Genomic DNA, 144,179 nt, shown 5'->3' on the forward strand with positions numbered 1-144,179 from the left:
ATGGCTACTATGTAAGCTTTTGATTTTGAGTAATTTATTATCGCATTTTAGAAACATTTTTTTATTTTTGGATATTGGCTGCTACATTTCAAAGGTGTGATATAAGTGACCATTATCTGAGGTTGACGATATCATAACCTACTTTTAAAGCTGCATATGTGAAAACCAGATACTAGAAATGCAAAATGATGTCTAATTGTTTCAATTGCATTCTTGAGGAGTTGAGGCTGCATAAATACATCTTTATCTTTGATTCCTGTGCAATTGTCACAATATTGAGTTGGGTACGAGAGTTTGAAGAGTCAAAACGCTGCTACACTTTTTGTGTCGCTGAGAGATTAGATGTTTTTTGGGTTTGGTGCTATACTTTTTTTTTATTTTTTTTTATTTTTTTTGTGTGTGTGTAAGATTTTACTTTGTTGGGTTAGTATTAATGTTGCTGTTAGCTTCTGTTCTCCATGGAAGTTAAAATGATATCCGACTGTTGCCAGTATTAATGGATTCTGTTCTTTTCTGCAGAATTTTGTGCTCAAGCCTACAACTTTGTATAGCTGAAAACTTTACTGGGAATTGCTTTTTTATTGTAGCTGTTCACAAACTTTCGATTGCTGTGACAAGTGCTGAAGCTCTCTTTTGCTGGGGTTAGTTTGTTCCTGACTTCGCGCGTATTTCTTGGAAGCATAATTGCTATTATAAGATTTATGTGGATAACGTGAATGCTGTTTCTCAGACTGGATGTCGTGTGATTAGATTAGGATATAGGATTGCTGTTATTTAAATAAGCTGTAGTTTTGAAGAAATATATACGGAGTAATAAATTTGCATTTTTTTTGTATTTATTATTTGCCCCCTGGGCGGTGGCATCTTTTGGCTGCCAGTATTGAATTTGTATTAGAACTCGAAGGTTGTTTTAAATGTATTATTAAGAAGGCAAAATTTAACATGCTGGAAGCCATTTTTCTTTTTAAGATTTTGTGGATAACCGGCAGGCTTCTACTATGTGCTTGGATTAGGTTATCTGGATATACAAGGATATTCAGTTAGTGTATTCCATCTTTAGAAGGGATTTAGTTGTGGATAACCAGAAAAATTGATTGTTCAGAGGGGAATCAGCAACCTCGGTGTTATAGGCGGGAAATTCAGAGATGTAGAAATGAGGAAGAAGAGAATTTAGGGGTTTTGATGGTAGATTTGGATTTGATGCTATTGAATCATCAAGGGTTTACAATTTCAGTCTTTTGATTGGCTGGACCATAGTTTCTTAATTTGTTAGTATGAGATTGGTTACGGATTCACAACTCGCTACCTAATTCATTGACTTAGGCCAAAATTCAACTACAGTTAAGTATGCCTTGAATTTGTTTTCCTCTTATGGTTAGATTGGGCTATGGTTTTCTATTTATTTTTGGGGGGCGGTTATGTTTTAGGAGTACTATATTCCTTAGTTTTTAATCCCTATTTTGTGATTTGTAGTTTCCTCAAACTTCTTCTCGCTTGTCCTTGGATATTGCTAACACATCATTAGTGAACCACGTAAATTTATGTGTTCTTGTTCTCTGTTATTCTTTCTTGTGTTTGTTACCTTGGTGTAGCAAAAAGTCCGCATTATTTCAGTCAAGCTGTATTGTGAAGGATATTCAATCAAACGAACCGAAATTGTCCGTACCAACAAGGGGGTGTTTCAAAAACATGGAATCTCATTCAAAACAAACGTTAAAACCCCAAATAACCCTGCAATGAATGTAACATAGTTACATCCCATAATTCACTCAAAGGTTATTTTATTCACAAAATTAGTGAAAGATATCCTATGTCCCCCTATAGTGACTATAATTCTTTACTATTCTACTCTTAACAATTTTAACAGCATACTATTATAAAATCCTTTTAAAAACTTAAAAATCAAATTCGCATCATGACAATTGTGACACGGTCTGCGATCAACGCATCATATCCGCCGCATCCACGACACCTCCCATGATAAATTGATAACAAAAGTAAAGTTTGATACTATTTTTGCTTGTTTATGTTAATTTCCTCTTTAATTGATCTCTCTTTTCATAGACTTCTCATTTCCTTTCCCACTTTGACTTCTAGCCAACTTGCTTTCTTCATCTCCAAGCTAAGAAGAACAGAGTAATTTATATTACCAAGAGTACCCCTTTCCCTAGGCTAGTCTATTACACTGGCTGCTAAAATTGTTCTAGTACTGAAACTCAGAAAGATTGTGTATCTTAATGATATTAAGGTGATCAAATGTAAGCTTACTTTCAGAAGCAAAGCCGTACATCTCTGATCTCTATCTATTAGGCCTTCAACCATTCATACATGAAGTATTTATGCTAGGGGTAATGATGACTAAATGAACTTAGCTGGCTTGTAAGCTATTCAATTTCGACTCTAGATATTTATGACTTGAGGAGATCTAATCTCAACTTGAGAAGGTCATGAATAGGCTCTCAAATATTAACAATGTTTTGGTATTATGAACGTTACTCCTTATAATAAACAAAGTATCTACTTGGGTTATCTTTTTGGAACTTGAAAATTTTGAGTTTGAAATTGCTTGAAATTTAACTAAATCTTGGATGTAATTGTATTAAGTCAACCCGAGCAACCCCAAATTTAATCTTGGCTTGTTGTTACCCCTTTTCCTTGGCTGAAGGTTAGGGATGGAAGATATTTCAAGTGTTTTCTACTTTTTTGAGGGTGAGATAAAGCCTTGGCATCTACACACTACTTTTAAATTTTGTAACTTAAATGCAAATTGTTTCCTAATCTATTTTACAAGCCAAGACGAATATATTACTGCAAGAATAACTTCAAATCTCATCTAATTTCTTGAATTAAATTATTTTTATAGCCTGTGATATAAATCTGCTTCATGAATATTGGAAGCAAAAAAATCCATAAGTAGGTTTTGGTGATGTTTTGGTTTAACTAAATTAAACATTTTGTTGATGTATCAGTTTAACCCTGTTGTGTTTTGATATGTTTGGTTTTTATCTCTTCTTGCGTGGTCCCAGATTTGTTTAATTTTATATGTTTAAAAGGAATATTATTCAGAATGTTCTAAGTTACTTATATTTAGTGCTTTCAAATCTAGGTTATTCTTTGGAAGTAGAAGGGTAGTTTTAAATCCATTGTATTTGGGAGCATTAATTAATTAATGCTAATTTTTTTATATCAATTTAAACAAGTCCCACCAAACATGATCGTACAGGAGAAACTCTGTGTTAACACCAAATTATGGGCTTCTTTTGTACTACCATGTTGTAGTCATGTAAAAATTGGAAAATTCTTTGTGAGATATTTTTTTGAAAGTTGAAATAAGGAGATAAAAAGAAAAAGTTTAAGAACTGCTCTGTGAATAGTGGGATTTGATCATCATATGCACAATAGACGGACAGTAACATAAGCCATTCGTAAAGTGTTAAATTGCTTGGGAATTTTTCCAAATCTCAATCAAGTAGAGTTTTTGATTTTTAGTTCATGAGTATTATCAAGTAGAGTTCATAATATCTAGTTAATGACTATGTACTATGTTTCAAGTCCCACCCTAATCAACCCAAAAGGCTAAAAAGAAAAAAACAATGATGTTATTGTCTGTGATCTTGTTTTAAAAACTGTGGGCTAAGATGCCCTTTCTTATAGTCTCTGTCTTTCTGTCTGAATGATGTCTACCTATTACTGTAATATTTTTGGTTATTGTAGTTCTTGCTCACCTACCAATTTATGCCCTTTGCTGGTAAAGACAACATTCTCAATCTAAGCCCCATCTTCCATCTCCTTTTTATCTCCAATTTTCTTAGAATAATCATTTTAGGACACATCTAGATGCCAGTTCCATCCTGCAACTGATTGCGTCGCTAATCACGTCTTAAATTTTATAGTACTTCCTAATTAAACAAAGTTTGTACTGCTTTTCGCCTTAATCCATGTGAGCCGTTCAATTGGCTTGGCTGGCCACATGCTCTCACCATCCACCAAACTAATAATAACTCTTAACTCTCTGAATTAATTTTCCTGAATTCCTCTGCACTGATTCAACCACATACTCTAAAGTGCAAAGATGTGATGATGTGAGATTTCATCACCCTTATCATACCTACTTCTAAAGTATCTAAAATACAAAAAGTAAAGTTCGGCTTACCTTGTAGTTCCACTTCTTTGATGGTGAGTACCAAGTAGAAAAGATTAAAAAGAGATGTCAGTTGGAAAAAAAGGAGTAAATCACTAGTTCACTACTTCTATTGTTTGTTTTCCTCTTATCACCAATGGCTTACTGTTGTTTTGCCCTCTGTAATGCTACTCCCAATCTAACTTTTGTGTCACTGTTTGGTTGGTGAATAAGTATATGCTAAGTAGGAACTGTATGCTCCTTTTTTGATAAGGTTTCATACCCTTCTGATAAGCATTGTTTCTTTGTAAGGAGAAATCGAGAATGCAACAATATAAATAGATATTAACTCTCTATAAAGAAAAGCAAACTTGACTATTCCAAGCTATACATACTGCTAAGATATTGAATGACCTAGATTATTGTTTTTAATTTCATATGTTAAGTAGGACCTGTTAGCCCCTCTCCTTCTATTGTTTCTCTATAAGAAAGTATGAGGTTTTACAATATTACCATTTATAATGTGTTCGGATGAAATTTTCTGTATTTGTATATGGAGAGAAATAGTAGGATCCAAACTCCTTTTTCTCTTAAACCAAATTCTTCTAAATATCAAAAGATTTGCAATGGAAACAGAAGGATCCAAACATAATTTTCTATTAATAAACCAAATCCTTGTAAAGTTATGAAGACTTGTGAATTGTGATGGATGCATTTTTTTATGTTCAGAAGTGGAGGGAAATGGAAAGATCCATGTTGTAAATTGCTATTGTAAGCACTTTTTTTTATCCAATTGAATTACTCCTAGCATCTTCTGTAGTGGGTTCCTTTTACCTAGTGTCTTTCCTTCAGAAATAAACCAATGGCAGAGGATGTGTGTGTACGTATTTATGAACGTTTGCGCTACAGCAAATCCCTTTCATATTTTCTGAAGTCATTATGTTCTGCCACGGGGTGCTGGTTTATTACAGTGTTTATTGGGTTTCAAGCTTTTTTGTTTTTGGACATTTGGTATTCCCTCCGTCTCTAAATTTTGTTCTTATATTGACTTGTGATTATCTCATTAGATAGTTTTGGTTTTCTACATGAGACTTTACTACTTTAGTGAATTAGTGTCATGATAACTACTTATTATCCAACATTTCTGAAGTCTTGTTATGGAAGATGGCAATGCATATTTTCTTGCATATAATCTTTACTTGCTGGCTCATTTGATTTTACTTTAGTAAGCATGCGACTGAAATTTTTGACTTACACTCCTTTTTCTTAGCACTTACGAATGAACTTTTACTTGGCTAGTTGGCTGAATGACTGTGGTACATTGTTTTTGGGCTAGGATGTAAATTAGATCACAATAGCAAGCTTAGAGAGCTGCGCGAAAAACTTTAGACAAAATTAGCTGCAGAACTGAAAGATAATGTCTCAGGGCATAAGCATTATGGTTGATCATGGGAATTGGGAAGTAATATTTTCTAATGATTGTTTTTTTCTGAGCAGTTAGTCTATAAGGAAATGGAATACTCCGTATGTTGTTTGGTTGAACATTGTATGTTTATTTTTATGCAAAGTTTCACTTAGCTTGGAGGAGTTAAGTAATTTTCTCAATTTTATGGAATCTAGATTTTTGTATGAAGTGCAACTTCTTATAATTTTGTCAACAAAACAACTCCACCTTGAGGCTTCTTTGACCTTCCTATGAAATTTTTACTTCCTATTAGGATAAACTTGAGTATGATGCTTAGGAAAAAATCACTATGAACCCTGAATCAGCTCAAACTTTGCCTCAATGTCCACTTATTTGATATAATTGGGAAAGAGTGAGAGCCTATAAGTTGGCCTAGGAGCATGCTAGTGATGTGGTTACAAATTAAATAGCGGCATGAGGGTTGGATCTTTTTTTTTTTTTCCTCCATATATACGGTTGAACCATTATTTGTAGCACAGTAACACATGCTTCAAAGTACACCTAATAATTTGCCTATAAAAAGACAGGTGGCGGCTGTACTTAGATTTTCTTATTATAAAAATAAAAATTCCAATGCATTATTTTTTAGACACTTTGAGTTGTGATCATTGACTACCTTACATGGTACAATATAGAAAAGATTTTCAAGAAAGTGTGTTTCATAATTGCTTACGGAACTATGTTCTTATATAAAATTAGATTGTGACTAAATAGGATTCTTTTGTCTGATAGCAGTATTTGTATTTACTATACAAGAAAATGATAGATTTAATGACCAAGTGGGTCTGGTGGGTGATTGAGATCTCTATTCACTCTAATTATTTGGTTTCTTTGGGTTTCTCTATTTGAAATGGAGATACATTAGTTGCTAGCATCTTATTAGAAATCAAACCCTCAAGTTCACATTTTCTCTTCAACCAATGAATTAAATTTCCTTTTTTTTTTTCATTTTTCTTTTTTTTTTCTTTTTTTTTTTTTTTGGCCCTGTGAAAAAAATTAGAGAGGTCCAAGTTGGAAACCATACACTTCGTATGATTTCCCATATCTTGGCTTTTTCTACACATGAACATTGTAGAAAGTTTAACTTTCCCCTTTCCTTTTTGTTTCCCCACATTGCTGTTTCCTTTTGCTACCATCTAGACATGTTGGATTGGTGCTTTTAAATTTCCCGTCTAGACATAGGAGAGTTGCCTTTCATTTATTTATTATTGCATATCATTACATATTTTTACCTTCTATTGTGTGTTTTTCTTGTGAGTTTCTTTCCCTATAAGGCTATAACATTACATCGTTACAACGACAACCATGGATTTATCCCCATTTTGTCAAGGTCTTAGGGGTTTAATACACAATGTTTATGTCTTTATTAATTGTTAAGAACATTAAAATATTGCCTTTGGAAAATAAAAGAGAAAGTAGTACTCCGTAGTATTTAATTTCATTTTAAGTCTAATAGGACAGGACCTTTAATTTCTTAAATTAGTACTGTGTTAGGAACTTGAATTATGGAGAGAATCTTGTGTTTGCAGAACTTGCTCTAAGAACATGGTTCCCCTTGCACGTGGGACTCTTTCTCAATGGTTCCATTCTCTTCCCACCACCCTTTGAGAGACTTTTTTGGTTTTTAAATTTAATCAGATCTTTGATTACCCTTTTTAAAACTGATCTTCACTTCCTTCGATGTGGTAGCTTTTTACTGAAAATGCCTTCTATGCAATAAAATACTTACGTATGAATATGTTCTTTGAGTTTTTTTAATGTACTGATTGGGAAAAAAAGTTTTTCTTTTACTTTTTCTTATGGCTTTTGCTGTGATTTCTCTAGGACTTTCCAGTGATCAGGATGGTCTGGTAAACTTGTAACTTTGATTGTCATGTCTTCTCATTGATTCATGGTGAAGAAAAGAAGTAAAGCGATCGAATCCTATGCTAAGTTACCAGATTTTTGCATTTGGCATGAGTTATATGCACGGATCTAGTGGTTTCTCTTAACCTTTCGGCCTGATTTGAAGCGTCCAAAAGTATCATGTATTTATTAGAAACAAACTATGGTTTTATTGCTTTTACTTCCTTGGTTGTTTAAGGATCACATTGAAGAGTAACAAAACTGCTAAGTATAACAAACTTGAAGATTTCTTTGACAATATTATTGTAGTTTGCTCGAAATGAGTTCACTATATCACAATTTTCGCTGTTTTTCCTTTACTAAACCACTAGAATGTCAATCCTCATTTAAAAGAGATGTACATAGGAAGATCAATATGATGAGATATTTGTTTCTTAGGAATGTTTCTGACTGATGATTGGTTCAAGCTGACTTTCGTGTTCTCAAGGATGCTAGATTTACTAAGAAGACAGTAATATTTCACTATTTTAGGGTGTCTCAGAATAGACAGGGAAAAGAAGGGGTGGAGAGGAAAGACACCTGGTTAATTAAAGTTGAGAAAAGGGGGAGGGGGAGGGGGGGGGGGGGGGGGGGGGGGGCGGAGGGAGGGACCAGTGTAGAAGAAAATAGACATGACTACCTGTTTGAAACACTACCTTGGTGGAGTCTCTTTTTTAGTTTCTGTTTCTTGATTACGACTGAGGGTATGCCTTTACCGGTGGAGTCGTATCAATGTAGACCTCTCCACACTCCCATCAAAACTGTAATAGGTACTACTTAGTGGCTGTTGCTGCCATTGTTGATTTTGTAATATGAAGTCATCTATCTTTTAAGTGCTTAGTAATTTTGTGGGATGCACGTAAATTCGACATCTAACATAGACACATAGTTTCTTTTCTGGTGGAAAAACCTGAATTTAGACTCACATTTCTGTCAATTGAGGAATGATGATTTGGAGGTGCTTGATAGGTGCATTTCTGTTGTAGTTAGGGCATTCAGTCAACATCAAATATCTCTTTCCCATTTTTCTTAGAAACCTGAGGATTGCATGAGCAGATATCTATGATCATAACAGGCTAGCAGCAATGGGTTATCTCCACACTAACATGATCTGCTGATTGAATTGTGCTGCGAATCCCTGTGTTGTAGCAAGTATCAACACCTAAGTGATCGATTTGCTAGCTAACCGCAACCCTGTGTGCTGTTGTTACACCTAAGTGATCCATTCTCTAACTAACTGTTGACTCGGAGAAACTAACTTCACTTTTTTGTAAATTAGTTCAGTAATTGTAGTTTCATACTCTTGAGAGGATATGATAAGTGCATATTTGAATTTCTAAGCGTAAGTGAACAACTGAACTGATTACTGCATGCTTGTGTCTGATTTTCATCTAATTTTGTTACTATCATTTTCAACATGTTCAGTGCAGGAAGGCTGTATGTATTTGTACTCGTAGTTCATAGCGAGGGCACAAGTTCTTGATATTTCAAGCTAGTAGACTTGAGGCAATAGTGTAGCATACTGTGTTAGTCATAGTAATTGCTTGTTATATCTTCATTATGTTGATCTGCTATAAATTTAAGTACTTTTGGTAAAACAATTTTCTCCTGAGTTTAGCTGAGCTAATTTAAGCAGATGATGACAAACTTAAACACATTAAAGCTTTAAATAAATAAAATTCTTGAAGATATGACATGCAAGATTGTACATATATCATTGCTGCAGATGGGACACTAATTGCCAAACTTGCATTAATTCATTTACAGAAAAGACCACAAATTAACCCATGTACCCTTTTTCCCCTGTAGTAAAATCTACTTATTGAATATCTGCCCTCCCCAGAAAACCCCAAAATAAAAAAGAAAATTAGTAGGATTATCATTATCATTATCCCCCTCTTAATTAACATCCTCAAAAGGTAAAAATCCTCCCTAATTTCTCCTCTCCTAAGAGTAATCAACATGCCCATTAATACTGGAACATGTTAGCTGAAGCCATGATTGGCTGATTTGAGTAGGTAGCAGAATCCCATGGGTTCATCAGAAAGCTGTCAGTTGTAAATGGCTCTGGAATAATTGTGGGAAAGATCCCTTCTCCTTGATCATCACCACCTCCATAAATCCCCAGATTTTGTTTGTTGTTGCAGGAATTGAGTGCACTGATAATCTCATTCAGAGACTGTAACCTGCTGCTGAGTTCTGACATTTGAGCTCTGAGTACATAATTTTCTGATTCAATTTTCAAGTACTGTTGGGTGGTGATGTTTATGTTGTTCAAGAGCTGGTGGTTGGTTTTTCTCACATTGGAAGCTTGAGTCATGAGATCATCCAAATGCTGTTGCTTCCTCATCCTTGACCTCCTTGCCGATTCGCGGTTCGACTGCATCCTCTTCCTCTTCCTTTCATCCATTATCTGCATCTGCATCTCCTCCTCCGAGCTCGAATTCTGCTGCAGTGATGATGTCCCAGAAGATGTACCACCCCCAGGTGAAGCCATTTTCAACAAATTTAATATTTTGAGTAACACACAGAAAATTAACTTTTACTATAGCAGGACCCAGAAAACTACTAGTCAATACCTTACTCTGAAGATGAAAAACAGGGGATTTTAAGTTTTATTTCACACTATATTGGTATATTTTTATATATATAATTATTATTTTTCTGTATAAAGATAGATTATAGTAGTAATTATAGCAGCTAAAACTAATTTAGAGGGGGGAGAAATGAGCAAGGATTATGAGATGTAGTAAAACCAGTAAAGGAAGACAACAGAGAAGGATTGAACTAGATGGGTCCTGCGCCTATATGTGGAATTTATCATCAACCCAGAAACATAGAGTTCACTGAGAATTGGAGACATGAATCTCAAACATTAAAACCCAGGTATTCCGCATCAAGGTATTTTTCAGAAATCCAGAATTTCCAAAAAAATACTTGAAATTCCTGAAATATAATAGAAGAGAAAAAAAAAAACCCAGAAAAATGAGGAAACAGAGGAGCAGAATTATGAACAAAGATTAGCAAAAGAGAGGAGAGAGAAAGAGAAGAGGGGGAAATGGGTTGAGAAATTGGTGGGATCTTATAGAGCTGAAAAAGGTGTTTTATGAATTAAATAAAGAATTTTGAATAGAAAGTGATTGATTTCAGAACAGAAACAGAGTGAGAGAGAACAGAGTTTTTATTTTTATTTTTTTGAAAAGAAGAAAACTTTGGTTAGGGAATCTATCGTATTGTAAAATAAAAGTATAATATAAATTGGTACTTGTTTGTGAGAGAGAGAGCAAAAGATGATGGAGACATGTGAGGCTGCTGGAGAGAATTTTTGGACCGTCCAAAATTTTCCAAGCTGGGGGTTTTGGCAACTTGAAGGAGAGAATTTTAACATCCATTAGCTTCAATAGTAAATGTGGTAAATATGGACTAAGTGTTTTGCTAATTTGCTGCTTGGCGTACGTGAACGTTACCCCAATACCTATAAAGAGAAATTCATTGTAGATTCGAGGAAGGAGTTTGTTTTCAGGTTTATGCTAGTTTTAGTTAACGAGTGCTAATTCTGTAATGTTCTGAATGAAAGTAAAAACGCACAAATAATACATTGATTTATGGCGTTTGGTTCGGAAAATGGAAATGGAGTGGAAAGGAAACAAATAAGAGGGGGGAAATAAATCATTTAATTATTACCTTTTCATTTATTTGGTTTAACCATGAAAAGGGTATTTGTTAAGAAGAGGGTAAGGGTATTTATTACCCTAAGTTTTTGAGAGTTAACAAATGAGGGGTAATTGTTATCATGTCTTCAAACCAAACACACGATAATGGTATCGGTTTAATCGAATCCGTTTTCAACCCAAAAGATACACTAACCAAACGCCTCCTAATAAGTAAAAATTATATTCGTACTTATGAAGAGTAAAATTTTTACTTTGGTTAGAATTCTACATTTCTACAATTCTACAGGTGCTACTGTAGTATTTTTCTTTATTAAAAACTCCTTTTTTTTTTTAATTGATGTTTAAGTTGTTTACGACATCTTTTTCAGTGAGATGTGTATTGCTCACTTTTTAACTACCAGTAACAGTTTAACAGATTTATTTTTTTTACAGTAACTTTTTTTTTTAAAAAAAATTTGCTGTTAAAGGTAAGATATTTTAACACGCCTGAAGAAGAATCTAGGAGTATATTTACCATTTAGGTGCGGTACTAAAGTAGAGGTAAATTGAAAAGCACTGGTTTTTTTATTTCCAGCATAATTTTGAGCACTCTTCCTGCCTACTGTGTTTAGTGTCTTTATTCCATATAACCAATTACTTTGATTTGGCTTGATATTCCGTGCAATAATTGATTATGGAGTAAATTCTGAAGTAGTGGCAATCCTCTAGCCTGTGATTTGCTTACTTTATTTTCAACTTGTTTGAAGAAAAATAAGCTTATATTCTGTGTATTACATAAATTTACTCGTATATTACATAAAGATAGAAAAATGAGTTCTGATAAGAGCTCATAAAAGCTACTGAGTTAAAATTACAACAAAATAAGTTTTGATAAGGTCTATTGATTTAGGGTAGGGTGTAACAGTAAGTGAAAATTATGCAAATAGAACACACTTTAAGTTGTTTAGTTATGGACAAAAAAAATACTACTCCATATATTAAAAAAACTGAGTAAAACATGTAAAAGGCTGCTCTATTTGTTTCATTTTAATTGCACTAATCATTTTAACATAAATTTCAAGAAAGATAAAAATGTTGTTTGAGAAAAATGACAATGGATTCCATCTTATGAGAAATGTAGACAACAAAAGTATTTTAATAAAAAAATGCAAATAATTTGGAATAAATTAAAATGAAAAATAAAGGAGTTAATTTTAAGGTAAAAAGAGTACTACTTTATAAGTTTATTTGACCTATGTGATAAGTCATATGGTATGATATGAGCTCTACTATATGATTGCTGATTGCCTATCTAAAATACAAAGTGTAGGTAATGAATATTGACATGCTTTTTTCTCACAACACTACTAATAAATACGAAGCACTCTTTGCAATATAATTAACTTTTAATTATTGCGATAAAATTGATGGCTATAGTTATATGTTAACCTAATATCCATTGTAAAGTTACATTGAGAAGAATGTTCTTAAGTTGATTCCCTATTCAACTTTAGTGGTGTTAATTCTAGATCAATAGTTTTAGTGATTAATTTGAAGAATCGATAGATTCTAGATCATTGTTTTGGATTAGTCAATTTCGAGGCCTTCCAAAGGGAGATTTGATAGGTACTTGTATATACATATCAAGGGGCATTTGAGACATTTCGCATGAAATTTACCCATCTCTCTCCTCCTTTTCTCTTACCCCCACGTGCTGGATTTAAGTGTACCACTGGGTGATTAATAGTATCACTAGATGATCAAATAGTATCATTGAACATTCGGTGGTACTATATATTCATTCAATGGTACTATATATTCATTTAGTAGTACCAACTACGCATAAAAATAATATAACTACATATTCAATGATATTATATAAGTTTTTAGTGGTAAATTTAAAAATTGGTCCCACTTGTTAATCTCTCTCCTCCTTTCTCTCACCCCCATGTGCTTACAATACTTTTTAATATTTTAAGGTTTGATATGTATTTGCAAATACATATCAAACCTTCATTAGTACTTCCTCGTCAATTTCATGATCTTAGTGGTTACAAATCCGGATGTCTTGATTTTATTGGCTAATCTTGTGGACCTACAAGAGCCCATTGGTTACATTACACTTGGATATTTTTAGAATTAGCTAATTCAAGCCCATAAATTAATAGGTACGACCTTGTTAAATTGCGATTAATAGTGTAAGCACATAAACCTCAAAAAAGATTGGTAAAAATCAATGGTTGCAGACAACTGGATACTTGCCTTTACCTAACAGCTAATCAAAACAGTGAGAGTGACTTCGTTTGGCACATTGTGGTTGATAAACAAATTGTTGAAGTTGACAGCAGTTGTAAGAAAGCACAATCAAATATTTCTTTGCTAGACTTGTACGATGAAGACAAAATCTTATTTGATTGGTGAAACAAAGGTTAAATATCGCTTACTTCCTCCATTTCAAATTATTTGTGACATCCAATATTAACTTGATATGTGTTACGAGAAGGAGAGTAAAGCAGAGTAAATACGTACGTATGTATATAGTAGTGTGGACTGGGTCGTGATCAAAAGTTACTTAAAAAAGTGTTGTTACTATTTTAAACCGTACAAAAAAAGAATTTATTGCAATCGTTAAATTAGTAAGCTTGTCAAAAAAAAAAAAAAAAGTAAGCTTGCTGAATTTATTGCTAATTTCTTTTTGTTTTTTCCCTCTGTCAACTACAAATTACAATAATTTCTTGCACCAAAAACAAAGTTCCATTTCTAATTTGATGGTAGATATTGATTGAAGGGCAATTCTGTCAATTCACCTCTCAGGTGTGTAGATTTTTTGGCCTTGATGGTAGGTTTGTATACATTTTAGTGTTGGGTAGGTTTGCATATATGGTTGGTGGAAATGAAAGTTAGCACTTGAATGCAGCTTGTGGCTATTACATGGAACACTTCTAAATGACTTACTATGATGTAGGGCCCTTTAAGAAAGGGTTCTTAATTTTTTCTAAATTTTTGATATATTTGTTGGCAAAATATTGCATTAATGCTAAAGATTTCCTTTTATGGCACGAGGAACCAACTTGGTCATAAAAAATAATATCTCAATTACTCAAATTTCTATCTACCATAAAATTTTGTAATTTTGTCATTGGGTCTTAAATACCAATTGAAGTTATTATCAATTTAAATTTTAAAAGGCTGTCTGAAATGTGTTGGAAGTTTTCGTGACCACTACTTTGTGACGGGAAGTTTTGTGATTGAATTTCATTTCTAAACACCTAAGCTTTGGAGGAGTGGTCAGGATTTTGAGTATATGTAAAAGATTAGCTAGGACTTTTTAAATCTTGTTTGGTTGTAGGAAAATTGAAGAATTTGACATGTTTGGTTAGCATGAATTAGAAGAATTTGAGAAGTGAAACTTGCTTAGAAAGTTGAAATTCTCATAATGTAACAAGTATTTTGTATGAGAAACTATTTACCTTTTTTTTTTTTTACTTCCTCCGTTCTTTTTTTATTGCATCATAGGGGTTTTGCAGGTAAAATTTGGTAGTGGGAAAAAGTGAGAGAGAAAAACGTAAAAATACAAAATTGTCCATGTAATGTAAAGATAAAATAAAAAGTAAGTGTAAAAAAAGAAGGGTATGTTAGGTATTTGCAGTATGAACATAGATATTTTTTGTCCTAAAATGGAAGTGATGCAATATTTGTGAAACTTCCCCTAAAATGCAAGTGATGCGATATTAAAAGAATGGAGGAAATATATTTTTTATAAGTCACAATTTTCATGTCAATTTTTATAAAGTTAACTTTTCATCATATTTTTTTTATCAAACGTGATTATCTTTTCCTAAGAATTTCACATGAGAAATAACTTTAATTACATGGAACTCCAATAACTACACCTATATGGCTATATGAATCGAACAAACAAGCATTGAAGTTTGGCAAATGCTTACTAATTGATTTTTGTTTTTTCTTTGGCTAGCTATTTTTATCCAAATATCCTCATCTCAATATTATATAATAAACAACTTAATAACTAGCAAGGTACTCTCCTCTCCAAGAAAATGGAATTGTAATTACTGAACTTTTATGAGGAAAAAATTATTGTTGAAAAACAATACAAGAAACTTAATTAATTCCATACATAATTTTATATAATCCCCCCATTCTATGAAATTTTACTCACTTTCGTTTTGTGCAATCTTCAAAAATAATCTAGATAGAGCTCATGTGACTATGTTTATCTAAAAACAAAGTATGCTCCTTAAACTCTCGCATCTCCTCTCCTCTTCTCTCCTCCTCTCTTTTAGAGTTTTTCCAAAGAAATTAAATTATTTTCGGTCCTTTTCCTTTAATTTTCTTTAGTTTTGCAATTTAGTTTTCAATAAATCTACACAAGAAGTGTAGATATTCGTTCGTCTCCCTATGGTGGAGTCGTTAGTTTTTGTTAGTTTTGTTTTAGGGTTTTTTTTGTGTTAGGGTTTATTAAAAAGGTAATATCTTTTGCACTATTATCAGTTCGTTAGTAAAGAGTTGTCCGGGATCGCAACGGTTGTCATCAAATCTTCAAAGGTGTTCAAGTGATTCAGATGAAAATCATCCTTACGCCTACAACAAATCGTTAGATCGTCTTTTCGAAAAGGCTGTATATTCCAGCGATTTGTGCGAGAGATGTACCACAGTGCAAGATCTATTCAACGATCGTAGCTTTGATGAAGGAAACCCTTATTTGATTCAATTTTATGTATTTGTTGATTTAGATTTCATTTGTAAATGATGTATGGCTTTTGATTAATGAATTGATTTGTTTTAAAAAAATGTGACTATGTTTATCTTCCTTTACATGATTTACTAAAATAGTTCAAAAATGTTTACTACATAAATATTAATTGATTAAAAATCCATAAAACATATTGATTTGGTGTATATTAATCTGTACTATATATTAAAAGGCGCTAATAAAATTGTTTATGTGCCACGTGTATCCTTTCTTACACCGGTATAGCGTCACATCATCATTCAACAACCTTTAGATTCATGCCACTTCATCATCTAATTATCATAATTAAAAATGCATGCAAAGAGATTTGAACCCTAAACCTCGTTGAAAAGAAACCACATGTATTACCATCTTAGCTAGAATTAATTTATGCTCTATTAATCCAAAGTTATATATAAATACATACATGTATTAGAATGTAGAATAAATTATTGTTGTCATTGTATTATAATTTACCCACGTTAAATAAATTTATAAGTCTTTTAAAGCGTCTAATATAAAAATGAAATTATTCAACATATCACTCGAGGCAAAGCCCGGGTCACACACTAGGTTTTTTTTTTTTTTTTGACAAGAAGAAAAAGGATTTCATTAATGAAAGATAGCCAAACGACACTTACAAATAATTCCTAGGAAAATTAGAATTCCAACACAAGTACAAATTACCTTAGAACTAGATACATCGTAAATTCGATCAACGATCGCCTTAATAAAAAACTTCATCCGTAGCAATACAATCTGTGAGTTAGCACTAATTCGACTTGAGATCCACTGATGAATAGTTATTTGTGTGAAAATACTCATATAGTCTTCTAGATACTTCCAGAGATTCTGAAACCCTAAATCTTCAATTTTCGGCAGACAAACCAAAAAAGAAATTAACCCTAATAGAATAACCACCATCTCAAAGATGGGATTCTTATATTGAAAGCAATTAAAAAAAAAATTTGGGGCTTCCATCGGTGTTTACAAAGATCCACAAAAGAGACCAGAACGAAGAAAAGAGATGAAAGAGAAAGAGGAAAAAGGAGAAGAGTGAAGGAAAACCTTCAAAAGAAGCTGAAAAATTCTAGCAATGGAGGCAAAAAAACCCTCCCAAGAAAGAAACCCTAGAAGGAACCAGAAAAACCCTCCCAAGAAGAAACCCTAGAGGGAAACCCGGGTCACACACTAGTTAAGCATAATAAAGTGACTAAATTTCTTCCCATAGCTTAAATTCAAAATTGAAGTCTTTATTGATTCAATACATGTAAAATATTGTCTATGTTGACATTCTTGACATTATTAATTTTTTATTATCATGCTCACAATTTCAAGATACCAACTAGTGTGTGACCCGCGCTTCGTTCCGGGTGATACTTTACATAATTTCATTTTTATATTAGACGATTTAAAAGTCTTGTTAACTTTTATATTGTGGGTAAATTAGAATACAATGACAAAAATAACTTAATTTAAATTTATTTTGTTTTTATTCTACATTCTATTATTTGTATTTATATATAAATGTGAATTAATAGAGCATGATTTATTTCTAGTTAAGATGGTAATACACGTTGTTTTCATTCAAAGAGGTTTTGGGCTCGAATCTCTTTGTATGCATTCTTAATTTAGATCATTGAATGATGATGTGGCGTAGTATTTGTGTGAAAATGATGATGTGGCGTAGTACTTATGTGAGAAAGGATACACGTGACACATACACAAATTTAGAAACGCCTTTTAATATATATTATAGATAGATTGTATCACCAATAATGATAATTCACATCAAAATATTAGGATAGGTTATGAATATATCATGTCAAATGAATGTCTATGTCTATTGGCAAAGATTATTGATTAGATTAGAATGGTATCTACTCATGTTTTTATTTGAAGAAAAGTCTTTTTTGAAAACAATTATCTTCATCAAATTTATATCGAGGCGGACTCGTGAATATTGATTAATATTAATATTAATAATTTGGTTTTTGACAATAAAATCTCTTCCGTTGATTGATATTGCTAATAGCTGATTCAAAGACTATTTTGTTATATGATTTGAGAAAATACAGACGCTAATTTATTTTGATTAAAACATATTTTGCGATTATGATCAGAACTAATTTACAAATAATTTAAACTTGAAAAAAAATCTACTACTATCATTTTCGATCCTAATTAAGATCCAAAAAGCTTACAAGTTAACTTCAATGTCGGCTTAATTTTCGCTAATCGTAGTTAGCATCCTAAGATAAATCACCATTAAAGAGAACCATGATTATGGTAATAAACCCTCAAAAGCTTACTATGCCAAAAAAGGCTTTACAAGATCAAAGGAAGATCCTTAATACTTTTGACTAAATTTGGAATGAATGATTGGCCTTGACAAGTTAACGTCCAAAGCTGAGGTGCTTGAAGGGTGTTATTGGCTCTTTTTGCCTTTAATAGTAGGGTCCCCTCCACTGTACAGCTAAGTCTAACCAGTAGCCATATTGGCTCTTAAACAAGTTGACAACCCCACCACCCTTTAATTTCACTTGATTTTCATAAACATCATAACTATCTTTAGGTTCAATGAAAGTGAATCAAACACAATCTTTTGAGTTTGGAAACACTTAGGTTTTTCTGTCCTTGTTATGGTACGTACTACGTAGTGGAGTGTGTTGCAATTTGCAAAGCAAAGGCCTTGTTCTATTTGTTCAGGTGTGAATGTGGCTTCCAAGACGTCCAATTCTTAGGTATGATAGGAGAACTATGTCCATGTTTACCTTGATAATGATTTTTGAAAAAGTTTTATACTAGTGTCCTAAAGTGCATGATGAAGTTCAACTTTGATTACATGTTTGTGTAAGACCACGCTAGTGAGTGTAATGACAATGTAAAAAGGTAAAACAAGTTTCACTTTAATGTCTTGGGTTTGGATGTTGATGTCGTTAAACTTTGTTGAATCCTGACTCGCTAAAATGTATTTTGACCACATATAACATAAAGAAAATTGTAATGTTGATAGATTGAAGCTAAATCAATTATATAAGGTGATACATATATCCTTGGGTTTGGATATATGTAGTCACCTAGCTTCCATAAAGCCGTAGGCGGCAGGCGGCAGGCGCCTGACTCATGTGATTCATGAAATGAGATTGAAGTGGAAACAAGAAGCCTTCAAGATGAAGGAAATCAACGTTGGAGCCCACAATCCTCAGCCCCACAACTTGGCGCAAAGAAGAAATTCCTTCAGAAGCCAATAGGGTCCCGTAAGGTAATGGGCCTTTCATCCCTTAGCCAGTATAATTAAGAAAACCACATTTACCTTATAATTTTCCTTTATTTTATTATAAAATCATTATCACTTTTTTTTTTTTTTTTTTGACACATACATAAATTCCCAATCTAATTTACAAAGATTTTTAAGTAACCTCTTATACTCTGTAATACCATAAATATATACTTCGTACGGAGAAACTTCATAATCTCTATTTTATGTACTTATTATTAAACTATTAGGATTACTTTGATCGTTCTTAAAAATTAGACAACATTTAAATTTAAGTTATACAATGAAAAGTTGTGTTTTAATTTTCTCATATTATTGTTAATGACATCTTTCACTAAAAGATTTGATGTAAACTTACATAAAGAAGGAAAGGTTTGATATATTCAAACTCAGATTTTTTAAGAATACCTTAATCAAGCTATATGCCATGTGGACATTTTTTTTTTACAGCAAAACAAAAGGGAGAATAATCCCTAGCAGTTAAACAACCTACAGACAAACAATGAAATAAAGGTAACAAGTCAGTGATCTTCTGAAGTAGCATTCTTTCTCTCTGGACGCCCATATTAAATCAGAATTCGCCCGATCGGGCACGTGTTTTTGAGGAGTGTTTAGCGACTTTTATTTTGCTTTAATTTAGGATTTGTTAGCTTAAGTATAAATAGGTTTTTATTAAGCGAAACGATTACGTCTTTTATTAGTTAATTTCCAGATTTTGGTTAATACTTTTAATTAATACTCTTGTTCTATCTGCTTTAGCTAGAGGATTTAGGTAATTCTTTTGATTTGGTGATACGACTATATCCTGTCAAGCGTCAAGAATGCCCAGTCCCCCTTTTCCCTTTATTTGAGTGAGGTGAAGCCAACCCTTCCAATAGACACCTTTGCCACTCTTATTTCCTAACCACCAGAATTTGGCAACTATGCTATTAATTTTTTTCAGCACGTTTGCCGGGCATTCGAAGACTAAGAGTATATAAGTTCCTAAGCTAGAGAGAACTGATTTAATTAGAGTAAGGCTACCAGCGTAAGAAAAAAAAATGGAGTTCCACGCATTTAATCTCTCCTTCACTCTGTCTACCAAGCCTCCAAAAATTTGCAGTTTTGAAGACCCAAAGTCAGCTGGGATACCAAGGTAGATCCCAAACCTGCTGCTTCTTTTGATTCCTAGCAGCTCACTGTACCTGCTGGTGTCATTATCACTTAAGTTGGGGCTGCCCAATAACACTGATTTGTCTTGGTTGATTACTTGGCCCGAGGCCTTCCAGTAAGTGTCAAGCACATTCCTTAAGGCTAAGACATTGCTTTCTTTTCCTTGTAAGAAGAAAGCCGAGTCATCTGCAAAGAAACCGTGACTTATTTTTGGTGCCTTTTGTGCTACATTAATTCCCACAATGCGACCATTTCTTTCTTCTTCTCTAATAAGCCCTGAAAGGCCTTTCATACATAGAATGAAAAGATAAGGGGATAGCGGATCCCCTTGACGAAGCCCACATTTTGAGTGATCTTTTCCTGGGGAGAGCCATTAATAATTACCGAGAAGGAAACCGAGCTAACACAGTTCATAATGGTTTTAACCATTAAATCAGGCAAACCAAACTTGTGCAATAATCTCTCTAGAAAGTCCCATTTGATTCTATCGTACGCCTTGCTCATATCCGTCTTTGTAGCCAATTCACCTTCAACACCCTTCTTTGTTTTCCTGATATTTTCTAGCAGTTCGTGAGCAAGTGTACCTTGGACATATGGTACCTTAATAAACTTAATAACATAACGTTATGTGTCATACTATCATTGGATGTGGCAATATTCTTATAGATTTATTATGTTATGCTTCAATAGTCCTAGAAGCTGTTCAGTTACATCCCTCCCCCCCCCCCCCCACAAAGGATTATTTTCTCTCTTGTATGATTTTAAATTTTTAATTAACATCGAATTGAAAGGATTTCCTGACTTACTAGTTACTACTCCATTCAAACACCGACACTTACTATTTGTGTATAAATTGATTCTGGGCTTCAATCATCAATTAAAGCATTAAGTTGATTTAGTCCTTAATATCTTGGACTTTCATATAATTTATAACGTAAGAAAAAATGGATTTTAATGTGATGAAATTTTTTCCTACTTCTAAGCCCCGTTCACTTCATCTTGTTTTTGCTAAACTGAAATTAATTTTACTGAACTTAGATTATTTTTGCTAAACTTCAATTATTTTTACTAAACTAAAATTAATTTTGCTGAATTGAAATTATTTTTATTGAACTTAAATTAATTTTGCTGAACTGAAATTATTTTACTGATTCCCTATTATATTTCTTCTTTAGAATTACTAATTTTTGCTAAATTGAAATTATTTTTACTGAACTGAAATTATTTTTATTGAATTGAAACTATTTTTACTGAACTGAAATTATTTTTACTGAATTAAAATTATTTTTATAGATTTTTTTTTAAGGTGAACTAAACAGGGCCTAAGAGTTTTTCATTTCTTTCACACACTTTCTTTCCTTCCTATCAAATCTCATACGAAGTATATAATTTACTTATAAATATACTAATTATATAATTTACATATAAATAAAATACAGAGTATGATTTATAGAAGTACGTATTTTGTATTTCTTTTCCGATCAATTCTGCTAAACTGAAAACGCACGTAGCAAAGATTTTATTTTTTCCCCTTATTATTATTGCTCCCAATCCAAACAATGGGAATAAAGCTAGAAAGAATCTGGCCACTTTTCATTTTTCTATAAAAAATAAATAGTTTGAGCTAGAAAATCATAATAATAAACATACAGTTGGTTTTCTTTTGTCCTCGCATTAGGACAATTTAATTGGTTTGACGGTGATACTTTTGCTATTGTTTTATTTTGTGGTCAAAAAAACCTTTCATAATCTTCTCTAATTTTATTTTTTTGTAAAGTCATCATAAAAATATAATACTTTTATATATAGTCTAAAGTTGAAGACATGATTTTTCACAAAAAGAAAATAGATTTGATAAGGTGGTTTAGTTATACTGTTTTATGCCCATTTTCTATAAGCATAATAGCATATGCTATTATGCTCTGACTGCATATAAAGTAACCAATAATTACAAAATCAGACAATCAGTGAGCTTACTTTTTTTTTTCGGAAAAATTGCTATATTTATTAATTAATTAATTGGCAACTACCAACAATAATAAATGATTAAAATAAGAATCATAGTTATTTAATTTATGAATGTTCGCACCAAAAAAAAAAAAAAAAATTAATTTATGAATAATGTAAGGATGAGATGTGACATTGGTGGTGGTTATATACTAGTACTTTGTATTATAGGCCCTAATTGTTTGTAGGTCAATTGAAAGATTTGATGCTTCCTCAAACAAATAGAAATCCCTTAATTGTGCGCCCTCCTCTCCGTTATGAGTTTGGGGAATAATATAAGTAACAACATACAAAGTATTTATGTAAAATGCTCTTCATAAAAAAAAATAAAAAAAAATAAAAAAAATAGTATTCTGTAAGTAAATATTTTAGTTATGAGTATTTATTCATTTAGGAATAATATAAGTATTTATGTAAAATGTTTTTCTTCAAAAAAAAAAAAAAGTATTTATGTAAAATGTTGGTAGATTTGTCTTGATGTATGCAATATATTATTTCAAAATCTGTAAAAACATTTATAATTACTATTAATATTCATATATGTACATTACAGATAAAAAAAAAAAAAAGGGAAAATAACTTATAGAAAGTTAGAAATATGTCCTAAGTGTATCCAAAGAGAGCATAACTGAGAGGATAATAATATGTGAGAAGGTGGTAGGAAGAAAATACCATTTTTTATTTATTTTTGGGTGGGGGGTAAAGCATAGCTTCTTGGCTTAGCAAATGCCATAATTATAGTTTGGCATGACCTAGATGTATACCTTGAGTTTTAAAAATGTTATTTGATAAAAATGGAAAAACAAAAGGCAACATTACAAAGGAAGTGGACTATATTGTATCGTGACCTAGTTCCTAAGAAAATTGGCATTAATATAAGATGATGTGATGTGACATAATTGACATTATATAACCATAATAATTAAGTTGTACTGTATTATTTAAAGGATATGACATGTCAATACAACACAATATCATATTTATTAATCATTTTTATAATATAGTATTAATTTTAAAAAATTAGGTCTGGATTTGGAGAAGGGGACAAGGTTTGGAGGCGGTACAATTACTCCACTACCTCAACCTCAATTTTCAAAACAAGCATAAAAATGATCTTTCTCTTTCAATTTCTCTCAACCGAAACAGGTGCACATATTTTTCCCAACTAATATTTCTTTCAATCTCCCCTATATATATGTTGTTTTCCCAACTAAAATTCCTTTTCTCCCCTATTTATATGTTGTTTTGATACTAGTACACTATCTATAAACACTACTAGAAATAGGTCGATTTCCAACGGACTGTTTTCGACGGATTTTTTTTTCGTCAAAAGTTTCCGACGGACTTTTCGATGGAATTAAAATCCGTTGGAATATAAGGCTTTTCGACGGAATATTCTGTCGGAAAATTACATTTCCGGCGGAATTAAAATCCCTCGGAACTTTCCGAGGGAATATTTCGGTCGGAAGATTACATTTCCGGCGAAATTAAAATCCCTCGAAAATTTACGACGGAATATTCCGTCGGAATATTAAAATTTCCGACGGAATTAAAATCCGTCAGAAATTTCTGACGGAAAATTCCGTCGGAAATAAGTAATATAAAAAGGAAAAAACCCTAAGAACAACTGATCTCTTTCATTCTCGCCTCCCTTCTCTTTCTCTCTCATCTCCTTTCCTCTCCTCCTTTATTTTGTGCGCCTCTTCCTCTTCTCCTCTTTTTCTTCTGTGAGCCTCTTCTCCTCTTCCTCTTCTGTGCGTCTTCTTTCCTCATTTCTCCCTCTCTCCTCTTCTCTTTCTCTCTCTTCTCTTTCCTCTTTTCTTTCTCTGTGTTCAACCAACAACAACAACAACGCTTTAACCAACAACAACAACGACTTCAACCAACAACAACCACCGTCAACCAACATCAACAACCGTCTAAGACAACCACCGTCAACCAACATCAACAACAACCACCGTCAACAACAACGGCGTAACACTCTCAAGGTTTTTTTTTTTATTTTTAGATCTAGTTTTAATTTATCTTAGATTTAGATCTAATTAGTTTTTTTTTTGTATTTGTAATGTTAATTGTATTCCTTTAGTTATTAATGTATAATTATCGGTTTTTTTTTTTAATTTTTATATGAAATTCTAATTAAATTTCGATTTGATTGATTTTTTTTATGGTTTTGATTGGTTTGTATTGTATTTTTCGATTTGTTTGGTTTAATTTTTGTATTGTATTTATCGAATTTTGGTTTAATTTATGTATTTTTTTCGATTTTTTTACTGTTTTTGTGGTTGTTTTTTTTCGATTTTTTTTTGGGGTGGCCGGTTGTCGTGGTGGAGCTGGCGAGGAGTGGTGGGGCTGGCAGGGAGTGGGGAGATTAGGTGGTGGGGTGACGGGGAAGGGAGAGGGGCTGGTGGTGAGTGGTGGTTAAGGGGGAGGTGGGGTAGTGGGGTGGTGATGATGTTGGGCTTTTTTTAAAATTATTTGGGTGGGGAAGTGGTGGCTGTATTGGGCGGGGTAGGGTGGTTGGGGTGGTGGTGGGTTTTTTTTTTAATTGCTATTTCCGACGGAATTTCCGTCGAAAGTTTCCGGCGGATTTGTATTCCGTCGGAAATTCCCGACGGACTTTCCGGTGGCCGGAACTTTCCCTCCTACGAGAAAATTCCGTCGGAAAACACTGTTTCGACGGAATTTACAACGGAAAAAGCCATTTTCCTTACAAAAGGTCTTCCGACAACCCGTTCTGACGGAAATTCCGTCGGAAACAGTGTATTCCGACGGAATTCAGGGTGTTTCCGACAGAATTATTCCGCCGAAAATGGCCTGTTTTCTAGTAGTGAAATTTGATACTCCATCGATTCTATATATCAAGCTGGACTCTCCAAAAAAACTGTATATTCCAGTGATGTGTGCGGGAGATTAGCACAGTGCAAGATTTATTCAACGATCGTAGCTTGATTTTTTATTAATGAATTGATTTGTTTTAAAAAAAAAAAAAAAAAAAAAAAAAGCTTCACCACTTGGTTGAACCTTCTCGTAACTAAATTGGCAATTGGCTAGAGTGGCTTCCTCACATTAATCACGTACATATTTTAGGGTTGAATAGTCGATACAGAGGTTTAGTTTCATAAACCATTAACATTGTTATTCGGCTGATTGCATACTTGTATGTAGGGGCGGAGTCACTGTGGGTTCATTAAGCCCACTAATTTTTTGAATTTTTTTTATAAAAACACAAAAACTGAAAAACGGTTAAAAGAAATATCTGTGTAGCCAATGTCAAGAAGTAAAGGTGTAGCTGAGTGGATTTTTTACCTCACATTGTATATGAAATTATGAGTTCGAATCCCATTACTCACAGTCACACTTTTTTGGTTTCTACATTACTGTTTATCACGAACAGTTTTCCACTTTTCCCCCAAATTCTAAAACCCTTATTCCCCTAAACTCCTACTCCCCTAAATCTCTCCAATCGCCGTGTGCCGCCCGCCGGCCACCTTGTAGTCCGTGACTCCGTGACGCATTCCGCCTTTAGTCGTCCTTCACCGGCCACCTTCGTTCAATCAATCAGTTCGTGACGCTTCAGTCCTTCAACATACCGCAATCGCATACGGCACTTCGATCAATCGGCTCACGGCGGCACGGCCTCTACCAGTCGACCTGGTGTCTGGTGAGCTTGCCTTTCCGGTTTCCTTTAATGCTTATTGCTGCCTTGCTGTGAATCTGTGATTGTGAATGTTCAATGCGAGTATGCGATAATGCTGTCTTTCTGTCTTTCATAATTTCATTGTTTTCAATTGTCGAAAACTCGAAATTGTCTAATTGTGATTTGTGAATGTTATTGAAATTGTCTAATTGTAGTTTGTGAATGTTGTGATTGTTGTCGAAATTCAGAAATTGTCTAATTGACTAATTGTGACTGACTGAATGTTGTCTTTTAGTTTTAGTCTAATTGCATTTGTTGTCTTGTTGAATTGCTGCCAAGTGCCTTGCTGCCTGTGACCTTGAGTGCCTGACTAAGTGACTAGTGCCTTGCTGCCTTTATTGTCGTATTGAGTTATTGGTAAATGATAATTGCTAATTTGATTGGGAATTTGAGATATAATGATATATAATGTAAAATTGTAGATTGTGCCATTGTGGTATAGTGATATATAATGAATTTGAGATATAGTGATATATAATGAATTTGAGATATACTCGAAAAATGCTTCTGTAGTTTTATATTTTTATTTTTCTATGTGTAATCTATTTGTAATTCATAATATGAACTTATGTACTTAATTTTTAATTATTATATTTTCATCCCTTTGTTAACTATGATTCCGAACTTCTGTAGTTTCGAACCCACACTTCGCAAATCCTGGAGATGCCACTGATCATAACCAAATTACTAATAATTACTAATCATTTAAATTATGAAGTGATTACGAAGTAAAGTAAGAGTTTAGATTTTGGATAAATAGATTTAAGTAGGAAAAAAATAAGAAAAAATTGCATATCGGAACGGATCGGGTAACCATTAATTTTAAAATGATACCCGATAACAAATTATCGGATTGGGTACCCGAACCGTCTTAGTTATCGAAACGGGTACCCTAATTTTCGGTTCGGTTACGGTTCGGATTTTCGGGTTTTCTGTTTTTCGGATAATTTTGCTCAGCCCTACTTTTAATAGGGATCCAAGGCGTCCAACCCATTGAATTGCTCTATTAAAGCGCATTCAACGTTCTCCATTGAAGCGCAGTTGCCGTTCTCCATTGAAGCGCAGTTGTCGTTCTCCGTTGAATCTAGTTCTTGTATCCCCCATTGAAGCAGCTTATAAGGTAAGTTGTTTGTATTTGTTATCATCATATCAAATATCACTAAAATTATGAGATAGTTGAATCAAAAATCCCTAAAATTATGAGATAATTGAATCAAATTTGGTTGCTAATGTATTGCACAACACTTTAATGTTAGCATTCAACTATGAAATCAAAGCTCTTTTCCCTGGGCCCAGGGCTGCCGCCCCTCCTCAGGGACGGGCCTGATTGTAATCACTAATGAGCAATTATGTTGCGAGAGAGACTTATGAGTCTAATTTGAAAATTGAATCAAATGTATTTTTTTCCCCTATGATTATGTGAATTTGATTATTGAATCAAATTTGGTTGCTAATGTGTTGCAAAACCCTTTAATGTTTGAATTAAACTATGAAATAGGCTACATTTACAACGTTTGACGGTGATTGTCTCACAAAAAAGTATTTTTTTTTAAAGATAGATGAAATGGAATAATTTCCCCCTTTTTTAAGAAATTTTTTTTGATATTGTTTTATGTGATTTTGAGACTCTTAAATGTTTAAAATATTTGATGATTTTTATTTTTCTTTCAGGAATTTGCTTGTCTTATCATGGATTCTTTGGATGATCCTTTTGCTGAACCTGTGGTTGCCAAAGGTAATTTTATAATAATCCCATGTATTTTTTCGAAAATTGGTTACATTGTGCCTTTGTTTTGTTCTTGCAATGTAATGTGGAAGTCTAGGGATTGAGCATTAGTGTATTTTGCTCTTTGGCATTGGCAGCTCCAGCTATCGATAGGTTTCAGCCTAAGGCTAAGCCACGACCCAAGAAAGGACCATCTGTCGCGGTAAAAGCAACCAAAGAGCCGCCTGTAACATCAGTTCTGCAATTGAATCAGTCTAATGATAATGTAGAAAAGAAGTTAGAAGATCTTAAAAGTTCATCCTTAACAGAAAATGAAAGCTCAGGATTGCCAGCTGAGGCTCAGGAAGTGTCTGGTTCTGCTGTTACTGGGCATTCAGAAATTGCTGGTCCATCAACAAAAGAAGCTGGTTGGCATTTAAAACTTTCCTTTAAAGCACTCTTACATTCTATTGTAAGATGAATTTGACTAATGGTACTGACTGAGAACATGTCCAACTTTAGAGACACCAACGGCGAATGCACCCGGTGTTCACAGTGAAAAGGAGCTATCAGATTTCCATAGTGTTTCTTCTGCCAGTGTTTCGCTTCTCAGGCCATGTAATGCACTAGCTGCTCCTGATCAGCATGAGGATCAGACGTTTGAAAATCAAGAAGTCTATAAGGAGTCCATGGAATGTGGTGATGATGGAGACTTACAGATAGATGTTGAGCAGCTGGTAAGAAAAGATTATTTCACAGTGCTTTCTATCGGTTTTTTTCTCTTTCTTGCAGGTTGACTTGAATTTGTTTGATGCTTTGTCTAAGTATATTTTCTGTCATACCATATGAAACAGGAAGCAGGGGATTTTTCTTGTCTCGACAGTACAGATATAATGACTGAGGGTGCTGCTGCTTCTGGTACTGCCAAATGGAAATTTTCTATATATATATATATATATATATTTTGAAATTCCCCTTGTTTTCTTCTTATGCTTAACTTTGGTGGGATTTATTGTGTGGCAGGAACAAGAGCTGTTAAGTTCAAGCCCAAGCCTAAGGCACAAAGTGATAGACGGAAGAAAGATTCAGCTGAGGCTGTTTCTCATCTTCCGCATTCTCAGAATCTCCCTTCTGAAAGTGAGCATATGACAAGTGATGGTTCAATTCATGCCAGAGAACCCAACACTGTGTCCGATGTTGTACATATGAGGCTTGATGGCAATTTTTCCTTAGATCCTTCCGTGTATCAACCTGATACTGTAGTCTCTGAAGATATAGATTCATTGATGCCTGAAAAATTACCACAACAGGTATTAAGACTGTCCTGACTAACTATTATACATTGTTGATGGTGATCCCTATTTAAACCTGAATTTTACATCATCACCATTTTGTTGATTTGGCTTTTAGAGTGGTGAGGACCATAGAGAACAGAATTCATATGATGCTTTAGGCTCTTCTGCCAAATCAGTAGATGAAGGGTTTTTGTCAGCATTTGAAGGAAATGAAGATGGATATGAACCCCTAGATGGAATAAATGGTGGATTCAACAACATATACAGCTCTTACGACAAAGCATCTGATAACTCAGCCTTAAATAGAGATGAAAATAATGACGGTGATCATATTGGCGAAGAGACTTTGCAAAAGAAACAGCCACGAAAGTCGAAGAAAGTCACAGTTGAAAATAATAAACCGGCTAGAAAGAGGAAGAAGGCAACCCAGGAACTTAATGAATCTGTTGAAAAACCTCCCAAGAAGTTCCCTCGAGCAACTCGACGAAAAAGATGTGGTAATTTCTGCAGTGGATTTCTTGTAAATTATACTGCATATTGATGCACGCTTTTCAAGTTTTTTGATGAATTCTTTGCATGCAATTTTCCTTCTTGTGTAGTGGACAAATCCTTGCTTGAAGCACCAGAGGACGAACTGGACCTTCAAAGGGTTCCAATCAGGGATTTGATCATACTTGCAGAGTATAAAGAGCGCCAAGCTGTAAGTAGTTATTCTCCTCCAATGCTTTGTATGTTTATTACTGTATGTGGTATTAATTACATGATTGCATTTTCTGTTTTGATTCTTCATTGCAGAAGAAAGAAGCAGCAGCAGCTATGCCACCGCCAACCAGTGAGAGGTAACAGAATAATAATGCTAGCTTGGACAATCGTACTGTTTTTTTTTTTTTTTTTTTCCTTTTACCTTTTAGTTATATTTTCTTAGGACTGTCTTTCATCGCAGTCTATTTTCTGTTGTATATTCCTCTGCAGGAATAATAACCTGTCGCCAGAGGACCTTCCGTATGATGATAATGAGACATTTGATCAAGATGGAGATACTTATGATAATCCTTCGACTTTAAGGGTTCAAAAAGATACAGGCTACTTTAATTATCAGTCATTCATGACAAAAGAAACGAGAGCAAGGTGGACAAAGCAGGATACTGAATTGTTTTACCAGGTATTTTTCTAAACAAAACCTTTAGAGTGCACCAGTTATTCTTTTATTAAATATTTTTATATATGGTGTGAATGTTATTTAATAAATTTTGGAAGGTAAGAGTTGTAGAGCTAAGGAGGACTTTATAAACAATACAACAGACTAAGAATTTTAAGATCCAGCAGCTTTCTGTCAACTAAGCTACTAATGTCATGGAGAATTTTCTTTCCTTTACCTTCCTTAAAAAAGAAAAAGATGCAAACCCACACGTTTATGTGATTTAATACCTGAACCCATAAATTTTGTAGTATGTTTTTGGCTCTTTTATTATCTAAACTTTACTCTGTCCTTATGTGCTGTAGTCTCTCAGTCAATTTGGATCTGACTTATCAATGATTCAACAACTTTTTCCTGGGCGCACTCGGCATCAAATCAAATTGAAATATAAAAAGGAAGAACGCCAAAACCCTATGAGGGTTCATGATGCTTTGACTAGTAGAACACAAGGTATCTGTCTGTAATTTACTTTAAATTGTGAACTGTTAAATATCCATGTTGTTCATCTTGCTTGGTATGCTGATTTATTGAATTTAGTTTTATCCTGAAGTGTGCATCTTTTGAAGGGTTTATATATTTTAAGATGAAAGGCATATGCCATCCTCTATGGTAGAGATTGGAGAAATATGGTGCATTAATTAGCAGATTTTAACCTCAGGATTTATTTATTTATTATTTTTTACATTTCAGGTTTCCTATGTTTGTCTAAGTATGTTTAGGATCTAGGATGGTAGGAATTTACATGTTTGACTGCAGGCCTGATGTAATGCCTGTAATCAGGAAATAGATTTGCTTTTGTGGTTGTTGATTATAAAGATGAGGATTGAGGACCCTATAGTTTGAGGAAGAAAAAAAATTTCCATCTTATTGCGGCTGAGCAAGTGAGCTTATGAAACCTGTGTACGTACATCTCAAGTCCATGACACAGTGGAGTATCCAGTGGAGAGTGATGTAGTTTGGTCTTAACCAAACTGACTGGAATCATTATGCAAATGGGTGGAAATATCCCTTTGAACTTGTCCTTAGGCTTGTTATCTTAGTAAAATCTACTGTTGGTACTTCTAAGAACTCCGGAAGATCTGTTCAAATGAGTCCTTAGTCCTTACTAATTTCTGAATCGGCTTTTTTTGTTTGATGTGTGGCAAAAGCTAACTGCTAACTTTTTAAAAGAAGAAACTAACTTACTATGTGATCATACTATTTTTAGATAAGCTAGAAAAATGTACTGGCACAGAGAGGAGTACTGGCTTTTAGTTAGAAAAATGTACCCTTGTTAATATGCTGGTCCCCCATGGAGATAATATAGTGCTATCTGGTTATTCAGAGGCCAATGATTGCGGTGAATTCTTTCAGCAGATCGAGCCTGCATTTAGTTTTATCAATACGAAGAGCTCTTAGGCTTGTTACATTAGTTTTCTAGGAAGGAAATTTGGACTAGGGAGTTGAACAACTTAAGTCAGGATTTTATTGTTATTATGCTGATCTCCCAATCTTCCATGGAAATAAAATAGTACCAGGTGTAGAAAACATGACCCTTAGTGGATATGCTCTCAGCTCATTGATGATTCCAGTATTTATAATGCATGAAATTCATTTTATCTGCAGATATCTCACATTTCGAGCTCGTAATCAAAAGGCTGCAAGAACAAGCTGCACAAGACGAAAAGATTGATAATGATGATCCAGTTTGCGTAACAGGCAAGGACGAAGGGCCAGAGGAAGTTTCCAACGCTAATGTATGTACCATTTATTCAGTTCCATTTATTATATCTTAAGTTGGTACTCTGGATGCATGCATCTTACTGAGTTCTTACAACTTTTGGCGTTGGTGAAATCACAGGAAGATGTTGCAAATGCCAAGCAGAACGAAGAAGCTCACGTTGTTGATCAAGAGTCTCCCAAGTTGCATTACAGTGAAGATGAGGACTATGATTGGAGCTCATATAAAAGTGAATTATAGCATTTAAACAAATTCACCTTTTCTATTCCTAACACCCTTTCTATTTTTTATGATGATGATGACACCTTTATTGATAGTTTGGATGACAACCAAATGCACGGGGAAGTACTAATTCCTAGGTAGTAAGTTAGTAACAGCTTGATCTGATTATAAAAAGTGGAGCTTTTTTAAAAATTCTAGTTCCCACAAAATGGGGAAGTTAATTATTTGACCTCATTATGTTAGTGGAACTTTATATGAGAATTCCAGCTTCTTATAATAGTTATTCAAACAATTTTACTTGCTTTTAGGAAGTGAAACTGCATAGCAATCAATATATAATTACTAAATAATAATAATCTATAATAATAACCCTTATAAAAGTTGAAACTCCCTACTATTTGCTCTTTACTGTGCTTAGGAACAGTAATTTCTTGCGCTTTTACTCTACTGCCCCCAACATTAATGAATTGCCCAATCTGCCCCTGCTTGCATTGACTTGCACAGTAGTTTTCTTTGGTCGGTTCCTGGTTTCCTCCCTGCCTTTCGTTTTGCCGCCTCTTCACGAACTCCCTCAAAACCAGTTATCTTTCTGGCTTTCTCTCTCCTTCCCTCCATTTTCTCTCTCCTCCCTCCATTTTACATTTCCTGAGCATAGCTAACATCGCAAGAATGGAGCAGCAGCGGTGAAATCAAGGGCGGCGGCTCAACTAACACAAGAATGGGGAGATATTCAGGTTCGAGCTTGAGGAACTTGCTAATCAATCTGATTATTTTTCCTTTTATTTGACTGATTTAATTTTTTGTTTATTTCTGGGTTTTTTCGCAGTTGGATTTTTTGGGGGTTACAGAAATTTCTTCCCTTTTCTATGAATCTCGATTTTTGATTTTTTTTTGGCTTAGGATTTTAAAATTCTTTTGGTTTTTCTGCTTTTTTTTGTTTTAATTAGATAGGATTTGGGAGATTGATGATTTTCAGGTTTTTTTTTTTCTTGGTAATGCCGGTTCTGGTGATGGTAAATTGGGCGTGAAAAATAGCTTCATCAGCTTCAATGATGGAGGAGAGAGACTGTACTAATTTTGGCTCACTAGAATAATCGAACACTTCCTTTTTCTCTCTCCTCTCCCAGAAAAAAAAAAAAAAAAAAAACCCCATTTTCAAAACCTTAATTTCACCTGCAAATCTCCTCACTCCTTTGCCATAATCTCTCTCCACTTTGATTGCAATCTAATTGCAATTGAAATTGTCTACCAACTCCTTTAATACATTCGTCTTTTCGATCCAGATTTCGCAGTATTATACTTAATTTTAGTGATTGTTGAATTTATGATTGGTTTTCGGTGGTTGTGATTCTCTCGAATCGATGATTTGATCGGCGAATTTTCGAGAATTTGGGGTTCTGGTTTTGTGTAGGGTGGTCGAAATGGCGGCACCAAACCCAGGGGATCTGTTTGATACGTATTTTAGGAGAGCTGATTTGGATCAGGATGGTAGAATTAGTGGGGCGCTGAAGCCGTCGCTTTCTTCCAGGGTTAATTTGCCGAAGCAAGTTCTCGCGCAGGTTTTTTTTTCTTTTCTCTTTCTATTGAATTTTCTCTCTCCTGGTTATTTGGTGGTTTGTTTAGCGACTTTGAATTTGATGTTTTGGTGAATTTGATCTAAATTTATGATTGTCGAAAAGTTGTTTGGCATTTTGTTGGTTAATTATGACCATTTTCAGGTTGAATTTGTTATTTGATTTATGAGGGTTGTCGTTGGATCATCAGAACTGGTAGAGTAGTGAGATGGGATTATTGGCTAGAATGTTTGATGGTGTTTTTAAAAGCTCACTCAATTGACATGGTTGTGAATCTTGTGATTGATTTTAATAGAGGAAATTTAGCAAGCAGCGGTGAAATCCAAGGCAATGTCTTAACAATCAGAAGAATTGGATGAAATACTACATCGCCAATCTCCTATCCAACAATTATAGGTACACTTGCCAAATTTCTCCTCTTTTTATAGCGTTTCTTGATTATTTTATATCTAGGTTTTCTTCATTTTCAATCAAATTATATTTTTTTTTGAAACAACTTTCGATCAACTTTAGGCTAACCCTTCTATCGCCTTGCATCATCAGTTCATTACTCTTTAAACAATGGAATTCATGGTTTGCTTATTCTCGATTACTCTATACTTAGTTAGAAATCGGTAATTATGATAGTTGTGAACCCTTGTGCTCAAGGAGTTAAAAGCAGCCGGGTGGTTCTTTCTGTTTCCTGTAACCAACATATTAGGTATCTTATTTTCTTAGTTCTTGTTCTCATGTTGTTTATGTATTAAAGTGATCTTGTCAAGGTATAATATTGCTTTCTTATTTTTGATTTGGAGTGCTGATATTAATTTCAGATGCATTGAAATATATATATTTTCTGATTTTTAATTGAATTCATCTTATGGAATTTATATGTTAGACAAAATAATTAATTATTTTGCTTTTGGATTTTGTAAAATTTGCTAATTTCTATTGGAAATACTACGCATATGATCGTTGTGAGCAATTGTATCTTTGTACTGGGGCACGTCAAATATATGATCATTGTGGGCAATTTACCCTGGTCCATTTCCTTTTCAATTCCTATCTCTTTTATCTAAATTTTCAATTAGTTTCTTCCTCCGCACCTAATTTAAAGGGAATAATAAACCTTTGCCACAATGTTAGTTTGACCAGTTACTTGAATTGCCAAAAGAAAATTTACTTGTAGTTTGGAACATGATTTGGGAGATTTTCGGGAGAATCGAAGGTGGGTGTTTGGTATGATTGGCTTGAATGTACATCTAATACCTAACATTGCCTATTATAATAATATAGTTGTTAAGGGTTGTTAAAGTACAAATTCTAACTGTTATATTTTGTTGTTTGATGGGTTTTTAGTATGAAAACTTTATAGCTTAGATACATTAATATGCTCTTTTTTCCCCTTTTTCTGGTAACCAATTATCAGTAACACCCTCTATTATTGTATAGAATTGAACGACAAAAAATGCTTTGGGGGCTCTGAACTTCTAAACTTTCTCCTCACAAGTATTTCGAACACTGTGAGTAATTACTGATTTTTTAAATTGTGTTTTGGAAGATATGCGAGCTCTCGACGAGTTGAGGAAGCTGAAATTGTTCTTCAAGGATGAGAGCAGCCATGGTCTTTCAGTTTCGGATCTCTATGAACTTATTCAGCATGCTGACAATGTGTTACCGAGGCTGTAAGTCTTAATCTAAGAACTCATTTTCGTAATTGTGTATTGAATGTTGCTATTGGAAAAATTGGAAGGCTGAACTCATTTTTGGCTATTTATGTGTTTTGGTTTGTGATTAGAGCTATCATTGTTCTGGAAGGTTACATGTAGTTGGTTATTTTTGTAGGGAGGGGGAGTGCGGAAGCAATAAATTTTAAAGAGTAATTTGCTAATCATCATATTATGTTTAACAATTGTCATGCTTTACAGCAACTTTGTTGATCATCATGTTAGTACAAGAGAACAAATTTCTCTCTAGGACAGTATAGAGGGTGTGACTTTACAACATCACAATTTGATCCTGATGTCAGTACTCTTTTTTAATTTAGAAACTAAATTTTCTTCAAAATCTTTTTCTATTATTGCATGGTTTTGTTTTTTTTATTTTTTTATTTTTTTCCTAATTTTTTTTAAAAAAAACATTAACATGTTTTGTTTGTCATAATTCATTCAGTTAAGCTGTGTTACAGTCTAACAGAGCATTTTGGTGATGATGATGCAACTCAGATTGATTTAGACCTTGATTAGGTAATTACATGCTCATCTCTTTATTTGCTTACATTACTGATTTGACTCTGATTCAAAAGGATCATTTTTCTTTAGCCAATATTGTCAGTTTCTTGTGCTGGTTTACCCTATGTTTTACAAGGTTCTTTTGAATATAACTTCTTGATTTTGGTGTTTCCAAACTATTTTCTTTAGATGAACTTTCACTTATCGATCTTGTTTCACGACTACTTCAGTATTCACCCAGTCTTCGTTCTACTGCAGTAAGTAACCATCGTCACCCATCACCCCTTTTTTCCCCCACTTTTTTTTTGCACAATCTCTTTTGGTCATTTTTAATTTCTTATTTCCTTATTTGACCTTGCCTTTATGTAACAGCCTCCCTCCCCTTCCGAGCAAAAAAAACTTTTACAGGAAATGATGGAATGAGTTGAATTCAAGGAAAAATGAGTCCATCTACATTAAATTTCCTGTAAGTAATTTTGTTAAAATATATTTTATGGTATTACCTGTTCGTAATTTTTTTGCAAGTTTATAACCTGAACTTACCTTTTCCCCTTACTATTAGTTTGCAGTTGGATGCATGATTTCTTCCTTTCTTTGATGAGCTTATGGTTCCCAATACTCGCCTTGCAAACGGTTGCCCACTGTCACCTTTTTTCAATTTCGTGTAAGAAGTATGGACAGTTAGTATTACATTTGACGTCAATTTCGTTATATGTTCACTAGCTGAAATAAAATAAGAAATTGATTCTTGAGCTAATCCATGTGGGTCTAAATTTATTGCATGAATTTCAGTATTCCACGTGACAGATCAATTTGTTAACAAGATTACTACTGATGATGAAGCTCTCATTCAGTACATTAAGAAGGTTTTTTTCTTTTTTCTCAACACTGTACTTTCACTTTTTTTTTTTAACATTTTATGTTACATTGCTACAAGTACTTGAGGGAAAATGAAGAGTTCTTATAAAATTGTTATGGTTGAAATTTTGAAGGTTATATCCAAGAGAAATTCAGAAGAGGCGTAAGTATGCCCAGGGAGGGAGGTGAGACCTTGACATGTTGTAATGAAGCACACGGCCTTGGAGATGACTATGACAGATCAACCCGGCTTACTATCTGAAGTGTCAGCTGAGCTTGTTGAGCTGGGGTGCCATATCAGTGCGCTGGGGTGCCATGTCAGTGCCTGTGTTGCATGGACCCACAAACACCAGGGTGCATGCATCATCTACGTGAATGACCAGGAATTGAGCAGACCTACAACTGATCAGAAATGCCTTTTTCATATATCTACACAACAACAAGGCCTTTTTTGAGCTGAGCCTAAGTATCGAGTTCAAATTGCAATCATTTTAGTAATGTCTACATCAATGGAGGTATAAGTTTTTTTTTTTTTTTTTTTAAAAGAACTATACATAGGGAAATGGATAGCTTCAATATGAATGTAGTTGACATGATGATGATGCGTGTATGTTTGCGAATCACAAGCATTATATAAGTATTTGGTGGTAGATAAGGTTAAATATGATCATTGTGAATACAATGTGGTGAGATGTTAAATTGACTAAACGAGAGTGAGATTGGGCTATTGTCTTTGTTTTCTTGTTAGATTACAAGCTCTTTTTGTACTGTATTGACTTGATGCTATTGTCTTTGTTTTCCAATATATGAAATGATGCTGCCTTTGGTTTGTCCAATTATAGAGCAATTTCTTAATTTGCTTGTAGTTCTGAATCTAAGGGAGCTTAGTTATTGGAGTTACCTTGTAACTTAACAACAAGATATTTTTTTTTTAATGTTTGTAATCTTTAATTAGATAATTGGAATAATAGGTGTTAAATTTTGTTTGAATTGAAAGGGTTTCTAAATTTGTTGTTTGAATAATCTTTTATTCTCATCTAATTAATCGGAATTGGTTTCTAAAAATGCTAATTGCTACTAAATATTTTAAAAAAAAAAAAATTTAAAAACATAAAAAAAAAAAAAAAAAAAAAAGCATAAAAAAAAACTGGAATTGCTTGCTTCAGAAACAAATTGATTATAAGGTCTATGGTGATTTAGGTCATCTTTGCTGATGGAACCTTCATTGATGGTAGTACAAGTGAGCTGTCATGTGATGGACCACTGAGGGAGCCGTTTGCGTATTCTATCAGTTCTTTACTTATAATCCAACTTTTGGATCTATCTCACATCGCATGTTTTTCTTATTGCAACAATGAACAAATTTATGGTGTTCTTTATTTATATGGGATGTTTGAAGTCATGTTAAATTGAATTGGGATGCCTGAATCTGATGCAGGGTGGTACTCTGGGGATTGGTTTTGGGAGAGGTTCTTAAATCCATGAGTTAGAGCAGAGAAGCCAGTAGCATTTTTCTTCCAGAATTATTCTTTTAGCCGAGGTAAGGAGAATCCTTGTGGCACTTTAAATCTGTAGCGTTAACCAAAGAAATTCGATAGCATTTGGGACCCAAATCTTTCATAGTAAATTCTGAGCTGAGAAGAGAGAGAGAGAGAGGTAGAGGGGAGCAACGAGAGTGAGCTTTTAATCGATTGTTTTAAAAGTATAAGATGACTATAGGCAAGTAGGAAGATACTTCCTTAAATTTACATAGCCTTCAAAAATAATTTTGAGGAGAGCGTGGAGAAGGAAGGTAGAAGGAGAGCAAAATACCTTTAAGAGGCATAGTGATCATTTTAAAAGTTAAAGCATAAGACAACTATAAGCAAGAAGGAAAATACTTCCTTAAATTTGCGTTGCCATTAAAAATAATTTAGAGGAGAGAAAGGAACAATAATGAGAGGGAGAAGGAAGGTGGAAGGAGAGAAAAAACACTTTTAGGAGACGATTGTTAGAGTGTAGTAATAGCAGCAGCAGTAGTAATAGCAGTAACAGCAGCAGTAGTAGTAGAAGCAGCAGCAGTGGCAATAGCAGTGACAGTGACAGTGGTAGTAGTAGTAATGGGAAGAGTAGTAGTAGTAGTATTAAAAGTAGTGGGAAGAGTAAAAACACGTAGAAAGACTATAAATTCCACAAAATCATAAAAGAGAAGTGATTAATGGACAAAGAGGAAAAGGAAGGAGGAAGGGAATTCGGAAGAGACTTTCTAAAACACAAGTGAAAGCAGGTAAATAAATATATTCTTATTGTTGTATAAATTACACTAACATTTTAGTACTCTTAATCTCATAATGAAAGCAGGTTTCAAATAGGTTTAGTATTGAATTCAAAATCTTCATCGGAAACCACATCTAAATTAGCAAGGTAGAAGCCTTGGGGATCTAAAGACGAGATAGGAATATGTTGGGAAGCTGAACGTCAATATTCCAAGGTGATCATGATTTGAACCAAGGTCAATGTTAACTAAGATATGGTATTCTTGGAAAATTTGACAACCTTGGGTTTTTAGTAATAATGGAGCTCTTTCCTCTCCTATCCCAAGCAGTGTAAAGCATGAGTATCCATATCTCATGGGAAAATGGCATGGAATTGTGTAACTAAATTTTAATATACTGTTGGTTTCTCTCAACTGTAATATGTAATCCTGCGTATAGATATTAGGTTGGAGAAATTAGCATTATTTACAAGACAGGGATTTTTCATGTACTTTTTTTTGGGTAGTAATTCCTGTACTCTTTATACCTTTATATTCCTGTATAATTAATTGGTTATAAACATTTATTTAGAAAACAAATTTGCATTTTTAGATATTGCAATATTTGTAACATAAAACACAGTTGTAATTAGTTAAGCATTATCCAATCCATCAAAAATTATCACCACACGTTTATCAAATTTGGGCTATTGCACAGTTATTATTTTTTAAGCAACATCTAGAGAGCTTGTTTTATGCACCCAGGTGTATTGTACACCAATGAGTATTTTGTTCTTATTTTGATGATTGTTTTTTATTTAATCATGAAATGAAGAGCAAATAATAACCTTGGGTTACTTAGGTGTACGGTACACTCGAATGTATGTAACAAATTCTACATCTATAAAGTCTTATTGATATATAGGGCGTTTTTAAGATAGCATTTCTAGAATATGATTTATTTTAAAAAGAGAAATACTTGACAAACACAATATCAAATACGAATGAGTGACAGTGTGAGTGGGGGAAGGGGAGGGGAGGGGAAGGGATAAATAGAAGGATGTATTCTAAAATTAAAGAAGTAGATAGTTTAGAGGATAGAGAGAGAGGAGAGAAAAAAGAGAGAACTTTTAACGAATTGATTGTATTAAAGTATAGGACAAGTACAGGCAAGTAGGAAGATATTTCCTTAAATTTACATAGCCTTCTAAATAAATTTTGAGGAGAGCGAGGAAAAGGGAATGGGAAAGGGAGCAGGAAGGTAGAAGGAGAGCAAAACACTTTTGGGAGGCAAAACTTGTGTTTTTGCGTATATTGATTTATAGTCTTTTCTTAGAACACACTTCTTTCAATAGTTAGTTTTTGTATGGTGATCTTGTAAAACTCTTTATTAAATGTTGAATATTAATACTATATTACGATTATTTTACATACCATTTATTGTAAAACTCTTTATTTAATGTTGAATACTAATACTAAAACGTTCAACCTTATGGTAGAATTGTGCTAGATTCACAAGTAAATGTTTTTTAAAATGTTTATAAACCATATGAATCAAGTGTTAAACTGTAAACGAAGATGTAAAATGGTTAGAAGGGGTATGAAAAGAAGGGAACGAGATATCAAGTAGGGATTAACTTTGGAAATTATGCTAAATCATTAGGTAAGGAAGAAAGGAAGGATAAACTAGAGAGAGAGATAAAGAGAAAGAGAAATTAGAGAGAGAGGGAGAGGGAGAGAGAGAGAGAGAGAGATTTCAAGGTAATAACAACAGTGAAAGGAAAGGGAGGGGAAAGAAAAAGAGGGAAGGGAAAGGGAGGTGAGGGAAGGGAAAAGGTGATATTTCATTTTCCTTCTAAATCTCTCAAACAATGGAGGGATTTGATTTATTAAAAAGGGAAGGAAATGGATCCTTTAATTTCCTCATCTTCCATTCTTGCATTAGATATCCAAACAAAGGATATACATCCCTCTTTTTTTCTTCATCTCTCTTTATCCAAGCATAGTGTTACTGTTTAATTGTGAAATTGAAGAGGCTACGAAGTAGGGAAATTGAGAGAAATTAGGAGTATGAAAATGAAGAAAGAAAAAGGTTGAGGGGCTTCAACAAAGGAGAAAGAGATGAACATTTTAGAAGACCATTTTTATAATGTAATAAAGGAAAAGATAAATAGTATTTTTCATAAAGATTCTAAAATTTGTAAAACCATATAAGTGATCAATTAGTAAAATGTAAAGAAAGATGGAAAATGAAAGAAGAGCAAGTGAGAAAGGGGCCGGCTAATGAGAGCGACTGTTAAAAAGCAATAAGTTAATGATTATTACAAGTTGGAAGATTAAGAGTATGAAAATGAAGAAAGGTGTCATCCAACAGTCAAATAACAACAAATAAAACATAAATATCAATATACATTTACATTATAAGTCAAGTGTTACACTATAATATCAATTCTATAGTGACTTGGGCATCAACTATGAACAAAGAATCGAACTTATTTCTAATGAGTAAAATTACGAAACACGTTATATACAATGTTTTTAACCATTCACATGCATACAAACCTAAACACATTACAATCATTAAAGCATATCCAATTAACATAAACCAAACTTGCATGCATTTTAATAATCTTCAAGATAACACATTTATTAACATGAACAAATTTACATATCATAGCGTTGGGGGGCGCGCGCACCAACAACTAGTATAACTAAATATTAAAACAGACACTAAGAGTAACACGTGTCATATCTTGGTGTTGTTTTTTCCTTCAAAAGTTAGGGCTAGGGTTTCGAGGTTTCTAGTGTAAGTGGTTTTGGGTTGTCGGGTTGGACGGTTCTCTCCTCTAGTTTGTTCCCTTTCTTAAGTATGTTTGTTCTTAGTATTTATCAGAGTTTACTTGTCTTAGTTTTTGTTATGGTATATTTTAGCCCCCGTTGGTTGTTTTCCGGGCTATTTAGTTGTTTTGGCTATAGTATTTTGGATGGTTGTGTGCAGTGGGAGTTAAGCCCCTTTGTTAAGGACAGTGGGGTGTTTACTGTGGTAAGAGAGGTTACAAGTGCGGTTGTTGGGGGTTTGAACAAGAAGTTGGCCTTGGCTAAGGTGATGTGTGTATGTTGTTAGAGTGGTATGGGTTTGGTTTCTCTTCCCTCGGATGTAATGATTTTTTTGGTCATTACTCCTGATTCTTATTATCTGAAGCAGGCGCCCAAACTTTGTTTTGGGGTTTCTCAAGCCTCAACGTTGTCAAAGCTTTCTTGCCAACAAGGAAAGCCATTGATTGGAAGATCACTAGTTCAAGTGACTTGTTTGATGACCTTACTTGGTGATGAGTTGATCCCGCCAGGTAAGGAAGTGCTAGCCATGGTCAAACAGTTTCGAGCCCCTCCGTTTCTCTCTTCATGGAATGTAGTATGTTGTTGCTCCTTGGTTTGTAAGGAGTTCCTTATCTGCAACTTATCCGGCCAATTCAAGTTTATTTTCGTCTTTAATCTCAAAATTTGTTGTAATGGCTTTAGTGCTAAAAGCCATAGTTTAAGTTTAAGTTCTTGTTCTGTAGGTTGTAAACTCTGATTTAATGAATATATTTGCTCTTGTCAAAAAAAAAAAAAAAAAAAAAAATTGATACAACTATAATACATTGATTCTAAATCTTTTATATTATCTTTATGACAAAAATATTCCTTTTTATTTGGTGTTTAAAATTCTTTCATGCACATTTACTTTAAAATATTTTTCCAACTCCTTTTTAATTATCTATAAACAGAGTAATGTTAGATTTTGCCAAAAAAAGTAATACTCTAATAAAATTGATTCATATTATTGATTTTTAAAAAATTACTTTAAAGCATCACTTTTATTTGTTAGATAAAATTATTAATTTTTTTTTAAAAAAACATTAGATTTACCGTGCATAGCACGGGGCCTAAGCTAGTGATAAATTCAATTGAAGTGTAAGCCTTTAACCTTCTATGTGCAACCAAACGACCTTGGAGACTACAATTTTGCTCAACTTAGCCTAGAACCTTTCTAGAACCACTAATTCATCATTTGACAAATTCCTGCACTCTTTATGCGTTTTCATGGATGAGTTGACTACTACTACTAGTAGTAGAGTAGTAGTAGCATATAAGAGTAACTACATACACCCTTGAGAAAAATGTACCTTGCACTTTTCTATGCAACTTAATATTCTCATGGTCATTTAATACATAATTGATATTTAATCTCAATAGGCGGTGGGCCGGTGGCATTGATAATAATGAAGAATTTAAACTAATTACTAATAGCATGAAGGTCATTAACTAAATTTCATGTTAATTCTAAATCACGCGTCTCTGTTATGAGTCTTATCCAATGGCACAAATCAAAAATACTTCAATGATGCAGATGTAAGTATGTTAATTGTGCTATACTAATAGGGTGGAGGGGAAGAGAGGAGAGGTGGTGCTCATGTTGTGATTATAGTCTATAATTGGGTCTAGTAAGCAACTAAAGTCATTTTGTTAAATACGGGTTTGGGTCGCACTCGCAAATCACAAGTTCAAAGGAGGTTCCATCCCAAAATTATATGGCAATAGGAGTAACCCCTTAGCCTTATGAAGTGATTCACTCTCTCTTATTCAACCAATGTGAAACACTTACATATGATGATACTTGAGAGATCTATTCTTCAAGTAGAATTTCACTCATATTCTTTTTTTTTTTTAGCTATGTGTCATGTGCTCATAGTTTTTCCAATGTTATGGGCAACTTTCCTTGTATATATATGAGGTTGGCCCCGTGTTTACACCGATACATGTATCTAGGTGTAAGATACAAATATTTCCTGTCACGTTCCTTAAACTACATATTTACGGAGTAATAGTGTATTTTGCTTGCTTGTTGTACCTATGGAGAAGGCTCGCCCCACAATGCCCACACAAAATGTCATCGCTCGTCCCTTGACATATAGCAATGCAAGTAAGCATCCAAGGACCGAATATCCGATGCTGAACTCCTAAACCAGCAACACTTGCAACCTCCAATTTCCACATCTTTTCTTGTGTCCATCATCTTCCCACGAAAACCACCATTTTTGACCCTTTAACAATGGCTTTTCCCCATTTTCTCTCTCCTCCCTCACCATTCACAACACCCCACCATTAACATGCCCCAATCTCAACCACCGCGTCATCCACCGTCCAATCAATTCCACCCCACCAATCCAACGGCCTCTAATCAACCACCTCTTCCTTGCTTCTCAAAATCTGCTAATTTGCCTGACTTTCTCCTCACCGCTCTCTCTCTCTTCCTCTTCATCACCGCCCCTAAACACCATCTTCCTCCTCGCGCACTTTCTCTCTCCTCCCCTCCTCCGTCAACCAATCGCCGCTTCCTCCGCCTTACTTCAACCATGTCCCAAAACCCTAACCCTAATTCCACCGCTTTTCCCACCCCTCAATCGCTTTCCGATTGGCTTAAACCTCGATTACCCTCTGATTCATTTGCTTCTTGGGGCACAAAACCCGGCACTAAAAATGTTCATAATCTATGGCTTGAGCTTGCTGATGGTGAAACTTCGCTTGTTGATAAATCTCCCCCAATTCGGAATTTGGAGGTTGTTTGTGTCAGGGTTTTGTATAATCATAACAGAGTATTGATTGAATCTCATCAAGAGTTATCTGATGGGTCGATACGTAAAAGGGGTCGTCCATTATCGGAGAAATTGAAGTCTGGTGAGGATATTGAGGCGGCTGTTAAAAGGGCGATTAAGGAAGAATTGGGGTCTGTGATTTTTAGGGGTAATGAAATGGGAAATGTGAATTTTGATCAGATTGTGAGGGTTTTGATGGATTCTTATGAGAGGAAGGTGGAGGAGAGGGTTTCGGTTTCGTACCCGGGTTTGCCGGCTGTTTATGTGTTGCATACTGTGGATGCATTTGTGGAGGGGTTGCCTGAGGGTGAGTTTGCTACAGAGGAGGAGACAGAGTATGAGGGTTGTGATAATGTGGTGGCTGATGAGGCGGTTTCGGTTAAAAGGCATTTCTGGAAATGGGTTCCTGTTGATTTTGTGTGATATTGGTAGCTGCGGCCGAACATTGTTTAAGTGTAGTGGCATTGGAGACGGTTGTGGCGGTTGGGATGCACAAAGTTGGTTCCTTCACCGGAGTATTCTTGATGAATAGATTGGTGAGTTTTGAGAACCCTCAATTGTTGTAGTTATTGTTTTGGTGATTGTGAAGATGAGTAAAATAACATGTTTCTTTTTGTGAAATTGTTGTATAGAATGTATGACATTTGACAATTTTGTTTCCTGTGGATGTGTAAATATCAACTGTCTACATTTTGGACTACTTATTAAACGAAATAGATTGAAATGAAACAATTTTGTTTATTGCTGTCAATCTTTTGAAATTTTGTTGTCTTCAATGATGAATTATGCTTTTCTTCTTTTATGCAAACTTTTGTGATAATTTATGTTTGTGAATTTTGTATCTGTTAGATGATATCAAATGTCCATTCGTACGTAGTTAATGAGTTATTTGGGGAAGGTATTGATGTTAATTTGACAGTGGACATGCACCGGAATAGATATGAAGGTTATAGAATAGTTAAGCCTTGGTCCTCGTGTTTTATTGTGTTCTTGTTTCATTATCTGTCCCTCTGTAACTGTCCTCACAGAGGAGTTGAGGACCATATCTATGTCTTCTGTGCTTAGTTTCATAGCTTATTCTGTTGCTACGAGTGAAGCTTTAGTCTAATGATGCATTTTGATGTAGTTACTAGTTAGATGTTTTCAGCTTATAGAAGTTGGTCCAATGGGAAAACTGTGAGATCTTTTCCTAACCGATGCTGAATTTTCATTCTCCATTTTTCCGTCAAAACAAACAGAGCCTGAATTTTAGCAAATTATACAAAGTACTTATTAAGCTGTAAATACAACTTTAGTTGGAGTTAGAGGTCAGTATCGTGCTGTGTTTTCTGTGAAGTTGTTTATCCTGAAGTTTTTCTGAAGCTATAGTTGATATGTTTGTGTTCTGTGTTTTATTTTATGGACTTGAAATTTCCAAGCTGATGACCCTTGAGTTTCCATAGCGTTGAGAAAGGTGAGATAATACTGAAGGTTTAGTCATTTAATGCATTTATAGTTTTAAGCTTTAACTACAACAACAATGTCAATCTGGAGATTCTGGACTTTGGTGGGGTTATGAGAGGTCTAGGACTCTAGGTTATACAAGCACAAAGCTTGTTTCATAAAATTAGTGTACGTTCATAATTTTAAATGTGAAGCATGTGAAGTACAGCCCAAGATAAGCAACACTATAAGTTATTTACTTATTTATGATAGGGAATTACAAGATCCTATGGTGTATCAATATTAAGATGATTTTACGCTGAAAGAAAAGAGAATCTTATGGGGTATCTTATTTTATATACTTAAAACAGTGATAGTTCAACCTAAACACTGTTTTTAATAGCATTGCTGTACCCATTATCAAATGCCTTTGACCATAGCATGACGCCTCCATATTTAGAGGAACCCTTGATTGTGGGAAGGACTTGAGATGTGAGAACATCAGCAGGAATAAAACCATTATTGGGCCTATTGGTAGCCTGGTCTGATGCTGGTATTCCGAGGAAGATCTGGTTAGCTTGAACAGAAGTCCACTGGTTCCATGAGTTCAAGAGATTATCAGTACTGCCGTCATATTGGCAATTGGCAGTGGGGTTGTTATAGAACTGAATCCACACGTAGTCAAATAGCCCTGTGGCTATGGCAGTGTCCAATTTGGCATCTGGGAAGGGGCATTGAGGAGCTGCTGATAAGTAAACTGTTTTCTGGCCATTGTTATGAACTGCCAAAGCTCTAGCTAGGTCATCATAAAATCTGTTGTCACCAGTCTCGATATCAAAATCGATACCATCGAGAACTGCATCTCCTAGGGGTCGAGAGCTGGACTGACCCCCTAGAAAATTGTTCCAGAGATAATCAGCAAGCTGGTTTGCATCATCGGTTGAGGAGAGAGAGTAGCCTTCAGTCGCACCTCCTATAGATAGGAGAACCTTAATGCCTGCCTGTTTGCATGCGTTGATCTCACTGCTTAGACTGCCACAAGTTGTAGCAGGGTCACAGTGTCCTGCTAAGTTTAGCACTGGGATTGCCCCGTTGCCAAAGCTACTTAGAAAAGCTAAGATTACAGTACCGTAGTTTTGGGAGTTACAAGTGTCAACAAGACTTCCCTCGTTGCCATTTTGACCCCAGTATATGGCTATTTGTGATCCCTGAGAGGGCTTAAATGAAGCTAAAATCACGAGAGATACTAAAAATGAAACTGATGCAATTCTGGCTGCCATGTTTATTTTATAGGTTGTATATGCAGACAGTGCTTATGTTGTGAATTTGGATTTCGATAATTAGCAATATATATAGATGTTTGAGTCAATGAGGTCAAGCGGGAATACTGGAAGTCTGGAACAAAGCGTATAGGAGGGGGCTGTACAGCTCATCATAGAGTTGTATTGTATGTTAAGAGGAATATGTCAAAAAGAGTCTAGTCCCCGTCAAAAAAGAAAAGTCTAGTCAATGAGGTTCTATTTATACTAATCAAAATGTCAAGGTTATGGATGATCTACGTATACAGTTTGAAATTGGCTTCTCCATTTTTCTTTTTATTAGTATTTTTGGTGTAATGATTTATTTAAAATTTGGGTTTGATTTATAATTTTAAAATATACAGTCTTTAATTTGTACTCCCTCCATCCCATAATATAGTTCTTGTTTTCCTATTTTGGAGATTCAAAATGTTGTTCTTATTTCTATTTTTGGATAGTATGTAAAGACCATTATACCATCACTTTTTTTACTTTATTCATTGTACTTTCTAATTTACCCTTGAATTTTGCACATGCTTTGTACTTTTTCCACTTTCTCCTCCTATTTCTTAAATATCATGAAAAAATACAAATAGAAACTATACTATGGGACAAAGGGAGTAGTATAAACTATGGATTGATAATAATTAATAATTACTTTCATCATTAATACAATAAGGTCAATAGCAACAAGACTAATAGTACTATTAAATTTCATGTTGTTACAATATTTATATCAACATGAGGTCTAAAAGTATAAGTGGACACTTGTTATTGTCATTCATGACTAGAGTTCCTCGGGAATAACATGCATCTTCTCTAGATTTGGAAATAAAAAAAGTGGCATACTTTGTTTGTCAATTTATTCTATTTTAACTCTTTAATGTCGGCTATCAAATATGTTACTCAAGCAATTATTTGTATGGAAAACTCAAGTGAAGTCATCTGGTGATTTTGTAATGAATTATGCTCCTTATTTTTTTTTTTATAAAGCATCTCCATCTGAGGTGGCATTACCACTGGAGGTGGAATAAAAGGAAGAGCGGGAGGAGGTTGGCTCACCACCGGATGTTGACATACGTGGCAGGATAATATATGAAAAAAGAAGACTTAATACCTCATAAGTAGTCAATTAATACCGTAAAATATTCAAATTCCAACTTATTTTATTAGCAGTAAAATGTTTCAGATTTCAAACATCCATCATTTTAGTAAAGTACTTGTCAAGGGGAAAATTGTATTGATTTTGTTTGGTAGGATGAATGCATGGAATCGTCTCAAAAACATCCACGTATAATATGGGGGAACAATAATTGAACACCCGCTGATTTTTACAATTCTCATTCAAAGAGGATTTGGAGTCGGTCAAAGTTTTGTGTAGATGATTAAGTGCAGCTTGAGACCTATTGATATAATTGACTTTTTCCAAATTATCAACTAGCTCACAAAATCTTAATTGAACCACTTGGTAGTTTGTACTAGGAAGGAGGAATTGATCGATTATATGGAGGGTGTACAGTTTTTTCTGAAAAATCAACTCATCCTCCTTTTTTTCAACTTCCATTTTGATAATATGCTCCCTAAGTTCAGAAGTAACCTCCTCCCGCTCTTCCTTTGATGCCACCTCAGGTGGATATGCCACCTCCGATGGAGAATGAGGTAACTTCAGGATATCAAGGGTAAAATGATTGCTGTTAGCCTGATGTATTATATGGTGAAGCTTTTCATCGCATTCTCTAATACCATTAAACAAAAAAAAATTCAAATTTTATTTTCTGATTGTTTGCTATTCTTGCACCTTATTATGTCAATTGTTTAACATCGCACCTTCACTTAAAATAATTGTCGAAAAACGTTCGAGCTGATTTTGATTCTCTCAGCAAGAACAGGGCATGGGAAGGATAAGTATTAAGTAGTTGCATTTATCTGTAGAGAATTGCTAAGGAACATTCTTCCCTGGGTTTAATTCATAAGTGTTCACTGTGACTGCTGAAGGTTACAGCACTGCTGTTAAGTTTGGGAAGTGTGGTAACTGGTTACGGCCTCAGCTACATTGCTGAGAGGGACACGCCATACCTCAAAACCTTGAAGTCATTGAAGAAAAGATTATACTGTAGTCAGTTGATGTGATAATGTATGGGGAAAAGAGAGGAATATCATGTTTGATTATTGCCATGATCTAGGCACTCTTAAACATCTTGTTCTTGCATAAATCCTTTGCACTAAAATAGTTAATTGCTTTTAGAATGAAGCAAGTTTCATTCTTATGCTGTAGGCCATATTGGAATTAAATGAAGGTTTCATATTTGAGGTTGGTTATTTAAGATTTGTAGCTTAGCGTTGTCTAAGGATGATTAGATATGCTTTAGAAAGGGCTGATTGGTTGATCTTTAAAATCGCAAGATTTTTTTGTTCCTTACAACCATAACGACATAACCTCAGTTAGTGTATAGTATAATAGTAGTAATGTAGTACCACACATCCGATGTGCTACCAAAAATATGAGACTGGACTTGTTTGGTAAATCCTAGAGATCAACTTGTAGCTACTCCTATAAGATGTTTTTCAATGTTTGCCTTAAGAGATCGAGTGGATTTAGTATGGTGGTACTACCTTATTAGGAGGGTTCTAATGAACCAATACCAGCTCTGAGTTGGGCTTTTTACAGTGATACAATGGACTGATTGTCTCTGCAAAGTAGTAAAAAACAACTCAAATAGAACAACGAAATACGCCATTTATGAGTATTACAAGTTTCTGTGGTGTGTAAAATCTAAGATGGTTACATGAGGTACTTATAATCTTCTTTATTTTTGATATTATCTAGAACATGGGAACAATAATAGTGGTTCAACTTAAACACTGCTTTTAATAGCATTGCTGTATGTATTGTCTTTATCATATGCTTTAGACCATAACATGACTCCTCCATATTTAGAGGAACCCTTGATAGCGGGTAGGACTTGAGATGTAAGAGTGTCTGCTGGAATAAAACCGCTGTTGGCAGCATCAGTGGACGCTGGTAGTCCGAGGAAGACCTGGCTAGCTTGAACTGATGTCCATTGGTTCCATGCATTCACGAGATTATCAATGCTGTTATCATATTGACAAGGGGGATTGTTGTAGAACTGAACCCACACATAGTTGAAAAGGCCTGTGTTTATGGCAGTGCTTAAGCTGGCATCTGGGAAGGGACATTGAGGAGCTGCTGATAAGATAACTTTATTCTGGCCATTGCTATGAGCTGATAAAGCTTTAGCTAGATCATCCCAGTATCTGTTGTCACCAGATTCAATATCGAAATCAATACCATCCAGAACCGCATCTCCTAAGGGTCTAGAGTTAGATTGCCCCCCTAGATAATTGTTCCAGAGATAATCGGCAACCTGGTTTGCATCATCGGTTGAGGACAGTGAATAGCTTCCAGCCCCACCACCTATGGAAAGGAGCACCTTGATGTTTGCCTGCTGGCATGCTTTGATGTCATTGCTTAGACTGTTACAATTTGTAGCAGGGTCACAATGCCCAGCTAGGTTAAGCACCGGGGTTTGCCCATTCCCAAAGGTAGCTAGGAAAGCTAGGATCACAGTACCATAGTTTCCGGAGCTACAAGTGTCAGCGAGACTTCCTTCATCGCCATTTTGGCCCCAATATATGGCTATTTGGGCGCCATGAGAGGACTTGAATGAAGCAAAGATTAAGAGAGAAATTAGGAACAAAACTGATGCTATTCTGGCTGCCATGTCTGTTTTAGATGTATGCAGGCAGTGTTTAGGTTGTGAGTTTAGCATTCGATAAGTAGCGATTTATACACATGTTGGAGTCAATGGGGTCAATGCAAGAAATTTCTGGGCTTTGAAGTTCATGTCTGAAAAGAAGCAAGTCGGAGGAAATTGTCTTAAGATTTAAGAGTATGCTTGGAAAGTCTAAGTCAAGCTATAAAGTCTGTATGGTATTGCTCTATTTGCCTAATTGGTTGGACTAGATGCAAAGTGTCCTAAATTGACAAAAATTGTTGTTTGATTTAAGTAAGAGCATTATTTATGACACTTCTTATCCTGTTAGTTGCCTAATTGCAAGACAATTAGCCGGGTTTGTACTAATGAGACTTCTGTGTCAACATATGCTATTCAATTTCTGAGCATTATTTATGACACTTCTTACCCTGTTAGTTGCCTAAAAGAGTAATATACCGCTCTGTCCTTTCTAAACCGAGTTCTATATTAATGGGAGTCATTTTTACCTGTATATTGGCATTCTATTTTGAGAACTTTCCTGCATCTAAATTACTTACCTTTCTCTTCTCTGTATTGATCTTAGTCATTTTTGCTTTCATTCGTAAGTATCCAGTTCAAACCTTAAGACGTTCGAATCAATACTTTTTTTTTAGTTTAATATACGTTTCTAGGACTGGTAGATTGAAAGTTGAGCTATTTTGATTTACTGGAAAAAATTTCGTCACAGAATAATGCAATTTTGCTCACTTGCATATATGCATTGCGCTGCTATACTTTCAGCTATTTATTTTTGTTCACTTGTATATGCATATGCCTTTTCCTACGATCTTTAGTTCCCAGCTGCCAATATGAATATTGGTCTATTGGTGCTTGGATTCACACTTTCTCCAAATTATGGGGCAAGAAAAAACTTAAGAAATTTCAGAAGTGGGGTTGGGGGAGGCATCTTCTTGGAAATATACTCGTGAATTGGCAACTTTTTTTTATTTCATATTTTGAAGCCCACAAATAGTAACTATAGAAACGTAAATGTATACGCGATTTATCTAAACTACTTTTTTTTTAACATTATTGTAACTTACTCCGTATTTTGTTTGTTTTAACTTTTCCTGAACCTATCTTGTTTTTTCCGATCAATTTTTTTTGCTATCATATATTTCCTCTGTTTCTTAATACTTGTAACACTTCTCTTTTTACGCTTGTCAATGTACTATTTCAATCGTTAATATTTTTAATTACCAATGTGTAAAAATTATAAAAATTTGATATTATGAAAGTATAAATCGAAACGAGTAAAACAAGATCCCACATAACTATATTTTTCCTAATCTATAAATCACCAAAGCTAGTCAAAGTGAGATATTTGAATAGTGTAAAAGTCAAACTGTTGCAATAAAAAAAAATGGAGGAAGTATTAGGTTGTTTTTTTGTATAGTTTAATCTGATGTTTGGCATACTTGCACCTTATGATGTCAATTATCTAGCATTGCACCTCTACTTAGCAAAATTGTCGCAAATTAGTTTATGTTGGTTTCGATCCTTAGTTGGAAACTTGGAACAGAACATAGGAAGGATAAGTAGTTGCATATATTAGTAGGGAATAGCTTAGGAACATTCACTAACCAAATGCATCACAGTATGTATGTCAAACTCTTTTGTGTATGACTGTTCTATAATCCTTTTTCATCAGCCTTACCTATCTTTTCAAGATCTTGTACCACCAGACCTTATTCGGAATCCGTTAAGGAACATTCTTCCCTAGCCTTTTATGATTTTTACTATCAGTAACTACTCAACATGACTGCTGAAGGTGACAACACTGATGTTAAGCTCAGGGCATGTCGTAACGGCCTCAGCTTCAGTGTGGAGAGGGACGTGCCATTGCTCAAAGATAAAAACTCGAAGGAAAAAGACTTTGCTTTAACCCAAGTTAGTGTTTGGGAAAAGGAGGATAAGGACATTTTGTTACATTATTGCCAAGTTCTAGGCACTCTTAACATCTTATTTTTGCTCAAACCCTTCCTACCACAATAGGTGATTGCTTTAAGAGTAAAAAGCAAGCTTTACTACTATACTTTAGACCATAATGGAGTTAATGATGTACAAAGTAGTACGTAGTAGTTTTTATTATGGTGTCTTGCTATTGTGCAATAATAATTGGAGCTACAAAAAATTTTTGCTTGAGGATTCAGAGTTTATCTATCTTTGAGGTTTATTAATCCGAGATTTTGTAGCTTGTTGTTATGTTTTAGGGTGCTAAATTAGGATATAGTACAAGCTGATCTTGAAAAGTGCGTGATTTTGTTGCTCTAAACCACCATAACTACACAAATTCAACATACTACCAAAAAAATGAAATTGAATTGGTTTGAACAATCCTCAAGATCAACTAGGAGTTACTATGATAAGAAAGGATTTTTATTTCAAGGATATTAAGTGAATTTAATACTTCTATATTTTTTGATTGATTAGAATGTTGAAAAATTAGATTGTGCTATCCTAGGTTGATCTTGATACAATTGATTTATTTCTTTTTTCTTTGGAATTTGAGACCATCACAAAACCCTTAAGATAAGAGATGGTGCAGTCCTTTTCAGCTTTTCTACCCACACAAATGATTGGGTATAGAAGACAAAGAAAGAAAAGTTGACAATTGCGCATCAGATTTTGGTTAGTTGTTTTTTTTGCCAATTGCTCTAAGGGAGTGGCAAATGCATTATAACTCCTATACTTTAGCTAATATTAAATGTCTACACATGAATATGTTATTGATGGGTCTAGTAAGGTAAAAAGATTAGCCTTCTTTATCCTTGCTCTTCTTTTTATGCCAATCCCTTTTAACTCTATATATAGAAGTTATAGTTCAATTTGGAAACGTTTTACTCAAATTATCCTTCCGCTATTGTATTATAATATCTTCATGTCTCAAACTTTTATTGGTCGAAATGAAGAGTCAGAGTTACATAGGCACAACCTACCCGTGCTTAACTTGACTCAAGTGCCGATTTCACCCTGATTTATTTCTAGAGACACAGGGGCCCAGTAGCTGGTTGCTCTGCATGAGAGACTGAGACTGATAGGGTGAATACACTAGGTGCAGTGCTTACAAAGATTCCTTAGTAGCAAAGATTACACTATTTCGCAGTCTTTTGTGTTTGCCCTTTTCTTCTCTTTGGAATCTCATTTTGTCAGCCTCTTTATCCCTTCTTTTCTCTTTGCTTGAATTTAATCAATCAAAATTAAATCATATCAGCAGACAGTATCTTCTCATCCTTTGATTGATTGATCCTCCTTTTGTACAACCAGCAAACATCTCATAATAAAAAAAATTAATCATCTATATATTTCCTTCGTATTCTATTAGTTGCTACATGTCGAAAGACATGCATATTAAAGAATAAGAGAGTAATACACTTACAAAGACATAAAACAAACATAGCAAATACTAGAGAACGGAAGAAGTATTATATATATTACTCGATAAATAAAGTGATAACATTAAGTAATCTACTAATCCTAAATTCCTATTTAATCTTTCTGTTCATTTTGCTAATTCTATCTATATAAGTCCTTATCATAATTTCATTACACACAAATATAGAAAAGGAATAAGTATAAAACAAACTAAGATACTTTGATTTTATACTTGAATCACATAGCTAAGATTCTTAATTAGCTAAAGGTATAATATACTGAATCTATTATTCTATATGTCAGTAGAACATTGAGTCCCCTGCTTAGAACTCAAATAACCTGTAGGATTAAGTGGTGTAAGAGGCAGAATAGTCACACAATTAACATTTATACGATAACTTCCTGAAACCCAACTAGCAACCTTCCATCGAATCCGTCCATCAAACTTGAAGACTAGTATCATCTTCCCTGAAGCATGATCACGGCCTAGTTCATAGCCAAGTGAAGGGGACACGGGGAGGCCGTTACCAACGAGTGAAGCCGATATTAAGTTACTATCTTGTTGTCCTTGGTAATAAGGAGGAATTGGTGTATGTAGAGTTATTTGTTGCCCTTTGTAAGAAGCATAAGCTTGTAACTCGTCGTAGTAAATTCCAACCCTTTGGTTAGGGTTTCGAGCTTCTAAGGTGATCTCGATAGAGGAGTTTAGGATGTGAGGGGACGAGAAGTTAAGCTGGTAGACGTCGATTTCTTGGATGATGAACTGAGGTTTTGCAGGGTGGAGGATGAACCAAATGAGAAGGATTAATGAGAGAATGGAAAATACTAGGGTAGAGAGGATTTTGAAGAGTTTTTTCTTAAGGAAGTTGAGGTTGAGACCTTTCTTTGCGCAATGTTTTGGTGATTTTATGTCAATTTGAGACATTTGCAATAATAATAAGGTGAAGTGTGAAAGATGAAGAGGTTGAGAGAAAGTGGGAGTAAGAGGTTTTTTGCATGGTAGGGAGTCAAGGAGTGATTATGAGGGGTTAAATAAAGGAGGGGTAGCAACAATACACAAAGAAAAAGGTGCAATAATGTTGTTTTATGATTTTTTGAGTGTCATTGCTTGTGGTAATTTTTCATTATGTAATATATTTGTTGTCCGAACTTAATTATTGTATATTGTTCTACTATCAATTATGATTATGAATTGAACATATAATAATTTCTTTTTTATGACTTTTTTTTAAAGCCTTTTATCTTCACTTTGTCTTTTAATATCAGTAAAAGGTATATTATTGTAACAAAGCTAACAATTTTCATCGAACATCTTTATAAAATGGTAGATGTGGCTATTGTTCGTTTACTCTAATTTAGTTGATTAAACAGGTAATTAACTACAATAATTAATTTCAAAGGTTTAGGACAAAGTGATTTTTATATATATCAAACTCCTCAATCATGTAATTTTGAGTGAGGCGTGTAACCCCTAAATTTGTGTGGGACCAAATATTAGAAAAATTAAACAAGTCTTAGTTAGTTCTCTGCCTTTTGGGAAAAGGGTTAATAATTTTATTTTCATGGTAATGTATTTTAGTTGCAAAAGCAATTTCCAAACATGAGAAAAAGGCAAGTCAAATCACTTTTAGCTTATGTGTTTGTTACGCGACAATTCAATCATTTTACCTACAGTGCCTCAAACAAAAATTCAGAATTTTTGGAGTATTAATTAATTATATTTATGGGGTGAAAAACTGGAAATCAGAGAAATAATATGCTGTTTTCTAATTTTCTTGAATGTTTATAAAGTGTCACCATAATTTGTAGTGCGCTTTTTGAAGTTTTGTGCAAACAGAAGTCAAAAGCAACTCCATATATTTGAGCAGGTAAACACCAAGCTTGCACACATCAACAGCTCATTAGACAATGTTGAAACTCTTGGTTTGTGTTTATAGTTGTAACCAATAGTTGAAAACTTGATTTGAGTTTAGGGACATGTACATTGATTGGAAACGACTAATTAAGTAATTATGGAGTATCATGCACTTCTTACTCTTGACTCACGTGGTGGCATGACAAAGTCACTACGTGAGCAATATGGGTGTAATAATGCGTACATATTTTTCTGCAACATTCTTAATGTTTTTGGGTGCATAATATAAGTATAGGTGATAAATTTTAAAAGGATGTGTTATATGTAAACGACATATCATGTGTCTTTAGCTTGTACTCGAATTATATTTTGGTTTATAAACATTTTTATTATAGCATGGTCTTGAATTTTCTATTCCTTGTAAATTTGTCAAAAAACTTTAGTTCTTGCATAGCTTTTAAAATTATAGATTCAACTCTTGGAAGAACATTTATATTCTCGATCTATGTTTTCGGAAATGAGGTCTTACATAAAGAGAGTAAAATAAAAATGGCCTTTTTTTGTTTGCTAGATAAAGGTTAAATCATGAATATACATTAGATGCACTAACATTTTAGAGAAACAACTTTATTGTGTTATTGATATGTATATGGGTACCTTTGCAATTTGCATGCCCTTGGTATCTAATTTATAAAAAGGTTGGTACACTTTTTAAAAAGTTATTTTTATATTATTGCTTTATTTGAAGTGAAAATGAGAAAGACATAAAACAATCAATGAAATTATTAGCCCCTCGATTTGTAATTGTACACCCCACCTGATTTTGCATAACATCCTTGAACGGTACACATACGTGGCATTCTTGTATGAATTGAGCTTATTAAGTTATTAGACACCAATTAATGCAAATTCTACTAGAGCGACTCATATCAATTGAATCAAATGGAGATTAAATTCCTCTTAAGTCGAATTGAAGTCATACTTAGTTTGAGGGAGTAAAAGTAAAACACTATATATAATACTACCTCCATTTCGTATTATTTGCAACGATTAGACACTTTTCACTTATACTTTATGTTAATTGTCAAATCGTCGCAAATAATATGAAATGAAAGTAGTATAAAATTTGTAATTCTGTACATAATTTACCAAATGAGTCAACGAATCATGGCATACTCAGACTCTAATGTAGCATCACCACTGCCACTGCGTTCTTCCTAGCAAGTGCTAATGGTGCTACCATTATAAGGCTCAATCTCGAAACCTCTAAAAACACCGAGACTAGCTTATATCATACTCACTTTTGCTATGGCCCCTTGAGAATTGTATTTTGCATGATCGTTCAGGTAATTAGATGGGCATTATGGTTAAACAAGGGACAGTTGAGAATTAATAAAAATAGGTCTCTCTAAGACGAAGTAAATTAGGGCATAAATCTTCTCATGTGTCTTAGCTTGATTCTAGAAGAATCTCATAGCTAGAGAGTCTAGAGTTAGGTATTTGTCTTTGTCAGCAGTGCTAAGTCTGGCGTCATGTATGGTATTGGGCCTTTGGACAGCCACTATGTTGTCGTTCGTTTGGGTCAATTAAGTTTGTTCCTCATTTCTTGTTGGAGGTTAACATGAGTTCTTAGCGTGTCGCCTTGACATAGTTCTACTTTCTAAATTCGTCATCAAACAAACCTAATTGAATGATGTAATCATGTTAATAATACTTTTTTGTTGAAAAGGTACAGCTACCGTTAAAACTCTTAAAAGGATATACCTAATCGACATGACTCAATTGTCTGTTCATTGATTAGGGTGCAAGACTTGTGCGAAAATGGCGTTTGGGTGCACGTAGTAAGAAAAGTGGATGTTAGATTTTTGAAATAACACTTTCGTCTATTGACAACACTACCGAGGAACGAAGATCAATGGAGCGCTTGTGCGCACACAGTAGGCACAAGTGGGATCGATAACAAGAAAATTATGTTTGATAAAATTCAGCAAGTTTGGGGGCTATAAGATTAGCATCAATACAGTAAGTATGTTGGCGCAACTACTCAAAACTAGTATTACAACAAGACTAACAATGAGTAGGAAGCTTATATTTTCATTAACCATGACCCTCTAAAAAAGCTTTATTTTCTTTATGTTTGAAAAGAGAACTAATAATTACAAAAAGGTAGAAAGACAGAGAAAATTATGTAGTGGCATATATACTTTTTGTAACTCTCTAGTACAATCAACCATTTTTATTAATTTAAATGAGCTATCTTAATCTCTTATATATGTGAATTTTTGTCCCATGTATGATGTATAAATACTTTTACGTTAGGTGTCAAAAAAAAAAAAAAAACCTTTTACGTTAAGCAAAATTTTCATATATTTAATTTTTATTGGGTATGTCGTTAAGCAAATAGTTAGTACAACCTTTGAAGCTAAATTCTTTAAGGTTGTTACGATGCGCCACAATTGTTGTATACTGGGTTTAAATAATCCAATAATACTACCCACCAATTATGGACAGTGGTGTATTAAAATAAGGGTGGTCTGTGCTAATGAAATTGACTAAACATATGCATATCCTACCAAAACCGCATTCCTTTGCGCCTAGTTTGATGAAGTTTTTTATTAACGCAATTATTGATCGAATCTACAATGTATTTAGTTTTAAGGTGTTATGTATTTGTGCTGCAATTGTTGATTTCTTAGAAAATTATATGTAAGTGCCGTTTAACTATATTATATTAATATAATCACTTTTCTTCGTCAAAAAAAAAAAAAAAAATTGTAAAACCCCTCCCCCCCTTTCTTTTATTTTTTTACAACACATGGAAATTTCTTTCTCTTTTTTTTTATTTATTTTATTTATTTATTTATTTTTATCGCCTCTTATATATTGTCTAGCATGTGGATCATATCGACCAATAAAGGGGCTTTTGGTTCGGTAGAGCATTTCTTTTTATACATCAAAAAACTTTTACTTCCTAAATTCGTAAAAAAATACAATTTTCTATACAAATTAATCATTAAATATCACATTATATTACAATTATCCAGAGAGCGAGTCACTTTCACATAATCGAACAAACATTAAATATCACATGCCAATAGTACACTTTTTTATTTTATTTTTTTGTTAGAAATAGCACACCTTAGAACCATAAACCATTTTCTTTTGAGCTTGTTGGAAGCATATATTTGGAAGTAGTTTTCCCATCAACCCTTCTTTGCGTCTCAACCTTTAGTATTTACTTCTTCCATGTATGGTTCTTGTTCTTTGTTCGACTCATAATAAGATCATCAACTTCAACATTACTAAGAAGGGCAGAATCATAAAATGGTGTTCCGCCCTTGTTACTAACAAAAAACGAGGATCCTGCATTCCTGCCCATCGATATGGTTTAGGGGAGCCCAAATGTGCATGATCTTGTACACTACTCAAATTATGTACTAGCACCAAGATTGTATAAGGTTACGTTCAACCTAGCATGCTTATGGGAGGGGAGAAGAGGGTGAGAGACAGGATTAAATGGAAGTTAATGTTCCTGAATCTGGTATAAACTGTAATCTCAAGTTTCATCCAGGATTTCTTCTGTAAAATCCGGAACCAAAACAAGCATGTTATTTCATCTACAGACCTACTTATAAATAAATACAAAAAATCTCACACTAACACCTATCTATATGTACTATACAACAAAACCAAAGCATATGGCATCCCTGGCTAACTGGAAGTTGAATTGCCACCTGAATGGTTAGATTTTAGTGGTGGAGGATCCAGAGGTACTTGACGTACAAATTGCCCTTTTATTCGTGGACGTTGCTCAGCAAGCTTTTTCCTGCTCTCATATCGAACCTGTAAAAAAGTTCTAAGTATTAGCTTTGACAATACAAGAACAAGATATCATCCTTTAGTTATACACCTCACTTGACACTTGACAGAATAAAGTGGTTACCTTCTTCTCGTAGCATCTTTCCTTTCTTTTCAAGCGAAACTTATTAATGGCAGCTACTCGTTGCAAAGACCTTTGTCGAGTCAAATCACAAACACGACCTTGATCATTTCCTCCCTCAGAGCTACCACCGGTTAGATGCCCTACTCCTGCTGTGTCATTATGTAAAGAACTACTGGCACTTTGATCAGCAGCAGAAGAGAAGTGTGCTCGCTCCTCTAAAGATTCCAGCTTATTTTGATCCTGCATATTCATTGGTTGATTGGATGATAGCTTAGGACTTTGTTCGAGGGGTTGGAAATGGTGTCTGCCGTTAATCACATCCATGCTGAATTGATGATAAGAATTCATTTGCTGGTTGGCAGAGCTTGGACTAGGTGAGACCGATGGTGTGCAAACCATAGGACAAACATCTATTTGCATCCCACTCACTGGAAGTGGCATGGAAAATAGTTTTTCTGAAGCAGCTCTGTACTCGTTTTCAACTTCTTTCGCAAGATCTGTTGAGAGGGACATCACCTTTCTATCATATGGAAGCAAGGGATCCTTAGCACTATAGCTTCTCTCTGGAGCATTGTCTGATGAGTGATCAACAGGTTTGCCTATGTTGTCTTTAGGAGTTGAAATAGAACTTGGATTTGAATTTGACATATTTGATGCCTTGTTCACATACCTACAAAACCAACAACATAAATTAGAAAATTTGAAAATCATATAAGCCTTGTTTCGCTACTGGTTTCTTTATTAGCTTTGTTGGCTTTTGGCTTTTCATGTGATCAAATAGCCAAAAATTATGTTCAGTAAGTAGATTTCAGCTATTCAGAAAAAATGAGAAGGCTACTATGAGAAGCATTTTGAGAGTGATTTTGGTCTCTTATCCACACAATTGGTCTAGTAAGTAACAGCTATCAACAGCTGAATATACAAAACACAGCACAATACTCACTCTATAGATCATTGAGTAGCAGCCTAGAAGCATATTACACATGACACATCGAAAAGGAAGTAACTCACCGTGTAAAAGCTGATGCGTTGGAATGATTCAGCATTTGATTTTCATTACTAGTCTTATTTTCGATAACACCAGGAAAGAATCTCCTCAAAGTGAGATCCAACTGTTGAGAGGGCTCTGATCTGTTTTCTCCGTCATTTAAGCACTCGTTGTGATTAGAATGGCTATCGAGAGCTCCAATCAGATCAATGGCTTCTCTTGAAGAATTGGGGTTAACATCCCTAATGTCATTATCTTCTGTGTAGAAAGTCACATTCTCCTCGCGACATTGTTGTTCTGCCTTTTGATCTTCATTGATTGCATTGTTACTGTTGCAGACAGCAGTATCTGATCCTACAATGAAAATCATTCTATAAGAAAATTTTGGAGCACAAATTCTAGATCTAACAGCAAGAAGATAGTAGAAACAAAATAAAGAGATGTTGTGATTGGTTTAATGGATAAGAGACAGCATCATGTAAAAAATGTATAGGTATATGTACCTGCAACAGCACTCTCAGGAGTTTGTAAATTTTGACTTGAATTGCCAAACTTTTCGTTTTCCTGAATGATCAATTCTGAAACAGGAGAAATCTCCTGATTTGGCTGTGAGTTATCTTCTACTTCAGCCATGTACGCGCTCTCATCTTCTAGATTTTGCTTTCCACAGGAGCTCTGCAGGAGACAGCAAAGATGCAATCTCAATATTAAACTTCAAGTAGCCAACTCAAACTGGAAAGTTAATCAGCAACCCTATCGTTCTCAGCAGAATGAAACCATTCCCCATCATACTAGAAACTAATCAAGACTACAAACATGTAGAATTAATTCTAGTATGTACGCAGAACATCATACCAATAGTCAACTCATGATGCAAATGTCAATACTAAAGCTCACAACAAAGACCATATCACACAGTATTCTGTCTTTCATTCTTCTACATTATGTGTTTAACAGAAGAAATCATGTAATTGGAGCAACAGAAGATGTTCTACAAGGCAAAAGTTCCTAACCTGTGCATCGCTTCCTTTTTTGTTACACAGGTCTTGCCTTGGGGCACTAGTTTTGGAACTGCTTGAATGATCACTTCCAGCTTTGTTTTCTGCTGTGGCTTCAAGCTTTTCCTGTCCAACACTCTCATCCTGTGGGCTAAGTCCACCTCCTCGATTCAACTGCTGAAAGATATGAATAGGATACCCGATAGTTAAAGAAAGCCATGGATGATAAATCTAAAGGAGACTTATAATAAGGGCGAAAAAAATAAACATACATGTTTTCTTCTCCATACATGCTGCCATAAGTTCTTCAACTCATTTATCCTTATCGGTTTAATAAGAAAGTCGGCTGCACCTCTCAACATGCATTTATAGACCATGCTAATCGGATCATTCGTGGACATCACTGCATAACATTAAATGTCAGAAACTGATTTCTTGCCATCAACAAATTAAAATCATTACAAATCAATAAACAACATCATACATACTTATAACGGGGATGTTCTTGCAGATTTCGTGTTCCATAATCAAGGTCAGAAGAGCATATCCTGATATTGACGGCAATTCAGCTTCTGTCAAAATGAGGTCTATGTTATGAGGTCTGGCCTTCAATACTTCCCAAGCCTTCAGACCATCAGCAACTGAAGCAACTGCAGACAGAACAAGGCAATTTGCCTCAGTCTTTCTTTCGATATTATCATACACCAATTCTTAGCCTTCTAATATCTAAAACATATCAGGAAGAAAATCAACTGCAGACAGAACCTGTTAAATCACCTCAATCTTTGTCTCAATATCATCGTACACTGATTCTTAGTCTTCTAACGTCTAAAACATATTAGAAACAAAATCAACTGAAGACGGAACAATGTCAAATCACTTCAATCTTTGTCTCAATCTTATCATACACAAATTCTTAGCCTTAATGTCTAAAACATATCAGTAACAGAAGCAACTGCAGCCAGAACAAGGTAAATCACTTCGATCTTTGTCTCAATATAATCCTACACAAATTCTTAATTTAGCCTTCTAAATTCAAAAACATATCAGGAACAGAATCAACTGCAGACAGAACATGGAAAATCACCTTGATCTTCGTCTCGATTATTAATTATAATACACAAATTCTTACCTTCTAATGTAAAAAATACAACCAGAAGCTTTAATCTGTTAAAAGCCTCAACAAGAATGATTCAAACTGAAGCATAAATTCCCTTCAATTATGCAACAAAATTACAGATGTCTGAAAACTGAAGATATCAACAAACAATCATCATTTCAGATAAATTTTACAAAACTCTGGAAAGATCTACTAGTTTCTTCTAGCAGAAGAATCGTCAGCTCCACATCAGATCAACTTCTTATTTCAACAACTAAAGCTATAAAGAACATTCAATTCACCAAACAAATCAATAAAATTGATGAGAACTCATTGAAATTTGCTGAATTACCAGCATATATATATCAATAATTGAAGTACAAATGCAAATTAAACATCTTTCAATACAAACAAACAAAGGGTAACCACAAACAATTTATCCTTAAGCACCTAAAATCTCAATATGAATCTAATTTAATACTCCGTAAAAACAATTTATCCGTAATCTCGCAACAAGTATAAGGTGAGACGGACTTACAATAACTTATCCGTACACAATTATTTATTGTCATACAAGATATTTTTGTTCTGTCTCACAAAACCGTTTACAGAATCTGGAATTTTTCTGAAAAAATTCTATTGAAAACGGTAAAACTCACCTCTTAATTGCATCAATTGAGAGGTGGGTTTTCAACTAAAACACGAATTCATACCAACTAACTAAAATTCAAGAGAAACTAAATTAAACATAAAAACACTCAACTAACCTTTATATTTGCATTTTCGAAGAAGGGCACCAATAATTTGTCGAGTCGAATCATCATATTCAACCAACAAAATTCTAAGATCCATTTTAGGCAATCTAGTAGAACCATCTTTACTTTCTTTTTTCTTCTTCTCTTCTTCTTTCAAAATCTCCATTATTTCTAAATCTTCTTCAGTACTCATCACTACTTCCCCCATTTTTCTTCTTCTTCACTTCAAAGATCAGCCACAAAATTAACTAATTTTACTTCAAATTCATACATACATACATACAAAACCCAGCTAAACTTTTTCCTTGTTTTTTTTTATTTGTTTGGATTTTTTTGGTGCTACCAAATTGTAAATGTCGAAGTTTTCAAAAAATTATAAACGTAGTAATGTTGATATAGTTAAAAAATATCTGAGTTTGGAACGAAAGGATACCATTCAACGGTCAGGATTTACCAAAACGAAAAAGGAGCCGACTGAACCAACGGCTGTAAAGCGATTTCTTTGAGAAGGTAACAAAATATCTACAAACGTTGTATGGCCCAAATTGACCACGTCAGCCTTTTTCATTTTTTTTTTCAATTTTTATTTATTTTTCAAATGTGGGGTACAATCAAAAAGAAAGAAACAATTGGTCCCATTTTATATTTAATCTTATTTTTTTTAATTAATGATTTATTTATTTTTATGGAATTTTTTAATTTGTGGTTGGTTCAAGCCTATTTTACAATTTTTTTCTATTTTTTTTTTTAATATTTAAAAGGGTATAATTTTGGATATTTTGAGATTTTGGGAGTGCCGAGTGGACACATGGGATGGAAAAAAGAGTGGGTCCACAAACAAAGATATTAGTATAAGTGGTAGATATTGCGAAGATATTTTATGTGTGGGACCAAACAAGTTGTGCTTGATGGATAGGACTATGACACGTGGGTGTTGTTGAATGTATTTTAGGGGTATTTCATTTATTTACTCCATATATTTTGTGGCTTGTAATGGTTTAATGGTAATCTAGAACAACGATTTCTGCCGGCTCTTTCGAAGAGAAAAGACATCCTAATAACTTTTTAATCATATTTTATCTCTAACTTTGGTTTTAATTGTGTTTTAGCTTTAGTGATTTGATATATGGGTTATATTTGTCCAATTTCATTTACTCTTGGGTTTCCAATGTTTATATATGTCGTGAAAGAACTTATCGTTACGTGCATTTTTATTATTCATTTGTTTATATTTTGCTCATTAGAGAAGTTTAGAAGGAAAATTATAGTAAAGCTACATCTTATTTGTTATGTGCTAGGTTGATTAATGTTTTGTCAAGATTTATTATCATCAAATTATTACTTTGTATAATTTAGATCTAGTCCTTAAATTGGGTAATTAGGTACTCCCTCTGTCCCTTATCTTTTGCCCCATTTGACTTTTTATGGTCTCCGACACACGTTTTCAAACGCATATATCTCAATTTCTATACGCGTTAAAATTATTAAAGTTTGATATTAATAAACTATACAATGAGACAATTCTAACAAGATCTCACATGAATATATTATCACTTATATATCAACGAGAATTCATGGTCAAAGTTTAATAAGTTTGACCCATATTTTTGCAATGGGGCAAAAATTAAGGGACGGAGGGAGTACTATGGTACACAATACCTATCATTTTGTCATGTTGGCTTTCTTTATTCAAAAACATTTGTAGCCCTTTAATTTACAAAAGAAGAAATTGAATGGACTTTTTCATTATAATGTTTTTGTTTACACACACACATAAAAAAAAAATATCAATATACAAATTATATAGTAATTTAGTATTTTTTTTAGTTTTTACTCCTCTTAGACAATTTATATGTTTTATGGATTTTCATATTAACACGTTAATTAAATACTCCACTTATTTATAAGTTTCTATTATGTTGAAACGGAGTAATATTTCACATGTTCTAACACTTTATAACATCAAACTTGTTGTATTTAAATACCCGAAGTACAACTAGCAATTCTAAATTATGTTTCTCAACCATCACTAATAGTCTTAAATTATAATTATTCAAGAATGCAGAAATGAAATGGTAAAGTATTAGAAATTTGGTTACAAAATGGAGAGAATATGAGAATATATCAGAAGTCAACATAGAACTAATTTATTAGGACAATTTAAGAAACATGTCTGGCTTCTAATGGTGAACATTGGAATTGATTAATAGGGAAGAAATATGGAATTTGATACCCCAAATTTATATATTCTAGTTGTCAAACTCTAATAATCATTGTTCATGGATTCTTCGATATGAGCCATTGAATGAATATCTAATAAGAACAATTACATCCTAAGATTTTATTTTGCTTCAAGCCACATATTTCTTCCTTGTTTCATCTGTCACCAACTTGAATTTTCATTCAAAAATATCAACAACCAACAATAGTAACTACTTATAAGCCATACCATTCAATAATAAGTTCATGACTTGTACGTAGATTACGTTTGTATGTACTAGTCAAACTTTACGTAATAAATCACAAACAATTGTTTGGAAACATTTTAAAGATGCTTGTAGTTACTGATTAGTCGCAATGATATGATACAGAGCACATTTATATCCAAAATTAATTCTTCATCCATTTTAACCACACTTAGCTTGTTTTGAGTACATATTAGATTAACTTGAGATTACAAGGAAGCCAATTAATGTGTAGTGGCCTAGTGGTGTTTGAAATTGAACATTTGTTGAATTATATACTCCGTATTCATTAACTTTATGAGAAAGTGTGGGAAATTGGTTGAGTGATGTTGGAAAAAGATTTTATTATGTAATAAAAATATTTTAAGAACAATTTCAACACAAAATTACTTGTAAAATAATAAGATAATAATAAATATTTAAATATTTTTACTACACACTCTGTAATTCTGTATTGTAACTTTTAACATTCTCATATATACCACTTATTGTTTCATTCACATAAGATATATACGTAGTATATTAGTTGGAACAATTTTCGGGATTGTAAAAGATGTATATATATATCATAATCTGTGACGGTTATTCAAAAATGTGTGAAGAATTAGATATTTAAGTTAGCTAGAGGAAAAAAAAAAAGATCTTCCAGGGAAGTGTATACCGATAAGAATGCAGTCTATGAAGCAATTAAGCAAGATCCACAAGCTGCAACGGCAGCCACCAAACAATGAAAAGAGCAACACCTAATAATAATATCATCCACTTATTATCGTACAATTTTTTGTCCATTTCTCTTTGAGTTGTTTAGTTTTTAACTCCCTTTTCTTTTTCTTTTTCTTTTTTCTTTTTGGTTTTTTTTGGGCTTTTTGGGTGGAATGGGGGGTGGTGGCTGATGACGAGGTCGCATCCTGCATTAATAACACATTCAGATATTTAAAATTACATTAATGAATCTTGGCCCAAATCATGTTGACATTATCAAAATTGTTAATTTGAACTACTTTGTTTGTTTGTTTTTTTTTTTCCCTTCAATTTGGATTTTTCAGATTTCTATAATAAATCTTTGATAACGCGTACAAAAAAAAAAAAAAAAACAAAATAATTATTTACTAAGATCCAGGGAGCCATAGTGAAAAAAAAAAAAAACCCTAAAAAATTCTTTGTTCTCTCTCTTCAAAGTTCAAACCTAGTCTTCATAGTAAAACTTAGGAGCTGCCATCGATTTTATCAATGGAAAACCCCAAATTATTCTTCGATTTAATATATATAGCAAATAAAGATCATCAACAGTATGGTGATTATCGTTAGTCTCTTCATATATGGTTTAGTTATTATCGGTTCCCAAATAGTGGGATTATTAGTATTGTTTGTTTGTTTGTTTGTTTTTCATGTGTGTAGGGATACAAATTTGGAAGATCCGTCTTGCAAATTTGTGGAATTGCGGGTCTATTGGTATATAGGGGTGCAGTGGTGCAGATTTATAAGATTCGTCTTGCTAATTTGCCGATCTTGATGACCAATCAAGTTTTATCACTTTTGCGATTATACATCAATGGAGCTCCATCAAAAACGATGCAAAAACATCTAAAATTACTCAGGAACAGTTCAGAAGTGATGCCATTAGTTTATGGGTGTTTAATACTTGTATTGAGAATTTAGATCTTTTAAGGGATGATTGTAAGTGCCGAATGACTATTATTATTTAATGAAATCACCCCTCCTATTCCATTCAAAAAAAAAAAAAAAAGAATCTCATGAACTGTATAAACTAATACTCCGTAATAAAAAGTTTTAAGTCTTATAACCTCCCCCCACCCCCAAAAAATAAATAAATAAAATAAAATAAACTTTACTATAATATACCAACTATTAAATCAATGGGTGGCTTGAATCGAACACCTAACCAGGCCAGGCCATGAGCTTAATTAAGTGCTAAACATTGAGCTTCTCTATGATTTTCATTTTTGCCAAGTCTATAGAAGTTCAAATACAACTTAAATATAGTCAAATTTTAATAATTAAAATTTAAAATAATTTTAGAGTGCACCTAGTGGATGACCAAGCAATTGGTCATAAAGAGTGAGAATGTTGTTTGACATTAGAAAAATGGAAGATCAATAAAAATAATAAAAAAAAAAAAGAGATAGATTAGTGACCAGGACTCATGACTAAAGGAAAAAGTTAGGAAATGAATAGTAAGTATACATGTGGCATATATAGAAAAAGAGAGGAAAAAATAAAATTTGTTGACGGCTATTTGTCTTAATTACTGGATAGAGTTGACACGCTTTAATGAATCTCGCGACCCTTAAATCTCTTTTTTTTTTTTTTGTTACATTCAACAATTTAGAAACCATGATCAGAGATTTGTTTGGTAGTTATTGAGAGTTCTTTGGTCATCATTGTTGGCCATTTGATTTGATCATGGATGGGTGGTGAAAATTGAGAAATTTTATAAATAAATCATGACCAAGGGTGTTACTCTTACAAAATAATTTGAACATTATTATTATGATTACTTTATGTATTTTAGTAGGCCAATAGCTAGTTACAGAAAATAATATATTAAGACTAGGGTATCATTTTACCTTTTTGTGATGAAGAATGTTACATTTGGACCAATAGTATGATGAGATAGTTTTTGTAAAATTGGTAACTCTCATAATAGAATCTTGTACATAGCAAGAAAACACTCTTCAATGATATATAATTTACACTATTTATAAACATTAACATGAATTCAAAATTATAACAAATTTTAAAAAATGAAATTATTCTTTGCCTTCAACACTAAATACGTTACGCTGCCGTGCTAATCGTTATTGCAAACTTGTAGTCAGCTATGTCCTTCAATATAGGGGTTGTTACAAGCTAACATCAAATTTACACAAAGTTAAGATCAAAGAAAGATCTAACCTAGTACTAAGGTTAACATCAATGCATCAGTAATTAAAATAAAATATAAAATATCCAATAAGCATTTAGCAATATATATAGACTTTGTGAGTATTGTGAATTTTTGACAATAGTAACAATTTTGCCAACTTGTGTCACTTTCATTGGAAGCAACCAAGCATAGTAACGTGGTGCTGGCCCAATTATAATTCGTAAAAGTGGCGTATTGATTTTGCAATTAGTTGAATAGGAGGTTGATAAAATAGATAAGGGATGTGCATGCAAATGTTTTATAAATTGATTGATTGGTTTACTTACAATTCGATACATCCAATAACAAGAGGGCCACAATTACAATTGGATGAAAAAATGTGTTTGGGTCCAATTTAGTCCAATTGGGCTTAGGCATTAAATGATCCAATTAAAAGCCCAAGGTCAAGGTTCATCTCTCCAATTGTGCTAAAGTCAAAGATCAGCCCTCAAGGCATGCCAATTGGGCTAAGGCCCAACTTCTCCATGTATGCAGAGGTATAAAAGCCATCAATATTACATTTGTACATTCATTCAAGCAAAGCCTCAAGCAATTAATTCTCTTGCATAGTGTTCTCTTTCTACACACTGTACTGACTTTAGCATCGGAGTGGCCTTCCTCGGCAACACCCCCGAGGCTAGTTTACGTGTGTTTACTGTGCAGGAAACCTTCGGCTCAACATTTCTTGGATCGAATCTAGTCTTCACCACATCATCGGACCTTCGGCAAGGTCCCATTGTTTTCACCCGAAACAATTTGGCGCCGTCTGTGGGGAAGACTTTCAAAAATCTTTAAGCCAAATTTCTAACCAAGATCATCTTGCAATTATCTTAGTAGCAATGGCTAAGAACCGCAAGAGCAAAGGCCTCCGTCAAGGAGCGGGCGAAAAGCCTAAAACCCCTACACCATCACCCTCGCCGGACCGGAACTCTCCCAAGGGTGCCAGCTCGGGGGGGGGGATCATACAGGGAGGATTCCCTTTCTCCCGTAATTCATAACTCTCATCATAGGCCGAGTCACTCTCGGTCTAGCAGGGGTGAGTCCGATCATAGGATACATTCAGTGCCCCAAAGCCAACCATCGACTGGGCGCCCTCATTCCCATACTCAGCCGAGGACCCCATTGACGGGGCCAAGCTCGGAGGAGGTGGCAAGAGCGCTGGCAGTGCTCATGGAGGCGATGAGGGCACAAAATATGCCACCACCTCGTGATCGAACTCCTCCGCATACCCGGCATCAACGGAGGAAGCTAGACCATGATGGTGGGAAGCTTCCTTCCTTCCGGGAACTGGAAGAGTGGGAAGAGGATACCTGGAAAAATGAAAAAGAGAGGAAAAAGGACCCTAAATTTTTAAAAGGATCCTCATCCTCCCGACCAGAAACGCATAAGAGCAGCAGCTCAGCTTCTCGGCCAGAATCTACTCATCGAGAACGACCTGAGACTGTTCGCCGAAACGTCCTCGACCGACTCGGCGGCAAGGAACCGAGCGTGCACAATCGCCTCTCGTTCCCTGCGGCCGAGGCCCAGACTTCCCAGCCAGGGACGAAAACCACTCCTACCTCTCTAAGAGGGCGGAGCGCGGTCCCTTCGGCCAGGAACAAGGGCAAGGCCGTTATGCTACCCGCCAGTTCGCCATTCGAGCAATGGATACTGGAAGAGCACGTGCCCACGGTTAAAATACCGTCGCACATCACATATGACGGGACATCGGATCCGAAGGATCACGTGGCCTCGTATGAGACTCATATGCATCTTTGCCCCAGATCCGAAGCGACTTGGTGCAAATATTTCCCAACCACTCTCAAGGGGGTCGCGCAAGCGTGGATCTCCAAGGGAGTAAAGCAAGGCTCCATAACAGGGTGGGATGATCTGTCCTCCAAATTTAGGAGCAAGTTTTCCACGGCAAACCGCCGAGAGAAGACTTCTGTAGAACTCATGAGTCTGCAACAGGGGGAAACCGAAAGCCTCCGAGACTATCTGACCCGTTTCAGTAACGAGTCATCCAGCGTCTCTCAGCTGGACCAGGGGCTAGCCGTTTTTGCAATGCAGAATGGCCTTCAGCCCGGGAAGTTCCTAGACTTCATGGTCATGCATACCCCGCGGACCTTGGAGGAAGCTCTGAATGCCTCGGATAAGTTCATCCGAGCCGAAGAATGGAACAAAGCGAAAACCCAACCTCAATTCGGGGGAGGGAAACAAAGACAAATACCCTTGTCTGAAGGCCAAGGCCATAAGGCAAAGGGAAAGTCGAAGGCCTCGGAGCAATCTTCGGCCAGCGACCCAAAGAAGGAAAAATCTGCCTCATACATAGGCAGATACGAGTCCTACACTCCGCTCTCTCTTCCACGCGCCAAAATTTACAGTGTGACGAAGGAGGAGCAGAGTTACCGAAAGCCGAGACCACTCCCAGAGTGGTATCAGCGAAAAAATAAAAATCAGTGGTGCGAGTTCCACGAGTCTCCAGGACACAACACTGAGGAGTGTATCCAACTGAAAGACCAGATAGAGGACATGGTCCGGAAGGGATACTTGAAAAAATACATCGCGGATCACCGCGAGAAAAAAGAGCCCGAGAAGTCAGCAAAGGACTCTCGGCAAGACCTCGACTTCCCCCGGAAGAACAGTAAAAAGCCGGAGGGGAAATTCTCTCCGATCAATGTTATCTCGGGAGGAATATGCTCTCGGAGGGAGCACAAGCGACACCTTAGGGCTTTGACTCATCAGGTGAACAACGCTGACATTCAGTCTCCCCAATCGCCGGTGCCGAACATGACGTTCACAGCCGCCGACTGCCGGGGGATAACGTTCCCTCACGAGGATCCGTTGGTGATCATCGCCACGGTGGCCAACCACGGCGTCAGTAAGGTCCTTGTTGACGGTGGCAGCGGAGCAAACATTCTGTTCTGAAAGGCCTACAATCAAATGAAGCTGAATCCGAAGAAGTGTGTCTTCGGCGTGAAGTCAGGGAAATTCCTTGGGTTCATAGTCAGCAAAAGGGGGATTGATGCCAATCCCTCCAAATTCAAAGCAGCGCTCGACCTTCCTGAGCCGAAAACAAAGCGGGATGTTCAGCGGCTCACCGGAAGAATGGCAGCCCTCTCGAGGTTCATTTCCAGAGCTTCGGATAAGGGGTTACCTTTCTTCAAAGCCCTGAAACTCCCGAAAACAAAAGAGCTCGTTTGGGAGGAAGAGCAAAAAGACGCCTTTAAACAGCTTCGGGAGCATCTGGCTTAACTCCCAACGCTGGCTAGCCCAGCAGAAGGAGAAACTTTGTACCTATATGTGGCCGTTAGCCCAGCCACCATCAGTGCAGTACTGCTGAAGGAAGAAAGTAAAAGTCAGCAACCGATCTACTTTGTTAGTCATACACTGACGGATGCCGAGACTCGCTACCCTCTACTCGAGAAAGTCGCTTTCGCGGTAGTAGTAGCTGCTCGGAAGCTGAGGCCCTATTTTGATTGCCATCAGATAGTGGTCTTAACTGATCAGCCGTTGGAAAAAGTTCTCGGCAAGGTTGAAAAATCTGGTAGGCTAGCCAAATGGGCTTTTGAGCTCACCGAATTCAGCATCAGCTACCGTCCGAGGGCTGCCATTAAGGCTCAAGCTCTAGCGGATTTCTTGGCCGAATGCTCATACCAAGAAACGCTAGACAATGAAAAGAAAGTCTGGACCGTGTTTACGGATGGATCTTCCACCGAAAATGGTTCGGGGGCAGGAGTAGTGATAACTTCTCCCGAAGGCAAATCCTTTGAGTATGCACTAAAATTTTCTTTTAAGGCCTCGAACAATGAAGCCGAATATGAGGCAGCAATCGCCGGCCTAGAATTGTGCATCTCCCTGGAAGCCGATCATGTCTGCCTGAAAACAGACTCTCAGCTAGTTGCATATCAGATTAGCGGCAGCTACGAGGCCAAAGAGCCCTCCATGATAGCTTATCTTGCCAAGACCAAGTCAGTCATTGCAGAGCTGAAAACTTTTGAGGTTCAGCTGATCCCAAGGGGTCAGAATACTCAAGCCGATGCACTCTCCAAACTTGCCAGTTCATTTCTTACCGAGCTGAACAGATCTGTATATGTAGAAGTGCGTCGAGAGAGAAGTGTCGACGAAGCACCTGAAGTGTGTTGCGCTGACTCAGAGCCTAGTTGGATGGACCCCATCCTAGCTTTCAAGCTTCGGGGAGAAACTCCCGAAGATAAAGCTTTGGCCTCCAAGATGAAGAGAACCAGCTCTAGGTTCATTGTCTTCAGGGGGGAACTTCTGAAAAAGTCCTTCTCAGCCCCATTGCTGAAATGCGTGGAACCAACAGATGCAGATTATATCCTACGGGAGATTCACCTCGGCATCTGTGGGAACCACATTGGGGGAAGGACCCTAGCCCACAAGGCATTGAGGGCTGGATATTATTGGCCCACCATGATCGCAGATGCTAAGGAGCTGGTCCGGAAATGCGAAAAATGTCAAAAATACGCTCCAGTTATCCACCAGCCAGCAAGGGATCTTCAGCCGATCCTTAATCCACTCCCGTTTGCCCAATGGGGACTGGATATACTAGGACCATTTCCAGAGGCTGTGTACCAGAAAAAATGGCTGATAGTTGGTGTTGACTACTTCAGTAAATGGATCGAGGCCGAAGCAGCTTCAAACATTACAGAGCAAACTGTCAGAAAATTTATCTGGCAGAATATCATTACTCGTTTTGGCATCCCGAGAGTATTTGTCTTCGATCATGGGAGGCAATTTGATAACTTACCATTGAAGCGGTATACAGATCAGTTTGGCATCAAACTGACATATTCAGCGGTATGCCACCCGCAAAGTAACGGACAAGCCGAAGCTGCAAATAAACAGATCCTAAATGCCCTCAAGAAGAGGGTGAAAGATCAAAAGTCCAAGTGGTTGGAGGAGCTCCCTGGAACCCTTTGGTCCCTTCGGACAACTGAAAAAGAGGCAACGGGCTATTCACCTTTTGAACTGGTGTATGGTGCCGAAGCCGTTCTTCCCATGGAAATTGGCTCTGAGAGCCTACGAGCGCACCACTTCTCGGCTGAGAATGAGCGACTGATGAGGGAATCTCTCGATTTCCTCGACGAAGTAAGAGACTCAGCCCGAGACAGAATGGCCGCTTATAAGCAGAGAATCAGCAAATTTTATAACCGAAGGGTCCATGCAAGGCCTCTTAAAATTGGAGACCTTGTCCTTCGGAATGCTGCTGCAGTTCAGAAAGGCCGAATCCATGGGAAACTCTCAGCTGCATGGGAAGGGCCTTATGAAATCTGTGATGAGCTTCAGCCAGGGACATACCGACTTCGGCAGTTGGATGGAACTGAGTTGAAAAATCACTGGAACGCTGATGTACTGAAAAAATATCATGTGTAAACCCTTCGGGGCAGAACAATCTTTGTAAGTACATTTTGAATTAATGAAAGGCCTTGGAGCCACCATTTATATAAATATTTGCAACTTTTTATCCTTTCAAAGTTTTCTTGGTTCTATCTACTCTTTAAGGGTTTTTTATTCAGCCTCGTCTGAAACCTTCGCCTTCGGGTAACTGGGTTTCAGATTGCTGACAAAACTCGTCTTTTTAAAGAACACTGGTCTTTCAGCTGAAGTCAAACTTCAGTAAGACTTGTTCTCCAAAGACATGAGTCCATGGACAATTCTGGGATATTGCCTTAACTGAGCCTTGTATCCCAGAGAGCCATTATCCGAAACATTGCCTTCAGTTGGCCCTGTGTTTCGGATATCCATTTTTCAATGATAGACAGAAAATCAAGGATAACAACAACAGTTGGAAGTTGTTTATTCAGCCTCGTCTGAAACCTTCGCCTTCGGGTAACTGGGTTTCAGATTGCTGACAAAACTCGTCTTTTTAAAGAACTCTAGTCTTTCAGCTGAAGTCAAGCTTCAGTAAGATTTGTTCTCCAAAGGCATGAGTCCATGGACAATTCTGGGATATTGCCTTAACTGAGCCTTGTATCCCAGAAAGCTATTATCCGAAGAATTGCCTTCAGTTGGCCCTGTGTTTCGGATACCCATTTTTAAGAAATAAAGAAATTGTTTATTCAGCTGAAGTCATACTTCAATTGCTGGGGGGGCAAGAAGCACTACCAGTGCAAGTTTATGTTCAGCAGAATTGAAGAAACAGTAAAGCACTCAAAAACAAAGCAGCTGAAGAAAAGAACATCAAATTAATAATTTATGCTCAGAAATTGAAGTACAAGTTCAAATAAACTATATCGGCAGCCGCCCACAAGCGGAAAATAACAGCTGCCGAAATACGTACAGAAGCAAAAAATTAAACTGTTTTGTACGACAAGGCAAGCTGACGCAAAAAACAAACAAGGCAAAAAATTCAGAAAGCGGCAAGTCTAAAGTTGAGCGCATGATGAACCGCAAGATTCTGAAGACGACTGCCCGAGTTCCTATGCTTCAGCCCGAGGATCAGACTGGTCAGCATTGTTGGGCCTCATGGTGGACTCAGCCCCAACAACAGAAGAAGCAGGCTTTGCACTCTGCCGAGCCTCCCTTTCCCTCTGTTCAGCCTCCAACTCCATTCTCTCAGCTTCTTCTTCGGCTTCCTCAGCTTTAAGGATTTCAGCTTCGACTGGAGTTGCATACTTCATATGAGGGTCTTCGGGATTCTGGACCCATTCAGCACATTTGGACCAGTCCAGCTTCGGCTCAGCATGAAGGCAGACTCTTCGGCACACTCTGAACCCGTTTCTGAAACCCATTTCATATTCTTCCTGGGTATAGACACGGACTTTGAGTAAAGCCTCAGCATCAGCCAACTTCTTCTTTGTCTCCTCCAAGTCTTCCTTGGATTTCTTCAGCTCATCGGCGAGCTTGGAGGAGGAACCTTTCAGCTCATTCAGCTCCTGCTGAACTTGGGAAGCCTCTGTCTGAGCCTGGGCCACTTCTTCCTTTTTGGCCATCAGCTGATCCTCAGCTTCTTGGAGCTTAGCTCTCTGAACTTCAGCAACAGCAGCAGCTTCTGAGAGTTGGACATCCCTGGCTTGGAGCATCTCTTCAGCAGCCATTCTGCTGGCTTCAAGAGCTTCTAGCCGTTGCTGCACTTCAGCTTGTGCAGCAGCTCCTTCCTGGATTCGGCTCTCAATGGTAGCCTTGAATTTGGAGATGTCCACTCCCATGTGCTCTTGGAGGAATTTTTCCCCTTCCATCAGTGGGGGAAAAACTTCCTTCTCCATAGCGTCGCAGAAGGTTTTGAAGGCTTCAGCAGCTTTTTTCTCGTATTCCTCACCCTTCTGCTGCTTCTCTTCAGCTGCTGCTTGCTTCAGCTTAGCAAGATTTAACTCCTCTTCGGCTACCTTTTTGTCGTGCTCGGCAGCGTCTACCCTATCTTGTAGGGTATCTATCAGCTCTACAGTAAGAGTCTGATTGTGCACGAACTGAAAACAGGAGCACAAGTGAAAATAAAAAATAGAGCTGAATTTTAGAGGAGATAAAGGCAAGGAAAAATCACCTGCATCATCAGCAGTTGGTTAGACCTGGCTGGGTCAGGAACTGATCTGCTGGATTCGCCCATCCCAGCAGTGGCCTTCAGCGACCAGATTCTTGCCCTATCTACTTCGGACGTGCCAGCAAAATCGCCGAAGTAGGCTGCAGCACCTTCTCGGTTCTGACCCCATATGAGGTCCCAGATGTGATCTGGGATTGGAATTCGGGGGGCCGAGAAACCCATTTCTCCAGATTGCAGAGTCTGGAAGGAAGGAAAGGACGACGACGAAGCTTCTTTAACTTTGGATGGCTCAGCATCCTCCTTCTCAGAAGAGTCAATTATTATGACCTCTTCTTCCTCAGGGGTGAGGACGAAAGCCTCAACCTCTCTTGCAATGTCTGCCGTGAAACCCTCAGCACTGGGCATCACGGCATCCTCATTCTTGTGCTCAGCAGCACTCTCCTGAACTTCTTCTTGGACCCCTCCCTTAGATTCGGGAGTTTTCTGATCCACCTCCATCTCAGGAGGTGGCGGAGGGGTCTTTGGAGGTGATTGAGGTGGTGGCCGGGGAACCCTCGGCGATCCATTGCCTTCCTCGGGTTCCCTTATTTCAACGCCGATGGTCATCGGCCTCCGCTGAAAGTCATGCGGGCCGATGATGGCCATCCTTCAGCGCCTTTTCTGAAGCGGCTGCTCGTCCATGTCTGAGTCTGAAGACTCTTCTTGTATCTGGTCTTCGGGACGAACAGGGGCTTTCCCTTCTCTGTGTCTGTTACTCTCTTCAGACTGTAAAAGACAGGGGGGAGGAAGAATGTGAGTACAAAAAAAAAAAAAAAAAAAAAACAAAAACAGACAAAGTTAAGTCTGAAAGCTCACCGAGGTCTTCAGCAAAGCCTCGTCTTCTTCAGCTGCCCTAGCTGCAGCTTCTTCTTCAGCAGCCCTGGAGGACCCTTCTCCTCCTTCACAAGCTTCAATAACCCGTGCAACCTCTTCGGCCGTACGGGCAGCTTCAGCTTCTTCGTCCAGCAGCTGAAACCAGGGATCTCTCTTCTTCCACCAAGGCTTCTGCCTCTGATACAGAGCAACAGCCTCAATTTGGAAGTGGGAAGAGTCTAGATGAACTTCCCTATGCCTCGGTTCAGTGATAGAGGGGGCCCGATCAGTTACAACTCGTTCTCGGTTGACGCCAAGACGAGCGTAGTTAATGCCGACGTTGGTCTCGTCCCGCTCTGAAAAAGAAAAGGGGAAAGGTCAGTTCAGTTAGGTTGGCATAGCATAAAAAAGCAAAGTGAGAGGAGAAAAAGAGATAATTTAAAAGCCTCGACCCCAGCCAAAGAAGCTTACCATCCTTAAACTTTCGGCTGAGGCCGACAGCTGCTAGCATGTTCTCTTGGAAAACATAATGCGTATCGGGGAGCCAAGTCTCCGAGATATGCTGCATTCGGCCGCTGCCCCCCCGGTTCGGCAGCTTGCCGAAGATATTTTGTTGATTAAGGTTTGGATCTGAGCCGTTATCTGCGGGGGGACCTAAGCTTCCCATGTCGGGATCAGGCTCAGCAAGGTACCGGGGAGCGCTGAAGACGCAAGGGTGGCCCGGGTCCGTGGGTGCCCTAACCCAAATCCATTGACCTCTCCAGTCCTTGTCTGAAGAGTCGTTCGGCCACATGGTTAGGTACTGGGGCCGGGACTCAATCCGGTACCACCCAGAACCATGACTTCCGTGCCCACTTTGAATATTTGGCACTAGCCGATGAAGCTTTTTGAAGCAGTGCAGGTTCGGCACATACTTGAAGAACTTGCAGACCCATAAGTATGTCATCACCCTTCGGATGCTAGTAGGAGTTAGCTGACATAGGGAAATATTGTAATGGATCAGCAAGTCTCGGACGAATACGTCCAAAGGGAACCTCAGCCCATACTGAAGTTGTCTTGTGTACACCCCCACATACCCCGGGGGTGGACGATGGATTCTATCGGATGCCACGGGCATTCGGCACCAATACCCATCAGCTTCAAGGATGCCGTAATGCAACTCAATTTGTTCGGCAAACCGATACTGTTCGGCATTCTCCACCCACCATGAGTAGGGGCGGTTCTTTATCATGGCCGAAGCTACTTCGGCATCCTCCCACTCTGAAAACCCGGGGAGGATATCCCAAAGGACAGCGGGAACTTCATCGTCCCGCCCAGAAGCGCTCGGCCCCTCCGCTCTCTGAGGAGGAGCCGAGGAAATTGGAGTCGCCCTAATCCCTTCAGCAGGGTCAGACTCTGCTCTTCGTCCATTCCAGGTCCCAATCCTGTTCCTGGGATCGGGAATTGGCCTTGCTCTTCTTGGAGCACGGGCTCTACCCCTAACTCCTCTTGCCATTGATAATTTCGAAGAAAAAAGTCGAAAAAAAAGGGAAGGAGTTTGAATTCGAAGAAAAATAAACTAAAATCAAAGGAATTTACCTTAATCTGAAGCGAAAGTTGCCGATTTACGAATTGGTAGTGGCAAGTCTCAGTTTCTAAGCTTAATGCTCGGGGAATTTGCGAAGTTTTGATGCGGGTTCTTGGGTTCTCTCGAGAATTCTGGGTTTGTGTTGGTGAATAAGTGAGGAGAGATGACGCGCCTCTGATTATATCTCCAGAAATGGGAATACGGGGAGTCCGAGTTTCAATTTCTCTTAAATACCCCACTAAGTAACCGTTAAACACACGACCTTGCGATTAAACTGCCCATTATCCGTCCAACTTCTACAATCATCCGCCTTAACCGTTGTTATCTCATTAATTACGGTTTAAATTCAAATTTTTGGATTAATTAAATCATTCACTTCCCTCCTTTTCTGATTAAATCAAACCCGACCCGTCATCCTTCCAAATCGGGTCTGGGGGGCAAGTTGTTTGGGTCCAATTTAGTCCAATTGGGCTTAGGCATTAAATGATCCAATTAAAAGCCCAAGGTCAAGGTTCATCTCTCCAATTGTGCTAAAGTCAAAGATCAGCCCTCAAGGCATGCCAATTGGGCTAAGGCCTAACTTCTCCATGTATGCAGAGGTATAAAAGCCATCAATATTACATTTGTACATTCATTCAAGCAAAGCCTCAAGCAATTAATTCTCTTGCATAGTGTTCTCTTTCTACACACTGTACTGACTTTAGCATCGGAGGGGCCTTCCTCGGCAACACCCCCGAGGCTAGTTTACGTGTGTTTACTGTGCAGGAAACCTTCGGCTCAACATTTCTTGGATCGAATCTAGTCTTCACCACATCATCGGACCTTCGGCAAGGTCCCATTGTTTTCACCCGAAACAAAATGTATTTTATTTTTTTTTAAAAAGGGAAAAATAGAGAGTAGTCAATCTAGTCATTGTTAAAATAATAAATGTAACACTCATCTCCAACACAATAATTAAATATGGAAGAAAACGTGAATATGCGGTTATTCATTGTAGAAGAAAAAATAACGAAGAATGGTTGTCATTTGTCGAGCAACACAAGCCCAACGTTATAGTCAACCACTCAATTTTAGAACTACGTACTACAACTAAAAAAAAGTACCTTTTCCTTTACCTTTGAGGATGAGATATTTTGGTAGGATATTTTTAAAAAAGTCTTTTTACATGAGCTTTTTATTTTTCTTTAAATTTATACAAGCATGTATATTTAGGGGGAAAAAAAATTAAGACCATAATCAACAAATATTACATATAAGACTTTTAGTGGTTTGACAAATTTAAATCACTAGTATATTTAATAAAAAAATTAAAGTATTTACCTATGTAATGATAGGAATAGCGTTTAGCCATCTGAGCATTTTTTTTATTAACAACAAATTATACATTTAAAGATTTTTTTTTTTTTTTTTTTTTTTTTTTTTTTTTAAATTGACATAGTTTGAATTTTTATGTTTTTTTTTTATTTTTTTTTTTTGAAAAAATAGGTTTGGAAATGTTGGTGGGTGAGAATCTAGTGATTTCATATTCTTAACTTTACGTAATTATTTTCATTTTAAAAGGGGGAAAATTAAGAGTGGAGTAGTGATGTCAAGTGGCCCAAGGCCAACAGAATCTTCAACTATATGCAAAAACTAGGTCAAAAACCCGTGCAATGTACGGTTGTTAAATATTTTTGACAATAATATTACAAAATATAAGGTATATAAAAGATATTTAAAAATATTTCATTTGGGGTATATATAGAATATGATTGTCAAATTGGAAATAAAATACATAAGGTATATATAAATAGTTTACTTAAAGATTTTGCAAAAAAAAAAAGGAGAGAAGCATAAGGGCGGGAAAATTTTTCACAAGATTAATAACAAGTGTCATGGAAGGATTTGCTTTTAGTATAGGTTAATAGATACAACTAATTATAAACGAATTTCATTTAGCATTGGGCCTACATTTGTATTGATATAGGCTTGGGCCTGCACTTAAACACTACTAATTGAAATCAACTCAACCAACAATAGTTCAGACAGGCCTGAGATCCCCTTTTTAAGTTTCTAAGAACTGGACACGTTAGAGGAGATTGAATCCTTTGGTTATACTTTCAAGCTAACAAAAAAATTATTGTTAGTGGAAACTTAAAAGATTAAAAACACAAAAAACGCAAATATTTGCATATGAGAAACAATATAATTTGATTGATCTCAAGCTTTTGCTATATATCCTTGTTGGGAATTCAGTTCAACTCCTAATTGATCTAGTTGAGCTTGAAGCCTTGAACTAGTTTGATTTCAACATATTTTGCAATTTTAAGAAATTAATACATACATACATACATACATTGTTTTGAAAATTTAAAAGAATTTTCAATACATTCTTTTTTAATTCTTTCTAAGTACTCCATCAAACTTTGCACACATGTCGATGCACTAGGTTGATTTTATTTTTATATAAGTAAATATTTATGCAAACTATAAAAATTTATACAATGAAACTTTATACAACAACGTATTTTATGATAAAATATATTGTTATTATATGTTAATAAAAAAAAACTATAGTCAAAATTAATACATGAATAGTAAAAACAAATTCAACATGTCAGTTATTCTGGGACGACGTATGGAGTATATTTTATCACGTACTTTGTCTCGTAATCCTACATATCACATGGGGTATTATACGAGTTAATTAAAGACACAAGGAAGAGAAGTCTACAAACAAAGTCCACGTTGAAGTTCAATCCTAAAAATCAATTGATATTTGACCTTATGCGTGCTAATTGAAACGTGAAGGCCTTTACGTTATCTTTTAATTTTAATGTGAAACACATCATAATTTACATATAGTTTGTTTGTGACCCAGAACATATATTTCTAAGAGAAGTATGAGTGAATACTTCACAAGTTTTAGTAGCAAAAGAATAACAAAAAAGACAGATAGAATTGGCTGGAACATCACCAAATATGAGTCCAAAGCGCTCAAAAGCACAACAACTATGTACACTAATGCACAACAACATTTATAGGTCCTAAAAGCAAATTTCAGTATAAAAATGAAATCAACCATTGAATTATTGTATTCCATTAGAGTTACGAATATCATTTTTGTAACTCTTGTATTCAGAACCTATTCAAATATATATTAATGTCGTTAACTTTGGACTTGTGTTGCTCGACAAATTTCAGTATAAAAATGAAATACATTAAATTATTATATTCCATTAGAGTATGAATTCGTCATTTTGTAAATCTTTGAAACAAATGAGTAATTAAGAACCTATTCATATTCAAATTCAAATATATATTCAAAACTCGCTCATCGCATCCACAGTGATAATTATTCTTTTTAAATTTGGTAAGTGACACAAAGCATCAGCCCCCGTCGTTGGTTGAAATATTCGCGTTGGCTGTTCGTTACATGTTTCATTCATGACTTTCGCATTTGACATTACTTAATATCAATCTTATGTTAGGTGAATCTATTTCGTTTTCGTGCAAGCTTATAAGTTGACCACGAAAACAAACCTAAAATATTCCAGTGTTTTGCAATCTGAACATGGACTATTATAAACCTTAATTATGATTAAATTTCACTTCCTTAATCCAATAATGCATAGACATACTTCGTATATTATCATTATTGATGTTGATGACACAACAGTACCCATCTTAGCTTGTTTCATCTTATTATTAATCGATAATCAGCGTTGATAAGGAGTTTAATTTAACGACTTTGAATTCTTCTTCTTCTTCTTCTTCTTCTTCTTCTTCTTCTTCTTCTTCTTCTTCTTCTTCTTTCTTCTTCTTCTTCTTCTTCTTCTTCTTCTTCTTCTTCTTCTTCTTCTTCTTCTTCTTCTTCTTCTTCTTCTTCTTCTTCTTCTTCTTCTTCTTCTTCTTCTTCTTCTTCTTCTTCTTCTTCTTCTTCTTCTTCTTCTTCTTTCTTCTTCTTCTTCTTCTTCTTCTTCTTCTTCTTCTTCTTCTTCTTCTTCTTCTTCTTCTTCTTCTTCTTCTTCTTCTTCTTCTTCTTCTTCTTCTTCTTCTTCTTCTTCTTCTTCTTCTTCTTCTTCTTCTTCTTCTTCTTCTTCTTCTTCTTCTTCTTCTTCTTCTTCTTCTTCTTCTTCTTCCATTTTGTTATTATTTAACTAAAATGAAGACTTTTTCTTTCCGAAATAAATATAACCAAATGACACATATATCAATTTATTTATATATATAAACCAAGTTATAATGAGAACCAAGTCTAAAATGAGAACTAGGAACTATTCTGGACCCTTAAATCATCTTAATCGGACGACTCACATGCTTCCTGTGCCATAATTGGCATTTTCGTAATTTTTTTACTTTACAAGTTAGTTTCCAGTTTTATTTACAAAAAGTAAATGAAAAATTCGCAAAAGTAATTAAAATCAGTTAAAAAGTAAATGAAATTGCGTTTAAAGTGAATAAGCTGGGAATCAGTTTGAAAAGTTGCGTAATTACAAAAATGCCATTAATTAGCTTGGGTAACATCTTGACTATCCGATTATGATGATCTAAGGGTCTAGTTAGATTGGTTCCTTGTTCTCATTTTATCCTTAGGTTCTCTCACATGATCTCAATTATTATGGGGTCCTTGATCTATCCACTTAATGCCTCCATCTTTGATAAAGTGATAATAGTACAATACGGAGTAGAAAAGAATCAATAGTAAAATTACAACTACTATACTTGTGTAGCTGTATTACACAGAGTAAATGCTATGTTGTCAGTATAGGTACAAAGAGAACTATGCAAATGTATAAAATCGTCTTATCATCATTAAACCACTTGTGTATACAAATACAAGATCATCAACTATTTGTTTTGAAGAAGATCTAATTAATAATCATTCTTGTATGCTTTTGTATTTGCTTTTGTTGTCTCATTTAGGCCTAATGCTAATATTTAAAAAGCACTAAACGACTAAAGCAAATCTACTTTTAGCCAATTATCAATTAAACAAGCCCATACACAAGGTGGCCGACGTATTGAGTAAAGTGTTGAGGACTTGCGGCAATGTGAGATTAGGTCGCATGGAAAGAAATGACGTCTTTATTGGTAAGAACCTTTTACGTAGTTGTTGAATTTTTGATTTGTTGGGCATAAATGTTACCTTTCTATCCAAAATTAATACAGGAAATCACTATAGTTTCTACCAACACATGTTTTTACTTGAGAGCATCATGGTTTGACTTATTACTTTGATATACTTTTCATATCTCCTTTATCTTTCTTCCTTTCTCCATCCTCTAATTAATAAGATTATACGAAGCATATAGAGATCCTGATGCAATAATAATTTTCAACATTTCAAGATAATAATGTACGTGACAATTAATTTATACACCACCTTCATTTCATAGTAACTTACATAGTTTGACTCTTATGGCACTAGTTATTCATTAATGTCGATCATATTTTTTGCTAATATGTTAACACAAGTTTTATCATGTAAACTAAATTATAATCAATATAAATTATCAGAAGTTATTCAGAACATAAACAATCAGTTTAATTTATGTTTGATCATGATGCAAAGGATGTTTTATCAAACTTCCCTTGCAACTTCCAGTATTCGAAAAAATAATCTTCTTGTCTCTATCAAACCTAAAATATAAGTAAATGAGAATACAATTAGTTAAGGTTTTATTATTATTATTATTATTATTATTATTATTATTATTATTATTATATATATTTTTTTAGACGTCCATGATCGGTGTTCTTCCCAACCTATTCCTACACTTCCTATAAATCTTAGACAACAAGCGTAACAACTGATCAATAAGAAGTCAAATACCTCACCTGTATTAATGCTTAAGGTTTGGCTTATATATCAATTTTTCCATGATCGGTGTTCTTCCCAACCTAATCCTCCACTTCCTATAAATCTTAGACAACAAGCGTAACAACTGATCAATAAGAAGTCAAATACCCCACCTGTATTAATGCTCAAGGTTTGGCTTATATATCAATTTCCCAACATCAAAAATAGCATATTGCTTTATACATTTATTAGGAAAAAACATAGATTTCTTCCATTTAGTTCATAAAATGATTAAGGCAATGCAATCAGATAACCATAATGTTTATTCTTGCTTTTATTATATTAGCTAGATGGGTTATTATATTTATAGAAATTAGAAACATAATATATTTGTGTTAATAGTATAGACGTATAGTCATACTCATATATATATACACTATATATTATCATTCTCTTAGCTTGCTTCTTGTTACTTTAAAAGTCCTCATATAATTATTATTGTGATCGATGCCTGCAGAAACTAATGGCAAGGAACGGCAAGAAAGGCAATAACGGGGCAGCCAATTCCAAAACGGGAACATTTCAATTAGAGGGTAAAGTATATGTAGCTACATGCATGTGTTAATTTTAGTTTGGTATAACAAATATGTAGTATATGTGAAATTCCACACTTTTATTCGCAATTTTATCTTTATCTTTATCTTCATCTCCATCTCCATCTCCATTATCATTATGCTCAATTCCCGTGTTTGTCATTTACAAATAAGTGACCAACGCTTTTGGGGGTTTGAAATCATAAGATTTTATATTGATCAAACAATAAAATTCAAGTAAGCACTCCATTAAAACAAAGGTAACAACTGGTAGAATTGAAGCTAGCTTAAATTTCATTCATTTATTCAACTAAGCCGTCTATAGAGAGTTCTTTTGGAGATAGCTAAAATCACTAGAAACACTCAGCCAGTCAGCCCTATGGTCCACCTACAAGAAGTTCACAAGTACGGCTAAAGGCCTAGAAACAAAAAGATAAGCATTAATTAAAATACATGAAGTTGAAAGGAAAGAATTAATGGTGATACATCAGGTTCTTACACTACGCAATTGTAAATATATATGAGTATTGAGTATATGAATTAATGGTGATACAATACATCACATGGCGATATAAATTAACTACGAGTAATCAATTTAATTATTTAAATACACAGTGATCAAGTGCTTAATTAGTCCCTATTATTTTTAATATTCACAAAAGCTATTTACTGATAGAGATACCGGATAATTATCTCTTTGATATTATCTTTATCTCATTTTTGTAAAGATAATTAGTTATCCTTCTTAGCTCTATGTTTATCTCCTTAATATGTACATATTGTTTTATCTTTTGTAATCTTTGTATAGCCTCTCAATTGTATAAATTTAGGATGTACACACAGTTTTAATCAATTAATTCAATGCAATTATCTTATATTTACTGTGTTAAAAAAACTCATACTCAAATTGTTATTTAGCCTTACATATAGTTCTTTGCTAGATTACTTTGCTATATGCTTCAATACAAAATGATTTAATTTAGCAAACATGGAAATAGTCATAGTAATATCTTTGATGAGTCAACGTACTATTTTAATCACATGTATTATTGCTGGCTTAATTCTGTATTATAACTATGTGTAATGACACTAAAATTAATTATTTTGGTGGTTACATAGTTTGATTAATACCCAAAAAAAAAAAAATACCCAAATTGTATTAAACTAACTCTGACACTGTAATTATAGTCATTGTTAGATATAATATTGAATTCGCAAGCTGTTCGATACATGTATCATGAAAAAAAAAACCTTATTTTAACGCTTATTATTGTTATATTCAACATTATAATGTGTCTTAAAATATTAGTGCATTTAGGATAACATACATGACTTTTATTTACTACTCCGTACGCATAAAAATATTTATAATATTTATTAGTTGTTAATTATTTAATTTCTGTATTTATAATATTTATTAGTTGTTAATTATTTAATTTCTGACGAACTTCAATTTGATGGTCTTGGTGCAATGCTCATGGCTAATAGGTGGTGGAAACCCTGAAGTGGCGTTCATATTCAAAATCAGCCCGAATTCCGTTGAAGAGATCTTCAAAGTGCAACTATTCAGTAGGAACAATAATTTCTTAGGATTGATACGAAATCAACTGTACAATGGGTCGTATATCCAAAAGGAAGATGACAACGAGGTCAAGCTTGATTGTGTCGTGAACAACAACAATACGCCACTAGGGATATCCCGGGAATGGTCCAGGGGGATCAGGCTATGGGTGCTGGCGTTGTCTTCTTGACTGCGGAGTCATCAATCATCATCAGCTCCTCCAAGTCAAAGACCAAAGACTCTAAGAACTTGGCTAGGGAGCATGAGGCTATTGGTCGTATTGTGAACGATAATAATAGTATAGATGGAACTGCAATACACCGTATTCTTAGCGCGCTTGAGTCTGTACCACCCAAATCAGTGTCGATTATTAGATGTTACTTAGTTACGCCGAGGGTTGATAGTGTCGATTTTTTCTTAATAATACGATGTTTACAATATTACAAGGATGCATACTGCCGTACTGGGTATTAATCATGGTATCATACTCTGTATTTGTTTGCGCGTAAACAATTACATATGGTCGATGGTAGTATCTAGTACTCCCTCGATCTGCTTTATTTTAATAGTCTCATTTTGACTTTGTACGGTCTTTAAAATTCTCCTTTTAGTCTCATTTTGACTTTTTATGATCTTTAAAATACTCCTTTAATCATCCATATTTTGAATAATATATATATTACCAAAAACTATAAAAATTTAATATTATAAAATTACACGTTGAGACGAATCTAACTATGCATCAAATGACTTTTTTTTTATGTAATATTAATGTTTATTGGTCAAAGTTTTAAAGTTTGACTACTAAAGTCAAAATGGGACTATCAATAAATTGAAAAGAAGGGAGTACACTTTTACATACTCGCATCGTCATAGGAGAAATAAAATTGTTATTGATATTATTATCATTATATAGGTAAAGAAGAGGCGTTTTAGTGGACCAATTCAAAAATCTCTCACGATTGGATTAGTAGGCAAAGGTCCCTTTGGGGGTTAGAGCATAGGAAGAAGGGTAAGAGACTCTTCAGATCACCACTAAAATGTTCCTAGTGGGATTATTGTGAGATACAAATACAGGGATTATGAAATTTTTTATATTCACTCCAGTCGTAAGGTGTACCGTGCACCCAAGGTATTTTATGCTCATTTAATAATTTTAAAATGAGTAAAATTATGTTAAATGAGCTAAAAATACACATATGGGTGCATCTACTTCTATGTGTATTCGAGTGTATGTAAAATATTTTATAGTAGCTAGTGATTATTTGTTACCGCTTATTTCTTTTCCACCCTTTTTTCTCGTGTAGTTCTCTTGCCACATTAATTTTCTACGACTTCTATGTTCTAGCTAAGGGTACTTCTAATGAATACATATACGAAGTATATAGCTTAATTGTCGTGCAACCGCTCACATGCAGGCAGCTAGAAATAGGTATTTTTCCACCAAAATCTTCTAATGTTCCACACGATTTGATAATATAACAATTCATTACAAAAAGTATTGCAATTACTCTGCAATACTAAGCTACGTGTATTTCATTCAACCTAATTACTAAGCAAAGCTAAAGCAAAACTACTTTTAGCCAGAGTCTTAATTCTCAATTATATCTTCCCAAAAAACACAAGATACTATGTACTCTTTCGTCTTTAGGCATTGAATAAGCTCATCCACAAGATGCTATGTACTCTTTCGTCTCCTATATAAAGTCTTGAGAACGAGCAAGAAACGATCATCACTAAGAAACTAAATCCCTCACCTACAGAAAATTTTAAGGTTTGGCTAGTACATTTTCCTACCCTTAAAATTTGCATCTTGCTTTATACAACATTCATTAGGAAAAAAACATAGATTTATTCCATTTTATTCATAAAATCATGACCAATTATCAAGTGAATGCAATTAGATTACCATCTTGTTTTATTACTCCATTGGTCTTTTTTGTTGTTCCTAAATTCCTTTTCAGTGTTCCAAAAAGTCAATCATGTTTAGTAATACGTATTAAAAATGAGCACACGCTGGTCAGTTTCATGCTAGCTAGTGTGTCTTGTGTTCAAGTAGGTCGTGCCTAGAAGCTAGAACATAACATGTTAAATAAGGTCCATGTTTTGTAGGTTTTTTGTCGATCTTTCAAAAAATGATCTCATGCTTTACTAGGCTTATGGCGGACTCGAGCCAGCCCAACTCATAACCAACTCTATTTAAATATTCTATTTTTTTTCTTTTATCTTATCTTCTATGTCCCTAAATAACTAACTCTTATAATTTAAATAAGCAATCCATATTACCCTTATCTTGCAGAAAAAAGTTGTGCCACCATTTATTTTTATATTCTATTTACCTGGCCTTCTTGTTTTATGTTTCATTCTTCAATTTTCACCCATACTTCATTTGTTCAAATCATACACCTTTTTTTTTTTTTTCCCTCCCTATCCTTCGAAACAAATGATTCAATTTACCTAATTTTCATGTGTAAACGAACACTAATAGAAAAACAAAATGAGTTGTTAGGAGTATATATATGCTTATGGTGTAACTAGGTTTACCAAAAGAACCTTTAAAGACAAGGGAGTAAAATCTTCCCTACCTATTTTCTTTTTTTTTTTTTTTTTTTTTGAAAGCAAATCTTCCCTACCTTAGTACTAACTGTAGTCATATCTCATACAAGTATACAATACTTCGTATATTATAACTAGCTTGCATTGTTGTTTCCTAAATCAGTCCTTAAAGTATTGTAATTGATGCCTGCAGAACAACATATTGTATCTTGGCAAACAGCGGCGGCAAAAGCAAGAGCGAGACAGCCACCCTCATGGGTAAGAAGCATAGCTGCATGCATTATTTGTTTATTTATTTATTTTTGCTGCATGCATTTTTTGTTATAGTATGGACGTATGGTGTAACATATGAAATTACGTAAATGTAATGTGCAAATTTGATTTTGAGTTGCCAAAAAATTTCAATTTTATAGTGGTTGTTTTTTTATATGACTACCATATATAGTATTTTAATGATTAAATTATATGGTTCAATTCATTTTTTCACATTATAATAGGGACACAATTAGGGTTTTTTTTTTTATGTTATCTACGATGCAAATATAATTTTTGAAAATTTTAATCCAACTTACAAAAATATTTTTTGAGAAATTATAAAATAAAAATAAAAATTACACAAATGAAACTAAAAATTGGATAGATAAAAAAAATTGATGTTACTATGTTATACCAAAAATAAAGAAATGTACTTTTGTATTATTTGAAGAAAAATAAGTCAATCATAAATTGTATAATCATTAAAACATTATAGTAGTCATATTTCAATTGATCACTATAAAATTTTTACACAAATATCATACAAGCACAATTTCACACTGTTAAAAAAATCTGCAAATCAAATTTGAGTTTATTTATTTATTATTATTTTTTACTAAATAACATTTAGCTAAAAAATTATTCATGTCAAGTACAAAAGATATGCGTACATAAAATGCTTTTCATCTTTCTCATTTTAAGAATTCTCATTTGACCCTAAATCTTTATATACACACACGAAGTATTCATTTCCATCTTCTTCTTCATTAAATAAAGTACAATACAAGTTCTATATTGTTTAAAAACCACTAATCAAGTAATTCGTATCAAAACAAAGGTAGCAATTGGTAGAACGAAGCTAGTTAAAATACCATTCTCAATAAAAGTGTCACTCTATTTATTATATATCCTCACGAATACCTTACTACATTTAAAAAAAAAAATTAAAAAAAAATAAAAAAAAAATAAAAAAATAAAAAAAAACCTAAGGAAACTTCACAGTCAATTTTTTTTTTTAAATTTTTTATTTGTCGTTATTATTAATTTTTTTTAATCCTGATTCAGGTTATTAACTTGATTACTTTGCTATATGCTTCAAAATGATTTACGGAGGAATAAGTTTGTACGTATACATGGAAATAGTTGTACTAATGGCTTTTAGTCAACTTACTTTTATAATCAAAAGTCAAGATTTAATTAATCTTGATTGCATTCATACATGCATGTATTGCTGGCGTTCAATTTCTATATAATTACTCCGTTTAACCTAATAATCAAAAGTATTAATTATTTTGGTATTTACATATAGCTTGATGTATACATACCTTAGCATATAGACATATAGTATTAAACTAATTCCGTAATAGTCATTCTTATACTACCTCCGTTAACAGTTATTTGCAACAAAGGGGGTAGCACGGAGTCTTAGGCAAAAGTTTTTAAACATGATTATTAAAATATAAGGGCATGTACTTAAGCACGTACTAATCCAATTAAAAAAAAAACCCACAATTAATCAGAACCACTAAACAACCAAACCCAGAACCCAGAATCACCACCACCACCACCGTAAACCACCACCACCACCGAACCCACTGAAAACCCAGGCCAGAACCCATCGAAAACCACCAACACCCACGAACCCACTGAAAACCACCACCAAAACCCACTAAAAACTACCAAAACCCACCAGAAACCACCAAAACGCACCAAATAACGCTAACCCACCAAATCCTAGCGAAAACCACCAAAACCCAACAAAAACAACCACCAAAACCCACCGAAAACAACCACCAAAACCCCAAAAACCCCAATTAAACCACCACCACCACGAATTGAATTAATTACAATTAAACCACCACCACCAAGAAATCGAACACACCACGCCACCCACTACCCTACAAAACCCAACACCACGCCACCTACCACCCTCGGAAATCAACCACCACAAAACCTAGACCTAAACCTAGACCCACAACCACCGACACCTAGATCCACCCTCGAAACCCACAAAACCTAGACCACCATCCACGAAACTCGTGCCGCCCACAACCACCACACCCACGAAACCCACGGGAGACTACCTCCGGATTTGGATAGAAGATGGGGAAGATGAAGGAGGAGTGAGATTGTGATGATGAAGGAGGAGAGAGAAATTTGATGGATAAGATGAATGTTGAGAGATTTGATTTTTTTTTTTTTTTTTTTTTTAAGATTAGATGAGTTAAGAGGGTTATAATAGAGTATGGTTAGTGAAATGATTAAGGGAGTAAGTTGGTTAAGTGAGGGCAGTTTGATCATGTCATACAAAAAAACCTTATTAAAAGAGGAAAAAAAAAAACATTTTGTTGTAAATAATAGGTAGCATCCGTTTATGCAAAATGTTGCAAATAACTGTTAACGGAGGTAGTATATTATTATAGGATTCGCAAGCTGTACATGCATCATCGATCAAAATAACTTATATTAATGCTTCTTGTCCGAAATTCACATGACCACCTAGCTAAATGTACGCCTACACGTTTAGTACTTGACTAATTATAGTAGACCCTAAGCTATGATAATATTACTGTAGTACAATAGCATTCCTAATTCTTCATCTCTCTACACCAAATTAGACGACCCTTTTTTATAGGCTGATCAAATTGACTTAAAATTAAATTTCAATTTATTTAAAGATGACATGTGTTGTAACGGATATGTACAATGGAATGATTTGAAAACTCACTCTCAAACACAATATAAAATAAATAGCAAAATACGATAATAAAAGAAACAATATTTATGAGGTAATCTAGATTTCCTCTCCTCTAACAAAAATATTGTTTTATTAAGTTACTACAAAATAAGACAATAATCCTCTTGATGATTTTCCTCGCTTAAACCATCTTAGGCCCCGTTCTTTTCACTTTAATTTTGTTGAACTGAAATTTTTTTTTACTGGACTGAAATTATTTTTGCTGAACTAAAATTATTTTTACTAAACTGAAATTAATTTTACTGAACTGAAATTAGCTTTACTGAACTAAAAATTCTGATTCTCTATTATATTTCTTCTTTAGAGTTACTGATTTTTGAATTAATGAAATTAATTTTACTGAACTGAACTTAATTTACATATTTACTGAATATTATTTTATTGAATATTTTTTTTATAAAAAAGTGAACTGAACAGGGCCTTATATAGGCTAACCTAAAAACCCACATCAATTAGGATATTTTACTTGCTCCCTATCTAAGCCTATATAATCCTAGATTGATAATGTATCTAGAATCTATCTAGTTTCCTAATTACAAACCTCATCTAATTAGAAAAGCATAAAAGATAGAAATAAATAAAAGATATGTCATACCTTTTTCCACAACAAATCTCGTTGGTATTTGATAAGTTTTAGTTTATTTCCTAACAACATGATTTTTAATTGTGAAAGGACGAAAACATAAAATGATTGATACATTAACATTAGAAGGCCAGATTGTTTTATTTTAATGTTTACATATGTTTGATATTTGAGAATGAGAGATAGCTTAATTGGTTATAACTTTTCTCTCGGTTTCAGGTAATTCTTGGATCGATTCATCACCCATCCTTGTAGCTCTCTAAACACAAAATAAGAAATGTTACATATTTTGAAGCATATGTTGCATATAAAATAGAGTTATACGTCTTAGAAAAGTTAGTTATAAAGTTTTAGTACTTGTAATTTGTGATAACGTTGATAAATTTCTTGCTGATAATTAGGCTAATTTGAGTTCATATGATGATCATGGGTCATGACTAATATAGGTGAAATCCCTGACGTGGCGATCAAATTCCAAATTGGGAAATCGGATCCTGAGAACTTCATAGTGCAACTATTCAATAACAAAGATCACTTCTTTGAGTTGCTAAACAATCAAGTGTACAATGGCTCCAGCATCGAAAAGTATGGTGGCGATATGGGCAAGAATCTCATGATCAAATGTGCCGTGAACAACAACAAGCCTCCGAAGATTGACCCGGGATTGGACCAAGGGAATCTGGCTAAGGGTGCAGGCGTAGTCTTCCTGACCGCCGAAGCATCAATCATCATAACCTCCTCCGAAACAAAGGAAGAAGAATGTAATGAGTTGGCTAGAGAACATGAGGCTATTGGGCGTATTGTGAAAGAAAATAGTGATATCAATGGACATGTAACACACCGCATTCTCAAGGCTCTTAAGTCTACACCACCCACACCAGTCTCGATTATCTCATGTTGCCGAGTTAATCAGAAGGCTCGTAAATAACATGCTACTTAATAATTATATACTTTGTTTTATTTTCTAAGTTGATATAATTTCATGTCATATAACATAGTTTACAGAGTCTACTCAGTAATATACATATGTAAAATTTAATTTATAGGTAAACTCTATGAGCGTGCGAGTGACATATGTTATGTATCTACTTTACTTTTAATGGTGAGCGAGGAAAGCTTAAAGTGACATACTCAATGTATGTGTATATATGTAATATAATAATTATTGTAATAAATACTTTGTTTTGCAATAATTGCATCATATTGATCATTTTACACTATTTCTATATTAACTGTAAATAATAGATGTTCAAATTTTTAAATGTAACAGATAAATTTCACTAATAGAAATGTTCTTGGGTTAATCTCAATACTACGAGTTGAACTTTGACTATGTAACAAAAATATCGAATGCTGCCATCCAGTTGTAGGCTTGCAGTAAGAGATGATTCTAATGTAGTTTTATGACTTTTGACTACCACAATTTTTTTTAAAATGGGCAGCTGAGATTATTTGTTTTTTTGATTTATTTTTAATTAGTAATTTTAATAAAAAATAATTTTTTAATTATTTTAAATATATTTTTATCTTGTAGAAATTATTTTTTAATATTTTTGAAATTCTGGAAATAAAAAATATATATCTAATAATTAAAACATGATATTTAATTAAAATTATTAATTAAAAATAAATCAAAAAACAAATAATCTCAACCGTCTATTTTCAAAAATTATGGTAGTCAAAAGTCAGAAAACTACATTAGAATTTTCATGCAGTAAGCTTTGCTAAGGATTTCTTGCCACTTGAGCCAATATAAATCCTTCCGCAAATCCAAAACGCCATACAAATTGGCCCATGTACTACAGCCCAATAAGAAGCATACTCTACCCATACTAGTAGGTCATCTATCAATAGTACGATTCACCTAATAAAATTGAATTAAGCAATCAATAGTACAATTCTCCAAATAAAATTGTTTAACCTAGCTATCTTTTGCTATCAAATTTCGATTTAAATAAATTTTGTACAGTAAAATCTATTCTATACTATGTGTTGAAATTATAAATATTGAGATGAGATAGGGGAAAGAGTAATGCAATTTTGTATTCAATTAACGTAACGTGTATATATTGCATAACTAAGCTAAAAGTTAGGAACATAATTTCATGAACATTAGAGCATGTCTAACGTTAACCCACTAAATTCACTATTGTTATGACTCCATTAAGGTTCTGTTCACTTCACCTTATTTTTGATGAACTGAAATTATTTTTACTGAACTAAATTATTTTTACTGAACTGAAATTATTTTTATTGAATTAAAACTATTTTTACTGAACTGAAATTATTTGAAAAAATTAACAAGAAAGGTCTAAACTATTAGCATTCTTCTTTAAAAGGGTCAAACAATTGATTAATCCACAACAGTCCCAACTATCACAGGTTCTTCCAAAAATGGTCCTTGACCTGTTTTGACCGGGTAAACTGGTAAACACTGCCACATGTTGCAATTTTGCTGGCCCATTCATTTTTACAAAAATTAATTAATTAATCCCTTCTTTCTCCATGCACCTAGCCCCCTTGTCACCACCATCTCCAACAGTCCAACCACTAAACACCGGCTATCAGCCCCCGCCCATCTGCCCTCTGCTCACACAATTGCCCGCCTGTCCCTGCTCACCACCGCCCACGTTCCCACTGTGCCTAAATCCAAACACTAACCCTCTTTATGGTGGCCGAATTTAGGGTTCAATGAGGATAAAAGGGCGCGAGGGAGAACAAGAAAGAGGAATTGAGAATAAGAGAGGAAGAGTAGAAAAAGTAAGAAGGTGGCCGGTGTATAGGGTGGTCGACAATCGTTGCTGGATTTAGGAAGAGGATGAATGCTTTTAGAGTGGTCGATACTCGATAGTCGTGACTAGTTTAGGTTCTGATGGAAGAGGAGCGGTGTTGCAACAGCAGGTGGTTAGGGGTCCATCCGTCCATGTGCGGTTGTCGGTGCGGTGGCTGAGATTGATGGCTTGGTGGCCATAGGGAAGTGTCAACTGTCAAGTAGGTGGAATAGGAGGAGAAGTTTTTTTTTTTTTTTTTGGGAAAGGAAGGTTTTTTTTTTTTTTTTTTTTTTTTTTAAAAAAAAAAAAAAAAAAAAAAAAAAAAAATTAAAACATCAACCAATTGATTCATGACATGTGGTATTATTTACCGGTTAAACCGGTCATAAACAGGTCAAGGACCATTTTGGGAAGAACCCATGATAGTTGGGACTGTTATGAATTAATCAATAGTTTAACCCTTTTAAAGAAGTATGCTAATAGTTGGGACTTTTCCTGTTAATTATTTTTTCAAATCATTTTTGCTAAATTGGACTTATTTTTACTAAATAGAAATTAATTTTACTGAATATTGTTTTTTTTAATGTGAATTGAACAGGGCCTAATAAAAACTAATTACTCACTAGATTATATTATTCATATACATTAGAAGTTAACTAACCACTAACAATTTGAAACAAATATTCCAACACTATGATGGTGGGGGGAAAGTGGATATATTGCAACAAGAGCAAGAGTACAAGATTTGGTTAACCCCTCCTTAAAGAATGTTACCTTAAGGGAAAGCTTTTTACTAATTACTAGTAATAATATTAATATAATAAACCCATGCTTAGCTTATCATCTCGTAGTTTTGCCATTTGTGCTCTACCTACTTTTGTGATGCTTTATATATTTCTCAATTTTGTATGAAAAAAGGTTCAAAAGCATTCTACTTTTTGTTCAAAATGACCTTCACGCTCTTGGAATGGAATTTTGGAAACCGTAAACAAAGACCAAAAAAGAGATTATAACATAAAATGGTTAGTTAATTATGTGCACTCAATCATAGTCTTCTACATAAGCTGATAAACAACATGGACGCCTGGCTGGTATACTTCGTCGAGCTTTCGCAGTAACATGTATGTTCAGCGGTGGATCTTGAAAGTTTTTCTTTCGGGGGCTAAAAAATTCTAATACTCTCTTCGCCAACAATTATGTGCAACATTTGTCATAAATGGATGCTCTTTACAATGTGCAACAAATTTTTTTCTTTCCTCTTTTAATAAATTTTAAAGAGTAAAAAGACCACCTTACCCTTACATTTATTTTTAAACTTTGTTTAATATCTTTTAATTACACTCACTTTTTCACCTTTTTCCCACTCATAAAAGGGGCCCCTTAATTTTCCACCTTTTTTCCCACTTACTTTAACCCACCCAAAAATAAAAAAATAAGACACCACTTATGTCCCTCTTTTTTCCCCACTTAATTAAACCCACCCAAACTTAATTAAACTCAAGTTTTACCTAGGAGTCCGCAAATATGTCCTTTGATGCAGATAATTATTGACTGAGGGAGTATAATTTTATGTCTATAACAAGAATATAATAAAATAATCATATGAAAGTTATTTACAAATTCAATAACGCAGAAATACAAGGAAAAAAAAAAATACCATTAATGTAACAGTAAAAAAAAAATTAAACGGAAAAGTACTGATGTTTGTGTTATCCTTTTAATTGTGCTCCCTTGGAGAAAGTGCACATACTTTAATTATTAAATTGATGTCAAAAGAGAGGGGTTTTGTTTTGTTGGAAATTGTGAAAGAGAGGGGTAGTGGGTAGTGGGTTGTCACTTGTCAGTAATTGTTGGAAATTGGCTAATTGGGCAGTTATAGTAATTATATACTTTCTCCGTTTTATTAATATTATAATAATAGACTTTTTGCATTATTTATTATTTTTGTTTGACCATATAATATGATTTATACGTTAAGTAAAATATAATCATGTGGAAACTTGTTGGATTCGTCTCATAAAATACTTTCAGAATATCAACTTTCTATAATTTTCACTCTTACACAATTATAGATATTTAGCATATAAAATATGATTTGGGATGCGTAATTTCATCCTTGTTACAATATTAATAGAATGGAGGAAGTATTTGATTTTCCGGTAAATAGAGAAGTAATCGGTTAGTGTATTTTATGGGCCTATTGGACTGTTGTATAAAGCCTTTAAATATTCAATTTTTTTCCGAAATCTATCAGGGCCAAGCCTCATTGAGCCTTTATTTTATATATGTATGAGTAAACATATCATTATTCAGATAAGTATATGTTTATTCTAAAGAAAGAAAAAAAAATAATAATTCAGATACAAGGTACATTTCCCAAAGCTTTACTATCTTATTATCGGACTGTTGAAAGCCTATAAAGTATTCAATTTTTTTCCGAAATCTATAAGGGCCAAGCCCCATTGAGCCTTTATTATATATATGTATGAGTAAACATATCATTATTCAGATAAGTATATGCTTTTTTTAAAGAAAGAAAAATAATAATAATTCAAATACAAGGTACATTTCGATGGCGCCCCCTGAACAGATTGATCTAGAAGTTGGGATTCCACTCCCTTATGTGAATCCTTCGTCTGGTAAGTAAAATCTCTTCACTTTGGCAACTCTGACATAGCATGTACTTGCCCTGTTTAGTACACTGTAATCAGCAGGTAGCTAGAGCTACATCGATTTGCTTAACTAACTAGTCGCAGTGGAAATTTTAATAAGCTGTTTGGACTTAGAAAACTTAATTAGTTGAGTACGTCGTAACTGTTTTGTTACTTGAACATACATGTGAATTGTAAACTTAGTTAGATGAGTAACTTAATTGTACTTAGAAATTAAAGCTTAGTTGAGTACATAACTAGGGCTAGTAGTATAGAGATGTAAACTTCGATCAGTAACTTTTGGACAAAGTTGTCGCTTGGCTACAAGTTTATGACCGACTTGAAAAATTCGATATATTAACCTTTTAGAAATGAGAATCTTGAGCATAATGATATACTCCCTTCGTGTTTAATTAAATGAACGTTTTGTTTTTTTGCACTATTCATTTAATTCACTTTGACTATTATTTGTGATTTAAACGCAATTTCCATTGTACAACAGGTGTATTAATGCATGGTACAACTACAATCGGTTTCACCACGGAAATTTTGATGTTGGCATGGAGTCATACTCCCTCGGTTTTTTTTTTTCTTTAAGAAAATGTTACACTTTGATCATCACATACTTTTAATTTTAGTATAAAAAAGATGTAAGTAGATTAGTTGGAGTATTATAAAAATTATCTACAGAATTATATGTTTGCATTAATATTTTAATGAAAAATAAGGGATACAAATGAGAGAAATAGTTAAAAAAAAAAAAAAAAAAAAAAGTAGCAAACCAAGGTATCTATATTTGGTGTGTCAAAAACATTTTCGGTGCGAAAAGTAAATATTACTCCGTATTAAGTAAATGGTTACTGCATTGGTTATATTTTGTTATTGTATTGAAATTTGGAGGGTTGAAAGGTTAAGTGGTTGTTTTCAAGTTATAAGGTACATCACATACATATATGTATGTATCAAACAATAGATATATTGTAGTTATACTTATCTATTCACCAAACAATGCAACAAGGGAGGGGCTTAGGCATTTCAATTAACATTTTTAATATTAAATAGCTTTAATTTTTTAAAAGTTAAAATTATTAAATAAATTGTTTTATAAAAGTATATATCAAGATGAATTTAACAAGATCTCACCAAACAATCAACTCAAAAAAAAAAAAAAAAAAGCAGCAAACCAAGGTACCTCTCAAGAAAATTGGATTGAACTCGTTCAAGTCCCCCCTTTGGCCTTAGGCCATATTATTCATGATGATGTTGTACGTGTAGTTTTCCCCCCGTTTCGTTCCCCGTAGTTTATTTGTTCTGTTTTTCTTTGGGGCCTAGCCCCTCGTTTGCACCAAAAAAAAAAAAAAAAAAAAAAAAAGTAGCAGTATAGCATGGACCATGAAATGAAAGAGTAATATTCCATAATATTTAAATGGAGTATTTTACCGAAAACAAAGTGTAACATTTAGAAAAATTGGAGGGAGTATCCATCATCCTAAACCACCTTCTATTACATGCCTTTCTAATTCTCCTTCCATAACTAAAAAATATCTCTGTGAATATATGTTGGCCAACTCTTCGAAGAATATCATCTAAGGTTACAAAAAGCTTGCCTCCGCGGTGACTGGAAGGCAGGTGAAAAAATATATGAAAATCATCCGAATTGCTTCCAGGAAAAAATTTCAAGAAATGGAGATACTGCTAGTCATATTTTGTTATTGTATTAGTCATATTTTATTGAAATTTGGAGGGTTGAAAGGTTAGTTAAGTGGTTGTTTTCAAGCTATAAGGTACATCACATACATATATGTATGTATCCAAAATAGATATATTGTAGTTATACTTATCTATTCACCAAACAATGCAACAAGGGAGGGGCTTGGCATCTCAATTACCATATTTAATATTAGCTTTAATTTTTTAAAAGTTAAAATTATTAAATAAATCGTTTTATAAAAGTATATATCAAGATGAATTTAACAAGATCTCACCAAACAATCAGCTCCAAAAAAAAAAAAAAAAAAAAAAAAAAAAAAAAAGTAGCAAACCAAGGTATCTCTAAAGAAATTTGGATTGAACTCGTTCAAGTTCCCCCTTTGGCCTTAGGCCATATTATTCATGATGATGTTGTACGTGTAGTTTTCCCCCCGTTTTGTTCCCCGTAGTTTATTTGTTCTGTTTTTCTTTGGGGCCTAGCCCCTCGTTTGCACCAAAAAAAAAAAGTAGCAGTTTAGCATGGACCATGAAATGAAAGAGTAATATTCCGTAATATTTAAATGGAGTATTTTATCGAAAACAAAGTGTAACATTTAGAAAAAATGGAGGGAGTATCCATTATCCTAAACCGCCTTCTATTACATGCCTTTCTAATTCTCCTTCTATAACGAAAAAATATCTCTGTGAATAGATGTTGGCCAACTCTTCGAAGAATATCATCTAAGGTTACAAAAAGCTTGCCTCCGCGGTGACTGGAAGGCAGCTGAAAAAATACATGAAAATCATCCGAATTGCTTCCAGGAAAAAATTTCAAGAAATGGAGATACTGCTTTGCATATAGCAGCGGCGGCAGGGCGTGATGTGTTTGTTAAGCAATTACTAACACACGCCCATTTACATGGCCAAAAATTGGATTTGGAGCTGCCTAACAATGAAGGAAATACAGCTTTGTATTTGGCTGCTGCATCGGGTAAGGTTAACATTGTCCACCAAATGCGGAGATTGAAACCAAATCTGCTCAACATCCCCGGTGGAAGTGGAATGAAACCAATTCAAATTGCTGTTTTACAAGGCCATGACAAGATGGTCGAACATCTCCTAGATCATTGTTTTCATGATTTGTCTAGGAATGAACAAACCGATCTACTTATTGCTACTCTTGAAAAAGATATTTATGGTAAGTTTGTTCTGAGGTATCTGATCTGAACTTATTATTTGATCGTGATCTTATCTAAATATATCTAAACTTATTTTGTTTATCGTGATGATCTTATTTTGTTAAGGTGAACATGTCATAGTTTTGTGAGATGATATGAGATTTATGCACTTATTAAAAGCATAGAATTATGCACTTGATGCAGATGTGGCTTGGAAGATCATACAAAAAGATAAAGATGATGAAATAGCCACTAGACGTAATGGAAATTCTCTAACACCATTGCATGTCTTGGCAAGAAAAACCCACATAGAGAGCCGAAGTTATCTCAAGTACGATTGGATTCCACGTACGTATGCTTTCAAACCTCGCTCTCAATTTTGCATTATATTGTAATTGCTCCATCAAATTCGAATTCACTAACATATGAAGGAGTATATATATGTTTACGTTACAGTGAGAAAGCAGCACCAAGATCACCTTAAAAATGAACTGGTTGAGAACCTTTGGAGAAGAGTGATAAGTTCAAGAAATCATCAAAAAATCTCTGAGTTGTTATCGTTTCCACAACCTGAACTGCTCTTTGTCGCGATAAGGATGGGGAACTATGAGTTCGTGACAACCCTCATTCGTCATTACCCGGATCTAATATGGGAAAAAGACCATCAGCGTAGAACCATATTTCATGCTGCTGTTGAGTACCGTCAAGAGAAGATCTTCAGTCATATTTTCCAGCTTGAAGGTATTAGGCATTTGCTAACCGCTTACACGAATCCTTTTAATAGAAACAACATCCTACACTTAGCCGCCACTCTACCTGAGCCTGAAATACTCGGTAAAGCCTCGGGTGCTGCTCTTCAAATGCAGCGAGAACTCTTATGGTTTCAGGTGATGATTCATTTTCCATTTTTTTACTAAACTACTCTTTTATTTGACTTCCTAATTTTAGTACATAATTGTCTCGCTTTGCATGTCATTATATTTTTTGTAGTAAAAAATTGTTTGATCAAAATTTTGGACATTTTGCCGGTTTGGCCTATATTTGTCCAGATTTGACCTCAAAATTGGGAAAATAAAAATTAAATGTCTTGATTTATGTGTCAAGAAATGCATGAGATAATTATTAACACGTAACACAAGACATTTAAGTTTTTTTTTTTTTTTTTTTTTTTTTTTTTTTTTTTTTTTTTTTTTCCAATTCAAGCTCGATATGGACCCTTAATAACTAAAATGCCCAAAACCTTAAGCGACAATTGTCTCGACTAAAATATATTGACATGCAAATTGAGACGTTTCTTGACACACAAAATTAGGTATTTACGTTATTGTTTTTTTGCAATTCCGAGCTCAATTTAGACCCATTAAAATAATTCCCAAAACATTAACAGAACAATTTTCGGCACACAAATTAAGAAATTTTCTTTAAAGTGACCACTAACGGAACTCTAATAGAAAAATCAGTAGTTGCAAAATCAAAAGATTGGGTGCTTTAAATGTAGTAAAATAAAATAAAAATTAAACAAGCTACATAAAATCAAATGTATGCCTTTTAAAGGTAGTAAAAATCAATTTTTTTTAATGACAGGCAGTTGAAAGTATAGTACCGCGTCAGTATGCTCATTCAGAAAATTCAACATTAACGCAAATAAGCGACACAGAAGTAATGGAAAGTACGGAAACGCCACGAGAGATGTTCAACAGAGAACACGAACAACTACGAAAAGATGGGGAGAATTGGATGCGGAAGACCTCCGCTTCATGTATGGTTGTCGCGGCTCTAGTCGCAACCATAGTCTTCCAAGCAATCTTTCAACCACCAAACAAGCAAAGTAACGAGAAATTATTTTGGGTGTTTGTTATATCAGATGCATTCTCCTTGTTATCGTCAACTGCGTCAATCTTAACATTTCTTTCGATTTTGACTTCAACGTATGCGGAAGAGGACTTCTTAGTATCATCGTTAAAATTGATGGTTGGTCTGGTTCTGCTTCTTTTCTCCATATTGGCAATCTTGTTGGTGTTTACCGTGTCAATTATTATCCTTTTGCCCTACAAATCAGTGTGGATTATTGTTGCCGTCTTTGCTTGGTTCACCGGTGTCATTTACCTCCGGCTTCATTTCCCTTTGTTGGTAGTTGTATACCGTTCCACCTTCGGAACTAAGTATCTTTTCCGTCATCAGCATGAGCTATTTCGAGATTAATTTATAATTAACGTCCCCTTGGAGGGCAGGTTATGTTCTACAAGAGTTTATGAGCTACATTTCTTGGTGGTTGTTTACTTTGACTTTTGTACGATTGAGTATGTATTACTACTAATGTTCAAAAGGAAAACTGATTTAGGCACACCTAAAATTGATCATAGCACACTCATTGTGAAAGCACAATTTTCAATGCTCTTCTTACATAGAGGTATTCTAAAATCAATATTTGGTGTGTCAAAAATATTTCGGGTGCGAAAAGTAAATATTACTCCGTATTGAGTAAAATGTTACTGCATTGGTCATATTTTGTTATTGTATTAGTCATATTTTATTGAAATTTGGAGGCTTGAAAGGTTAAGTGGTTGTTTTCTAGTTATAAGGTACATCACATACATATATGTATGTATCCAACAATAGATATATTGTAGTTATACTTATCTATTCACCAAACAATGCAACAAGGGAGGGGCTTAGGCATCTCAATAACATTTTTTAATATTAAATAGCTTTAATTTTTTAAAAGTTAAAATTATTAAATAAATTGTTTTATGAAAGTATATATCAAGATGAATTTAACAAGATCTCACCAAACAATCAGCTCAAAAAAAAAAAAAAAAAAAAAAAAAAAAAAAAAAAAATCTCACCAAACAATACTTTTCCTTAAATATACATAAAGAAATTACAATATGAAATTTTGGATTGATAATGATACAAATATAGTAATATTTACGAAAAAAAAAATAAAAATAAATAAATAAACTTAAATTTGTAAGTTGTAATTGCATCGTTCAAGGCCACTAATCCAATCAAAAATTGGCCTATTGGGCCTCTACTGAAATAGATTTGGGGATCAACTTGGCAAAATTTTATCCTACAGTCTCTTGTTGGTACAACTGCCTACACCTCCTCTTCACCGTATCTCCCTACACTTCACCTCATTACATCCCTTCCTCAACAACCAAATTTATGTCATTTTAAGCTGGTTCACTATATATTTTTTCCTTTTTTCAACTTTTCTTTTTCTATATTTTTTTAAATTTTTTTTTTTATGATTTTAAAGCCTTAATTTCTTTCTCTTTCAATTAATTTTTCCATTTTCTCTCTCCTAACATTTTTATTCTTCTCATTCCTTTGATTTTATCATCGTCATTAATCTATTTTTTTTTTCTCATTTCGATTCTTTAATTATGATTGTGAAGTTGTGTTTTCATCTGGAATTGGAATTGTAGTTTCAATTGTTCATCAATGTGAGCTATTATGTTGTTGTTATGTTGTTGTGGCAGCGATGGAGGTGAGATAACATTGCTTTTTGTGGCAGCGGCGGTGGTCAGTATTTTTGTGGTAGTGGCGATGAGAAAAAGTTGGTTCTTTTGGTTGGAGTTGAGGTTGGATTAAAGGAGGCAAATGCAAATTGATTGAGAAGGAGAAAGAAAATGGTAAAGAATGAAGTTTAAACCACCATTGATAAATGCATAATTATTTAATATTTTATAAAGAGTATACTCGTATAATTTTATAATTGAACATATGATATTCCAAAAATGAACATATATTTTTCATAGATGTAAATGAACATACAATTATTTATAATTGAACATTTAATTACGGAGCATTATTATAGATGAAAAATGTATAAAAGTTATAATTTTTGTACTTGTTATTGAAAAGTTTTGAAGGTAGTAATAGATGTTTATATAAAAATATTAATTGAAGCTATAATTACCATATACAAATTTGAAAGTTTTGAAATTCGAAATGGAAAGAGTAAGAGGCAAAGAGATGAATCATTTTTTATGAAAAAATTTGTTTGTTGTTTAGAATTTGATTGTTTTTTCCAGTTATTGCTCATATTTAATTTCAATTTTACTATTTGATTGATTTTTCCAGTTATGTGTGTCATATATGAACAATTATTGTTGTTATTATTGATAGTTTACGATTTTTCATAGTTTTTATTATTATTTTTATTATGCTCAATTTTGTAATAATAAATGCTCATTTATCTTTTGTATATGTGTTCTATGATACATTATATTTTATTTTTGTTGTATTCGAATATATATGTTGTACATTTGCATTTTAATGAGTAACGTTGTTTTGTTGTTATGCATATACATTTTTATTAGTGAACATATTTTATTATTTGTTATTTTTGTTGTATTAGAATTATGTTCACTTGTATAATAATAAATAATCATTTATATATAGTTGTGCTTTTAACATATTTTTGCTGATCAAATGTATTTTTGTAATTGAACATTTTTGTTTCTGCTTTTGTTCATTTATTACATCGTTCATTTGTATTTTATGCAGTGGAAAAAAGGATGATGTTGCTTTTGAAGAATGAGTCAGCAGTCTGAGTTAGTAGGAAATTAAAAAAGTTTAAATTTGAAGCAAAAGCTTATGAAATTTATAAATAATATGTATATAGAAAAGGATTTGGAATTAGAGTTGGGAAGAGTAGGAGGCGAATAGATTATTCAATACAAATGAAAGTATTTGTTTGTTCTAATGACAGTTATAAAGATGTATCATTAATGCTTGAACAATATTTTTTTTAGGAATCATTAGTCCATAAACGTACATATGTGTTACTATTTATGAATAAATAGTTATCTATATTAAAAATGAACATGTATCAAAATAAAAATGAACAAAATGTCACATGTAAAAATTATTTAAGGATGATGAGAGCTTAATTGCGATTTCTTTTTCAATCAGGTGAAGATTTAAAATTGACAATTATTTAAAATGGCAATGCTCAATCACAAATTTAAGTTATTATGAACATTTAGCTTTTTGTTAATGAACAAATTTCATTTTTGGTATGACCATTGTATATATAATAGGCACTAGCTAGATCACTAGATATTTATTTTTGAAGGATTTATTTGGTTATAGTATGTACTCCCTCCGTCCCTTATTTTTTGCCCCATTGCAATTTTATGGGTCAAACTTATAAAACTTTGACCATAAATTCCCGATAATCTATAAGTGATAATATATTCATGTGCGGTCTTGTTAGAATCATCTTATTGTATATTTTATTAATATCAAACTTTTATAATTTTTATGCGTATAGAAATTAAGATATATATGTTTGAACACGCGTCTTGAAGACCGTGAAAAGCCAAATGGGACAAAAAATAAGGGACAGTGGGAGTAGTACTCAAGGAAAAAGAAAAAGAATTGTTTCTTTCTTAGTAAAATCAAAGTGAATTAGTATATCATCAAAAATTGAAATATTGAATATCAAAATATACAATATCACTCCGCACATAATATCAAACACGATAAGCTTCTTGATCCAAATTCGAAAAATTAAAGCTCATGCATGTTATTGGTTGGCGACTCCATGCGTTCTTGATTTTCCTCTGTTTGTCGTCTTCAGTTTTTTCTTGCTATTGTGAGGTCTAACTCATGATATCCACAATTTATTTCTTACCTAATAGATAGAATAAATAAGCTATATATCGGACTTAAACAAGAATTAGTGTTGAAATGAACCAATTTTCATGTGTAAAATGAACATGGATAAGTTTGACAATCAACATGATGATTAAAGTAATTCAATATAGAAATGATCATCTATTAATATATAAATGAACATATATTATATTGCAAATGACCATGAAATTTTAAACTTAAATGATATTTTTATTATTTTTTATTTATTTATTTATTTCTTTTGTAATGTGTAAGTGAAAAATCCAATAAGTGTAATTCAATATATGAATGAATATATATTATTTAAAATCTGAATGAACATATTTTAATTGAATAATCATTTATTAATATAATATGTGAATGAATATATATTAATATTAAATGATAATGAGAATGAATATCTATTAATAATTTACCATTTACATTTCAAATCTAGAACATTCTAATAATATAAGAGCACAGCACAAATTCATATAACTCAATTGTAATTGTAAGAATCACTTGCACGACAATTATAAGAAATCGCACACTCTTATTGAAAATTCCTTATTAAATTAGTAAAAAATATTTGTTATAGATACAAAAATATGTTTATCATACCAAAATTCTAATAATGTATCTTAATATGTATATGAACATATACTATTATATGATTGAACATTTACCAATATAAAAATGAACTTTTGTCAAAAGAATCAAAATTTGAAAAGAACAAACATTAATATGTGAATGATCATGTACTAATATATAACTGAACATTTATATTAATAATCAATTAATATGTGAATAACATCATACTAATATATAAATGAACATTTACCAAATTGAAAATGAACATTAATAAAACAGAACTTTCTGCTACGAACTAAATTTACAAATCTCTATTCATACGAAATAGAGTAAACTATCCACAAAATTGCGACAATCAAACTCTGTTTTTAATTTTTTGTGTCCAACAATATTATAAATAATAACGCACCACAAATTAACTAGTTTTTTTTTTTTTAAAAAAAAACAAAAATTAGTAAAATTATATTATCATATATACTTACGTTGATACATTTTCTAAGCTTGATGTTTCTTTTATTTTCATGAAAAAACAATTGCAAGTAAAAAACTAGGATTGTTTAAAAAAAACAAAAAACAAAAAAAAAAATGTAAAAAACTAGGATTATATTGGTTTTTTTTTATTTCAAAATCAACAAAAAAAAAACACTTACAATTTTGATTTTCGACTTTATTTTGGTGATTTTTCCAGCGATTGTGCAAATTATTCTCATATATTAAATATGGTTCTTGATTATTATAGAGAATTTTAACATTTTACTGGAATTTATTTGCAAATATTGAACATTTTGATGAGAGAGAAAGTGGGGAAATAAAATGAAAAGGATGAAGAGAGAGAATTTGAAAGGTGGTTCAGATTTTATTTTATATTTTATTTTTTATTATGTAGGGTATGGATTGTTAGTGTAACAATTGAGTAAGTATATTGAAAGTGAGGAGTTAGTGGAAGCTATGCTAAATGGTACCGTTTTGTATGGGGGTGTAGGTAGAAGACCCTACACTAGGGTGTAGGGCTCAACAAATATCGGCTTGGTTTCAATCGGTGACTATATACTCTGATTATTTCTATTTGGAATTGTCTCAATCAACAATAGTTGAGATTTGCGAGAGGAAGACCCCATTCGCTTCACCTTATATTTGCTGAATTGAAATTACTTTTACTTAACTGAAATTATTTTGACTGAACTTAAATTATTTTTATTGAACTGAAATTAATTTTATTGAACTGAAATAATTTTTGCTGAACTGTAATTTTTTTTTTTTTTACTGATTTTCTATCATATTATTCTTTAAAGTTAGTGGACTTAATTTGTTTCTACTGAACTAAAATTATTTTTACTAAATATTTTTTTCTTAAGGTGAAGTGAACAGGGCCGAAGTATGAAATCAACTTTAATTAAGTCTCTAGCCATTGGACGCTAAAATTTTCACCCAAAACTAAGTACAATTATTTAAGTTATTCATTATCTCCTAAGTTTTATAATAATTGACACATTTTTATTTTTCACTAATTATATATCAAGTTTAACTATAGATTTTTGCTAAAGTATTTAAAATATGTATTATCATGTAAAATGCTCTTAGATATGTATTAATTGAGCTAAGCCAACATTTCGGTACTCATGATTTGCGGTGAGTCTATCTTGGGTTACTTTACATGGAAATAATATGGGTTGAGTAATGAGTACCCAAAAAAGAAAAAAAATAAGCTTGAGTACCTAATGAGTTTGGTCAAAACCACACCCATTTGCAAATCAAATAGTATTAGCAGTTTGGTTTGATATACGGTTTTTTAAAAATTACGGTATGGAGAATTTTTTCAATTTTCAAACCATAATTTACGTTTCGGTTTTACATATATATACATATAGTTATATTTACGTTTCGGTTTTATATATATATATAGAGTTATAAAGACTTATATGGATGTATTATGTATGTGATTTATTTTTCTAATATATTAGTGTATGTGAGTTGTATGGAGTTAAATAAAAAATATCGGGCTACATAGAGTGCATCTAGGTGTATAGGGCCTATTTATTTGCATGCACATAAGAGGGCAATTTGAGGTTTTTTATTTGATGTTTCTCTCTTTTAATAGTACAGCGGTACTTTTTTGTTTACTAATATGTATGTATAATGTACCATTAAAGTATAAGTTTTTTTTAATAATATTTTTTGTGTACTATTATTCATGTAGTGGTACTTATTGCCATCATATTTTTCCGCCAAAATACCTTCCACCTGACGCATTTTCCACCAATGTTTTTTCTCATGTTCGCATTATTCACAAAAATGTCATGTTATTTGTTTCTGAAGCATATACATACTGTAGGCCCTTTGCGCCAATACTTCTCTGGCTACATAAAGCTCGTCCAAAATCGGATCAGATTTACGGGTTGATCTTAACTAGATAAATTCTATTATATACCTAAAGAGCCAAGAGACGAAGCGAGTAGAAAGACAAAATGGGCAAAAACGTACTCCAACATTTTTTTTAAAAAGGAAATAATATACTCCAACATAAACGGAATACAAATACTTGCAGTGTGAGAATGTAAAAGAATATTTGAAATATGTCAGCTTATTGATTTTGATGTAATGGTCAACATAAACTTTCACTTTCTTTCTTTTTTTTTTTTTTTTTTTTTTTTTTTTTTTCCACTATTCCCTCACTTCCTCTCTCCTACCTTTCAACAATGGCAGAAAATACCTCCATTCCTCTTCTTCATCTACCTCAAGAAAGAGACGAATCTACACCCCCAATCATCATCATCATTTTCTCACTCCTCACTTTGTTCTCCTGTGCAACTCTTTCTCTCTCCTCCAAATCCTCCTTCTTAATTCCAAACCCTAACTTAAACTGGTGCAATTAGGGCCGCTGCGGTGGTGTGAAGGTGGAGTGGTGGTTGATGGTGGTCTGTTGCAGCTGTTCGCTGGTGTTGTTGGCGGCTATTTGTATTGAAATTGGGGCTTTGAGGCGCGTTGGGTTCTTCAATTAGATGCGAAATTGGTGCAATTAGGGTCGTTGCGGTGGTGTGAAGATGGAGTGGTGGTTGATGGTGGTCTGTTGCGGCGGTTCGGTGGTGTTGTTGGTGGATGGATCCATCTAAATTGTTTCTGGGTTGGTTTGGTGGGGTTGGAGTTGGGGTTTCTTCTTCGTTGTCTTCTTCGGCGTCATTGGAGTAGTTTCGAAAGAGATCCTTTGAAGAAGAAGAAAATGAAGAAAAGGGGTTACTCGGTCAGTAGGGGTTACTTGGTCGGGGGTTACTCGATCGGTGAGGGGTTACTTGGTTAGGGGTTACTAAGTCGGTCAAGGGTTATTAAGTCAGTCAGTCAGGGATTACTTGGTCAGATGTTACTAGGTCGGTCAGGGGTTACTTAATCAGGAGTTACTAGGTCGGTTAAAAATTACTTTGGTCAGGGGTTACTTATGTGTTAGCTGGCCACATAGTTTAGCCAGCCACACACAAAAGTTGTTGAATTGTCGAAGGTGATAGGAAAGTACGAAATATTACGAGTATTTTAAAATTTACTATATTAGATCTTTGGTGTTTGGGCTTGGTTAATTGGTTTGACAGTTTGCCCTTTTATTTGTTGGGATCCACGAAATATATCTGACAATTATATCTAACTAATGGACTAGCGGGTACAATTTTTGTAAATAGACCTAAATTTACTCTTAACCTTTTTTTTTTTTTTTTTTTTTAAGGAAGGTTGATAAGACAACTAATTATTATTAATGCTTGGACAACCCCTTCTCCATACTCTAGTAGAGTACTCTTAAGATTTTTTTTGTTTTACTAAAATTGCAACACTAGTATTTATACGTATATAATTCACATATTCGTTCTGGGTTAATTAATCTCTATGATTAATTAGTTTAAGAAAAATATGATTATGTAAAATCTTATTAGTTTTGTTTCACCAATACATACTATCATAATAACAATTTTTTATATACATATATATATATATATATATATATATATATATATATATATATATATTTAGGGTAATGCTATATGTAGCCCTTAGGACTACAAATAAGCATTAAATACCTTTCCTTATTTGGTATTAGGTTAGAAATGCATGACAAAATCATGTGCAAATCAGTGTAATTAATGAATATATTTCATTAATACTTTCCTCTTTTAACTTCTTATACATAACCCTTAAGATGATTATGTATAGCATTTTCCATAATTTTAATCATAGTTAATTAAAAACATAAATATATTGTAATTTAAATTATAAATTAAAGAACATATATAATATAAAATTATTAATATGTTAGTAAAACGGAATAATTACAAATTTTTAAAACAAAGATCAATTAAGATAACATCCACGGAGTACTGTTCTGTAATTACAATTTGGACTCTGTTAGCTCCAATTGACAACTTAGCAAGTGAGGACTTTTTGGTCTCTAACGTTGGACTCTCATATTAAGATTTAAGAGTCAACTTGTCTAATCATAGTGTCAACGTTTAATCACACGTGTTGGGCTTACAAACATTGGCATTTGGCAATATATACTGGCGGTGTCTTCGTGTCGTTCACAATCTCAATTCCAATTTGACAGTTAAGACCATAATTAAAACCTTAGTTTCTTGCAAGCTTATTAATTAATTGACTACCAAAACGAAGCTTCCCAAAGATTAGAATACTGACCAACGTTAATAAAGCCATTTTCCATTTCTTCTTAATTTTTTTTCTCTTAAATAACTTGTCATTAATTAACTTTATTCTTGTTCATTTTCGGAATTTCATTGACCTTTCGGGTAATAATAGAGCCAGTTTTTCTTGTTATTATCTAAGTTTGTTAGTTTCTACTGTTTAGTTTAGTGTTTTTTTTTTTAGAAACAAAGTTTCTAATGTTTAGTTCATAGTCTCCTACAACTTCTTTTTAAAAGAATTCAATAAATAAAAGTTAATTATTGTCCATATTAGTTATTCTTCAAAAAAAAAAAAAAAAAAAGAAGTTGTCTTTAGTAAAAAATGCAATTGTATATGAAAGAGTGAAAATGTGTAATTATTGTAGGGCATGAGAGTATAACATGTTTGCTAAAAATCTATAAAGCAAAGCGTTAAGAACAAACATTTCAATTTGACCAAACGAATAGCTAGATAGTGTTAGATATTATTAAAAAAAAAATGGAGGTGCTTAGTTTGAGATTGTACTACGTTTTTATTTATTTATTTCTTTACGTATACTAACTGAAATTGACGTGGACGAAAAAAAACTAAACTACTTCCTCTGTCTGAAAATAATTGAAACAGTCAATCTTTGCACATATACATGCCAATACACTAGTTTAACTTTATTTTTATATAATTAAATATTAATAATAAAACTAATAAAAGTTTTATTATAAAACTTTATATTAATGAGAATGTATTGGGTGCGGACTGCAATAATTTGCGTGCGGCAGGCTTGGCTGATATATTTCACTTGTTGGCTAATATGTTTCATGTGTTGGCTGATATCTTCATTTGTTGGCTGATATGGTTTTTTGTTAGTTTTTGATATGTTCCTTTTGTTGGCTGCTATCAGACATCAGTTGGCTGATATGTTTCTTTAGTTGGCTGATATGTATATATTAATTGTTGGCTTATATGTTTCATTCTGTTGGCTGATATGTTTATTTTGTTGGTTTATCTGTTGCTTTTATTTGCTAATTTTATCCTTTTATTGGCTGATATGCTTCATGTGTTGGCTGATATGTTCCTTTGGTGGCTGATATGTATTTTTTGTTGGCTGATATATTCCTTTTGATGGCTTATACGTTTTCATTAATGTCTGATATGTCCCTAATGTTGACTGATATCAGACATCAATTGGCTGATATGTTACTTTTATTGGCTGACATACAAATTTATACAAGTGTAAACTATTTTTATTTCCTTCTCTCTCCTCTTTCCCCCTCATCCTCTTCCTCTCTTTCTTTCTCTCTCCTGTTAGCAGCTCCTTACGCCACCCCTCACTCCCTCTCTTTCTCCTTCGTTCCTCACTTCCTTTTCTCCTTGACAAATCAATCCGGTCACCGACCCTCGGCATGCTGTTTTTGCCGCTACTGTTCACTGAACCCACCAACCACCGCATCACCAGTCGAACCACCAACCACCGAACCCACCAGCCGCAAATCGCCAACCACCAAACCCAGCAACCACCACGCCACCAATCGCAAATCACCAACCACTGACGCCGATGCCGCGCCATTAACACCTCCAATTGTAAGTTTTTTTTGTTTGTTTTCGATTTAGAATTATTTATTTGTTTTAATTTGTGATTTGTTTTTATTTTAGGGATTATTATTTGGGGATTTTGGGGATGTAGATCTGGATTGTGGTTCAGTGTGTTTGATTTTGCAGGTGGTGGAAGGATGGAGGTCGCTACCGCTACCTTGTCCGCCGCATAAACTATTGGGTGCGGATTGCAACACCCAATAGTTTATGAATATTAATATCTATCTAACAACATATTTTATGACCAAATATATTTTATTATGTTAGTAAAAAATCATAGTAAAAGTTAATTTTCAACGAGAGACCAATTGTCCATGCATGTTCTTTACATATGCCTATCGACCTTTTCCTACATTTTATTACTTGATCTTCTTTAATCCATCTTCATAGATATTTCAGTTTGATCCCGATATATGGCTCTTATAAAAAAAAAAAAATAGTGATGGATACAAATGAAGTTATACAAAGAGATTTTATCAACCAATAATGAACATCGAAATGGAGATCGTATGGTGGCGGCATTCACAATAATTTTAAGACATACAATATTATTGGACATCGAATGACAATTTTTTAGTTTGTTAAAGAGAAAATCCAATCGGTCAATCTTTCACCTGTCTTCACCTTACAATAATTTGCTCTTGTTATTTAATATTATATGATTCTCGGACCTCCAATCCCAAATAGCGTGGCACATTTTACAACGATGATTCTTTAAAATTTAACAAAATACAGAATTAGTTCCTTTTTTTATCCTCATTATACTTTGTATATATGTTTTCTTGTCTTTGCCATGAAACGAGGTAATCTTTCTTTATAATTAAATACTCCATACATATGGTATTAAATAAGATGATATTTATAATTTAAAGTACATGCAACACTCTCTTGCCTTTTCAAAATAAGGATATAAGCAACAAATATCGAGAGTTAGGATGTAAGTGCACCACTCGCTTAAACTTTGGATAACAAGAGCTTAGCAGATGTGAGTAATAAGGCTATATATGACAATGAGACTGATCTGAGTTTATGCAGAAATGACATTTTAGAGGTTTAAAATATTCAAATTAAGAGAAGACACAAATTTAAATTCATCAAACAACGCTAATAAAGTACAATACACCTTATTAATGTGCATGTAACTATTGGTAGAAGCTTGCGTAACTTTCACTCATCTAATTTCCATGTTGCATGAGCGCCATCAAATTATATAAATGCTGCCTATAGGTTTTCGTTTATTTATTTATTAAGATTCAAGGTATATATATAAGTAATAATACACCGCCCTTTCTCCCTACTCCATAGCCCTAACCCCTAGGTTATAACTTCGCACATTCAGATTTTGTGATGTGGACTACACTGTATTTTTTAGGTAATTAGTAAGATTTTGTAAAAGGAAAATGAAAGATATAAAATTAAGAGTTTACTCCGAAGTTTGAAGGAGACATACAATATTACAATATTAATTTATTATCACATGAGATGTGGGGGAAAGAGACAATTACTGGGAATATGGACTACCTACACGTCACATAGGTTTGAATGTTGTAAAATTTCAATTTATTTCATGATTTATAAAGAGTTAAAGTTGTCTTTTATAAAAGCATGTTGCAAATAAAATTGAGTCTTAAGGCTTTAAAAGGCTACTTTAAAATTGTAATTAATAAGTTATTTTCAGTTCATAACATATATAAAAATTATATCTACAAGTTGGTATAAATTTAGTTTCATTTGGATTTCATTTTTAAAAAAACTGAAAATTGATTAAATTTTAGTTTTCTTTTTTCAAAATGGTTACTGTTACGTTAAGTTCTACCTTTCACTATTGAGATTATTTATACGAATTATGTGTATTTACTCAATATTAAACTTGTTCAATTAAGAAGTGAGAATGCAATAGTTAATCAAGGTTTTTATCTTGCACAGGAAGAGATGCTTATAATAAAAGGGGGAAATAAAAAAAATCAAGGGTGGCTAGTAGACAAAAGAATCAAATATATGAACTTGTATTTTCTCGCAGATTTTCTCGGCAGACAAGTTAGGGCCAAGGCATATGTATGTATGAGTCGGTATGAACTTGCTTTAAGAAGCCAATTAATCAGCCATATTATTTCTTGGTACATATATTTTAAATTATCTCGACCGTTGGACTTACGATACCGAAGGTCAACTCGTCAAATTAGGCCAATGTGCTCTGTCACTCGTGACTTCCACATGCCCTAGCTTTGACATCTTATTCAAATCTCTTTTCTTTTGTACAAGCTTATATTAATTACCCGAGATCAATAGTAAAGTATTAATCAAATTAATGCACTGTTAAACGTCTTACAATTTAGAATATTAAAATTAAATCCACGTACTTAATTATTATACACTTTTATTAGAAGTATTGAAATTAAGATGAGAGATGACAAATCTAACGCAAATATGACAAAGGTAGTAAAAAGACAAAATGTAACAAGAAGAAACAATCAGAGGGAGCAGCATGGTTCTTATATCTTCATCTTCATTGATCTTTGCCGATCAGAGGGAACAGTGCATTAATTTGATTAATACTTTTTTCAGCCTTTGTAGCTATATATATTTTTTATTATAATAATAATTATAAAAAAAAAAATTAAATTTTTTTTTTCCATATTATTCCTCGTATATATACTCGTAAATATGAGCGTAGCGAATACCTTACATATCACCCGTCCTAAATCCCTCACCTATAGAAAAATGTAAGGTTTTCCTAAACTCAAGAATAGCACCTTCCTTTATACTTGTATATTTATCACAGTAGGTTATATTCTTGTTCTTACAACTTATTTAGTTAAAGCATCAGATTACCATTTTGTTTGGTTTTAATCTTGTTTTTTTTTTTTTTTTTTTTTTATTATTATTTTTTTTTTATTTTTTGTTACATTAGCATTGCATTGTGTTAAGTCCTTATTACTTCGTATTGTAACTCGCTTGTTTTCACATGGAGCAGTTCTTATTTTGTTAGCAAAACCAACAATATCATGGCAAGCAAGAGCAAGACAAGCAGCTCCAAAAGAAGAATATCTCTAAAAGAAGGTATGTAAACTATAGCTTCATGATGCATTTTTAATATAGTGCCGATGAACAACAAATATACTCATAGGATCTAGGGGCGGAGGTCACGGCCCGCACCATGAAGAATTTTTTAAAAATATATATACTATATTGTTGTGGTATTTGACATAAAAAATGGAATGACTAAGTTGGTTTTGCAATCCCAAGTTGTAATTACATGTGGTAATCTAGTTTAAACATATAATTTAGAATAATTATTCCCTCAAAAAATCAAAATATAGAATAATTTAAAAGTCCATCAATACTTCCGCTTAATTTCTACCACCCCATCAATAATTCATCTTTATATATATATTTTTTATCTTCATCTTCATTGATCTTTGCCGAAGTTAGATTTTATTTGGAGGTTTGAAATCTTTAAATCAAGAGACGACACAATTTTTGATAAAATCATGTACATGCGACAATAGGAAGAAGTAGCTTAACTTTCACTCATCTAATTAATTAAACCCTCTCTAGATGAATTTCTTTGGAGATAAAATCCATACTTAAAACTCAGACCTTGAGTCAGCACAATAGAAGTGTCTTGCATATTGTACGATGTATATATTAAACTAACTAACTCTGTAATAGTCAAATTATATGATCTAGCTAGCATGGCGGTTGCACGAGCGTCATCAAAGGACTCAAAAACATGATATATGAATGTTTAATTAATCTCTGTAACATGTTTGACACATATACCTGTCTCTGCTTATTACTTTATAGATTATAATCAACAGTATTCGTAATGCTTTGCCTGTTTTCCCCTATTCTCTTCTCCCTAGAGTCCTAGACAATAAACATTACACTACACATTTAGAATTAATTACTTCAGATGACTATTATTTTGGTAAATTTTGTACAAGAGAATAGAAAAAATAAAATAAATTTTCTGTAAAAAAAAAATAAAAAAAATATTGAATGTTATAGAATTTCAATTTATTTTAGACAATAGTTAAAATGATGTCTTCTATAATGTTGACCTTAGCTAGAAGCATGCACATGTTGCAAAAGTGTTAACAACCTTAATTAAAAGCCTAATTTAAATGCAAATTGTGGTGTTGATAGATTCTTGTAGATAATTAATAGGCTAATTTAATTTCAGTTCATATAAGAAGGGGACAATGTATGTATAAAATATATTTACCAGTTGTTGATACGAGTAATTTGATTATTTGAGTTGACAATTATAGTATTTGATGGTCTTGGTGCAATAATAATGATCATGATAAAAACACAAACCGATGTAGGTGGTGGAAACCCTGAAGTGATGTTCGTCTTCAAAATCAGCCCGAACTTAGTTGAGACTCTTGAGAGCTTCAAAGTGCAACTATTCAATACGAACAGTCACTTCTCAGGACTTATACAAAATCAAATGTACACGGGTTCTAGTATCCACAAGGAAGGTAACAATGAAATCAAGTTCAATAATAATAGCGTAATGTACTACAACACGCCGCCCTTGAGAATCTCCCCGGGAGTGGTCCAGGGACAACTTGCTATGGGTGCTGGCGCTGTCTTCCTGACCGCCGAGTCATCAATCATCATCAGCTCCCCTAGATCAAATGCAGAGGACTCTAAGATATTGGCAATGAAGCATGAGGCTATTGGGCGTATTGTGAACGATCATAGTAGTATAGATGGAACTGCAATGCAACACATTCTTTGTGCGCTTGAGTGTTCACCACCCAAATCACTGTCGATTGTTAACTGTTACCTAGTTACGTAGATGGATGAATAATCACATGCACGTTTAATTTGGACACTTAACTTCCTTGCTTTCGGAATATGGTGGTCCTACGTTGCATATATCGTGACCTGGCATGTACATTGGAATTTGGAACCTTTTACCTTTGTTTATTGTGATATCATGTCAAACAATAAGTACTTTAATTTGTAGTCGTACCTTAGGTGCGAAGTATGTAATACGAAGTACTCGTATAATGTAATGAATTATATATATCTACCTTCGTTTTATTTTCTACAACTTCGTCTCAAAATAATTTTTTTTTTCTTTTTTCTTTTTTTTTTCTTTTTGGGAAATAAACTTACTATACTAGAATATATAAATGGTTACCAATGGCCTTGGCCATACTACAAAATGAACCTTCATAACTACGGTGGATCCAAAATTGGTGGACTACCACCCGTTGTAGGTGTTAGCTGATTCCCTACATTAACCTAGTTGGTGCCAAAAGAGCAATTAGTCTCAAAATAGTTTGCATAGTTAAATTTAACATATATGTGAATATACTACTTTGATCTTAAATTTATTTAATTAAATATTAGTAAAATAATATTAAGGAAAAAGTTAATACGTAGTATTATAAAACTCTATATAATTGATACCTATTTAACAACACATTTCATGATAATTTTTTTTTAATATGTTACGAAAGACATGGTCCAAGTTAGCATCTGAATAGTGAAAAAATTATTTAATCTAGTATTTGGGCTACGGCCAACAAACTACATTTCTGACGGTTTAAGTATTTAATCTAGTTCTCCTTTTTACCAAAATTAAAAAAACAAAAAAGAATAGTGAAAAAAGTCAAAACATAATTATTCTGGGATGGATTCGCTCTTTTTTAATCACAACAATTGAAAATTTGCACTATATACACTGTTACACACTCTTCAATTTGATTGATTTTTGTGATTTATAAGTTATGATAAACAATGGTCATGTATAATTAATATATAATATGTTCTTTAATTTCTTCATTTTCTTTTGATGTACTTCATATCCAATTATATTTGTCGACTTTTATTCGTACGAAAGTTGCGTATGTGTAAGTGTAAGAAAAATATTAATATTGCAAGAAATAAATAGAGGCTAAAAAAGTAGCTAGGGTAAATGAACATACAATGAGAGAAAATGAGTGAAAAGATGTAAATGGTAAGATGCTGAAATTTGTTTAACTAAATTAAATAAAATAAAAACATCTTAATTAAACGAAATGCAAGTGTAAACTTTAAGAAACTGACGTCTCAGAAAACATGTGCTATGTAATTTCTCTCAAAACTCAAGTCTATATATGGTTTGTTGACCATGCTCTCTTATTTGGACTATGTGTTAATGTGGTACAGACTCGTATAGTATTTTATTTGGCGATAATAAAATAATGAATCTTATTATGACCTGAAAAAAGATACGGAATCATATCATTTATTCTCAAACATTAATGCATGTATGTAACAATAGTATACTCTGGTGGATGGTTCTATACCATAATTTTTAAAAATGAACAATTCTGATTAATTATTTTTAAATGTTAATATTAAATAAATAGTAATTTAATTTTTTTTCCTGAAATAAATTTAATTTAATTTTCTGATTTTTTATTTTATTGATAATAAAAACTGATTTTTAAAAATTAAATTGAACAAATAAAAAATTAGAATACTAAAACTCAAAACAATAAAAAATTAGAATACTTAATTTTCAAAAATTTAAAATGAATTCCTAAACTAAGAAAATGAATTTTAGTTAATATTAGAATTTACAATTTTTCATCATGGTAGTCATTTTTAATATTTTGGTAGTAATTGTTCAAATGACTATTGTAGAATTTTCAATACTCCGGTACTTCATTTGTTCTTTTAATCGCACTGTTTGATAATTTATACAAAAGTTTTGTGTACAACCAAGTTTACAATAATATTACTTTGCATTGAACAATATTAGGATGACTTTTAGCCAATTTCATGTAACTTTTTTGCTTTTTTAAGTAGTTTTAAACTTGATACGATTTTAGTATACATATGAAACTAGAAAAGTTTTAAACTCCGTAAAAACAATATAATTACTTTCAATCACTAAAATTTGATTTTCCGTCATTTAAAAATTGTTACTTTACGAATAAAGTATAAATGACTTTTATTTATTTTGGGTAACTTTTACACATAAATTTATTCATTTTAGGGGTTTGATTATTACTATACAACGCATGTACAATAATTATTGTTCTTTAAAAAAACAAAAATGTACAATAACTACTATACACCCGATTTTTTTTATTTTTATTTTTTATTTTAAAGTTTGTATAATTTATATTATTTACACTTGCATATAATTCTTTAATCAATTTTTCTTTCGTGATTTATGTGTTAGAAAAGAAATAATCGTGTAAGGTTTTGTTAAGTCCGTCTCAATTTATACCTTTAAATGTTAACTATTGATAATTATTACTGAAATATAAATAAATATGTTAGCGACCTCTATTAAATAAGCCAAAAGGAAGATTGTGGTATCTCAGACCGGGCCTAGATTGGTTCCGGACCCATTGCTAGCGGGCCTAGAAAACTGAATGCTGCCTTTTGCAGAGGACACACCAAACAATGCTAGTAGACACTAGACAGTACGTCAATGAACATGGCTAACGCAACTTTGGAAAAACTCCTCTCATATGGGCTAAACACGCAGCCCATCAAATTTCCTTAATTATATTGTACCCACAACTAATCACTCATTAGCCACCACTAATGTCCAGCCTTTTAGAAGTTTTTTACATATAGCCCATAACTCCATAAGTCATACAAGTAGTAGTATAATATTTCTGTTGTCCCTATTTGTTCGTCTTATTGTATTTTTTTTTGGTTCAAAACACAGATCCTTAATAAAATATTTTAATACCATACATATATTTTATTAATATCGTAATTTAACCAAATAATTTTGCTGGTGGAGGGAAATTGGACGTTTAGCAACGCACTAGCTAAGAAGTAGAGTACAGAATTTGGATGTTTTATTTACCGCGCACGTTTGAAATATAACTATTATATTATTTTAATGATAAATAAAATGATCGGTTTATATTTACACATTATAATATGGACACAATTAGTCTTCTAATATATACAATGCAAATATAATATTTGAAAATTTTAATCCAACATAAATTAAATATTTTTGAGAAACTATAAAATTAGAATAAAAATTACATAAATAAAATTAAAAATTTGATAAAAAAAAATGTTGACAATACTATTTTATGCCAAAAATAAAGTAATATAATTTATTACTTTGAAAAAAATATGTCAATTATGAACTAAATAATCATTAAAACATTATGGTATGTCATATTTCAAATGACCACTATAAAATTTTCAACGTTCTTAACCTCTCTGTATATATAACCTTTAACAACCTAATACATAAATTTTGTGAGAAAATACATAATAAAAAATATATTGTGAGAAAATACCCAATAAAAGGTAAAATGTTGTAATATACTACCTTTGGCCGAATTTCCACCGTTGACCTAATTTTATGACGTTGAACCACCTCGAACACCCCTAGAACCACCGTGGGTTTGGTTTTCAATGTGGTAAGGTTATTTTTGGGGTTGTTGGAGGATATTCCGAGTTGGTGAAGGTAGTTTGTGTTTCGAGATGATGGTTTTTGGGGTTAGAGGTGGTAGTTGTTTCGGGGTTTTTAAAGTCCCTCGGGAGAGTTACAATTCCAAGACTGGATGCCGACCGCCTGTACCTGTAAAACCACGGAAACTCCGGTTGGGTGGAGTTCCGCCTCCGACGATTAAGTTAGAATGTGCCCGGATTAAAAAGTGCGGAATGTAAAGAGTTTCTCTCGGATTCCGAGAGAGAGAATATTTGCAATTAATATTGCTCTGTTTTGTGAGAACTTCTCTGGATATGCAATAAATGGGGATCCCTCCCTATTTATAGGGTTTGAGGATCAACTCCCCTTTCATTATTGGACTGCCATGTGTCGTCAGAGGATTGGTTCTTTTAGAACCTCTCTAAGGCTGACACGTGTCAGCATGCGATTTGTCCACGTGGACAGGGGTATTTTTACCCTAAACAGTTGCCCCTCACAGGTGTGACGTGGCTTGCCACGTGGCACCTGTGACAAGTGTCGTAATCTGAGAACGCGACGATTCGCCTCCTCTCTTATCTTCTTCTTTTCTTTTTTTTTTTTTTTTGAAGGTGACGGTTCGCCTTCTGGGGGATTCCCTCTATAAGTAGAAGTTTTCCCCCCCTCATTTTCCTCACTTTGCTATTCTTGAGAAAATTTCTGAGAGAGAGAAAAGAGAGCTCTGTGACCGGCTGTTATTTCTTTCATAACCGCTTGCCTTTTCTTCACTCAAACGGCTACCGTCTAAGTACCCATTGCTCAAAACTAACTAGCACCATTTGAGCATACCTTAATTTCTTTCCTCTGCTTTCAATACACCCTCATCCGGTCAACCGTCTGGGGTATCATCAAGCAAAATTCAGAGAAACGCCTGGGCTCTTCAACAATTTTTAATTGCTTTCAAAGGGGGTACATCCGGAGAACCGTCTGGGTATCTAGCAAGCAACAATCTGATTTTCGGCTGCTGAATTCAGCTAGTCAACCGTTTACACTTCTTAAGCTTCTTCAAGGTACCGTCTCTACCCCTTGCAACTCTCTGTGAGCTTTTCCGGTTGTATGCTTTGTAAGAATAATGGACTCATCCAACATACACACGGCACTGCCTAAGACAGTTGTCAGCCGGTCTCTTGATACGACTGAGTCTAGGACTAGGGATGCCGTCTGGGGGTGTTTGGACCATCCTTTCTCTTCCACAAATCCGACCGTCTCTGTGCATGTGCAGGACAAGATGGCTCTGATGAAGCGGACGACTGTTGACCCCGACTACAGATCAGACGGCTCAGCTGAAGCGCCGGCTAATATAGAATATTTTGACCCTCTGGCTGTACCCATCACACCCAGCGATGACATTTAGGAGGAGTCTGAGGACATAGGCGATGATGAAACCGTCAAACAATCAGACTCTGAGGAGTCAACATCCTTAGAACCGGATGCCTTTCGGGAGGATGAGGAGGCGTACAAATGGCCCTCCATTAACAACCTTACTGAAGCAAGCATGTCTGCTAAGGACATCGCTACTCTGAACGCCACCTTCCCTGCCTTTATTAAGAAGTTCCCGGTTGGGATAGGTGGGAAGTATTAGTACCGTCTGCGGAGGCAACCGTCGTCTGGGAGGATGACATTAATCACGCCGACAACTATTTCGGCTGTTATGAGGTGGCGTTTAAAGCCGGCCTCCAGTTCCCTCTTCACAACGCCATCAGAGCTATCTTAAGGAGCCTATGATTTGGGCGTCTGGCAGTTAACACCCAATTCCTGGGTGAACATGTTAGGGTACATTGCCGCCTGCGAGATGCAAAATGTGATGCCTAGCTGGGAGGCGTTTGCACATATGCACTATCTTAGTTGTGCCCCAGGCGACTGGCGGGCGTGGTATACTTTGACCACTTACCCAGAATACATGATGACGCTTGACAAGCCGTCAAAGTGGAGCAGTTGGAAGAGCAAATTCTATTTAGTCTCCTCTCCCTCCTACTGGCTGAACCACCACCTCCAGCACTATAATAGGGATCCGACTATTCTAAGGAAGAAGTGTACCCTTCCCCGCGTCCCAGAGGAGGCGTACACACAAATAAGAGAGGCGGGAGAAAACAACCATGCCCCTAGATGATGGGTCCGAGATTATTATACCCAAGAATTGGGTAACCCATCCGGAATGGCTTAAGGATGAGGCTTTCCTCTCCGCCTGCGGCCTTAGCACCTTTTTCAGCAGACGTATGTAGAGAAGCCAACCGGCTCTTTTCTGCCGTCTATAGTATTCTGAGTTGTGTTTGACTTGTTGATTTTCTTTTTGCAGAAAAAGGACTAGAGAGTGCCGCCTGAGAAGACACCGGCTAAGTCTGCTGCCCAGATCCCAAAAGGATCAATTAGAAAAGAAAAGGGCCCAAATGGCGGCCAAGGACGATGGGTTAAGCTCCAGCTGAGTCCCTTTTACCGTCTGTATAGTTTGATGTCAATTCTGATATTAACTGGTTGCTCTGTTTCTTTTTCAGGTGGGGAGCAAGAATGTTCCTCGCTCCCTTGCAAAAAATGCTAAAAAGACCGGCTGAGGAGCCCTCTCAGCCTCCTTCCAAGACAAGGAGGGTTCCGGCTGCCCCTCCCTCTTCTAGAAGGTCGCCTATATCTGACAGGCCTACCTCAGCAGGCAAGAGCCTGAAGCACCTCGGTTTAAACACAGGACTGGCTGAGGTTGAGACGAGGGAGCCTGGAACGCCTCGAGCCGGCAGCTTGCTGCAGCAATCGGCTCCAATGCGGTTGGGGGGTGGGGTGACTCCTGAGCTTAAAAATCAAGGTATGGCTTTCACCTTTGATCCCCCCTGGCCGCTTGGGCCTATGCGAGTCAAGTCCCAAGCTACCCAATCCGGGGATTCCTCCGAGAGCCGGCAGAATATAGGTGCCGCATATGCTCGTTACTTAACACCTGACTCTGTTGGTGCAGATGCCTTTTCCCGTTGGCCTGACCTCCAACAATACGCAAAGAGGATGCTGAGGACCCTCACCCGATCCGAGAAGGAGGCAGTGCCGGGTGTGCACCAGGTCAACATTGACCGCATCAACACGCTGCTTGCCGAGGTAATTTGCCGGTTGGGGTACTTTTGTATAATTTACTCTTTTTTGTTGGGTGTACCATAATTGAGAGACTAACCCTTTTCCGGCTGATGTTGCAGGTGATGCTGAGGGTAGACGGCCTCAAGGTTCCCTTGAGGAAGAAACAAGAGGAGGTAAGAGACGCCAATAGGCGGCCGGCTGATCTCATTGATGTTACTCAATACAACACCTTAATGTATGAAATAAAAACTAAAAGCCGGGAGATGAAACAAGAGGAGCTTATCAAGGAGCTCACTGCGGCTGCGGACACAACCAACAATAAGGCGGCTGATTTTGAGTTGCAAGTGAAAAACCTCCAGGTCGATGTCAAAGCGCTTGGGGATGCATACAAGGAGAACACCCAACTAAGGGCAGACGTCTCCCGGCTGAAGAATGAGCTGGCCCAGACGTAGGCTGATCACAAGGCCGAGCTGGCAGCCGAGCAGGACCGGCTGGTCTCTAAAAACAAGCAGGACTGCGAGGCTCACATGAAAATGGCCTGGTCCCTCGTCCACCCGGACACTGAATAGGAGTTCTTTGAGCTAAGCTACAAGTACGCCACCGAGGTGTACGATGCTCAGACTCTCGGGCTTGAGAAGCCGGCTCCCTTCGAAGAATGGGCTAGCATTGCCGAGGAAGATCAGGAGGAGGAGCAAGCGGAAAAACGAGCACCGGGTGAGGATAATCAAGCCCAACCTCAGCAAACTCAAGATTCTCCTCCATCCGGCCAGGGCCAGACGTCTCAGCCTCCCCAGCAGCAGTGAACCTTTTTTTTTTTTTTTTTTTTTTTTTTTTTTTTTTTTTTTAACTCCGGCCTGCGAGCTGAGTATCTCATATATTCTCTTTTTCCCCGGACATAGTTTCGGCTGACAATTTTTATTATTCAATAGATTTTGCCGCCTGAGTCGGTTTTACCCATATCTGCCTTTGATATATTTTGCTTCAATTTTTGCAATTTTCTCAATTTTCTGGTATGCACGAATATTTTTGCAAGTATCCTAACGCATGCGGTTTTCCGGGTGCATCGGCTTTGTCTGCCCTTAGACGGTTGTTTGCTTGGTATTTGCCCAACCCTAAGCAGGCAACCGTCCAATCAAGCATCTAGATGAATAGACAGACGGTCATTGGCCGCCTTTAGAGAAATTTCTCAAATTATTTTCTAAGTTGGATTAGCAGACGGTTTTGGCTAGGGACCCACCTAGATGACTCTATTAACCGGCTGTGATTTAGCCCTTAGGGTAATCAGTCTTTGCCGGATGCGTAATAGCAAGCGGCCATTGGCCGGATGTTGGTGTCATGACCATTGTTATGTTTTAGCTGCTAAGGCTTTTGCCTTGCTTAATTTGGATTTGTAACCGGCTGTAGTGCCTTTGGGCAAGGACCGGTTATATTTGACCAAGATATCAGTTACCGTTTGTGTTGTTTTGAAGCAACGCCGGTTGTATCGAGGTTTTGAGTTATTCAAACGGCCGTGAGTTATCTTTAACCTAGTTAGTCGGTTAAATCCGCTTGAGTTATGATTTATAGAACAATGTATCACCCAAATGGGAGATGCTCTCTTCGATGAATTTACCCAAATGGGTGTCGCCGGTTGCCTGCTCATGTTGGAGCAGGCGGTTTGAAGGCTATCCGGCCATTGGCCTTGTAAATAGCTGACGAGTTTGGGACTTAGCTTATATCTACTCAAGTTAGAGCAGACGTATGCCCGGTTGTGCAGTGCATAGATGGGATTTTGTACAAGAAAACATAAATAAAGCATCTTTTCATTAACATACTCTGTTTAAAAGATTTACAAGTCTTTAGAAGTAGTACTTTTTCAAGTTGTCTACATTCCAAGTTCTGGCTAGCTGCCTACCGTCTGGAGTTTCCAGGCGGTAGGTGCCGCCTCTAACTTCCTCAAAAATCTAGTAGGGGCCTTCCCAATTACGGGTCAGCTTTCCTTGCTCATTGGCCCTACCGGTTGCCTCCATTTTCCGTAACACAAAGTCCCCCACTTTTAAGGACCGTTTGTGCACTCTTCTGTTGTAGGCTCTTGTCATTCTCAGACGGTAAATCTCATGACGCAAGAAAGCATTGCCCATGCGCTTTGGAAGTGAATCCAATGCTAGTCGCATGGCCTCCCAATTAGCCTCCTCATCATAAAGCATGCATGACTCGAAGTATTGGCTCGTAATTTTCAATAAGCAGGACGGCTTCAGAGCCGTATGTCATGAGAAACGGGGTTTCATCGGTTGCCCCTTTTTCAGTTGTTCTGATGGCCCATAGGTTATGAGGCAACTCATCTGCCCATAGGCGGCCAGCCCTTTCAATTTTCTTGTTAATGCCGTCTGAGATGAGTTTGTTGAAGGCTTCAACTTGGCCGTTTGCTTGGGGACGGCCGACTGATGCAAAACAATGTGAGACCCCTTGATCTCCCAACCAACTCTTGAGAGTATGCGTCTCAAACTGAGGGCCATTGTTAAAGACCATAGACATAGGTACCCCAAACCGGGTGATAATGTTCCTCCAAATGAAGGAGATGACATCCTTTGTCTTTATGCCCTTGACTGCCTCTGCCTCTACCCATTTAGTGAAGTAATCAACGGCAACTAGAATGTACCTCCGCCCGCCTGTAGCAGGCGTATATGGACCCAGAATGTCCATGCCCCATTTGGCAAAGGGCACTGGGCTGTAGATAGCCGTTAAATCAGTAGCCGGACGGTGGATGAGTTTGCCGAAATTTTGACATTTATCACACTTCTTCACCATTTCCATGGCATCTGCCTCAAGAGTGGGCCAAAAGTAGCCTTGCCGCCTGGCCCTTTTTGCTAGAGTTCTGCCGCCTATATGTGATGCACAAAAGCCCGAGTGTAGATCCTCTAGAACTTCTTTCCCCCTTTCCGAGGTAACACATTTCAGCAGCGGCTGGAGGTAACCCTTCTTGAAGAGTGCTCCATTATGGATCTCAAAACTTGCGTCCCGCTTCTTCAATGCAGCCGCTTCTGACTGGGCGTCCGGCAAAGTGTCGTCTGCTAGATAGGCCCGGATGCTATCCATCCAGGTTGAGCTTCGGTCAAGAACTCCAATAGGATCATGCTTAATACTTTTCTTTAAAATGACTTCCCAAAAGACTGACCTAGGTGTATCACAGGAGGCGGATGATGCCAGCTTAGAGAGTGCATCCGCCTGATTGTTTTCTAACTTGGGCACCTGACTTAGATGAAATTCGTCTAGCGTCACGGCCTCATCTTTGACCTCTAGAAGGTATTTGATCATAGCCGGATGGGTGGCCTCGTAGTCACCATGGTATTGGCTAACGATCAACTGAAAATCAGAGCAGGCGTCAACCTTTTTTGCCCCTGCCGCCTTACACATACGGATACCGGCTAGCAGGGCCTCATATTTCGCCTCATTATTTGAGGCTTGGAACTTGAACCGTAGTGCATATTCATATTTTTCCCCTTTCGGAGACTGGCATATTATCCCTGTATCATAGTAGAGGTCCCGTCTACGTACACTTTCCAAACCTGATCAAGATTTTTTGGCTGAGCCGATCTTGTCATTTCGATAATGAAGTCGGCAAACGCCTGACCCTTCACTGCCTTTCTAGGCTCGAAAGTGATTTCAAGGCTTTGCATTTCAATAGCTCATTTGAGCATCCTACCGGATGACTCCAAAGTTGTCATCGACCGCTTGAGGGGTTGATCTGTGTAGGACACCACCGGATAAGCAAAGAAGTAGGGTTTCAACTTCTTGATTGTCATGAAAAGGGCAAGGCCAAAATTTTCAACCAAGGGGTACCATAGTTCAGCATTTCGAAGAACATGGCTAATGAAATAGACCAGGAACTGAATGTCGTCTCTCTCAGCTAGGAGAACGGCACTGAGGGCATGATCTGAGACGGCCAAGTACATGTACAGGACCTCCCAGGCTAGGGGGCTAACTAGCCTTGGCAACGAGTGCAAGTGCTCTTTTAACTTTTGAAATGTCGCCTCAGCATTTCCCCCCCATTCGAATCTAGTCTTCTTCTTGATTGCTTGGAAGAAATAGAGGCACTTGTCACCTGACCGGCTGAGGAATCTCCCCAATGCCGCCAGGCAACCGGTTAATTTTTGAACCTCCTTGACAGTGCAGGGTGACTTCATGTCAATCACCGCCTGCATCTTTTCTAGATTAGCCTCTATCCCCCTTTGATCAATCAAGAATCCGAGAAACTTCTCATACTCAACACCAAAGACATACTTCTTAGGATTAAGTATGACCTTATGCCGCCTCAGGGTGGTGAATGTTTTTCGGAGATCAGCAAGGTGATCCGGTTGTAGCTTAGATTTGACTATCATGTCGTCAATGTACGCCTCTACATTCCTCCCAATTTATTTAATGAAGACTGTATTAGTCATTCGTTAGAAAGTAGCAGGCGCATTCTTCAACCCAAACGGCGGCATCACCGTATAACAGAATAACCCTTGATCAGTGACGAATGCCGTCTTCTCTTGATCTTTTTTCCACAAAGGGTATCTGATGAAAGCCTGAGTAGGCGTCCATGAAACTCATCAAGGCACGACCGGCTGTAGAGTCGACCAGACTGTCGATCTTTGGGAGTGGATAGCTATCCTTTGGACATGCTTTGTTGATATCTGTGTAATCAACACACATACGCCAGGTACCATTCTGCTTTTTCACGAGAGCAACGTTTGCTACCTAATCCGGGTAATAACATTGCCGAATGACCCGGCGTCCATCAGCTTCTTGACCTCGGCAGCAGCCGCCTGAGATCTCTCCTTGCCATGATTTCTTTTCTTTTGCCTAACCGGCTTCTTTTTTGGATCCACGGCGAGTTTTTGGACAACAAGATCCAGGTTGTCGCCTGGCATCTCTTCCACTTCAAAGGAAAATATGTCTTTGAATTCTTTCAACAGTTGGTGCAGGTCGGCACCCAACTTTGCAAAAGTAGCCGTCTCTACCTTAACAATTCGCTCCAGTCGTGCATCGTCAAGAGGGATGTCAATATGCTCACCAGCCGCTTGGGGACGGAGATCCTCTGACCGTTCCCCAATCAGTGACTGCTATTGCTATTCTTTCTTAACGGCCACCAACTAGTCCGCCTTCCTCTTTTTGCCGGCAACCTTAGGAGCAGGCGCGGCTTCCTTGAAGTCATCAAGGTCAATGGGTTCGCCGCCTTGGCCGGTTGTGACCACAGTAGGCTTGACGTCTAAGAGATAACATTTCCTTACTGTCTTTTGATCCCCATTCAGGGAACCCATTGACCCATCATCCCTCTCAAATTTCAGCAGCATGAAGGATGGGATGATGACTGCCTTGGACTCGTTGAGGGTTGGACGGCCCAAAATCAGATTGTAGGCGGTCAATTCTTCAACCACCAAGAATTTGACGACCATGTGCCGTCCTTCCCCCTTTTCTCCTAGCCGGATAGGTAGGTCAATCCTCCCCACCAGATGCACTACTCCACCCCCAAAACCAACTAAGGGGTGAGAGACTTTGTGCATGCTGCTAGGCTTGTACTTGAGCTTCGCCAAGCACCTGTAGCTGATAAGGTCATATGAGCTCCCGGTATCAATAAGGATCCGGCCCACCCGTTGATTGGCGACCTTGCACTCGATGACTATGGGGTCATCATGTGGCCGCCTAACCTTGCCACGGTCCTTCTCAGAGATGATGACCTCAGGGAAGGTGTCTTTCGACGTCTGGCCCTCATCCACTGAGTTGACCTCCAACCTTCTGATGTAGTCCTTGGTGCCCCGGATGGTAGGACCCCCTCCGAAAAAACCGCCTGCTATAGTATAGATCTGGTCTTCATCAGTGTCAGAGCTAATAGCAAGTTGGTCTGACTTTTTAGACGGCTGCCCATTGTTTGTTCTGAGGATCACCTTAGACTTCAGAAGGTAGGACTTCAGTACCCCCTTGTCAGCCAGACGGTCCAACGACCGCCTAAGGCTATAGCAATCGTTGTGTCATGGCCTATATCCTCATGGAAGTGCCAATATTTGTCCTGGTCTCGACTTTTGACATGACTTTTCATTGCAGCCGGTTTCTCAATAGTCACCTGGTCTTTGATCTCCATGAGGATGGAGTAACAGCCCTTGTTGAACTCGTATTTGGGAACGTACGGTTTCAACTCTTTTTTCTTCTTTTGAGATGACTGACCAGAATTGTCCGCCATCCAGACCTCTTTCCTTTTCTTGCTCTTCTCTTTTTTAGCCGGCTGAGCTGACCGACTCTCTTTTTTGTCGGACTTTTTAGGGTTTGATGGCTGCTTGATGGAACAAAGCTCCGTCGCCTGTATATAGGTTTCGGCTTCCATCAAAGCTTCTTGGAGGGTAGCAACCCTCTTTCTGACCAGGTCGAACTTAAAGGTCGACCCATCCTTCAGGCCTTGAAGAAGTCTGTGTAGGCAACTTCGTCAAAAAACCCTTGAATCTAAATTCTCATTAGATTGAACCGCCCGACATAGGACCTTAGCCCCTCCCTATCTCCATCCTGGATAGCTCCCAAGTCGAGACTTGTCTTTTTGGCGGGGATATTCATAGAGAAGTCGAACGTGAACAAGTATGCAAGCGTCTTGAAATTGTTGATGCATCAGGCTGGCAGATTGCCAAACCATCGTTAGGCTATACCCTTCAATGTCGCCGGGAAGCATCTGTACCAGGCGACATCATCCAACCCCTGTAAATACATGAGGTTGGTGTAAGCCATTAGGTGGTCTTCCGGGTTGGTAATACCGTCATAGGTACCAACCAACACATTCTTAACCTTGGCCGGCTGAGCCGCCTCGGTTATCTCCTTGGAGAAAGCCGAGGGCTGTTCCCCAAGGTTTAGTAGCCGGAGCTACCAGTCCATTGGCTGGACATTCAGTGCCGCATGACCCCCAAAGAGGGTCGGCTGCATGTATGGTGATCCATATGGCATGTATGGCTGTTGGGGCACATACTATACGAAGCTGGCTGGATAATTTGAGGGCCAGTTCGTGCGGACATGCCGCATGACTGACTCTCTCGGTTTGTTTTCGAATACCTCACTAAAGCATTCGGGAAACTGTCTGGATAAGTCGACGTTGAAGCCGACTCAGACAATTGTTGGCTTCTCTAGCTTCTGCTGGATTAACATCCGGGCATCCGAGTAAGTCTTCTTTGATCCATCCGACTGAACTTGCCGGATGGCTTTCCTTTTCCCTACTTCAGGGAAACGAAGTTTTAATAAATCAATCACGGGCCCATCCGCCCCCTTTGGTTTAGGGTGAGGAGTAGGCACATGATCCTTCACATGCTTCTTCCCTGAGGGAGAAGGCTTCTTGGCCAATTGACCATTGTTGGTGCCAATCGTCTTCTTGTTTATCAGGTCCTTGATTTCCCCTTTGAAACTTTTCATGAATTTCATGAGTTCGTCTTTGGTAACAGGGGCAGCACCCTCCACCGCCTGGGGTTGTCCAGCCGGCTTGACGGTTGGGCCGCTAGGACCAGCTTTGTCTTCGCCCCATTCCCTTGTTTCCTTAGAACGGGTGCGTCTTGTTTCGAGTGACCCGTTTGGGGCTACATAGGTGTCGACATCGAAGTCGTCACCACTGTCTTGGTCCGTATATACCTCTACTCCGGCCAAAGGCCGGTTCTCATTAGCAGGCGGTACAGACTGCTGCGAAGCCATCTTAAAAGTATCCTCCCCATAGACGGCGCCAAATGTTTTGGGGTTTTTGGAGTCCCTCGGGAGAATTACAATTCCAAGAGTGGATGCCGACCGTCTGTACCTGCAAAACCACGGAAACTCCGGTTGGGTAGAGTTCCGATCCGCCTCCGACGATCAAGTTAGAACGTGTGCCCGGATGTAAAAAGTGCGGAATGTAAAGAGTTTTTCTCGGATTCCGAGAGAGAGAATATTTGCAATTAATATTGCTTTGTTTTGTGAGAATTTCTCTGGATATGTAATAAATGGGGATCTCTCCCTATTTATAGGGTTTGAGGATCAACTCCCCTTTCATTACATGGACTGCCACGTGTCGTTAGAGGATTGATTCTTTCAGAACCTCTCTGAGACTGACACATGTTAGCATGCTATTTGTCCACATGGACAGGGGGTATTTTTACCCTAAACAGTAATGGTTTTAGAGTTGGAGGGTTGTTTTGGCATGGTGGAGGTAATTTGAAGCAGGTTGTGTTGATTTTGGGGATGAAAGCGGTGGTTTCGGGGGTGTTTTGATGTGGATCAACGTTGAAAATCCGGTAGAAGTAGGATTATACAATATTTTACCTTTTATTAAATAGTTTCTTACAACGTTTTACCTTTTATTAGGTAATTCATTACAACATTTTTTTATTAGGTTATTTCTTACAAAATTTAGGTTTTATTAGGTCGTAATTTCTGACAAAAAATCCATCTTTTTAATACAATAAACCCTTGCTTATTCCTTCATCATAGCTCTACCTATTGACCTATTGTTTGTGATGATGAGCGTATGTATGCCTTTTCTATTGCTTATCATGTTATTCAGAGAAAAAGGTAAGATTAACTAGAATTAACTTCTTACTCGTTATCTTTTTTGGCTGATGATGCTGTAAAGGTACCACAACATTCTACTTTTTGGACAAAATGACCTTCATGTTCATGTTCATGGAGTTTTCAGAAATTATTAACTAATAAGCAGACGGTACTAGATTAACATGTAAAAAGGTTTGTAGTTAAAGTGATCTCGATTAATTAGCACCACATAAGAGAACGAAGACATTTTGTCGAGCTTTCGAAAAAGCACTAGCCTAGCTTCGGCAGTGACATGAATATAATTGTAGAATATATTGTTCATCATACGCAAATATTTGTCTGCTTAAAAAAATAAAAAAAAATCAAAAACAAAACTTCATACAAATTAAAGATACATCACTTCAATGGCGCCTCCTGATCAGCATGATCTTGAATCTGGGATCGTAGAACTACAAGCAATACAACAACCTCTTCTGTTGCCTTCTACTAGTAGTCCTTCGTCTGGTAAGAACAAAACTCTTCATCTTTCTTTTTTGAATACGACTAAATTATTCATCTTGGTATGGAACTACTACTAGTGCATGGTACAACTACTACCATGGAAGCGTGGATGGCATAGTCAAGTGTGTGCCTGGTTAGGCCGAGGTTTTTCCTTAGAATATACTTCGTGCTTTTTTTTTTTTTTTTTTTTTTTTTTTTTTTTTTTAAGAAAAAATATAAATGTCCAAACTTGATGTTTTACTCTATTTGTATTATTCACTCTATTTCCATAATGATATATACTTGTATATAAGAAAAAATTATATGTAATTGTGTAACAATCTAGTTAAAACCGTTTTAAAAAATGGTTTTAATTATTGATTATATTGCTATTTTACACTTCAGTCTTGTTTGGTTGCATTTCAATAATTGGATAAATAAAATGCATGAAAAATATACTCCGTATTTATGTACAGTTGTTTGATTATCATTTTAAAGTACACATGTGGGAAGTGGAAATATTTGAGAAATTAGAATTCCTACATTACTACATGGTAATTTATTCTTTCAAAAAAAAAAATGGTAATTTATTTATCTCACTCAACCTTGATCACTCAAATTTTTCACATTTATATTTGGATGAAATCACATCATTATCCTTAAAATTTGAGAAATTAAAGTAAGTTGTAATAATATATGAGATATATAAAGTTAACTAAACAAAATATAGGAATTCCTATATACAACTAAAGAAGGCCTTCGTATTAATTAAAGATATTAAATTAATTAAAGTCTTGTTCGCACTCTCCCTGATTCACTTTTCTTACTTCAGTGGGTTTGCTAAGCATGGGCTACCTTATTACTACCCTAGAAAGTAGTAACCTAACCCCATAAACATAAAAATAAATCAAATCTCTCTATTTCTGCTAGGCTCTCACCTTGAAATCACCAATCCTCTCTCTTACTTTCGTCATTTCTCATTTTTTAATTATCTTAGAGTAACTGATTAAGTTAGATGTGTTTCAAAAAGATTAGATTATATTATCTCTCATTATATGTAAGACTTTCTTTTCATCCTCTTTCAAACACAAATACCAATTTTTAATTTAGAAAGGACTAACTATATTTTAAAATCTCTCTTCCACTTACTTCACTTGTCTACTCCACTTTTGCACTATTATTCAATTTTCTACCTTTATTATAGTAGTAACAATTAATGTGTATCCCCGCATATTTAACTGGTTAATTGTTACTTTAATTAAATTAAACATTGTGATTATATATATATATATATATATATATATATATATATATATATATATATATATATATATATAGTGTCTATATTCTTTTTTTTCAATTAGACCTTGTAATTTGCAAAGATATATATTTATTTTCATATTTATAACATGGTTGATTATTGGCTTAAATTATTAAATAATCGAGTGCTTGTAATATATAGCATATTAGGTAGTAATTTGAATTTGTAAGTGTTGTTGATGTAACATTTTATTTACTTTTGTTTATCTTTTAATTTCTGCTATCATTTGTTAAGTGATGCCCTACATGTCAAAAATCCTGGCTCCGCCGCAAGCTAACTATAGACATTTGATGTGCAGGCCAGCGCTTTCAAGAATATCATCTATCTTTACAAAAAGCTTGCCTCAGCGGTGAATGGAAAGCCGCTGAAAAAATACATGTAGACCATCCTTCTTGCTTCGAAGAAAAAATATCAAGAAACGGAGATACTGCTCTGCATATAGCAGCAGCGGCGGGGCGCCATGTCTTCGTTAAGCAATTTCTAGCACATAACCAAGTATTGGATTTGGAGCTGCCTAACAATGAAGGAAACACGGCTTTCTTTTTGGCTGCTGCATCGGGTGTGGTTGATATCGTGGTTGACATGCAGCGGTTTAATCAAAATCTGCTCAACATCCCTGGCGGAAGTGGAATGAAACCAATTCAAATTGCAGTTTTGCAAGGCCATGAGAAGATGGTGAATCATCTCCTGCCTCATTGTTTTGAAAATTTATCCCACCGGGAACGAACCGATCTACTTATTGCTACCCTCGAAAAAGACCTTTACGGTATGTTTTAATGTCTAGTTGTCTACACTCTTTTAGTTTCACGTCTATACCTTTCTATCTCTCATTGATCACATTGTCATTTGCAAATGTCTCGTTATTCTTGATGATCGTTAATCCAATTCAAGGTATCGGAGTATGAGTTATCTGAAGTTATTTGATTTTGATCTTTTCTGAACTAATATTGTCTAAACTTATAAGAATAAACTTATCAAACTAAGCTAATTAAGGATAACTTGACACACCCTAATTTTTGCTATGTGGATTCAACAACTGTCCAACAATTTTCAATCAATGCAGATGTGGCTTGGGAGATCTTACAAAGAGATTTAGATGATGGATTAGCCACTAGACGAAATGGAAATTCCCATACACCATTGCATATCTTGGCAAGAAAGACCCAGACGGAGAGCCGAAATCATCTCAAGTACAGTTGGATTTCGCGTATGCTTTCAACCCTCTCAAATTTGTACTGTAATAAGGGGGTTTTTGGTAGATGGGAATTGAGGGTGGAAATGGGAATTTTAATCCCAAACTTGAAAAAATTCTCTTGTTTGTTAGATGGGATTGGGAAAAAAAGAAGGGAATGGGATTGGGAATTTGGGGTGAATTCCCACCATTTTATTACCTAGGGAGAGTAGGTAATAAATGGATGGGAATTGGAATAGATAGAAAATTTTGCCATTAATGAAATGAATGAAAGGAAAGGATAGTAAGGGTAAATTTGTATTTTTGTTATTTATTCCCTACCTATTCCCATTAAACCACCCAAACAAAGTATTGTCATATTTTTATATATTCCCAAAATCAATTCTCAATCTCATTCCCAGTCCCACATTTTAATCCCCAAACTCCCATTCCCACATTCCAAATGCCCTGTAAAAGGCTTGAGTTAATTTATAGGGTGCATAATATAACACCTAAGCTATTTTAAGTACCGTATATGTTATCTATTAGTATAGTTTCTTCCATCAAAATCAAGGGTACGGTTAAATTCTTATTGTGTGACTTGTTTGATTATTATGATTACAATCTAATACGAATAGTAATTAACATATTTATTGATGTTATAGTGAGGAAGCAACACCAATATAACCGTAAAAATGAACTGGTTGAGAAGCTTTGGAAAAGGGTTATAAGCTCAAGAAATCATGAGAGTATATCTGAGTTGTTATCGTTTCCACAACCTGAACTGCTCTTTGTCGCGATAAGGATGGGGAACTATGAGTTCGTGACAACCCTCATTCGTCATTACCCGGATCTAATATGGGAAAAAGACCATCAGCGTAGAACCATATTTCATGCTGCTGTTGAGTACCGTCAAGAGAAGATCTTCAGTCATATTTTCCAGCTTGAAGGTATTAGGCATTTGCTAACCGCTTACACGAATCCTTTTAATGGTAACAACATCCTACACTTAGCTGCCACTCTACCTGAGCCTGAAATACTAGATATGGCCTCGGGTCCTGCTCTTCAAATGCAGCGTGAAATCTTATGGTTTCAGGTGATTTTACATTTTCCATGTTTAGCTTAACTCTTTTCTTTGACTTGCTAATTTTAGTACATAATATATACGATAAGAACAGACATATCCAAACAAATTTTATTATTTGTTTTATCTGTTGATTTGAATCTAATATTAACTTAGACCTTAGTGATATAGGGAAGAGTAATATGTTCTTTTAATTTTTTTATTGAATAAAAGAGTAACATGTTCTTAGCTAGGCTTTTTGCCAGCTATAGCTATAGATAGATGAAGCAATACATAACTACTTATGATCGTTTGTAGTATATGCCGTATACATGGTGAGCTAAGTAATAGAGAAAGTTAAGTGGCTAGCTAAGCTAGTAATTTAAGAAGGGAATCCTTGGTAATATAACCCGTAATTTAAACAAGTATCATGGATTTGTGGGTATGGTAATTAGGCTTAGCTTTTAGGATGTAATAACCTTGTTGGGCTTAATTATGTGTGATAAACATCTTTTTCATTATGGGCTTATTATGCTTATGCTTAAGATTTAATTTAGTTTTTGATGAAATCAGGCAGTTGAAAGTATAGTACCACGTCAATATGCTCATTCAGAAAATTCAATATTTACTCAAGTAAGCAACACGGAAGTAACGGAAAGTACAGAGACGCCACGAGAGATGTTCAACAGAGAACATGCACAACTAAGAAAAGACGGGGAGAATTGGATGCGTAAGACCTCCACTTCATGTATGGTTGTTGCGACTCTAGTCGCAACTATAGTCTTCCAAGCTATTTACCAACCACCAGACAAGCAAAATAGCGAGAAATTATTTTGGGTATTTGTTATATCAGATGCATTCTCTTTGTTATCGTCAATTGCGTCAATTTTAACATTCCTTTCCATATTGACTTCAACGTATGCAGAAGAAGACTTCTTAGTATCATTGCCGTTAAAATTGATGGTTGGTCTGGTTCTGCTTCTTTTCTCCATATTGGCAATATTGTTGGTATTCATCGTGTCTATTATTATCCTTTTGCCCTACAAATCGGTGTGGATTATTGTTGCCGTCTTTGCTTGGTTTACCGGTGTTGTGTATCTCCGCCTGCATTTCCCATTGTTGCTTGTTGTTTATCGTTCCACCTTCGGCACCAAGTATCTATTCCGTCATCAACACGAGCTATTTCGAGATTAATAGATAGAAAACGTCCCGGTGATGTTGTACAAGTAAAATGAGGGTTGAATGAAATTTGAACCCGTGACCTTTGTATCACGTTGACTTTTGATACCATATTAGAGGACAATCTCAACCAAAAAATTAAGCTGATGATTATCACTAATGTATTAATATAAATGTTATTAAGTAAAATGTTATTAAATTAGTTACATTTCATAAACTTAACTTCTTATAATTTTACTTTAAAGTATTAGACAAATATTAATGATCAAACTGTATGTATTAGATGGTCGGAGAATGAAATGAATTGTACTACATTGAAACATTATATTATAGTAATGGAACTTTAGTAAATAGAAGTGTTAAATATAGAAGTGTTAAATAATCATTGAACTCAAATTATTACATATGAACTTAAATGAATTTATATAATTCGCAATTTGCTAAATTTGTGAGTGTATATACTATTTGAGCTTACTATGAAATTAGCCAAATTTTGCATATGATAAAACAACTATGTCAAATGCATTGGCTTAATAATAATCCGTACTAGCTGGTTGATTAAATATGATATGGTGGATATATGGCATCAATATTTAAGGAAGTACGTGGAGGCGTCATACTATTGCAAATTCCCCTTTCTCAAGTGACATTTGCCAAGCAAAATTGTCATTGCAATTTACTCATACATACGGAGGTAGGGGTGTCAAAACCTGACCCGACCTGAAAGGTTTATCTGAAACCGAATTGTTTTCAAACTAGTTGGACCCAGGAACTTTTTATTCGAATTCGCCCTGGAGTCGACCCAAAGTGATCTCGAAACCGACTCCATCCAGTAATTTATGATCCAAACCCAACTTGGAATCGACTCATATTTAATCCGAAACCAATTAGACCCAATAATATAAAATCCGAATTCGATCTAGCCCGAAACAAAATCTACCCGAAACCGTTTAGACCCGAACAATACCACTTTTTACCTGTCCTTTAATTACCCGATTGGAAGCTTACCATGACCCAATTAAAACCGACCCGAAATTACTCATGATCCAATTAAACCCGACCTATTATTAACCTAACTAAAATTTTTCATGACCACAACCCGACATGACTAAGGTAATTGGTGATAGGGCAGACCAATAATACCTCATGATCCAATTTGTGAATTATAGAGAGAACAAAGGGAGACAGAGAGTGGAATGAAAATTGGTAATAAAATGGTATAAAAAAACTTTAATTTATAGGAAAGATTGAGATACTACAGAGGTAAAGAATGGTGTGGCAAAGTAATAAGAGTGTTTGAATGAAGTCAACATTATTGGGACGGTACAACGATCGATATATTAGTCCATGATTTTAGTACTCTAAAATCAAATAATCCTAAATTATCATTATAACAAAAAAATATAAGTTCCTAAAATGTATAAAATTTGAAATAAGTTCCTAAAATGTGTAAAATTTTAAATTTATAACATAAATATGTATATATAATATATTAATGTGATTAGTAATCCTGGGCACCGTGCCGTGCCGGGCCGCCGCGGGCCGTGCCTGGTGGGCCGCGGGCTGGTTCGTGCCGTGCCGGTCGTGCCGGCGGGCCCAGGATTTCGTGCCGTGCCGTGCCGGCCATTTTCACAGGCCAGCCCACGGCACGGCACGGCCCTCGTGCCTGGCGGGCTCGTGCCGTGCCGGCCACGTGCCGGGCTGCGGGCTGGTGCAGTTTTCATTTTTTTTTTTTTTTTTTTTTTTTTAATGACAACATTATTAATTAATAAGTTTATAATGTATATAAGTTATAAAATTATAATTATAAGTTTTATAAGGTAACTTATAAGTTTATAACTTATAAGTTATAAGTTATTAAGTTATGAATTTTATAATTATAAGTTGAATATTTATGTTTTATAATTTGTATATTCAATATTTATATTTATATATTTACTTTATACTATTACTTTAAAATTTAATGTTTATGATTTATTAGTAATTGGTATAATTTTATTTTTTTTAATATGAATTTACAAATTGTAACAAAACGGGGAAAAAAGGCAAATTGGACTTTGGATGTGAATAATGCGTACTTTATATTATTATTACTTGAGTTGAGAAAATTGTACAATGATAACAATGATAAAAATCATACAATGATGGTATTAAACAAAAATTGGAAAATGATAAAATTGATATTTTTAAAAATCGTACAATATACAATAATTGTCTATTCTTCTTCTCCTTCTTCTTGCTCGTCTTCGTCTTCGTCTTCGTCTTCGTCTTCGTCTTCGTCTTCGTCTTCGCCTTCGCCTTCAAGGTCATCGGCTAGTTGCATAGATTGGGAACTAGCCGAACCCGAACCGGAAGCGGAGGTTCCTTCTTCGTTGTCGTTGTGGTCGTAAGAACGGTCTTGTGAGCGATTTTCCGCATCCAACCAATCTTTGAAACACACGCACATTTCTAGTGTTTCGGGTTTTAGACTTGTTCTTCTATCGTCTAAAACCCTTCCGGATGCGCTGAAAGCTCGTTCGGAGGCGACGGAGGAAACTTGGATAGCAAGAATGTCTCGTGCCATTGCCGCCAAAGTTGGATGCTTCGAGCTTTGTTGTTTCCACCATGCAAGGAGGTCGAGGCTGTTTATCTCATCGTCGTCCATGCCTTTGGTGAAGTCGTAACTCAGGTACATCTGCAACTCCGAGACGTCGCTTTGCGTTCTCCTGATTGATGAATCACCTGAAAACCTTGAAATCAAGTTAGTAGCTTGTGAAAATAAATGTTTGGCCTTCTTACTTACGTTTTTGGATGGTTGGGAAGGCCCTGAGCGAGGAACGGTGCCATATTTGGCTTCATAGACTCTATATAAAGCAAAAAACTGATCCTTCACATTAGTCTTATAGTTTTCTACATCATCGTCAAGAAACATGCATTGAAAGTAAATGTCAACTAACATAAATGTGTTTTCATACTTTTGCCTAGGATCTAATATGGAAGCAAAAATATAAATCAAAGGAATCTGACTATAATATTTACGCCACTTTTTTTCCATTGCTGGAAGATACTGATCATAATCACTTTGATCGCGATGATCAGCGAAAAGTTGGGCGAGTAAGCATGCATTAGAAAGAAAGTTTTGAGCACAAGGATTGTAAACAGTAGAAAAACAATACGTCATGTTATATAATAACTGTAAAAATTGCATATATCTTTCACAGTTATTCCAATCATCATCATACAAAGCATTTTGTGGAAATTTTTGGTTGTAAAATAATGTTAACGGGCCCTTGTACTCAATTGCCTTTGTTAACATGTCATAGGTGGAATTCCACCTAGTTGGGCAATCGGTTCTAATTTTTATTACCCTTATCTTTTGTTGTTTTAGAAAACTCTTCCATTCTTGGTATCTCATGTTAGAGCTATTAATAGACATAATAGCATCTCTGATTTTGCTGTAGTATGGGCCAATTGCCCGAACTCCATCCTGTACACATAAGTTAAGTACATGGCAAACACATCTAGTATGAAGAGCTTCACCGTCTAATAGTACATCGGTTAAGTTTTGTTTGATAAGATTAGCTGTGTATGTCATAGAGGTTGCATTATCAAAAGTCATAGACATCATTTTATCTCGAAGGTTGTATTCGTCTATTGCTTGCATTAAATGGTGAGCAATGTTAATGCCGGTGTGTGGGTATTCCAGCATTTTGAAATGTATTATTCTTTTTTGTAACATCCATTGATCATCTACCCAATGGCAAGTCACACATAAATAGTGATATTTATAACCACTATCCCAAGAATCGGCTGTTAAAGATACTCTACAGTTAAGGTTACTCAATTCGGCTTGTAACCGGACTTTGTACTCTAGGAAATTTTTCATTGCTGCGGAACGAACGGTTTTCCTAGAGATTCTTTTATGTTGGGGTTGTAGTGCTTTGTTAATGTAGGTGTTGAATGCGTCACTTTCCGAGAAAAGAAAAGGTTGTTCGGCGTGTACTATCATTTTTCCTAGTTCATCCCTATCCCTCTCATAGTTGTATGTAAAGCCGTATGGATGGAATTGGGAAATTTTGGGCTGGGTTGGATCACTAGCTGGTTTTGCACAAGCTTTCATGTGTCTAGATAAGTGTCCCGTCCCGTTTTTGGTAACTGCCGTGAATACACTATTACATGTTTTACATTTTGCCCATTGCTCACCATCTTTACTTAAGACAAAATAACGCCATACCTCACTCCTTCGGTTTTTCAAAAGTAGCATCTCAGTTTCGGTTAACCATTCATGATGTGTGTAATGGTTAGTAGGGGGACTAGTGGGAGTGGCAGTAGAAGGGGTAGAACCGGAGGGATTTCGGGTACTTTCTTGGCTACCTTGGCTAGAACAATAGTTTTGTTGATTACCGATATAATTAGGTGGAAATTGGTATGGTGGTAGTGGAAATTGGTTTAGTGGTGGTGCTGGAAATCCCGACGTATTATATGGCTCATAGCCCGGGGGGAAGTAAATGGGGTCATTGGTTTGACTCGTAATTTGGGGGCTCGTTGTATTTGGTGGTTCCCTAGAACTACTACTACGGATAAGTCGGCCTTTCCCCCTAGACCTAGATGATGGGTTGTTCGATGCCATAATTAACAATTAATTTTTTAATAAAAAAGTGGTTAACTA

General features: G+C 35.0%; 11 protein-coding genes across 21 annotated transcripts in view; 6 read left to right on the top strand and 5 right to left on the bottom strand.

The window, feature by feature from the left end:
- The window catches only part of LOC110727616 (protein TRANSPARENT TESTA GLABRA 1-like), a 4,227-nt gene extending 3,284 nt beyond the window's left edge, over window positions 1-943 (top strand). Inside the window, exon 2 of the mRNA XM_021907203.1 lies at window positions 520-943. The gene's annotated coding sequence lies outside the window, so the exon portion shown is untranslated. The remainder of the gene's footprint in view (window positions 1-519) is intronic.
- Window positions 944-9,133: 8,190 nt separating this feature from the next.
- Window positions 9,134-10,690, bottom strand: LOC110727626 (bZIP transcription factor 11-like). The gene has a single exon (XM_021907205.1). The coding sequence runs from the start codon at window positions 9,964-9,966 to the stop codon at window positions 9,439-9,441; it is 528 nt and encodes a 175-aa protein (XP_021762897.1). The 5' UTR covers window positions 9,967-10,690; the 3' UTR covers window positions 9,134-9,438.
- Window positions 10,691-25,294: 14,604 nt separating this feature from the next.
- On the top strand, window positions 25,295-39,643 carry LOC110727633. Of its 8 annotated transcripts, none has more exons than XM_021907228.1 (24): window positions 25,295-25,978; window positions 26,987-27,134; window positions 27,686-27,749; window positions 27,878-28,147; window positions 28,242-28,456; window positions 28,574-28,637; window positions 28,743-29,029; window positions 29,130-29,511; window positions 29,614-29,714; window positions 29,810-29,853; window positions 29,987-30,176; window positions 30,518-30,662; window positions 31,818-31,948; window positions 32,053-33,713; window positions 34,024-34,124; window positions 35,269-35,392; window positions 35,880-35,953; window positions 36,128-36,195; window positions 36,311-36,404; window positions 36,501-36,602; window positions 36,731-36,804; window positions 36,931-37,311; window positions 38,235-38,336; window positions 39,137-39,643. In XM_021907228.1, exons 3-14 carry the CDS (start codon window positions 27,704-27,706, stop codon window positions 32,170-32,172), a joined length of 1,995 nt encoding a protein of 664 aa, XP_021762920.1. In that variant the 5' UTR covers window positions 25,295-25,978; window positions 26,987-27,134; window positions 27,686-27,703; the 3' UTR covers window positions 32,173-33,713; window positions 34,024-34,124; window positions 35,269-35,392; window positions 35,880-35,953; window positions 36,128-36,195; window positions 36,311-36,404; window positions 36,501-36,602; window positions 36,731-36,804; window positions 36,931-37,311; window positions 38,235-38,336; window positions 39,137-39,643. The 8 variants fall into 8 exon arrangements, with proteins under 8 accessions (XP_021762920.1, XP_021762937.1, XP_021762939.1 ...); XM_021907245.1 differs by having other exon boundaries at window positions 32,053-32,888; window positions 32,981-33,713; window positions 38,235-39,643; XM_021907247.1 differs by having other exon boundaries at window positions 32,053-32,888; window positions 33,566-33,713; window positions 38,235-39,643.
- Window positions 39,644-43,658: 4,015 nt separating this feature from the next.
- LOC110727679 lies at window positions 43,659-45,406 on the top strand. Its single transcript, XM_021907263.1, has one exon. The coding sequence runs from the start codon at window positions 44,180-44,182 to the stop codon at window positions 45,086-45,088; it is 909 nt and encodes a 302-aa protein (XP_021762955.1). The 5' UTR covers window positions 43,659-44,179; the 3' UTR covers window positions 45,089-45,406.
- A 905-nt stretch (window positions 45,407-46,311) lies between these two features.
- LOC110727687 (acidic endochitinase SE2-like) lies at window positions 46,312-47,671 on the bottom strand. The gene has a single exon (XM_021907270.1). It carries the CDS (start codon window positions 47,365-47,367, stop codon window positions 46,471-46,473), a length of 897 nt encoding a protein of 298 aa, XP_021762962.1. The 5' UTR covers window positions 47,368-47,671; the 3' UTR covers window positions 46,312-46,470.
- A 2,304-nt stretch (window positions 47,672-49,975) lies between these two features.
- Window positions 49,976-51,189, bottom strand: LOC110727709 (acidic endochitinase SE2). Its single transcript, XM_021907293.1, has one exon. It carries the CDS (start codon window positions 51,174-51,176, stop codon window positions 50,241-50,243), a length of 936 nt encoding a protein of 311 aa, XP_021762985.1. The 5' UTR covers window positions 51,177-51,189; the 3' UTR covers window positions 49,976-50,240.
- A 3,376-nt stretch (window positions 51,190-54,565) lies between these two features.
- Window positions 54,566-55,685, bottom strand: LOC110727716 (NDR1/HIN1-like protein 1). Its single transcript, XM_021907299.1, has one exon. The coding sequence runs from the start codon at window positions 55,459-55,461 to the stop codon at window positions 54,829-54,831; it is 633 nt and encodes a 210-aa protein (XP_021762991.1). The 5' UTR covers window positions 55,462-55,685; the 3' UTR covers window positions 54,566-54,828.
- A 4,218-nt stretch (window positions 55,686-59,903) lies between these two features.
- On the bottom strand, window positions 59,904-64,559 carry LOC110727697 (two-component response regulator-like APRR5). Of its 3 annotated transcripts, none has more exons than XM_021907283.1 (8): window positions 64,187-64,559; window positions 62,809-62,970; window positions 62,593-62,723; window positions 62,336-62,494; window positions 61,826-61,997; window positions 61,346-61,676; window positions 60,335-61,004; window positions 59,904-60,234 (listed from the first exon to the last, which is right to left on the bottom strand). In XM_021907283.1, the coding sequence occupies exons 1-8, from the start codon at window positions 64,380-64,382 to the stop codon at window positions 60,103-60,105; spliced, it is 1,953 nt and encodes a 650-aa protein (XP_021762975.1). In that variant the 5' UTR covers window positions 64,383-64,559; the 3' UTR covers window positions 59,904-60,102. The 3 variants fall into 3 exon arrangements, with proteins under 3 accessions (XP_021762975.1, XP_021762979.1, XP_021762970.1); XM_021907287.1 differs by having other exon boundaries at window positions 61,346-61,670; window positions 62,336-62,497; XM_021907278.1 differs by having other exon boundaries at window positions 62,336-62,497.
- A 20,721-nt stretch (window positions 64,560-85,280) lies between these two features.
- On the top strand, window positions 85,281-87,966 carry LOC110725486. Its single transcript, XM_021904959.1, has 3 exons — window positions 85,281-85,436; window positions 85,764-85,839; window positions 87,328-87,966. Exons 1-3 carry the CDS (start codon window positions 85,428-85,430, stop codon window positions 87,588-87,590), a joined length of 348 nt encoding a protein of 115 aa, XP_021760651.1. The 5' UTR covers window positions 85,281-85,427; the 3' UTR covers window positions 87,591-87,966.
- A 10,591-nt stretch (window positions 87,967-98,557) lies between these two features.
- LOC110727722 (ankyrin repeat-containing protein ITN1-like) lies at window positions 98,558-104,644 on the top strand. The gene is made up of 6 exons (XM_021907306.1): window positions 98,558-98,962; window positions 99,477-99,491; window positions 101,376-101,861; window positions 102,046-102,189; window positions 102,298-102,728; window positions 103,426-104,644. The coding sequence occupies exons 1-6, from the start codon at window positions 98,896-98,898 to the stop codon at window positions 104,041-104,043; spliced, it is 1,761 nt and encodes a 586-aa protein (XP_021762998.1). The 5' UTR covers window positions 98,558-98,895; the 3' UTR covers window positions 104,044-104,644.
- Window positions 104,645-134,433: 29,789 nt separating this feature from the next.
- On the top strand, window positions 134,434-139,692 carry LOC110727733. 2 transcript variants are annotated; one of them, XM_021907322.1, is made up of 6 exons: window positions 134,437-134,821; window positions 136,417-136,884; window positions 137,182-137,325; window positions 137,955-138,385; window positions 138,926-139,189; window positions 139,278-139,343. In XM_021907322.1, the coding sequence occupies exons 1-6, from the start codon at window positions 134,722-134,724 to the stop codon at window positions 139,290-139,292; spliced, it is 1,422 nt and encodes a 473-aa protein (XP_021763014.1). In that variant the 5' UTR covers window positions 134,437-134,721; the 3' UTR covers window positions 139,293-139,343. The 2 variants fall into 2 exon arrangements, with proteins under 2 accessions (XP_021763009.1, XP_021763014.1); XM_021907317.1 differs by having other exon boundaries at window positions 134,434-134,821; window positions 138,926-139,692.
- Window positions 139,693-144,179: the final 4,487 nt, after the last annotated feature.

Source organism: Chenopodium quinoa, unplaced genomic scaffold (assembly GCF_001683475.1).
Source record: "Chenopodium quinoa cultivar QQ74 unplaced genomic scaffold, ASM168347v1, whole genome shotgun sequence".
In the NCBI taxonomy this organism is placed as follows: Eukaryota; Viridiplantae; Streptophyta; class Magnoliopsida; order Caryophyllales; family Amaranthaceae; genus Chenopodium; species Chenopodium quinoa.

Bases quoted from the DNA above. Each gene is read 5' to 3' on its own strand.
- LOC110727679 (XM_021907263.1), top strand. From the start codon at position 44,180: ATGCCCCAATCTCAACCACCGCGTCATCCACCGTCCAATCAATTCCAC.
- LOC110727716 (XM_021907299.1), bottom strand. From the start codon at position 55,461: ATGTCTCAAATTGACATAAAATCACCAAAACATTGCGCAAAGAAAGGT.
- LOC110727626 (XM_021907205.1), bottom strand. From the start codon at position 9,966: ATGGCTTCACCTGGGGGTGGTACATCTTCTGGGACATCATCACTGCAG.
- LOC110727697 (XM_021907278.1), bottom strand. From the start codon at position 64,382: ATGGGGGAAGTAGTGATGAGTACTGAAGAAGATTTAGAAATAATGGAG. The intron at 61,998-62,335 runs GTTAGGAACTTT...TGTCTCCTGCAG, and splicing joins AAAAAGGAAGCGATGCACAG to AGCTCCTGTGGAAAGCAAAA. The intron at 61,677-61,825 runs GTACATATACCT...TTTTCATTGTAG, and splicing joins TCCTGAGAGTGCTGTTGCAG to GATCAGATACTGCTGTCTGC.
- LOC110727633 (XM_021907233.1), top strand. From the start codon at position 27,704: ATGGATTCTTTGGATGATCCTTTTGCTGAACCTGTGGTTGCCAAAG. The intron at 28,638-28,742 runs GTACTGCCAAAT...ATTGTGTGGCAG, and splicing joins TGAGGGTGCTGCTGCTTCTG to GAACAAGAGCTGTTAAGTTC. The intron at 29,854-29,986 runs GTAACAGAATAA...ATTCCTCTGCAG, and splicing joins CCACCGCCAACCAGTGAGAG to GAATAATAACCTGTCGCCAG.
- LOC110725486 (XM_021904959.1), top strand. The intron at 85,840-87,327 runs GTAAAGTATATG...CATGGCTAATAG, and splicing joins GGGAACATTTCAATTAGAGG to GTGGTGGAAACCCTGAAGTG.
- LOC110727709 (XM_021907293.1), bottom strand. From the start codon at position 51,176: ATGCTAAACTCACAACCTAAACACTGCCTGCATACATCTAAAACAGAC.
- LOC110727733 (XM_021907317.1), top strand. From the start codon at position 134,722: ATGGCGCCTCCTGATCAGCATGATCTTGAATCTGGGATCGTAGAACTA. The intron at 137,326-137,954 runs GTATGCTTTCAA...TTGATGTTATAG, and splicing joins CAAGTACAGTTGGATTTCGC to TGAGGAAGCAACACCAATAT. The intron at 138,386-138,925 runs GTGATTTTACAT...TGATGAAATCAG, and splicing joins GTGAAATCTTATGGTTTCAG to GCAGTTGAAAGTATAGTACC.
- LOC110727687 (XM_021907270.1), bottom strand. From the start codon at position 47,367: ATGGCAGCCAGAATTGCATCAGTTTCATTTTTAGTATCTCTCGTGATT.
- LOC110727722 (XM_021907306.1), top strand. From the start codon at position 98,896: ATGGCGCCCCCTGAACAGATTGATCTAGAAGTTGGGATTCCACTCCCT. The intron at 101,862-102,045 runs GTAAGTTTGTTC...CACTTGATGCAG, and splicing joins TCTTGAAAAAGATATTTATG to ATGTGGCTTGGAAGATCATA. The intron at 102,190-102,297 runs GTACGTATGCTT...TTTACGTTACAG, and splicing joins CAAGTACGATTGGATTCCAC to TGAGAAAGCAGCACCAAGAT.